The sequence below is a fragment of the Tamandua tetradactyla genome, chromosome 19 (genome assembly GCF_023851605.1).
Source record: "Tamandua tetradactyla isolate mTamTet1 chromosome 19, mTamTet1.pri, whole genome shotgun sequence".
Classification (NCBI taxonomy): domain Eukaryota; kingdom Metazoa; phylum Chordata; class Mammalia; order Pilosa; family Myrmecophagidae; genus Tamandua; species Tamandua tetradactyla.
The window spans coordinates 56,163,454-56,285,837 of record NC_135345.1 but is presented as its reverse complement, the minus strand read 5'-3'; the positions used below and the strand labels follow the sequence as shown (position 1 = coordinate 56,285,837).

The following is a 122,384-nucleotide window of genomic DNA, read 5'->3' as shown; positions in this document are numbered from 1 at the left end:
TATCCCCATGGACTTGTGACTTGGTGGGTTTGATTATATCCAGCTCATGTTAGATAGCTCTCTGCCTGAGAAGATATGGCCTTGAAAATACTAGTTACCTGTCCTGCAACTCTTAAAGTGGGCTTCCCACAGATTTCACATGGCACTCTTATCTACCACTGATCCGTCTATCATCATCAGACAAATGTGATAAATGGCCTGAGCACTAGGGCAACGTGTACCACAGACTGAGCCTACTGCAGTGTCCTTTCTTGCTCTGGGCCACACTTGAAACTGGCACCTGATAAATGGGTTAGAGCAATATTCCTAAGTGTGCTATATGCTAAATGCAAAGAGGCTCATTAATCCTGTACTTCTTTCTTAGTTGTAGTAGGTGCAAAGGGCAATAACTTGTCTGTTATTTTAAAGGGGGGTGGCCTCTAAAAGTTTCACTGATGATCAGGTCCTGAATCTCCATGAAGTTTATTTCTTACCTTCTAGCATCTAGAGTACTTGTCACTTCCTACTCAATGAGACCAATCAGTGTAGGAGCCCAGCATGATATTCTGAAGCATGTTAAAGTGATTAAGGTCCCCAACACCTCTATTGTGGCCAAGAGCAAAGTTAACATAGTCCTGGTGAAATACCGTGAATGTGTACTATTGTAAAATGAACTGTTTCTGAATCTCTTTACCTTTAGGAATTGACAAGAGTGCATTCACCAAACCAAGAGCTGCAAATCAAAAGATTTGTTGATCTCTTCTACATTTCTATAGGCTATCACTTAGTTAAGATTATGGTAGTTCCCCATCATTCTCCACAACCCATCTGAGTTTTGTAGTGGTCAAATAGATAAAAATGAGTGGGGTTATAAAATGGTGCTAATCTCTATCATTCCTACCAGGATACATTTTTACTTCTGATTTAGTATCTTGAGCAACAGCTTCCACTTGGCCCTTTATTTTAAAATGCTCATAATCTGCAGTTTAGGGAATACCTAAGGGAAATCTATAAGGAAAATAAACATAGAGGTGGAACTTCAGATCCAGTGGACCTACCGTCAGACTAACTTGCGCCAAAAGGCCTTTTGTAAACCTGTCCTCCATAAGCTTCCATTTCAGCTAGAGTACGATTTGGGCCCCCTGTTATCAGCTGTCAGTTCAGACCTTGTATCCAACTGTCCTTGAAAGTCCTAGGTAGTTACTTTTCTCAATTCACAGTTACTGTGTAAATGACTGCAAGTTTCAGAAAGCCACAGAAGCAAGAAGCTGAAATTCAGTGAAACTAAAAGAGAATGGAGAGACCAGGAAATGTCACCATATGCCTTGCTATGTGACAAGCTAAGGACCAAAGACTGCCAGCAGCCAGCCCCAGAATGCCACAGTCTTCAGGGAGAAAGCATTGCCTTGATGATGCCTTGATTTGGACTTTCTCTTCATCTCAAAACCTTGAGCTAATAAATTCCCATTGTTTAAGCTGAATCATTGCAAGGTATTCGCTTGAGTAACCCAGGGAACAAAACCACGCCCACAGGACTGGGGGAAAAGGCTTGAACATGTCTTTGTGGGGGACGCAATTCAATCTACCACAATATAGTGATCACTAACACTTACATAGCACGTATTATATGCTATGCACTGTTCAAAGCACTCTACATGCATTACTTAACTTAATCCCTACAAGGTAGGAATCATTATCCTCATTTTAAAGATTTGGAAACTGGGGCATAGATTCATTTAGCACTTAGCCCAAGGACACATGGTGATCTCTCACTGAATATCCCTTTATGTCACCACAAACCTCTGCCTAAAGTGGACTTGAGAAGCAACATAAAATGGAGGAAAGTACATAGTCACTGGAGTCACACAGACCTGGGCTCCATCCTGCCTTTAACTTTTACTAATTCAGTGACCACGGGGCATTACTTAACCCTTCAGAGTCTCAGTTTCCTCATCTTTAAATTAAAAATAATCGTCCCTGCCTTTTGGGACACTTGCATAATTTTAATGCAATTTTATTAGGAAACATTCACATACCATACAAACCATCTGACATATACAATCAATGGCTCATAGAATCATCGTATAGTTGTGCATTCATCACCAAAATCCATTTTAGAACATTTTCATTAATCTAGGAAAAGAAATAAAAACTAAAAAGTAACCTCAAAACATCCCATACCCTCCCCACCCCATTATCAACCCATAGTATTGGTGTGGTGTATTTGTTACTGTTAATGAAAGAATGTTAAGATGTTACTGTTAACTACAGTCCATAGTTTGCAACAGGAACATTTTTTTCCACATACCACTCTATTGTTAACTACTTTGGACTCATGCATATTTGATGAGATATTTCTTGTATCATTTGGCACGTTGCTTGACACATAGTGAGCACTCAATAAATGGTGGCTGTTATTACATGCAGGTTGGTTTAGAAGATTAAATTAGGTGGCTTATGTTTTTGAAAAGCGTCACTCAGTTCTTTGCCCACAGATGCCCTTGGGTCCTGCTTCACATTCATAGAAAGGAAGCAGGAGGCATAGAGTCACATAAATCATGCAAGAGGTAATCTCATATATTTGGATAGATTGAAATTATTTTTCCATTATTAACAAGCTCCGAGGGAAAAGAATCTCTTCTAAATGGTCAAGAGTGGTGAATATTGATGATTTAACAATATTGACAGGATGACTGAAGTTAATTATTTCCTCACAGAGGTCACTCAGTTACTGTGCACCACTAAAGCAATGGTGTGAAGGCTGTGGTGACTTGATGATCTTCTCAGAGATGTCAGCGAGAGTTGCACTCTCTTTGCACCATTTAGAGGGGGAAGGGGAAGTCTCTTTTCCTCAGCCTGAAAGGCCCAAGGAGGGTAAGACAGAAGCTTCATTCTGTCCCAGGGCTGTTCTTAATTCAAGTCTAATTGGACTTTTTTTTTTCTTTGCATGAGCAGGCACCAGGAATGCAAATCCAGGGTCTTCGGTATGGCAGGTGAGGATTCTGCCTGCTGAGCCACCGTGACCCACCCAAGTCTAATTGGCTTTAACTTGAGTATGAAGCTAAGGAGTCTTCAAATGTTTAATGACATCATGACGGTTTTAATTCATTTTTCTCTTATTTCTAATTTTGGAAACTTATGTCATTACTTTGATTTTTTCTCTTTTTCATGTTTTATCATTGCTTTTTTTAAATGATGCAATAATGCACATTCCTATCTGAGGAAGAAAGAGCTTTTTTTTTTCCAGAATTGTCAGATCATTAGTATCAACACAAAGAACATCAAGTAATTTTTTTTTCTTTTTGAACAATGAGGATCACAGTGCTTCAGTACCAGATTCTTTATAAATGGCTTTAACAGTTACAGCATGGAAAAAGAGTCTCTACTTTTTTTTTATCTTTTTCTTTTTTTTTTTTACATGGGCAGGGACTAGGACTCGAACCCAAGTCCTTGGGGATGGCAGGCAAGCACTCTTACCTGCTAAGCCACCGTGGCCTGCCCAAGAGTCTCTACTTTTATACACAAAGTAATTTATTTTAGATTTTGTCAGAAACAGAAGTAGGTATGCCCATATAAAACTTTGTATTTCTTTGCAGCTTTATAGGAAGGAGTCAGGGATCTTTAGCCACAAAACGAGGTTGGTAATTGCCTGCACCAATATTAATTCTATGCTTATTTAAAAATAAATGCGAGTTAGTTTAAAAAGTAGAAAAAGTGATCAGACATCATGTAGAGATATGAATGAAGCTGATCTGCATAGGACTAAAGTATATCAGAATACAGGGTAAAGGTTGATATTGTCCATATTTAAAAATTCAACTTCTGTGTGAGACTCAAGTGAGAGCTGTTTATTGGGTACAAAATATATATTTTGTGTAGTTGACCAATTTAACTTGTATGGTCAGTTTAGTTGAACACCATAAGTACATGGAATCTTAAATAAGGCATGAGATTGTATTGATTTGTCCAGGTTAGTGTGATGCCCTGATAAATCCCAGAGTTATCTGGGCAGTGAATAAAGAAGCATTTGCAAAGTCCCCTTGGGGGAATGAGGAGAAAGGAAGAAATATGCAACTTCCTCATTTGAAGAATTTCTGATATTCTTGCAAGCAGTTGGGACAAGCAAATCAATAGGCTGATTGGGGTTTGCCCCTATGAAACTTATTCCTACAAAGGATAGGCTAAGCCTACTTAAAATTAGGCCTAAGAGTCACTCCAAGAGAACCTCTTTTGTGGCTCAAATGTGGCCTATCTTTCTCTCTAAGCCAACTCATCAGGTGACCTCATTGGCCTCCCTCCCATGACTCACAGGGATGTAAATCTCCTTAGCAATGTGGGACAGAAACCCTGGGAAGAGCCAGGACCCAGAATCATGAGATTGAGAAAGCCTTCTTGACCAAAAGGTGTAAGAGAGAAATGAGACAAAATAAAGTTTCAGTGGCTGAGAGATTTCAGAGTCGAGGGGTTATCCTGGAGGTTATTCTTATGCATTAAATAGATATCCCCTTTTTAGTTTATGGTGTATTAGAGTTGCTAGAAGGAAGTACCTGAAACTGTTGAGCAGTATTCTGGTAGCCTAGATTCTTTTCTTTTTTAAATCTTACCCCAAACACCCTACACCATTATCTTTTTTTAAATTTTATTTGTTTTTTAAATTTTTTTAAAAATACCAAAAACACCAAAAAATTTGCAAACATTCTTAACTTTCGATCATTCCATTCTACATATATAATCAGTAATTCGCAATATCACCACATAGTGGCATATTCATCATCGTGATCATTTCTTGGAACATTTGCATCTATTCAGAAAAAGAAATAAAAAGAAAAAAATTCATACACACCACACCCCTTACTCCTCCTTTTCATTTCAGTCTAAATTTATTTTAATATTTGTTCCTCCTATTATTTATTTTTATTCCATATGTTTTATTCATAGTCTAGATTCTTGAAGACGATTTTATAAAGATGAAATGTTTACATTGTCAACTGTGTGACTGTGAAAACCTTGTGACTGATGCTCCTTATATCCAGGGTATGGATAGATGAGTAAAAAATAGGAATAAAAAATAAATACTAGGGTGGTGCAAGGGTAGTTCAGTGGTAGAATTCTTGCCTGCCTGGTTTGATTCCTGGACCATGTACCACCCCCACCAAAATACATACATACATACATACATACATAATGGGGAATAAAGGGTAAAATAAACTGATTGGATGGAAAAAATATGAGTTAGATCATGTGTGTACATTTTGAACAACATGGAAGATAATAAAATAGGATATATAAATGTACAAATAAAAAGGAGGCAAAAGTTGATGTGATGGTTTGGAGCTATATACCCCTGAAAAACATATATTCTTAAATTTAATCCATTCCTGTGAGTATGAACCCATTGTAAGTAGGACCTTTTGATGAGGTCCCTTCAGTTAAGAAGTGGCCTCACCCAAACAGGATGGGTTTTAATCCTATTACTGAAGTTCTTTATAAGCAGAATGAAATTCAGATATATAGAGAGAAAGCCATGGGGAGTAAGAGTTAAAGGTCAGTGGAACCCAGAAGAGAAGAGAGAGGCCAGGATAGGCCACCATGTGAATGTAGGAGCCAAGAGTTAAAACAAGACCTGCAGGTTTTGTTGGGAGCAGCTGGCCTCAGGATGGCAGAGGTAAACTGTGGAGATTGTTATGTAGAGCAGTCTGGGAGGAAGAGAATGTTTACCCCAAATGGTTATGTTAAGTATGAAGAACACTGAAAGATAAGAACTTTGCTCCCTCAGGAAATGCATGCATGCCTATTGACATCCTGTGGTATATAACCAGGATCTGGTTAAGAATAAAATTGTCTGAAGTCTGTCTGAAGTAAACTCAAGCTTCAGACCCCCTGAGCCCGTCTGTGTCTTTCTTTCTTTCTCTCCTTCTTCCTTTCTTTCTTTCTCATCATTCCTTAATATCCTTCAAGCTCCGTTTCAACAGGAAGCAACACATGTGCACTGCCATGTGACAGAGGGGCCCAGGACCATGGATCACAAGCAGCCGGTCCTAGAACACTCATCTTTGGGAAGAAAGCATCACCTTAATGATGCCTTGATTTTTACTTTTTCCTAGACTCAAAACTGTGAGCCATTAAATTCCCATTATTTAAGCCAACCCATTGCAAGGTATTTGCTTGCGCAGCAAAGAAATTAAAACAGTTGGCCTGCAAAATTACATTGTACTTCAAAAAAAATTTTTTTATGCAATAATCTGCCTTATTCAATGTACATATTGTGGAGTGATACTATAATATTTTTTTCTCTTTTCTTTCTTCTTAGCCACTAGAACATTCTACTCTCCTGAGCTATTGTTTTTGTAGATAATTAGTTCTCCCTTCTTGAGTATTAATATATAAGTAGTGAGGTGATATCTTGATGTATTTACCAATATGGTTTTCATCCTAGCATTTTATTTTTACCCTATACCTTTCCAACATTCAAAATAGACATGCAGTTGTCCATTAGATGGGGGAAGGATTGTGTTCTAGTTTGCTAGCTGCCAGAATGCAACACACCAGAGATGGATTGGCTTTCAATAAAAGGGAATTTATTTAGTTAATGTGTAGTTCTTCAGAGGAAAGGCAGCTAACTTTCAACTGAGGTTCTTTCTTACATGGGAAGGCACAGGGTGATCTCTGCTGGCCTTCTCTCCAGGCCTCTGGGTTCCAACAACTTTCCCCAGGGTGATTCCTTTTTGCATCTCCAAAGGCCTGAGCTGCTTGGGCTGTGCTATGTTGCCCTCTCTCATTTAAGCACCAGCCAATCAAATCAAACATCATTCATTGCAGCAGGCATGCCCCCTAGCCAACTGCAGATGTAATCAGCAATAGATGAGGTTCACATGCCATTGGCTCATGTCCACAGCAATAGAACTAGGCACCTTCATCTGGCCAAGTTGACACCTTACTCTAACTACAAGAGGTTGTTACAGCATATGGAAAGCAGCTTTTGAGAATCAAAATCCCAAGCTTTGGAGTTCTTAGGGCATAAACAATAGATCTGGAACATTAGTCTCATTTGGGTTTTTCTTGCTTCTGATACTAGGTAAGTCTTCACACTAAGGAGAGGAAAAGAAGGGGGTGGGGGAGAAGATCTTCAATGTTGGAGGGTCCCTAAGAAGGGGTCTCTATTCTAGCCTTGCCTCTGCATCCACACTGAGTGAGTAGGAGAAGTGTATTGTGCCCTAATCCCTGGGTGGAACTCAGAGAGATCCCAAGACCCCCAAATTCCCCATACCCTCGGTATGCTGGAGTTATAGAGTGGAAATGACCAAGTGAATTCAGGCAAATTTATTTGAGGCAGTCTCCACCATATCTTGCATGCCCCAGATAAATGAGGTAGCTGCGGCAGAGGACATCTCTAGCATCTCAGAACTGCATGGGAGTGGCTTCAAGACCTCTGGTCCTCAAGGGAACTGTGGTCAGAGCAAGGAGGATGCAAAAGCAAACTGCATGAACAGCTGACTGATGCCAGCGAGGTTAGAGAGAGCATCAAGGTTAGGAAAAAGCATCAAGGATCAGATGCTCTTTCTGCAGTATCATGGCACTATATTGGTCCCTGATAGCTTTCTCAGAGAAATGAGATGGGTATCCTGAATTGACTGATACTAAGATTTTACCACTCAGAGGAATGGGAGCCAAAAAAATAACCAAATACAGAAATGATAGAAATGAAGTTACATTACTTGAGCACTTCTGTTTATGAACTAACATTTCTGCCATCTTTTATAATATGGCAGGGCCTATATTCAGGAAAGATGTGGGGTATGACTTCCATTTTTCTCCCTCTTTCTGGTGAATTTGCTTAAATCTGTGGAAGAATGTGATGTCTCTTCCTTCCTTCCCCATTCTCTCTCCTTTTTTTCTTTTCCCAGTTAAGCTCTCTACTTTATTCATATTCATTCATTCAACAAAAAATTGATTGAGGACTTATGTCTGCTATGTAAAAGGCACTGTTCTAAGTACTAAATGATGCAGTGGTGAACAAAACAACGTTCCTATCTTTTATGGTGCTTACTGCTAGGGCGGGAGATGATTGAATATAAACCAGTAAACTAGTGAATAAATGAATATTTTCAGTTTGTAGTGAGTGCTATGAAGAAAATAAAATGGAGCAAAAGGATAGTGACTGGGGTTGGGGGTGGGGTGTGAAAGGAAGCAATATACTCTAAGTGCCTGAAATTTGGGTTACCAACTCAATGATGAGCTAGAGGCAGCTACTGGAGGGTCTGGGAGAAGGGTGTTCTAGATAGAAGGAAGAGTCATTACACAGGCACAGTGTTGAGCTTCCTAAATGGTTCCAGGGGATTCTCGCAGATATGCAGAGATCATCTCTCACCTAATTCTGGATCTCTTCTGGGAATTGTGTATACAATTATACATATACAGCACACGTATATTTTCGTTTTAAGTAGAGGTCAAAGAGTCTCAGTATGACCTCATTAAGAGCTTGGGTCCAACACAGGACACAGAGTCTTCTCCCCTCTGCACGTGGGGAATACAGGAATGACTGCTACTGCAAGCCTAGACCTGCACCCTAGAAGTGTAAACAAAGCAAAGTAAATATAAACTAACACACAGGCTTGAGTATATATATATATATTTTTGAAAATCAGAGTTAAATGTTGTATACTCTAACTGGCTTAAAATTATACCCCTCTTTTATCCCAAAGATGTATTAAATTGTTTGCCATTTCTCAGGATAAATATTCAATGGGGAAAAATCCAACGGGATAATATATTTCACATACATTATGTAGCAAATATTTGAGCCAAAGTTAGTAAGTAACTTTCTGGGAAGTTGCTATTATTAATTAGTGACATGTAGTATACATAATTGTTTTTTAGCATAAATGAAGGCCCTTCAGGTTCAAAACTTTCATAGAAAGGCATGAATGAGCCCCCAAGACTGTTGTTGTCTTATAATTCTATATAAAACTGGTGCTGCTGTGATAAGCTTGATACTTATTTTTCTACAGAATCTTCAGTCTTTTAGGCAAAATATTTTAAGTTGGTAGTGAGCAAAAAAGGGATAGCCAAATCATGAATTAGAGAAGCACCCTTGTTAGGAGAAATTCAATCGAAAGTGGTCTGCAGTAAGTCTTCCAATTTAAAATGGTAATATTAGAACAATGCAAAATATTTAACTGATATTTGGACCCAGTCATTGACAAAAAGTTAGGTTTTGTTTAGTAAACTCATTCATCTGGAACAGATTTCCATCCGTGTGATTAAAAATTAAATACTTGTCTCTGAAAGTTATGGATATCTACTCACTTCGTGTTTCATTGAATATGAAATATTAATGGGACTTGCCAGTATCTGCTTTAGTGGAGAGTTACTTGGGTTAATATTCCTTTCAATGTTACTTTGCATTGGAACTTATTTTTTTATATGGTTGTTTATTTAAGAGTGGGAAAAAATTTAAGAACACAGAAGGTTTATATTCTTAACATTTTTGGCAATATTTTTGTATAATAGAATTTTTGAAGATTAGATGATTTTAAGTATTGTTTAAGATAAACAAATATTTTCTCTTTAAGAATCCCTACAATATCTAAGAAATAATTATGTTAAACCATATTTTCCTGGTTCAACTTACTCTAATAAGAGTAAAATGGCTTCTCTCACATCATGAATACACTGTTCTCAGCAGTTGTGGAAACAAATGACTATCAGTTCCCTCTTATCAGGACCTGGTTATTCATTCAAGAACTGAAAGTTTTAAAGTTTCTCCCATAGCTAACCTTCAAAGATAACAGATAATATTTTTTACATTAGAAAAATTTAGCCAATGGGCTTGCAGAAATAGACTTATTTCTTAAAGACAAAAAAATGTGTATCTTTTGCAAATTGAAAGTGTGGCAAATATCAACCAAAGAGACACCTTTAAATTTTAAATTTCTTTGTTACAAAAATATAATCTGGTCTTCTAAATAAAATCCCACTTATTTCAAGCAATACTGATATTTATAAAACATCTATTGTGGGCAGGACACTGTACCATGTGGCATGAACTAGCTTTAACATTCTTCAAGGATCTTGTAATAAAAACTGATGATCATTGGACGCAGTCACCCCTAGGGTCACCACTTACTTGCCTATGCAATAGCTTGGTATGAATTTGAATGAAGCTTTACTTTTTCAAAAGTAAAAAAAAAAAAAAACAATTTAGGTAGCATATTATACACAACGTGAATAACTCTGTCGGAGGGAGCTTTCCACAGCCCAGCAGGGAGAATGTCTTTTGTCTACCTGTCATCCTTTCAACCTCCAACTTCTTGAGGAGACAAAATCAGGTGGGACTCAGACTTCTGACAAAGATAGGTGAGCAAGAGAAGAAACATAAGGGATCTGTTAGATTGAATTATCCATCTCTAATTTTCTCCTGTGTTCCTGTTATACATCTACATCCTGCCATGACTTCATGGTGTGTGGAGTATACTTTCTTGCCCTTGGACTATAGGCTTGCCCTATGAGTTGTTTTGACCAATGGATTGTTACTGAACATGATTTGAGCAGAAGCTTAAAAAGAGCTTGCACAATTGGACTCGCCCTTTTGTGTTCCTCTCTTTGATCATAAGAAGAGTAAGTTTTGGTAGCTATTGGTCCAAGGAGGAAGAGCGATGCAGAGCAAACTTGGATTCATCCTGCAGCTTGGAGGCCCATCATAGCTCAGCCTAGATCAGCCATATTCCAGTCAGCCTACAGACGCATAAGCAAAAACTAAATGCATGTCATTCTTAAGTCACTTGGATTTTTATGGTTAGTTGTTATGCAGCATTATTGTGAAAATAATGGGTTGACTCAAGCAGATGCTCAACAAGAAGGCTCATTAATATTCTCCAAGAGTACAGGTAAGGGTTTAGGAAAGAGGGAACATTTTTCCACTACCCCAGAACTTATCTGTGTAGCCTGAATTTGTTGTGCTTATCTGTATATCTCTTCTAAATTATTTATATCTATGATTGGAATAATTCTCCTTTAAATGTGACTTCATGGGTGACTCCGATGGTCTTGGCTCCAATAGGCCCTAAAAGTTTCAAATTTCTCTAGTGCCTAAGAGAAAAGAGGAGTGAAAGAAGAGCATATAGGAGGGAAGAGTATAAAGAAGTAAAAGCATTTTGGCTTGAAGAGGAATTAAACTTAAAAAGAGTGGGAACAAAAGGACACAAAAGGCAAAGAGGAGAGAGAGGAAACAGAAGAGAAAACGCTGTCATCAGGTTTTCAATATGTACTCCAAAGTCAGATTTCTTTTAAAGATTGTGTACCAAAAAAATACATACACATATCTCAAGTGCCTCCTGTGCATAATCCACAGGTGAATAAGATACCATCTCTATTTTCTCTATAAAGATATCATTCTAAAACAGGAAGTGGTTACTTTTGTTAACCACAATCTGAACTTTATACCCAAGAATCAAACACATGAGGATAGGTTTTAATTAGTTGGAGAGGGCAATGCAAGGCATGGCATATGATACATAAGACTTTCTAACGTATCATTTGGACTGCCTGCTTTGAGAAAAAGGTGCTTTTACTTGTTACCCTCCTTGTTAATTCTTAACAACAGGAACAATTTTCAACACAGCTATACAACTAAATAACTACAATACTTGATTTCAAAAAATGAGACTCAAGAAACTCCTTTCTTCCATGTTTCATACTGTCTGCAAATCATGACCTCTATCTTTTAGAAACCCCATGGGAAATCTCATTGAATAGGTATTTTTTTAAAAAAAATTATTTGAAATACAACTTTATTTTGATTCTAAACGAAAAAGAATGGGAATGATAACAAACAAGACGTCACAACTGGATACGGTGATGTGACTGTAGCAGTCTTATATTTGAAACTCAAAAAGGAGACAGCTGCGTTCCAAAACAGTGAAATATGCAGGTCCAGAAAATAACGCTTTTTTTTTTTAACTGTCACCTTCAATCCAAAGTCCATTCAACTCCTTCAGCATCCCACAGACTAAGCACATGTTCTGCTTAGCTATGTAATAAAGTGGCAAACACGCTGCATCACTAGATGTCACAGGGCAGTTGCCTATAAAACTAGACTTCTGGCGTTGGGTTCAGCTTCATTTTCTCACAGGTTGGCATGTCTTCTGGCAGAGCAGTTGTCTGAGCAACCTCTAAGTCGTGTTCATACTGTGCTGCCAAAGCTGGATGCTCTGGTGGGGCCAAGAGCAGGCAGGGAACAAACTCCAAGTTAGTGTCTCCAATCAATTTTATAGTAAGCCAAAGGGAGGGCTTTTCAAAGCTATAGTTACTTTTGAAAGATATGCGTAGTACTGAAGGTACTTCTTTTGGTGGAAGATGATGGATTTTTGCCTTAACTTTCTCGTCCTTAGTGCCCACTTTGTTGCTACACAACACAATGGGATGTTTTCACACACTTGTACCAGATTTCTATGCCAGTTAGGCAAATTCTTGTAACTCTTGATATTATATCAAACATTTTAGTGGTACGTTGGACTTGGATGTAATAGCCATCTCTCTGTTCAACAAATTTCTCCTGACAAGCTGTATCCCATACATTGAATTTAATAGGTCTTCTACTGGTATAGGACACAAAGCGATGGACCTCAACACCCAAGGTAGCTACGTACTTCTCAGGTTCACCCATCAAATGATGTTTTATAAATGTAGTTTTTCCAGTACCACCATTGTTAACCAATACAAGTTTAAGTTGAACTTGGAGTTTGCCGTGTGCAGCCATTGCGATAGTTCTACCAGAAGCATCTCCGTTCCACATCTTGGTCTTTTTTTTTTTTTTAACTTTTTATTCTGAAAAAATAAGTTAAACTTACAGAGCAATTGCAAAGATCTTACAGAGAGCTCTGCCTATCCCTAGCCCAGCTTCCCCAAATGATCAAAACTAAGAAATTAACCTTGGTACAATACCACTAACTAAATTGCCGACCTTATTCAGCTTTGCCACCAATGTCCTTTTTCTATTCCAGGAGCCCACATTGCATTTAGTTGTTGTATCCTTAAACCTTCTCTCCTCTGTGATGGTCCTCCTTCTTTCTTTATCTTTCATGACCCTGATGCTTTTAAAGAGTGGTACTTCCAAAACAACTTTCAATTTGGATTTTTCCGATGTTTCCTCATGGTTATTCTAAGGATATGGATTCGGGGAAATTATACCACAGAGTTGATGAGACCTTCTCAACCCATTATATCAGGGATGCACAACACTGATATTTCCATTCCTGATGATGTCAACCTTAACCCCTGGTTAAAGTAGTGTCTTCCATGTGGCTACTAGTATAAATTTACTATTTTCCCCTTTTTTAGTCAAAACACATTTAGGGGAGACACTTTGAGGCTATGCAAATATCTTGTTTCTCCTTAAACTTTTACCCACTAATTTTAATATTCATTCCTTATCTTGTCCGCAGAATTATTACTGGGATATTTCAATAGTGATTTTCTATTTCCCTCATTTTTTCTACATCTGTTAGTTTTCTTCATTCCTTCCACATTTATTATTTGTAATTTTACTGTAAGGAATAATTGCTCCTTCTCCCTTATCTATTTATTTATTGAATTATTTATTTTTGTCAATATGAACTCAAGGATATTTATTTTGTTCTTTGGGTTATTATCCAGTACTATCATTACTTATTTGGTAATGATACAATTACGTTACCAAATAAGTTACAGGGCTTACATTTGCTTTACAAATTTCAAACACATAATAAAGTAGAGAGACTGGTATAATAAGCTATGAATTTGCCACCCAATTTCAACAATGATTAATATTTTGCCAATCCTATTTTTAACTCCCCCCTCTTTTTTTCTTCATAGGGTATTTTAAAACAATACCTCATGCCATCTCACCAGCAACTATTTAACTACCTTATCTAATTTTTAAGGACTTTTTAAAAAACATATCCACCATGCTATTATCCCACTTAACACAAGTAGCCATAATTCCTTTTATTTAATACCCTTTAAATGTGAATTTCTTTGACAGTCTCAAAACTTTTTCTTTTTTTTTTTTTGCATTGGTAGGCTCCAGGAATCGAACCTGGGCCTGCAGCATGGCAGGCAAGAATTCTGCCTGCTGAGCTCAAAACTTTTTATACTTGATATGTTCGAACCAAGGTCTAAACAAGGTCCACATGTTGTGTTTGGTTGTTGTATTTCTTAAGTTTTTTTAATCCACAAATAGTGATCTTCCCCTCATTGTTTTCCCCCCATATTATTGGTTTGTTAAAAAAATAGAGTCTTTGGTCCTATAGAATTTCACACATTTTGTATTTGGTTGATTGTTTCTTCAGGGTATCATTTTGCTAAAACCAAAAGCTAGACCCCAAAGTTTGATTAGGTTCAGGTTCAATTTTTAGGTAAGAACTCTCCATTGGGGATGTAGAGTTCTTCTTACTGTCCCATATCATGAGAGCATAATGCTGGTGGGTCCACTTTTAAGTGATACTAAAATTGATCATTGTGTTTAGATAATGCAAGCCTGGTGTCTGCATTATAAAGTTCCTCATACTTTTTCACCTAACGGTTTTAGCATTCATTCATAACTATTCCCTAAATCTATTATTTCACTAGGGATTGCAAAATAGTAATTTTCTAGTTCTACCATTCCTACTGTATTTTTTAGCTAGACTTTGTCTTTAAAACCTTCCCCCATCATGTTACCTGAAATACAGTCCATACATGAAAGATAGATAAATACTTGATTCATTCCTTTATTATCAATTTTCAGTTGGTCCAAATGGTGACAAATGAGATTTTTTTTTTAGTATTATTATGAAATACATGAACTTACATATGTTTGATATGCTTAATTCTAATATGGTCATTTTTTTCTCTGTAATGCTCAAATTATCACATTTTAGGCCAGTGGGGGCTACTTCAAGTTGGCTTCCAGGTCCCCCAACAAACTTTGATAGCTTTCTTGCTTCCTGGCACATAACGTGCCCTGTGTTCTTCTTGAACATTTTCTGCCCCGGACCTAGACCCACTCATTTCTTCAAGCAATCTTCATTCCTTTCAGTGGGAAATGGTATTTTGAGACCCTATCTGTATGCTAAGGATGCTCATTGCTTTAGAATGGTTTTGCTTCAGAGCCTCAGTGGACAGACAAATCTAGGAAATGGATGCTTTTTTTGGTTAAAAGAAGAATCTATACCAATGAGTTTATACTAATAGTTGCAGTTCAAATTTAGTATTACAGAGTTTTAGCTGCTTTTCTTTATTCTTGTATATTCTCTTCCACTTAGCATCTTGATTCCAAATGGTGTTAACACAATGGCATATGCTTTGTCTTATGATAGTTCTGTAATAGTTTCAGAATAACACTGCCAATAGCACTAGTAACAAAAATAATTCTGAATGTGGTTTTAGACTTCTTTCCAGTTACCTTTTGCCTTAGATGACATATCCCACTACAAATAAACAATCAATATGCTATGCATTACAGTCATTTGAAATAATTATGCTCTTTACATGGTTATGGCCCTAACTTGGTATGCAATTGGGTTCATTTGTTTCTGTTTTCAATTTGTAGAGATTTTTTTCCCTTTTTGATGTAATGTTTTAATCATAGTTATTGAAACCATTTACATGATACTAGAGCAAATATTCTAAACAAGGAATATTCATACTCATTTCTATTCTGAGTATCTCCACTGTTCTTTATCTCCTCCTACAGCAACCATTCAATTTTGCTTTATTTTTCTATTATTTCTTTTTGAAAAATTTGAAATATTTCCTCTCTTTCTTACAAAAAAGGTAGCATACTTTAACATTGTTCTCTGGCTTTTATTGCTTAACAGTTTTCTTTTCTGCAGAGCACACCAAAGAGATATTCCTCATCTATTTTTTAAATTAATATATTTTGCCAGTATTTCAGCAAATTGAGTTGTTGGTCTCCCCACCCCCAACTCAATTGTAAGAGCACATTATGTCTGAAGGTAGTAGCATTTTGCTATATAAGTTGAAAATTTTTTCCAGTTTTCTACTTACTGTTTTCATGTAAAGGCTTTTTATCTTTGTGTAGTCAAATTTATCATTTTTATCTTCTATTGTTTCTGGATTTTGATTCGTAACTAGGAAAGTTTTACCCAATCCTAGTTTATAAATAAATCACCCATGTTTTCTTCTAATAAACTTAAGGTACTTTTTAATAAATCCATAGGAATAAAGTCCAAAATGCCAAATGATTGCATTAATAACATTTCACTGCTATTCGCAAAGCACCACTTTATTTTCATATAAATAATTGTGACTGATGAAGGGAAAAAGCAAAACCATAACTATGAGTGTTTATTTGAAGAAATATTTTCATAGGAAACTCGATGAAGGAACACGGCATGCATCTTCAAAGTGGCAGGGGACACAGGGACAAGCACACAAGATTGAACGCATAAAAGCATATTCTCATAAGGACCAAGCAATCCTTGTTGTTGGAAGACCAAACGCAATCATCATTAATGTAAGTAGAGTCAAAGTTCACAATCTGTAAGTCCTTCTTAAGATATGCACGATTCAGCTTATTCACAGTTCGAGCAAAGGCATATTTAGAAGCACAGCTATATGCTTCCAAACTGTACACTTTCTTGAAGTGCAGATCAAAAAATGGATTGTCCTGGGAGAGAAAGAGAAACATGATTTAGTTTAGAGCAAAGGAAGTAGCTAGATTTCGTAGACCCACTCATATTCTCTTGTATATGCTTATTGATTGCAAAGTATCAGTATCAAGCATATTTCTAAAATCTACAAATGAGCTTTCCAAAGCTACCTTCTTCAAATACAATTGCCTCTGAAAAAACAACAAGAAGAAAGGTTATTTTTGCCTCTGAAAAAACAACAAGAAGAAAGATTATTTTTGAAGCTTCTGTGTCTTTTCAATTGTCCGGGTGAATCATGCCTTGGATTCACCAAGTCCTCCCAATGCAGTGAACTTGAGAGGATGAATAGAGATAGAAAAAGTGAATAAACCTACTTTCAGATTCCAGTAGGGGAGAAAAGGTTTCTCCCCTTCTCTAGCTGAAGGTTGATTTCCTGTGCTATTCCAAAGGTAGATGGGGAAATACAGGACGGCTAATTAGCCCTTTGCATAGGACAGATCATCCTCTTGCTGACTTTGAATTAAATAGTAAGAAATTACCATTAAACCATTTGACTGAAACTGACAAATTACTAATGATTGCCTCTTACTGGATTATTCAAGGTTCTTGCTACATTTCTAAAGGGGATGTTTCACGAAAAAAAAAGCCTCAAACCTGATCTATCCCTACATGTTAAAAGAATCATAATTGCTACCATTATTAATAGCATTAAAAACAATGCCTTTACATTTATAAATTGCTTTTCGGTTTACAAAATGCTTTCACCCTCATTATCTGCCCAACTTCTAATTCTTCTTGAGGGCAGAGATTTTGCATTATTTATCTTTACAACTCTAGTGCTTCTCCATGGCAATTACTAAATTCTTAACAAATGTGTGTTGAACTGATCTGAAGTAACCTCATGAAAAGAGAAGTGGATTGAAAGTTGCCCTAAATGATAAAGAGGCAGAGAGGGACCAAACAAAATCAGAGTATTAAAACTTTGTTAATATGTATTGTGTAAACATTATATATAAACAATACATATACTTGCGATTTCTCTTTTAAATAAAAAAATTCTTGCAGCAGGTAGGAAACTAGCATGGATTCTGAAGTTAGTCAATCTCTTTGATCCTCTCATCTAATGTTGGGGAAAATACCTGATTTGATCCTCACTTTTCTCCCCCTTTAGTTAAATAAATATGAGATTAGTCACATAAACTGCTTAATAAGGAGCTTAATAAATAATAGCTCCCTTTCTCAAATCTGTCTCCAAAGGTTGTGATACAGATGCTAATGTCACCTTGCTTTAGTCCATTAAAAATTTAAAAATCAAAGCAATTCTTTTAAAAGAATGCACAAGGGTGATGTGATTTTAAATGCAGTGCTCCCAGTCACACCTCACAAGTTTTTTTTTCCACTGATAAAATTGCAACATGAAAGAAAATCCTGCAGAGAATCTCAATAAAAGGAAACCATATATCCATTCCATCACCAGATGCTCTTTATGTAGCTTTCTTTCCCAAACATTTGCTCCTCATCATGTAGAAAATATCCTTCATGCCTTTGAAATACTTGGAGAGGATTAATCTTTTCTTTTAGCTTAATATATTGAAGCCTGAACAATTCCTCTTCTCTTCTTTCCTCCCTCTCTCCCTCCCTCTCTCCCTTTTTCCCTTTCTTTCTTCCCTGTCCCTCCCACCCTCCTTTCCTCTCTCCTTCCCTCCTTCCTTCTGAAATCCTATAGCTAAAAGGGGTTTCACAGATCATTTAGCAATCACTTATTTATAGTTGAGATAATAGTTTCCGGACCATCCAGGCCACACATGGTCATCATTGGCAGAGCCAGTTCAAGAACCAAGAGCACAATTGGTTCAACTGCTTTTTTTTTTTGCTTGATCATCCTGTCTTCAGTGGTACCATTTCATCTCTAAATCCCCAGTCGTTTTGATTTCTGCTTTATAAATTGACTTCAATTTCAATTCCATTCCGTTTTAAAGTTGACAACTTCCTGGCTCGAAATTGCTCTCTTTAAACCTGCATCACTGCTATTGAGAAAAATATAATAAATGCTGACTCCCGAGGATTCAATTCCAAGACAGAGAAGAAATGGAAATTCCCAGAACAAACAGGATATTTTTTACTTCATCCATAGAAAAGAGATCTTCAAAAGAACTACTGTTTGGATATTATTATTTTTCTTCAGAAAATTCAGTATTTTAGCTCTTAAGTGATGAGAAAAATAGAAACGCTCAACTTCTCTTTTGTGTCTGGTTCACTATCAAAGAGAACTGTCGTCAAATTCCCTTTGAAAGGGAAAAATCAACATTAGGATGGAATTAAAAGCCAAGAATGAAAGAGGTGGGGATAGTAAATTCTTGAAACTGCAGATTAGTGAACTTGACATTGATTTTTGGTAGAATTCAAGGCAGAATAGGCATTTGATAAACACAGGAAAGCATAAAGAAAAAATAATTTTAAAGGTTTGTGATCCCATCATACAGGTGATTATTTCTAAGGTGCTATATTTGTATATGCAGGTACATACACACACACATGTACCTATATGTATTTTTTTGTACTAGAAGTTGAGATCTAGATTTCAGTTTTCAGTGATATTATAGACTAAATGTATAAAATCAGGATAGTATTTGTATTTGGCTGCTTTTTGGAAAACTTATGTAGTATTCTTTTGGAAACATAATTTTCTAACATCCTGGTTTTTAAATATTTACTATAGTATGATACAGTATAGCATGATGCAGTAATAGCTGCATAATGCTTCATCACGTGGATATGCAATAACATATTTACCCATTTTCTAAGTGTTGAATATTTAGAAAGAATGTATTGTCAGAAAAATGTTACATGAGTACTTAGCAATGAAAGCCAGTGTGCATTCCTCAAGAAATCATGCCAAACCCCCCAAATTTAAAAAATAGGCTTATTAGGGGATAAGTCAAGGTGATAGCAGATGGCATATGTTGAATCCAGCAAAGGCCTTAGGGGCAGAATTTAGATATTCATGCTATATAATTTGTTTTTTCTGTCAGAATTGAGTGTTTATGTTTGTCTAATTCTCCTCTGTATCTTTACAGCCTAGCAGGACTGAAATATCATATGTCCTCAACAAATGAATAAATGAATGATTTATAAAGGTGTTAAGCTATAAGTCCAATTAAGGCAGATTAGTAGAGTTTGGGTAAAGTCTGGCTCACCAGTTAATAGCTTTGTGACCTTAGACAAGCCAGTTAATATCTTGAAGTCTCATTTTCCTCATCTTTTAAATGGAAGCAATAGGGTACACAAGTGGTTCAATGCTTGCCTGCCACGCAGGAGACCTGGGTTTGATTCCGGCCCGTGCACTCCCAGCTACCCCCTCTACCCCCAGAAAAAGTGAGAGTAATAATAGAATCTAATTCATGGGTTTTGTGATGACTATATGGTCCCTGGCACTCGGTAAGAGTTTATTAAGGTGGAGTAGTAGCAGGTAGTAGGATGAATAATGGAAACCTGTCATTACCTAGAGGTATGTACTGATGCCTGCTTGCTTCATCACTTTTAATCACTGACTTGGATGCTCATTAAATATCATACTCATTAAATCTGTATCATACTATAGTAAATATTTAAAAACCAGGATGTTAGAAAATTTGATAGGTTAGAACAACAGGCCAAACTAACAATGTGGCATTTAGTTGGATTAAGAATAAATGAGCTTAATTTCTAATTCATGCAACAACAACCACAATAACAATATTTAGGAAGTGACTATTATCTGCCAGGCAGAAAGCTACAGTAAAATATGAAAAGTCATGACCTAGTTTTCAAGAAAACTTTTCATCCAGAGCGGAGGCAGAGCAAGACAAAAACTGCAGTTATTAGGATCATGGTTGTAACAAATTTACATCTGCAATATAGAATACAGAGTCATTAATGGGACTTTCCTCAATAAGAAACCCAAGAATGGGGTCGAGGATGATAAATTGGGCATTCTAAGCCTGAAGAGTTAGGAAGTAGTTAAGCACTGTGAATGTATAAAGTTCAAGGGACAATAATTAGAGACAAAGAGGTCAAATCACCAAGGACCTTTACTCAGATTTAATCCTATATAAGTAGAGACGATAACATTTCAGATTAAATGGCAATTCATGCACGAAAGAGTTGAGGTTTCAGCTAAGTCTTTAAAGGAAATAGGGACTCTAGATCACAGGAAATACAAACGAGTCCCACTACTTATAAAGAACTGTATTTAATTCTCGAGAAACTGAACCATTCTGAGAAAGCAGCCTAGTGAAGGGTGTAGAAGCAACATTATGGGAAAACCAACAACACTACCCCTCCTTAGTGTTTATATAGTTCTGTCAGTGTATTATCTTATTTGATCTTCATATGAAAAGTATTTAAAAAAATAACATAGGTATTATTATTAGCCTAGAAAATAAGAAAACTTGAGGGAACATTATAATTGTTCGAAGACTGGTAAAGCTGCTATGTAAAAGGAGGATTGGATTTGTTCTGGGTTATCCACATGGCAAAGCAAGGACTGATCAGTGGATAGTTTAGTGAAGCAGGTTTGATTCACCATAATGGGAATATTTAAAAATAAAGTTTGGCAATTCAGAAATACAATGGATTTCCTTATGCAGTAACGAGCCTCCATCAATAGAAGAATTCAAGCATAGACTGGGAAAACCAATTTTCAAGTGGCTAAGTGTTTTCTTTCAATTCTAAGATAGTTGGATTTCCAAAATTAAATGACCTATCTGGAGGATAAAGTGGGTTGCCTGACAGTGAGGTATGAAGATGAGAGAAAGAATTCCTAAAACTTATGGAGGATGTTGGGATGGAGAGAAAGTGGTGTTAGAAGCATCATATATTTGAAAAAAAATGGTTTCTAAAGTTTCAAGATTGACTGGTAGATTATGTTGAACCTGTTAAGAGGCCCTTGGGAAAGATGCTTTTAAATTTAATAGACAAAATACAAATTTAAACTCATAAAAATGGAACAAAAATACCAGGAGATCATCCTGTACCACTTAAGAACAATTTAATGTCATCTTAACACTCAGTACATGCCAAGAATATATGAAGTAAGATATTGAACATAAAGATCTTCAGCATATTGATTCTACATCTCGCTTATAAAAACATAACACTTACAGTATCTGCTTCTTTTCCATCAATCATCTGTAGATCGTTCAAAGACCACTTTTTTGTTACTTCATATTTTTCATCTAAACCTATTCTGCAGTGTTTCACCATAATTATTTTTACTTCTTCATTTTTGGTCACTGTAGGATAGAAAAATACTTTGTTTACATAAATTCATTATCCTCTAATAAATGATTCCTCAAGTCACACTTTTCAGTATCCCTTTTAATATAATGACCTTGAAGTCACATTGTGTTTGAACCCCAATTCTCAATCCTGATGCATCTGAATATTCGTGGGTGTGCCTTCAAATTCGATCAGCCTGTTAACTTAATTTTTGCAACAATCGTGGTTATCCTACCACAGTGATATCTGTCAGACAGAATGTTGAGCTTTGTGCATAGAGCTTTACTGGTGGAAAACGGGTTTCAACATGAGGCAGGAAGCAAAAGGCTTTGTGTTAGAATACAGTTAGTGCCAAAGTGTTTACCAGAACAAGTTGGAATTTTGCATTATGACAATATAAGTAAGTGAGGTCAGGAAAGTAAACAGTTCTGCTCAAATAGCAACACAGTGTTGAAGAGTGACCCAGCAACTACTATGGTAACCATGAATGATTTCTTTCAAGTCATTGTGAGACGTGATATAGAAGTGCTTGCACCTTAGCTACTGTTGACTTTCTCCTTATTGTTCAATATTTTTAATCCTTTTGAAGTGTCTTCTAAATTCCGGTGTTTAAAATGTGCTGTGAACACAAAAAAATTTAGTAATATACTTTGAAAGGGTTGGGAAAACCCATGCTTATTTTATGTGACCATAATGAAGGAAATCATTTTCTGATATTAAAATCACTTGTTTTGATCCCATATAAACACATCAGGAGAATCAACATTTGAATTGCTCTCTAGGAATTTATGGTTTTATGGTTTTGTTGGGCAAACAACGCTAATACACGAGTCATATATAATAGTATGTTATAAAGAGGTATCAGGTGGGGATTGAGTATCTTAAATTTATTTTCAAGATGGACAATGTCACTTAGAGAATTACAATTGCTTCTGATTTATGAGAGACTAGAATTTGTTTAAGGGGAAGACACTCTCCTGGTTGTTGAAAGTACCACTTTGGCGTGCCCTCATAGTTATGTAGATATAAAACAATATGTTACTATATAACCATAGTGATATATAAGCACTATGGCACAGACTATATGTCCAACAGTTATGCGAAAGAAGAGGGAGGAAAATTATAGAAGAATTAGAATTTGTGATGGGGCTTTAAAATTGGCCCAGTTTGGAAAGGCACAATAATGAAGGCATTCCTAGGTGAGGGATGGCATAAGGAAATGAGTAGAGAATGGAAACTAGACTTTACCAGGTAGAATGAAAGAAAACAGACTGTCCAGTTGGGTTGGTGTTAGGATTCAATGGGCAATAGGAATAACTAGGATGAAAAGGCTGTGAAGTGTTTTGGAAGAGTCTGAATTTGAAAAGCAATAGAAACTACTCTGGACTTACAGTGTCTGGATCTTCTCTTTTAATGGGAGAGACAGGAGGCTGGCCTGAATGCTGAGGGCTACAGAATTAGGGCTGGTGATAGTAGAAACTCCCCTTTGAAGACAAAAATGATACAAAATCAAAGGAACCATCTGCGCTCATAGTTGATGATGAAGCTGAGATAAATATCCTAGAGAAGGGACTCTGAGCAAGTTGAGAAGTCTAAAAAGTGTTCCGTTAGGTGTTTTAAAAGTTAGGTGTTCAGTTAAAGCTCATACATACATGTTCAATAAATCTCCTTCATTTCTGAGCAGGAGACTAATAAAATGGCAGTCCTTTAAAAGAATATTTTTCTGGCAGCAGTTGTGCATGGGATACATTGGAATAAGAAAAGAAAGAAGAATTGGAAGACCCTGGAAGGGGAAGTATGGCTTAGTGGGCTCTGGCATCAGACATTCTGGATTGACATGATAACACTACTAATTACAATGTGGCCTGAGTAAGTAATTTAATATCTAGAGAGACAAAACCTCAGTATTTTTCATGTTGTGAAGTGGACACAGAGTGATACAAACTCATGGGGTATAAAACTTAAGCTACATAAAGTATACAAAGTGCTTATATTAGTGTTTGTTTTACAGTAAATATTGAAGTATATTGTTTTGTTCGTTTTAGGAGGATGCTGTAGTAACTTAGGCATAGGGTGTAGGTAATGGAAATAGAAATGGCAAATCTAAGTAAGATTTCAACGAGGCTTTGACAACACTGGATGGATTAGATGTTAATCAGAATAGGAAAGTATGGAGGGTGAGCTGGTTGGGTGGAATAATGAATTTTGTTCTTGACATACAGAATTTGAGGTATCTGGAAACCACGTGAGAAGAGAATGAGATGGAAGTTTATGGTTTAGGATTGGAAATATTAGATTTTGGATTTTTATATGCAGATAGAATTCCAAGTCTAGGTTTAGTAGGAAAGTAGCAAAGGAAAGAGTTCAGGCACAGTGGAGAAGAAAGAGGTGCCAGCAAAGAGAGCTGAGAAGGGTCATCAGCAAGATGATGAGCCCAATGCTAACAAGAAGACAGATAATTTCAAGGATCAGGACACAATCCCTTGAAGCAACTTCGTTTGGTAGAGTTCTGTTCTGCTACCAAAGATGACCTGGGAGGATCATTGATTACCTTTCTGAAGGCAGTTGCTATGGAATGGTGAGGGCAGAAGACAGCTTGCAGAGAACTTCATGCACTTAACTAATACTGAGTGCACATTGTGTGCTTGTTCCTGGGTAGGTAGGGTTAAAAAAAGAAAGAGAGAGACTAAAGGCTATGGTTTAGATCACAATTCCAGGAGTTTGGAGGACTCACATCCCATTTTGGGATACAGGCAATGACTGAGGGGCGTGTCCAGAGAGGACTGAGAGCAGAATATCTTAATTCAGGGTCAGTGAATCGGCACAGAATCTGTGATCCTCCTAAAGCTGGGTGCAAAATTTGGTGGGCTTCTGCCCATGTGAACTTCTGTAGCCCTAAAAATGTCCATCTCCATTGGTCTAGAGGGTAGCTTTAGGAAGAAGGAAGGATTAGAAAAGAAGCCATAAGTAAGGCTAGTAGGTCTAAGTGAGGGCAGAGTTGATTCTGTAATACTTTAAAATGAGGGCAAGATCTTGGATTTGATTCTACTAGGAGACAGCTGTGTCTTTTCAGACAAAGGCTGTATCTCAGAACTCAAGGACTACATTTTTGTTCTGCCTAGCTAATCTCACTACTTGTCTGGGGACAAGAAGAGGATGGGGTTGGGGGTGTGGGGAGAACTAACTGGATACAGTATAAAAATGTAAATCCCACTGCCTGTTGGTGAATATATCACCCTCATCTACATGCTATGATAACCAGTTAATTGGCCATAAAATTTAAAAATATCTTTCACTAATTTGATAAATATTTGTTGAAGTACCTGTAGGTATCAAACACTGTGGTAGATAAAGAAAAATATTAATTCCCAATAAGACATTATTTCTACTCTCACTGAGATTACAGGAAGTGGGTACTTCTGCCACAATGCTCTGATAGATCCCAGAGAAGGAACATCTTTATCCCACTGGGGGACAGGGAGTGCTTCCTTAAGGAGGCAATCTGAGTTGCAAAGGGCAATAAGAGAAGGATGAAAGGAGTAAAGGAAGTTCTGGAACAGCATAGGTACAAAGGCATGAAATACTTCATGTATTTGAGTCATTGCAAATATTCTGAATTGTTGGCATGAAGGACGAGAGTGGCTGGGTGATTGGAAGTGACTTAGGTAGCACTAGTCCCATAAGGAGCTGGAGTACTAGGTTAAGGAGTTCTGGGGGTAACTGAAGGACTTTAAATGAATAAACAAGCTGAGCTCAAATTTTAGAAAATTCTTCTAGACCAGTTCTGTAGAGAATGGGTTTGAGGCAGGGGGATGAAGGAAAGAGATGTTAAGAAGGTAGGCTCCACCAGTCATCAAGTTTTCTTACATTAGTATTCTAATGTAAGATTAGATTAGATTTACATTAGTAATGTTACAGTATAAAATGTAATCTAATGTAAGATTAGATTACTAATGTAATTACATTAGTAATTATATTAGTAGTAATTACTGTCCCACTAACACCAAACTAAGAAAAGAGCATGCTTTAAAAGTTAACTTTTCTGATAAAATGATGCAGAACAGAGCAGTACAGCCTCCTTGATTTGGCAAAACAGCCTCCTTTGGAGCCAAGGAGGCTCCAAGAACTGCTGTTAGCCAGGAGCCAAAGAAGTTTACTCAGGCTGGAGTAGACCCAATCCCTAATTTCCACGTTTGAGTTCTTCTGCCAGCTAAAATTAAATGGCCATATTCACATTAATGCAGTGGCAAAGTGGAAACTTACCACATTATCTTGAAACAGAAAGGTGTTTACATAGTCAAAATGTTACAGCTTTGGTTTCAGTGACATCAGGGGTGCCATTATATGGCTTAGTGAGTAATATCTATAGACTCAGGGAATTTCAGAATTAACCTGGTGTGAATTTAATATTTTATTCAGTGCTTTCAGAATTATAATCTTCTCTTAACTTCATGCCAATCATTTATTTTCACTTCAAATTTTAAAATAAATTTTCTAATTAATAAATGCCTCCATTATCATAGTAAAATAGTCACTATTATTTATGAGGCTAAATGGAAAGAAGATTGGTCAACTGAACCATATAGTTTTGCAGAATAAAGGAAAAACAGTAGCTTATTAGTATACAGCACAAAGATGCTTTAAATAAATAAAACAAGAACTCTTATTTTATAATCCTGATATTATATAATTATTTTTATCATTTAAATGAACTGCTAGGAAAGAATTACCATGTGATATCAAAGGTAAATAGTCTCTGAAAATGTTATAGTATATTGATGAATGTCTTTGGGTCATTGAGAATGTCATTCTTGATTTCATCAAGTAAAATAATTTTCAAACAATGTTTTTCCTCTAGAATTTTTTTTTATAAAACCAAGTTTTGGGCTATATTAGATGTCTTTAAAGTCAAATTGATTGAGTTTAAGCAAGTTAGGACATGGGTTATTGATGTATATACAGAACTGGGAGATAGAATGGAAAAGAAAGAAAATGATTTTGTGACGACAGAAGCATTAAAGAAACAAAGAAGAACATTCTATGAGGATTCTGCAAGATTTGCTTTTATGAACTCCCATTTAACATATTTTCAGTGCACCTGGGGAGAGCAACATTGCACAATAGTTAAGCACAAGGGTACAAGTGGACCTCGATGTAAAACCTTGATTTGCCACTTACTAGTTGGCAATCTTGGGCAAGTTAGTCAGTCTCTCTAAGCCTCAGTCTGGTCGTCAATAAGAAGTAGAAAATAAGATAATATATGTGAAGTGTTCGGCATAGTCCCTGGCAGGTGTTGAAAAATGCTGGCTATTCTAACTGGTTAGAAGCAGCGCGTAGCAAAGTGGAAAGAACTTGGGTTTTAGAATCAGATGTATTACCTGTGGTCTTGGACTAATTACTTAACATCTGTGAACCAGGGTTTCCTCATCTGCATAATAAGAATATTTTATCTCTCTCATAAAGTTGCCATGAAGATGAAAGGGGATTATGCACATACACAGTGTTAAATAGACTCGTGCCTTGCATGCCTTACAACTATCCCTTCATCCCACCATCAAAACTATCATTCCAATAATGAGAATTTTTAAATCTTTTTCCCCACCTAAGCTCTGCTGTAAAAGTTCCCATTAACTCCACAAATTATTTGGCTCCGAGTTTAGAATTGGTAGATCACTGTGGTCTCCACATTTTTATATCCAAAATAGTAGATTAGCCACTGGGAAATTCTGGTTCATGAGTAACTAACTGATGCTGCTGCTGTGGGTTGTTACTGTGAGAAGCGATGCTATCATTCCAATTCTACATTCCAGTTCCCCCTCTTGTAGAATTAAAAACGAAGTCACAACAGATGCAAGTTAACTGCAGGACTCAAAGGCGAAATTTATCATTTCCATATTTTAGTCCCTACCGATAGTTGCCCAGTTCTGGAGGATAAAAAAAATATTATTTAAATTCCTCTATAGCATTTCCTGGGCCATGCACTCCCCCACAAAAAATTCCTCTATAGAAACATTTAGTGATATTTGAAAAATGTACTTTAGTGTGTGTGCATGTGTGTTGTGACAGGGTAGTAGACAACAGAGGAGGGACTGGAGTGGGGGTCAGAGAAGAGATATATGGGAAAATACTCAATTACTCTCTTCTTTTAGAAGACAAAGAGCAAGTGCTATAATGTTTAAGATCTTCTTTGATATTCCATCTCACAATCTTGATTGTAATTGAGTTTTGCGGTGAATTTTAAGAAATACATCTCTTACGTTTAATAAAAAGTATCTTTTGTAAATCAATTCTATGTTTCTTCAGATCCTAATTTTTAAAAATAGAGAATGATAAATGCAGACACATTAGAATTTCTCCCAGTGTGTTCTCTTTTTTCCCACAGGATTCCTATATTGCAACAGAATCAAGCCATGTTAATATTTATTAAAGGAAATATTATAGGCCATGAAAGGAGTGATGCTAAATTATCATATATAAAGAGAGCCTTAAGCAAATCTGCAATTTGAAAAATAAAAAAGAATATGCATACAACTATGCTTGTGTCTATTTTCAGAACATAGGCAGAGAGCTGTTTGGACATATTTTGGGCTTTGCAGTTGTTATTCTACTACTATTAATAACATCTTTAATTTATGGAAACTTTTCATAGCATTTTCCTATGTTTTTATTCTTAAAAAAGCACTATAAAGTAGTGGATAATTTGTTCTCAATTTAGAGATGACAAAATTAAAGTAACCTCTCCCAGACAATACATAAAAACTGAGGGAAAATAAAGGTCTTGAGTTAGTGTCTGTGTCATCAAGATACTGAGAATTCACGAATTTAGCAACAGTGGTTCCAAATTTAAAATTGCTTAGCCTTCTTTTTGTTGTTGTTGTTAACTTACTCTATTAAACACAGCTACCATTATTATAAATGATTTGACAAAATTGTTATATTCTTTGATTCACATAGAAGAAATTCTGCTCAGGCATCAAAATTTAAAATGTATAGAGAGCTTATATATACGATTTTCATAGTCCAAGTAAGTGTTATTTATTTTAAATTGATGTTTATAAATGGAAAACATTTTTCTAAAGATACGAGAATATTTAAAAGATAACCTGTATCTGAATTTATGTGCAATTTATAAATAATATATTTAATGTATTTATTCTTTATCATGTATATTACTGTATATTCTTAAAGTATAACTCTATCTTTTATTTTATTTATTTGGAATATAACTTGTCATGTTTGTTTGTTTCCTAATAAGAACTGAACAGGAAAGTACAGTGAACAGATATAGTGGTGATTTCCATTTCAAAGATGTGAACATTGAGGCTAGAGAGGTTAATTATCTTGCTCAGAATTTCACTGGTAGGTCAGAAAGCAGAGTTAGGATTTGCACCAGATCTGTTTGAATCTAAGGATTCCAAGGTACATTCCACCAGGCCTTGTTATTTTGCATTCAATTTTGGCTAATAGCATAATAATATGCTATTTCAAGGCTTCCAGAATTTCTTTAATTTATTTGCACTTCCATCATTGCACAAAAGTGACTTATCCCTTTCTAATGCCTGTATATAACAGAACTCTTTCTCCTCCTTTCTAAGAAAATAGCACCTTTAACATCAATAATAATGTGTTTTAGGGTATGGGAAACTAATCTCAAGGAGAATTTCCACACAAAACTTGAGATGGAAAGAGAGTGAAGTCCAGGAAATCACCAATGTAAATCCTAACAAACTACAGAGAGGAAGAATAAGTGAGTTTATGATCTCTGATCTTGACGTCAATCAGGTAAAAGCTTCATGATTTATTAGTAAACCACAGTCCCCTAGTTGTGGGATCCCTGCAACAGGCAGTCTCTGGTCAGGTAAATATGAGATCCCTGCAAAAGGTAGACTCTGGTCAGATAAATAAAAAGTGTAGCCAAATTTGACTATAATCATCTTCTTTAATTTGAAAAATGCATGATGGAATTTTGAATTCTCTGGGGCTGAGATTCACATATGTTTAGACCTGATGGCTTACAGGGCACAAAGAAGAAATCATAACTATGCAACTTTCTGCTCTAAGGATAGCCAACAGAATAAGCACGGAGTTACCTGCCGTGATATGGAAATATCAATGAAAATTTTCTGAGTAGCACATGGTCAAAGTTTTGGACTGCCAAGCATCTCATTTACCTTACTTTAAATTACTCTTTTGTTGAGATGTATTTGCAGTTGTCATGAAGAGGTGTTACAATGGAGGAAAGTGCTCACAAATTGATGGTTGGGATGCAGACGAAAGTTAGTGAATTGCATGTGGTTCATAATGTCAACTTTTATGTGGAGCATCAAAATATTGTCTTCGGTTCCTCATCTCTCGAAAGGACTTGCTTATATTCTTGCTTTTTACACAGAATCATAAAATTCTTCTAATGAAAATGCTCTTAAGTGGTCACCTATTTTCATTTGTCATTTTCCAGATGGCAAAATTGAAGCCTAAAGAAGTTGCCTCTGTACATGTTAACGAGGCCAGTTTCTTGACCTTCCAAGCCTACTTAAAAGGATTCATGTCATTTATGAAAGGCCGCAAATGACCTAGTCTTCTGTACCCTTCTCTGAATCTAGTGGACAGAAATCACATTCATCTCCAAAACTTTAACTCTAGGAGATTTTTGTTCATGCCAGATAGAACAAGTTTAGTTAGTTATATAAGTTGGAGGGGGGCACTAAGATATATTCGGTAAATAAGGTATGTATATTATTGTGATTACTTTACTTTTTATGTTTCTATTTAAAAATACACACATGATACACAATGAGGAAGTAGCTTTATCACGTAGAATTACCAATAAATACAAAATTATTAAATTTTAATATTGGAATAAACGTCTTCTCTAATATATTAAGTACAAATTCTGTATGTTATAGTGATTTGATGGTTAGGATACAATATAGTTTCTAACTTAAATTGTTTTAATTGACGTTTTACATAATTTCATTTCTTTCTTTTTCCCAGACAAATTAATACGTTTTTATGTTGATGATATGCCAGTTCCCACATTTTGTATTCATATAGCAAAACGTGCTAGGTCAAGACATAGATAAATATCACTATCCTTATTATTGGGTAAGCATTACTATTTTTATTAGGAATAATAGAATTATGAAGAATTCTTTTGACTTTCTTTAAAGATGCTCTACTTCCCTTATAGTACTCCCTTTTGACACCTTTAGAAAATTCTTTTAACTTATCAGGAAGGGAATTATAACAGGTTGTTTTCTGAAAATGCTGAGTGAGATGTGTGCCTTTAAAAGCAAAGTCCATAATCAATACTTAGAGTTTCTAAGATCTTTCCTTATGAACTCCTGAGAAGCATTAAAAGTCATGGACTGCGAAAACATAGTGCTATAGATTAAATTCAGTAATAACATAAGAATTTCTCTCTAAAATTAGTGTAAAAATCATGGGTTAGGCAAATTATAATTAAGTACAAAAGCCTATTCCTACATTTGGACAATTTTCTTGAATTATTAGAAAGTAAAATAGTTTAGAAAACATTTGCTTATCTTTAAAGCTCCATCTTCATGAACTAACTTCTACTATACAAGTATTGTTTCTGTGAGCAAGCTTCCAGTAGGAGAAGGAATTTTATAAAAGATCATTTCAAAATAAACCACCAGGAAGTCTAAATCAGTCCTCAGAAGAAAAATGCAACATCTTGTTTATTTTCTAGCATGAAAAGGGAGAACACTACTCCAGACTGATTGGATATAAAACTGTATAACTCAATTCTCTGATACATTTAAAAATATACTGAGAGCTCTTTGTATTTGAATTTTTAAAAATGAGCTCTTACTCAATAATTGCATGCCATAAAAGTGATTTAAATAAAAGATGGGAAGCCAAATAACCAAATCAGAAAAGTGCATATCCAGTTTCATGTATGAACAATTAACCGAAACATTCTTATTACAATGCTTGTTCTTTCTTTCACTTGAGCATTTTTTTTCATTCTGTAGAACCCTAATTCTTAAACTAGACATAAACTCTATCACATGAAGATACACGTGCTATTACTGGATAGGAAAATAAATACAAAAATATTCCTCTAGCATACAAACACCTTTGGATTATTTGCTTTTTGAAACGAAAACAGGAAGAGCAGATTACCTGACACACAGAGGTAATACCTGTCCTGGACCGAGAGCTCGATTTCAATGAACTCGTACAGATTCTGCGAGAGCGGCTTAAACAGTTTCTTCTCCAAGTCCTCCTTTACCAATGATGACATTTCCTCCAGTTCCACTTGGCCTGATGTCTTGGCTTAAGCTCACTCTCTCCTTTCGCTCCTTAGATTTCTTGTTTTTGTTTGCAGCTCCGTGGTGAGTCCTGCTCGCCTCTCAGCCCTCACTCAACTAACTTCTTCCCAACCCGAACCCAGGTTTCCAAGAGCTCGGCTTGGTCAGACCCCTCACTGCGGTATCAGCTCAGTGGCAGTCGCCGCAGCAGCAGCAGCCAAAATACAGCAGTGGCACTGGTCCCACTGTCACTCTTCAGCATCCAGCCTCGAGCACGCTTGCTCTCTGGAGCTCTCCTGTGGTTTGTGGATAAGGGGAACATATTTATGAACACAGGCAGATAGACTTGTGGAGCCCCTTGGTTATTCCAATCCAGTAGCTTTTTTTCCTTTCACATCACTGCGCAGAGAAAAGATCGCTAGTTCAGTTTATAAATTCCATTATATAAATCAGCTGTCTGGCTCTATTGATTGGAATCATCTTCCATTAAGAACTTTGCTATCATTGGCAAGAGAAAAAAGCATCTGTGCTTGCTCCTGACACTTCCAACAAGTCTCTTTTCCTCCTTCCTTCGCCCTTCTGCAATGCATTCAAACTTTTGCTTCCATAAGAGTATGCACCAATTCCTGGATTCAAATTATTTTTAAAATGGAAATTTTAAGTGGACTCGCTTTGATGCTATTTATTTTTCCACTCACAAAGAAAATTTTATCAGGCGCCTGCATTCACAAGGCCAAAGCATTGTATTTGTTCCTTGGGAGTGTTCATTTATTCACTCATTAATTTATTTATAAATATTTACTCAATTAACAAACAAGTCAATCCCTAGGTTTTATAATGACTTTGTTTAGTTCTCACGTCGCTGGTTAGCAGTGACATATCCTAGCAGATAGAATGAACAGTTGTTAGTCGGTCTTAGCAATCACCTTTCCTATACCAATATCCATTAGTTTTTGCAGTCCTGTATATGTGACCTTTAGTTATGAGTGTCTCAGATTCATTTCTGGAGGAAATACTGAAACTTTCTCTGTAAGTTTTAAAAAAAGAGTGTGTATTTGTGTATTTGCATAGGCATGTGACTGTGTATGCATGTGTGTGCTATGATGATTTAGGATAAGTTCCAAACAAATGTTCTCAGTGAGATGTTTTTCATTGTTTCCTTTTGTTTTCATCTGACTATTGTGAGAGGTATTATAGTATACAGCCCTATCCCTGAAAGGAAAAGAAATGCAGTTCCTTCTTTGTTGTGACCACTCTTGCCTAACATTCTAACATTCACTAATGAGGACTTGCTGAGATACCTGATATCTCAGATTTCAGTTTATCACTAATTTTGCAAAATGTGTCATGATAGCAAGGCTTCAGCAGTTTGTCATCACTGCCAAAATCATCATTAAAAAGGGTTTATCTGACTCAGACAGACATAGAGTACATCTTTTGCTTAGAATTCTGGTGTCATTTTAAAACATTGGATTTACAGAGGATTTAAAAAAAAAAAAAAAAGAAATTCCAAGAGATCTTTTATAACTTTTGACCACATAAATATAAACCCATTTTAAGGTAAGGTTTTTCAGTCTTTTAATATAATTTTACAATTTTTTAAAAAATTTTATGATGTAAAGAAAAAGTTTGTATTTTATTTTTCTATGCTATAGAATAACAGGTGGTTTGCTTTGTTTTTTGGTTCCATGGAATACATGATTTATATTCATAAAGAGACATTTATGACAAAATGTCATAAGGCAGTGAAACCAAAATTATTTCCATAGAATTCCCTCTTTTGTGGGTGCTAAAACATTTATAACAGTTAGATATTTTCAAATAGATTTGGAGAGAAAATTTCAAACTTCTTCATGGAGAGAAAGTCATATTACTTGATAACTGCTAATGACAATTTGTAACAATAGCTAACGGTGTTTACTATATGCTAGGTGCTCTTCTAACAGCGTTGCTGATATTGTCTTATTTAATCCTCAAACAATCCTCAGAGGTAGGAATTATTGTTATTTGGGCTTTACATATGTGGAAATCTAGGCATAAGTTACCAGTTATTGTCACACTGTGGAGCTGTATTTGGATGCGAGTAGTCTTACTCCACAGTTTGTGCTCTTAGCCATCTTGCCTTGTTTCAATTTGACCATGAATAATATTTTTAAAACTTTGATACCAGATTGTAGACATACTTATTACTTAACCTATAAACAAAGGTGCCATTTCTTTTTTTTTTGTCTCAACTGTTTTTTTCAATTGCCTTTCCATTCATAGACCTTTCAATTCTGCCTGTATTTACAAAAATGCCAGAAGTTCAGTACTGGTGTAGATGAGCTCCCCCATAGTAAGTGCCCAATAAACATCTCTTGAATGAATGAATGTCATTTTGTTAGGCTTAAAGAAAGGCCTTACTGATTCTTTCTCTATACTAACAACTCCAAATGGAATCAGACATTTTTAGGTCAAATATACAGGAAATCTATTATTTTTCTTTGCCTAGCACCCTTCTAGGGTTCCAAATCCACTCTTCTTTGCCTTGCTTGTGTGATCTTGGAGCTAGGTCCTGTAAGCATTTCTCCTTTGCCTGCTCATAGAGTGTGAAACTTCATCAATAGAAGGCAATGGAGTGACCCTGCAAGGCAGTAGCTATAGGAAGATACTTCCCTTTCAGATCTTCCAGTTTTTTCCTCAGTTATTACCATTCAGGGTGGGAGCCCAGCAGCTGCACAGGGGAGCTCTAGCTGTACTCTGAGAACATGCTCTTGCCATCAGTGGACACTTTAAAGCTGCTTCTAGTCACCTATTCCTACCCATTCCTTCTGGCAACAGCCGGCTCTTTCTACAGACCTTGTTGCAACCTACCCGCATCCTCTGACAATGGCAGGCTGCTCCTACAGACGCATTCTGGCCTGTGCTCTTGGGCAAGTTTCTTTACTACTAGCAGGTTTCTTATTCCTGAGTAGTTAAGTCTTCAAAAAAGGTCTGAATCTCAGTCTCAGGGGCTGGGGCTGGGGTCGTGGGGCTCTTTTAGTTCTTAGTTCCTTCATCCTTAAAGTAGAGTTAGTAGTTGTTCTTTTGTTCCTGTTACTTCTGGGCCCATTAAAGCCCTTGGTTTTTTTGTTATTGTTTTTGTGATTTTTAACACATTTAGTAAAAAAAATGGATGGGTGGGGGTTAACTTTTAGTTTTTTTGTTTTTAACTCTTTCTCCTGTTCTAGTTAAAAGTCAGCTATGTTAAATTTTCCCTATTCAAATAACCACCATGATTTCTGTCTCTAGACTGTACCCTGACTGATATAAAGGTCCATCAGTTTCCTTCCTGAAATTTTACGTAGAGATTCTGGAAAGAAAATTTGTCTCTCTCTTCAATTTAGATCGAGACCTTTAAGGACAAAGAGGCTGGAGCTGCTTGAGGCCATTTTCCCCAATCTTAGCAAACTACTTTCGGTTAAAAATAAAGAAAAGATGAGGTCACTAAGCACAGAGAAATAAATAGATGTGAGAGAGAAGTGGAGAGAGAGAGAATTCAGATTTTCTGCTTTGACTCTTTGGATTCAGTCACACCAGAAAGCAGATCCCCAGACACATGAAACAATAAATTCCCTTTTCTTTCTTAAATAAGTTTGAGTTAGATTTCTGTTTTTAATTTTTTTGCATGGTCAGGCACCAGGAATCGAACCTGGATCTCTGGCATAGCAGGCAGGAACTCTGCCACTGAGCTACCATTGCACTGCCCCTAGATTTTTTTTTTAATCAAGCCATGTTTTTTTTTAATTTTTTATTTTTGTATGAATCAACAATATTTTTGGATCTTTACTTTTCCATTTCTGTTTTTTAAATGAAAGAATACTAATTATTATATAAAGTAACTTACAAAAGAAGAAAGCATTCTTATCATGGAATATAATCTTTTCATTTTTAGTTTTAATAGTATCTTTACTTTTTAATGGTATCTTTAGTGTTTAAGATTTTATTTACAACCTACTGGAGGCAGCCTACCAACATGAAGGGTGTCCTAGAAATCTCCAGGCAAAGTGGGGATGTTTTCATTTCATCATTCAATAAACAATTACTGAGTCTCTATTTATTTTATACAAGGTATTGTGGTGGATGTTAGGGCTACAAAAATTGAATAAGCCCCCCTACTTTTAAGGAGATCGCAGTAGGGTAACTGTTAGTTTTTTTCTGGTCCCAACTAATCTGGTGCTCCTTGAAAACAGAGACCATGCCTGCCTTGTTCACCATTGTGTCCTCAGCAGTACTCCCAGTTACTTTTGCAATTGGTTCTCATGGATTTCCAAGCATTGTTCATCTAATACTGTTTACGTTTGTTCCTTCTTTCTGATTTCTACCAACCTCACTCTGGTTCAGGCTCTTATGATGTTTTACAAGGCTCAACAATTTCTGGCCACTCCATTTACCTTTCCTCCTTCTGTAGGTCTTTGTCCCTAGTACCTAATAGTACAAACCTCTTATGATCCTCTCAACGAGGTGTAGGCTTCCTATTTGTTTAACTGTTGCACTGATTTGTTTCAAGCTCTCATTGCACACTCTTCCTTTTGTCCTGTCTTATGTCTCTATTAAAGAAGGAACCATATTTTAGAAATCTCAGTATTCATAGCTCCTAGCACAATGCCTGCAAGGTGGTGTTCCATAAATGTTTGTTGAGTGAATTAAAAAAATACTGGATTAAAAACCCCTTGAAAACAGGATCTATGTTTTATCTATTTTTGTGTAACCTGAAATATCTACCAAAAGGTCTTGCCTGTAGATGAGTAATAAATATTTAGTGAGTTAAATAAGACTGTAAAGTAGGCAAAGTAAGTAGTATATGAATTATCCCATTTACATATAAAAACCTGAGGCTCCAAGAAGTTGATGCTTTTCCCAAGGCCATCAAGCTAGTGTGAAGTGGTAGAACTGGGATTAGAACCCATATTTTGCCACCTACTCCAGAGTATTTCTGCCACCCATCATCGAGGTAAGTGCTAACATAACAGTGTTTTGATGTGCCAGGAAGATAGGGTGTCACTGAGAAGTCTCTTCCAGGGTAAGATCTTGTTTTCTATCAAATATATGTTTTTGAAACCCTCTCAACTTTCATCATATTAGAAATGTATCATGACTTTTATGGACAACAGATACTTGGATATGACTCCATTATTGATTCATTAAAAGATGAAGATTTAAAATATACTCACCGCATGTGATGAGGAATTGACAGGTTTGAGGAACTTAGCATTGTTTTCGTGAGAATGATATTTAAAAGTTGATTTGAATCTCTTTTGTTTTCCCAGAATTTTTATAGGTTGGGTTTCTTCCAATCCCCCCTGCATCAACCTTGGCAATATTTCATGAGCTATTGATAAATTATTAAACTCTGATGCAAACCCAAGTGCCAGGATTAACCATAAGATGATGTTTTAGTCAAGGGCCGGTCAAGAGACAGCAAACAAATTATTTTGACAGGAAAAGTTTAATATGAAGAAATTTTAAATAGCTACAAAGAACTCTTAGCTGAAAAGTTGGGGAAAAGAACTCTGTGTCATAGAAGACCAGCTTGGGTTGGGGAAACAAAAGGAAGTTGAAATTATTAAAATTAAAAACTTAAAGGAGGGCGACTGTGGAGTTGAAATCCAGGCCTCTGAAGGGGGGTGTGTGCTGCTTGGCATTTCTGAGTACAGAGGAGGGACCCTGGAGACTGGAACCCTGACCTCTGAGTAGCCTTCAGCTGACTGGTGCTGGAGTCTCTGATAATGGTGGGTGGAAGCTTTCTACAAATGCTGGAAAAACTGCAAATTGGATTCAGCTATTGCTGCAGGAAGACCTGCCCTGCCATGGTGGAGAAGCGTTGCTGGAGTGTGCTCCCTGGAGCAGGGAGCCAAACAGAAACAAGAAGCCCACAGGAAGCAGACCGGAAAGAGCAGTTTCCTTCTTCCTCTTCCAGCCTTGCCAGTCTCCCTAGTGTCCCTCTACCCTGCTCCCCCACTGACAAACCTAATATTGAATGTTGGCAAAGCAGAAATGTATCAAAGAACATTGGCAAAGCAGTCCCAGCCCTAGCATCACAAAGCAGATACGGAAGGATGGATTTGAGGCTGAAGACAATAGCATAACAACTGCCACATATGAAGATTTCACTTTGTTTCCTCCACATACTGGGGGCCTGTAGCTTGTCTGGCAGGCAATACCATGGTACTTAAGAGACTAGATTCTACAGTCAGTTTGACTGTATGTGAATCCTGGCTTTGCCTCTTTCTAGCTGGGTACCTTGGGCAAGTTATACTGAACCTCTCTGTACTTCCTTAGCTCAGTTTCCTTATCTAAAGAACATGGGTAATAATATTACTTACTGTTTCAGTTTCTCAGCTCCTAAATCAAATACCTTACAATGGGTTGGCTTAAACAAAAGAATTTATTGGCTCACAGCTTTGAAATTTGGAGTAGTCCAAAATTGAAACATCAGCAAGGCAATGCTTTCTTCCCTGAAGATAGTGGTGTTCTGGGCTGGCTGCCCACAATCCTTGGTCCTTGGCTTTTGTGTCACATGGTAAAGCACATGATGATGTCTTCTCCTTGCTCCTATGGGTGCCATTGACTTCTGGCCCCTTCCCACGGCTCTTGTCTCTCTCTGTGTGTCTGTATTTCATTCTGTTTAGAAAGGACTCCAGTAAACTGGAATACAGCCCAATCTGATTCAGCTGGGCCACACCTTAAGTGAAGTAACATCTTTAAGAGATCCTTTTTACAATGGACCCACACCCACCAGGATGTGGACCAAAGCCAAGAACATGTCCAAACTGGGTATGCATTCAATCTGCCACACCTTCCTTACAGGGCTGTGATGAGAACTAAATAAGTTAAAATTGTAAAGCATTTAGAGTAGTGCTTGCCAGATGGAAAATGCCCAGTACATATTAGCAGTTATTATCTCCCCAGAAGTTCCTACACCAGGCGCCACATTGCCCGAGTGCTGTCCAGGGGCCCTACATAGCTGGGCACTCAAAGTCACATGCTCTTGGCTCCACTTCCAGGACTGCCCGCTGCTCCACAGAGACTTTCTTTGCTTCAGTTAAAATTCTTCCCTTCCCCCAGGACCAGAGGGAAGAGCTTTCAAAGGGAAGAGAGTTCCTAGCCCTCGTCATTGAATTTAACAGCAGTCCAGAGATTCCACACTGTAAGTAGTCAGAACTTAATTATTGCAAGCAATAATGAGCACTCATTATGTGTCTACTCCTGTACTACGTTGCTACTCTAAATAAATCTTATTTAGAGTTCTAAAATTCATCAACTTATCAAGCACATTATTCTTGGAAAAGGCACTTTGTCAGTCCTTATAGTTATCCTTATGATAGGTCCTTACATTCTTTAAAAATTATTTTATAGATTCCATGAGTATATATTCAACTGATAACTAATGGAGAATTGTAGGAAGCACAGTACATTTAAGGGTTTTATTATGAAGTCTGAAGCATGGTAAATTATATATCATTGCTTGATCTAACTGCTCTTTATGATCAGATCACATGTCTAGTGGGAAAGAATTAGCATTAAAATAAATAATATATTGGTCATTTGATGTGCCAGTTTGAAAAGATTATGTGCCCTAGAAAAGCCATAGTTTAATCCTGGTCCATCTGGTGGAGGCAGCAGTTTCTTTTAATTCCTATTCAGTACTGTAGATTGGAAAGTTGATTAGATTATCTCCTTGAAGATATGACACACTTATTGTAAGTATTAACCTTTGATTAGAGGTAGATGTGACTCCACCCATTCCAGGTGGGTCTTGATTAGTTTACTGGAATCTTTCAAAAGAGGAAACATTTTGGAGAAAGCAAGAGAGCCATGAAAACCACATCAGCCCATGCAACCAGAGACCTTTGGAGATGAGAAGGAAAACGCCCTTGGGGGAGCTTCATGAAACAAGAAGTCTGGAGAGAAAACTAGCAGATGTCACCACGTCCGCCATAGGCCTTTCCAGTTGAGAGAGAAACCCTGAACTTCATCGGCCTTCTGGAACCGAGGTATCTTTCCCTGGATGCCTTAGGTTGGACATTTCTATAGCCTTGACTTAATTTGGACATTTTTCACAGCCTTAGAACTGTAAACTTGCAACTTAATAAATTCCCCTTTTAAAAAGCCGTTCCATTTCTGTTATATCACATTCCAGCAGATTTCAAACTAGAACACTTGAGTTAGAATTAAATGCTTTCTTTTTCATAAAGGTTTTCATGGTTAAGTTTTAGGATCCATTGATACAAAATACTCCAAACAAGAAGTAAAGCAGTGTCTTATTTATCAATAGCAAAGACTTGCCAGCCATTTAGAGCATATACTAAATGAAGGACTCAAACATCCTATTCAATTTGAATTAGTAAGATAGACAAAAAAATTAGGAAAAGTGTATTACTTCCAAAATGTGTTTAAATTAGAAAAAAATTAATTATTAACAAATAAATCTAGATGAAAAGGAAAAAAATGTAGCTTGTTAGGCATTTAATAAAATATGTAGAAAAGTAAGAAGACTTAAGGCAAATTACCAAAAAAATTCATTTTAGATAATTTAGGAGGTTGTTATTACAGAGTATTGTGGTGGGAAGGATGCTAAATTTGAATACAGAAAATGTTGATTCAAGCCCTGACATACCACACACTGTTTTGGATTACCTTGGCCAAGAGCCCTATTCTCTCCCTTATTTGGTTACCTTTAAAACTGAAGAACTTAGACAAAATTATCTCAAATTTATTATTATTATAGTATTATCACGTTTTTACATACACATAACGTCATGCACAGTTTTATCGAACTTGTTTGAAAAACAACCCCTCCTCTGTCATTTTCCCATCCTTAGATATTTCTTTCAGTGTTTCCCTCCATATACTCAAGTAACATGCTTAAATTGCTACTTTCTGTTTCTTTGGTTCTAGGCATAGCTATGACTTCCCACTAAGAACTCTGAGGATGCAGCTTCTTCTTATCCCCCTTCCCCTCTTTCTTTTGAACTTCCCAATATAGTTATGTTATAAATTTATTTAGGTGAGCATTTAGAGCTTTAAATCACTGTTGCTATGAAAACACTGTTCACAGCTGAACCATTTGTTTTATATAACTATGGTTAATTTTTCTTTCTTGACCAACTTTAGAATTTCCCTAGAGTTTTAAATTTCTTACTCATTCAATTACTCAGTTTCTTATGTGGTTATCAATACTATATCCCCAACTGTGTGAGTATTCTCTCTGTTAGATATTTTAATATACTCTAAATACATTCAGACACATCAGATAGTCTATCAATTTTATTTTCTGAAAGAAATCTCTCTTTAATCCTCCTATACTTGCTCCACTCTGGACTGTCTCCTGCTGTGACCTTGATGTGTTCCACAACTTCATTTACCCTTCTGTGGATTGCCCTTACCTTTGTGCTGCATTGGAGAAACATTTTGAGATAAAGAGTGTAAGAGAGGGAAACATTTTGAGATCTTGCATGTCTGGCAATATCTTTATTTTTGTCTTCCAATTTTATCAGTAATTTGACCAGCTCTAGAGTTTTGTTGGAAATAATATCTTTAAAGTTTGAAAGGCATTGCCTCATTCTCTTCTAGTTCTCAGCGTGGCTGTTGAGAAGTTTGATGCCAATAAGATTTCTGATCCTTTAAATGCTTCCTGCTTTCTCTCTGGCAGATCTAGGGTGAAAATTTTCCTTCAGATTCTGAAGATGTTGCTCCATTGTCCTCTGTGTTTCCAACGTACTGATGTTTCATAATAATGGACCTTGGGGTTCCCGAATTTTGATCCATTATGCTAGGTACTCAGAAGACTTTTTTCTTCTGGAAACTCATGACCTTCATTTTAGGAAATACCTTGAATTATTTTGTTAACAATTTCCCTCCTCTTTTGCTCTATTCTGTCCTTCTGGAGCTCTTGTTATTTAATTCTATTAAATTTAATATTTAAATTCTATTAAATTTAATTTGGTTCTATTAAAGCTCCTGTTATTTAATTCTATTTGATTCTATTGGTCTGATCCTCTATTTTTCAAAAAATTTTCCCTTTTATTTCATCTCTATTATCTTTTTGCTCTCTACTTCCTTGAATATTTCCTCAACTTTATCTTCCAACCCTTCTGAGTTTTTCATTTTTGCTATTATGCATTTAATTTCCTAGAACCTTGATTTCCTGAACGTTCTTTTTAAAGAGAACATTTACTCTTTTTTTATGGATGAAATAAATTTTATTATCTCTTTGAAGATGCTAATGATATTTCTTTTCGGTTTTGTTTTGTTTATTTGCCTACATGGCTTCTATTTCTCCAAGTTGTGCTTTTTTTTTTCCCTATTCTTTTGTTTTACTCTGTCTTTTACATTGTAGACTTTCCCTCAGATAATCTGGAGATCTTTGGTCCTCTGCTCATATTTAAGAGCTCTCAGCTGATTGAAAACTCTGGCTTGTTGTCTATGGGAGAGTTATTTGTCAGGTACATTTTGTGGCTATCTTTAGAAATACTTAGTCTACTCAATGCTCCCTAGAATAGTAGTTTCTAATTTCCTGCTTGGAAGATATATTCCTGAGTCCCTTCATTCTGGAGTTCACCGAGGAAAGAAATGGGGAGGGATGGTTTCTCAATATTCAATGCAAATGTTCTTTGAATATCCTGGAGTTCAGCACAATACATTGTGCTAATGTCCAAAAACTGTTTTATGTCTCCAGATAATAAAACTCCAACCTTTGAACAGGGTGGTGAGAAATGATTGCTGCAAAAATGGGAGAGCAGGGTCTGAGGATCTATTTCTTAAAGAGTCTTTAAAATAATTTTCTAATAGCTCTACTTTTGTCATCACTTTCAGAGAAATGTAGCATTGCCAATTCCAGAGCCTCTTCTAGTGGAACTGGGTTGCTTTTCAACTTCTCCCCGTGGGTTTAGGATTTAGGTCTAAGTCAGTAGTTTCTCATTCACTTTTTTCCTAGCTTACACCATTTTGTTGTAGTGGTTCCTCTCCTATTCTTCTTATCTTGTATATTTTAAAATAACCTTTTACTATCATCTTTGGGGCATTTGGAGACAGTGAAAGTAGATATGTATGTGCTCAATCTCCTATTTGCCCCAGAATGCAAATATATTTTCAACTTCAAATTGTCTGTGAGTCAAAGATGTGGAAGGTGAGTTGTAGAAAATCTCACCTTAATGATCCAAGGCCATATTGTACAGAGTATACAATTAAAGGGTATAATTACTGGGGCTTGTCTTTTTCTAACAGATGCTTACTTGTTTACTGATACTGTTAAAATAGATGAGTACAGAAAGCCTGGTGAAATTCCTAACAACATGCTTTAGAACTTATTTTTTCTAATAAAGGGTACAGAAAGCAAAATGTTAAAGGTCATGGTTGAAAGTGAAGGATCGCTGTTTCAAACTATTTATGGCCCCATAGCTCCCAATTAGATTCAAACATTTTAATATTTTAAAATCATATTTCTTCAGCATCATATACCATTAGGGGACTGCAAATTAAAACAACAAGATGTCACTACACATCTATTAGAATGGCCAAAATCCAAAACACTGACAACGCATGTTGGCAAGGATGTGGAGCAACAGGAACCCTGTATTCATTGCATGTGGGAATGCACAGTCACTCTGGAAGATTATCTGGCAGTTTCTTACAAAGCTAAGTGTGATCCAGGAATCATGCTTCTCGGTATTTACCCAAAGTAGTTGAAAATTGCGTCCACCCAAAAACCTGCACAGGAATCGTTACAGCAGCTTTATTAATAATTGCCAAAAATCGGAGGCAATCAAGATGTTCTTCTATAGGTGAATGGATGAACTGTGATATATCCATGCAATGGAATATTATTCAGTGATAAAAAAGTGAGCTATTGAGCTACAAAAAGACATGGAGGAAACTTAAAGGCATATTGCTAAGTAAAAGAAGCCAGTCTGAAAAGCTACGAATACTACATGATTCCATTTATATGATGTTCTGGAAAGGGCAAAACTATAGAGATAGCAAAAAGATCAAAGATTCAAACATTTTAATATTTTAAAATCTTATTTCTTCAACATCATATACCTGGTTACCAAGTGTTTGGGCAGGTCAGGGAGATAAACAGGTGCAGCACGGGGTATTTTGGGAACAGGGAAACTTTTCTGCGTAATACTATAATGATAGATACATTTGTTATTCATTTGTCAAATCCCATAGAGCTGTACAATAGGAAGAGTGAACCCTCATGTAAACAATGGACTTTAGTTACTAATAATGTATGAATAGTGGTTCATTACTTGTACTACACTATTGCAAGATGTTAATAGGAGAAACCGTGTGTGTGTGCGCGCGCGTGTGCGTGTTGGGGAGGGAGTATATAGGAATTCTCTGTACTTACTGCACAATTTTTCTGTAAACTTAAAACTGCACTAAAAATAGTCTACTATAAAAAAAAAAACTAGAGTTGCTTTAAAAATCACATTTCTTTCAACAAATGACGAGCAAAAGGATATTGTTAGGTTCACATAAGGCTTGGAGGCAAACTGACCACACGTGAAAGAATTTATTCAGGCACCAGCTCGATGGGGATCTGAAGTCAGATTTTAGTCCACTGGGGAGAGCAATTAGAGGCTCTTTTATATCTGAGGGACTAGACGGGGAGATAAGCGACACATGGATTTGGTGGGCCCTGGGGAAATTGGTGGGTTTTCATTGATCGGGTTAGAAGTAGGGGGCCAAGCAGGAAGGTGGGGTCTCTTCACTGGTGAAGTGTAACATTTAAATGCTGCTATAGTTTTGGTGGGGTTGTAACTGTTTTGGTGGGCACTGAGTGAGGGAATTTATCACAGTGATGCAGCTGTCTGAGGGCAGATGCTGGATCAAAGGGTTCTTGCAGTAATGTGTCTGTAACTGCTATGTGGTGACATATGTTAAGGGCTAGATACATCATGGGGGAAGGCAGGATTTGAGGGCCCCAGGGAATTCTAACAGATATGTCATTTTAAAATGTTTTATTCATGCAAACTACTTTCATGCGTATCCTATGGTTATGTTGATGACGTGAAGGGTTCAGATGGAGAAACTGAGGCATGAAAGAGACCAGTCTACTGACTTCCCAGCTATACATAGCCTGAGGAGCTTTATGAGATTAGGAAAATTATAGTTTACTTGTTCATCTAGTTCCATTTGGTGGGATAAGAAGACTAATGAAAGTATATCTAGTTTGGAGAGGAGTCCACTCAGTGAGGAGATTTGGGGTAGAACTGTTAACCCTTTGTAGCTGTGAGCAAAGTGCTTTTACATGTATTACCTCAATTTGTATTTATTATGATTCTCTTATTTTCCCAGATGAGGAAACTGACACTCGGATCAGTTAAGAAACTTGCTCAATAAAAAATATGGATTAAAAATAAATATTAGGGGGAACAAATGTTAAAACAAATTGAGTAGACTGAAATACTAGTGATCGATGAAAGGGGGTGGTAAGAGGTATAGAAAAAATAGGGGGAACAAAGATTAAAATATAAATACTGGTGGTCAATGAGAGGGAGAGGTGAGGGGTATGGTATGTTTGAGTTTTTTTCTTTTTTTTTTGCTGGAGTGATGCAAATGTTCTAAAAAATGATCATGGTGATGAATATACTACTGTGTGATGATATTGCGAGCCATTGATTGTGTACCACATATGTAATGTTTGTATGTTAAGAATGTTTGTGTTGTATGTTATCAATCAAAATATGAAAAAAAAAAAAAAAAACTTGCTGAAGAGCACACAACCTAAGTGCAAGAACTGAGTTTGGAGCCCAAGTCTTTTTGACTTGAAGGCTCAGTCTCTTTCCACATGCAACCTCCTTCTGGACACAGGCCAGTAGCTTACTGCCTAATGAAATGGAGGAAAATGGACAATTATAATACTCTATGATAAAGGATGTGGCAGGGTTACCAATATCAGAAAACGGTGTGATGAGAGCCTATGGGAGGTAATCTGGGAAATTTCTAGGAGGAAATCAACTAATCAGAGACTCGATAGAATAAATAGTTCAGGAGTTAGCCAAGGAAGAAAGGCTAGAAGAGTTTTCAGGCTGAGTGATTAAAGAGGTATTCTAGTACCTTGGGGAAATCAGAGTAATTTAAGAATGAGTGCCTTTAAGTAAGAAGAGCAATTGAAGAAGGACGTGGGGTGGAGAGCAGACTAGAAAGTGCCTTTAAAGTCTGAGGGAGTTAGAACGTTGTTCTTGAGCCAATGGAGTGCCATTTAAAGGTTTTTAGCAAGGGAGTGAAATATGGTAGCTGTACAGATTTGTATTTTATGAAGATCATTTCTGGTAGCTTCAGGGAGAATGATTTTGTGAAAGGACAGAATGAGGGAGGAGTCAAAAATGATTCTCAAGTCTTGGAGAAGTGAAGTGCTGATGGCCACTATTTCTTGAGAAAGGGAACAGCCTAAAAAAAGAAGTCTATTGCAGTATTTAGGAGTATGAGCTGATTGACTAGACATGATTTTCCACAAGAAGATCAGCATACCTTTAGTATTAACTAGATAGTTTTATGTTTATTATCATTTTCTATATCAGATTCAAATTCAACTTAAATCTTAAGAAATTAACATCCTTGTACTCATCCCTTTATCCTCTCAGAGTTAAACAGTTTTTGACTGCTTTTATAACATTTTTAATTAAATTGAGTTTTATAAGCAACAATGGCTTTTATGGATTTACTGTTTTAGATGAGTTTCCTCATAAAACACCAACATGAGATTTTTTAAATATACATTTATATCATCAGATTTTCAGTTTTTCTAGTTATGGATAATCACTAAAACTTTATAAAACTGAGTAGTGGAATTACACGATCCATCTTTTCAAAATGGATGTGGCTGCATTGTTAAAGTCATGATAAAAAAAATTGCCTAATGCAATATATTTGTTCACTGATTCCCTCCTTTGATAGTTACGATCTTTAGAAAACATTACTGCTGACTCTCCTAAGTATTCTATAAAATATATAATATTGATCTAATAATAAAATCATAGAACTGGAAAGAGGTATACATTATTCAACTCCCTCATTTTACAGACAAAGAAACTGGCCCTTAGACAAATTCCTTCTAAAATACTAAATCACCAGTGTCTTTGGATCCTATGTAATATTATATTACATGAAAGAAGAATATCAATTTTGATCTTTATGTTCTATCAATGTAATAAAAAACAGAAAAATCTTACAATTTTGTGGAGAGGATTAGAGTCAACTCCATTTTTGGGGTCTTACCCCATAGTTTTACAAGGAATGCAAATTCTTTGCTCTTGTTTTGGGAAGACAAGGGTTAACTTCATATTAAAGATGCAATAGTATTATGTCTGTAAATATGGATATTGGTTTGTAGAATATTAAAATGGAAATCAATCACTATTAATACTCAATGTACTAAAGAAATTGTTATTTATCCAACATTTATAGTCTATAACATTTAAAAAATATTTGTCATTTGCATAAGCACAATTTCCACACTTTCTAATGCTTTGATTTCTGTTTATAGTTGATTAAATATAAAGCCCTTTTATATACACTTAGCAACACTGTATATTTTAAACAGTCTGTACTACTGTTATGACAAGAGAATGAAAGTTTGTATTTCTTTCAGGGGAAAAATGAAGCAAATGAAAACATTTTACTCAAATAACCTTATCTGATAAAATATATCACATCAAGGACACTTCTTAATTAAAGGAATAATACCCATTGTATCAAATGCACCTAGCCTAGAGTCTGTGTTTTCCACCAGGGCCCTTCACACTGGAGAAGTTTCCAAAAGACAAGGAACGTCTTCATAAACGTGTCCTTTCTTTTGCTTCCAAAAAACAGAAAGACCGTCCCCTTCTACGTTTGTATCTTATCCCAACTTCGCTAGTTGCCTTAGAGAGTCCGTATATTTCTGACGGTAATTCAGTTGTGAGACCTTCCTAATGGGATGAAATGGTGAAAATTGTGGAGGATGTTAAATTCCTTAAGGGCCAGTCAGTTATCACTTGGTAGTTGCTTCTTGACGTTGTAACTACTTGTAAATGACCAGAGTGCAATTAATTTCGTGTTTATGTTAGGTTAACCCACAGAAACTGCAATGTCTTATGACTCAATCTAATAAAAAGATCTAGGGCTTTTGAGCCATCAAAATAGAAATGTTGGCTTTCACCGCCCAGCTCCTTAAAGTTCAGCTTATGGCCTTTTATCGCTCAGCGCCCGCAGTTGCCGTGAATGCTTCCTTGGTAACCAAGTTGACTCCTATTGGGGTCCGAAGTCCTTCCCAGCCCTGCCGAAGAGGGGCTGAGGCCGCACAGCGCAGCTTGAAGGCGTTTCTTAGATCCTGGACCTAATCGCGCCCCGGGATCGGATGGCATAAACTGAAATTTTAAAACAGCCATCCGTGTAAAAAACGGCGCTTACCCAATCTTGCACCCAAAGAGCACCTCGCTGCAGAACGCTGCCCGAGGGTCTCTCTTACCCCGGTCAAATTTAAAGTCTCATTTATTATTTTAAGGAGGAATGAAAATTCAAACGTTACATTCTGCCTCCACGACTCTCCTTATTCGTTTCAATATAAATATAAAAATAAAAATTCCAAACTCCCCCCAGGTGCACGCATGTATTTTCCGTTCCAGCCAAAGCTTCAAGGTTTGCGGACCGCACCCCCCCCCCACGCCCCCCGCAGGGCCTCGGGCTTCCAGAAGGCGCGGGGAGAGCACCCACTTCGAAGAGCCGGAGTGGAGGAAAAGTGGTTCAGTCTCGGAGGCAGGGCCAGAGGCGGGGGCGTCTGGGACCCCCGCCCTGCGGCCGCCTCCCAAGGGGGCTCGCCCCCCAGGAGAGCGTGAGGCTCGCGGAACTCCCGGAGGTGGCGAGTCCCGAGGCGCCTGGGGTCGCCGTGGCGAGCCCGGAGCCGCCGCACCTCTGACTCGTGCGGGCTGTGTCTGGCGGGGGCTAGGGAGAGGCTGCGGAGGGCGGCGGGGATCCTGTCGCACGTCTGCGGACTGCGTAGGAAAAGGTGACGTTCGCCAAATGCCGGCCGGCAGCGGCCCGTGCAGCCCCTTCCTCTCTTTCTTCTGAAAGTTTGGAGAACTTCGGGGCTCCTCTGTCGGAACCAGAGGCGAGCCAGCGATTGCAGCGAGGCTCACTCCCTCCTCGAACTGGAAAATCGCTGCCTTCCCTTTCCTGGGAACCGTGTCTAGTCGCCGCTGACCCATTTCACCCTCTTTAGTCAGGTGTGAGTCAAAGAAGTTAATTTGGTTGCCAAAGTTAGGAGGCAAACTCGGAGGAAGAGCCTCAAATTTTCCCCTTGAAGATGCAAGCATCAAAGCCTGGCCTCCTGGACTTTGACGCAACCTTTTTGGGACCTCAGTTGCTTGAGGAAGATTCGGTTCATGATTGGGGTCCGAAAACACAGGTGAGGGAGGTTTCAATTTTTGTTTGTTTACCTATCACAAGCTAGGAGAAAAATCCAATTCATTGAGAACCACCCACAGAAGTAAAAAGTAGCCAGTGTCGAGATAGCATCTTTCCCCACTGCTTAAAGAGAGAGACACATAAGGCTAAACTCACTGGATTTTGAACTTGGGGAAGATGTGAGATAAAACTTTACTCAACAATTAGAAAGGACATATTTCAATTTCATACTATGGCAGGTTAAATTGAGAGTGGGAGGCAGGAGAGGCAGGAAAAAGAAGCAGCAGAAATGCAAGACGCAAAGGACTAAAGTGAAAAGTAAAAACTCGAGAAGAAAGTACAGCTGAAAGTACAACTTGTATGGTGGAACTTGGTTGTTTGTTTGTAATGTGGGCTTTAAAGCAGAGTAAACTACTATCTTGACAGAGATACTGCAGCCCTGTCAAGAATTGAGGAGACAAGTCCTGGAGAGGGAAGGGAGTGGATGTGTGGATCCATTTAGGCAGTCTCCTAGATGTGGAATGTTTAACTATTATGTTAAACATAATTTTTCTATAAGGCACATCACTGCCTTTTCTGCATTTGAGAACACTAGACAGACTTATGCACTATGACTGGGGGCCATTTGACAAAGCAAAATCACCAACAAAGAAGCAAAAAGTGAGTCAATAATAAATACATCATGAAAAGGATATTTGTTTACAGGAAAAGAGCTAAAACAAGAAGGCAGAGTGTTGCCTTGTTTGACCTCAGCTGGGAACTGGTGCTTCAGGTGACTCAAATTTTTGCCACTCTGTGCTTGTCTGCAAATGACCAGGAAAGTGCTGCGAATATTCATTATGGGATTACAAATAAATTTTAGCAAGTAGGTGAATTCACAGAAATGGAACCCATGAATAACGAGGATCACCTCTATGCAGGATGGCTTTCTCTTGGGACTAGGACAGTGAAATATATTGTAGAAGCTATGCTGTTAAAGTACTGCTTCATCGCTTTAGCGGAAACAATACAATGACTTCTCTGCATTATTGTTTGCCCAAAAAAACTCTACTGCTATCAAAGATGCAGATAAACAGAGTGGGTGATAGATGAGTATTTGATAATTGATTTCCAGACATTTTAACCGTATGGAAGTGTGCTACTTTGTAGTCCAGCAGAGATGTGGATAGAATGTGGTGAGACATTGCTGAGGGCTATGGCAAAGCAAAAGGAGATAATACAATGAGAGCCACAGATCTAAAATGGTGTTTAAAATGTAGTCTCTTGGGGTGCACCAGTGGTTCAGTGGTAGAATGCTCGCCTGCCATGTGGGAGACCTGGGTTCGACTCCCAGACCATCTCACACACACACACACAAAGTAGTTTCTCATTTCGGGTTTATAGTCCTCCTCAGCTTCTATGCTGTCTTCCGCTCCTGGAAGGCCCCCTTTACTGATTCCTTTTTTTCTAAGCTCCTTTCTCCTCTTCTTTGCTCCTTTCTGGAGGATTCCTATAGCACAACATTCTACTGGATGGTTAGTTTTATAATCTAGCCCTCGATCTCAATGGTGTAGACCACAGCTGTTCAGTAGAAATATAATACCAGCCACAAATGTGATCCCCATATATAACTTTGAGTTTTCTAGTATCCGCATTAAAAAGAGGAAAAAGAAACAAATGAAATTATTGTTGATGATAACTATTTAGTCAAGTATATCCAAAATATTATCATTTCAACATGTAATCTATATAAAAACTGAATTATTTTACATTCTTTTTACATATTAAGTAGTCTTTGAAATTCAGTGTGTATCTTATAGTACATCTCACCTCGGATTAGCTGCATTTCCATACTGGGCAGCACCGATCTAAATATAGCATTATGGCTTGGATCCCAAATCAATAAATATTCTTGGAGGGTGTTCTAGTTTGCTAGCTGCCGGAATGTAACACACCAGAGACGGATTGGCTTTTAATAAAAGGGGATTTATTTTGTTGGTTCTTCAGAGGAAAGGCAGCTAACTTTCCACTGAGGTTCTTTCTTACGTGGAAGGCACAAGATGGTCTCTGCTGGTCTTCTCTCTAGGCCCCTGGAACTTTCCCCGGGGTAACTTCTTTCTGCATCTCCAAAGGCCTGGGCTGAGCTGCTAGTGCTGAGATGAGGAATACCGAGCTGCTTTGGCTCTCATTTAAGCACCAGCCAATTAAGTTAAACGTCACTCATTGCAGCAGACACGCCTCCTAGTTGACTGCAGGTGTAATTAGTAACAGATGAGGTTCACCTACCGTTGGCTTATGTCCGCAGCAACAAGACTAGGTATGCTCACCTGGCCAAGTTGACAACTGAATCTAACTAACACAGAGGGTGAGAGTAAGAAGATGAGTTTTGTTTTAGACTCACTGAGTTTGAAGTACTAGCAAGCGTTCCTGTGGATGGTGACAACAGATCGTTAGAAAGGCAGTTCTGGAGCAGCAACACAAAGCATCTTCCAACTTACTTTGTCAGAGGGACATACAATTGCCTCAGCAGTAAGTTGCCAATATTACCTTGTTCTTTGAATCCATACATTAGATTATGAAAAAAACTCATATATTATAGAGTTTTTCCCCTAATACTAATTTCCAGGTTAACCTGTATACGCCTTATTGCAATTGATTCTGAAAATGTATCTCCATGTTGGCTTGTTTTCTTGCATATTTTCTATAACAGGTAGGTATTTATCACGTATTTTCCTATATAGCTGTTATATTTATATTTATATTGTCTCTCCTTAGGTATATTGAAAAGAGTTGAGCAAAAGAGTGGGCACTATTTCACTTAAATATAAAGAATGATTCTACTAATGAACTATTTTTCAGCATGAGCAATTTTTTATAACTATAACTTGGTTAGTATTTTTTATTTGCATCCTATTAACAGCTATCAAATTTAAGATTAATAAAATCTTTAATATCTTTAAATTTATTTTTTATCATAAAAGTGATGAATAACCACAAGATATCACCCTTGGGAAAGATTAAAAGAATGTAACAATACTCAGTGTTTCAAAAATATGGGAAAATCAACACTCTTATCCACGGTTGATGGGAATGTAAATTCATAAAAGAATTTTGAGGACAATTTGACATTATTTTTTGAAGTTCAAAGTGTGAATAACCTTTGTCTCTGCAATTCCAGTTTTAGAAATTTATCTCATGAGGATAATTGGATAAGTACACAAGTTGGTATTGCAAGGATGTTCAATTCAATTCTGTTATTGTTTATAAAAGCAATAAAATGAAGCAACCTACATTTCAACAGATATTTATTGTGTGTCTACCTCTGCCAGACACTGTAGAAGATGTGGGTGCTGCAACAATTAATCAGGTACAGATGATCCCTGGCCTCATATAACTTATATTTTAAGAAGGAAGATAGATTAGTAAACATTCTGTGTGGTGCTAGAGCATAGCACAGTGATTGAAACATGTAGGAGGGTAGCTGAATCCAGAATTGGTGAGGCAGCAATGGCTTGGAGGAAGTGATGTTTAATCTGAGTATGAGGGTTGACTGGCTTAAGTTTGTTCTACCACGTAACGTACTACCATGTAGCTATTAAAGATGATGATGTACACTTGGGAAGAAGTTCACAGAATTTTTATTGAGGAAAAAAGGCCACATATCTGTTGTAATTTTATTTTTGTAAAATTATATGTTCCTATATTTTCACGTGTATATTTATATGTAAATAAATGTGTGTGAATAAACATTCTCCAGAAGGCATCAAAATATAACTTCTGATTATCTATGGGTGGTAGGATTTCACTTGCTTTCAACTTTTAAAATAGAAATTTATTGCTGTTATTACTATTATTATTTTAGCTTAACAACAGAAATTTTTTGGCTCACAGTTTCAGAGGCTAGAAGGTTTGCTTGCTCCCAGGATCATTCATGGAGTCTGTCATCCTTTGCCCCAGGGAAATCTGAGTGTTTCTTACACTTTTTTAACTGTCTGAAAGCTGCTTCTGCATGTAAGGCAAATTCTGGGATGGTGAACCAGAGATGAAGTTCCTGGAACATTCCTTCAGGCTACCACATGATTGCCTGACACCAACATACAGGCAGCCCAGTATATGCTAGGGGTTAATCTACTCCTTTCAGAATAAGGCAAGGGACCCACATTTATTATAATATAATATGTACTATATATACTATGTAAAACTTTATAATCAGAAAATTTTTTTGGTAATTTTAAAATTTGGAATAAAATGAAAGTAATACAAATTCAGTATAGGAAATTTGGAAATTATAGAAAGGCTGTTGTTATGGTCAGATTCTTGTTTCAACTTGGTCAAGTGGTGGTACCTGTTTGTCTGGTTGGGCAAGTGCTGGCCTGTCTGTTGTGATGAGGACATTTCATAGAATTAAATCATGATCATGTCAGCTGCATCCACAGTGGATTCCATTTGTAATCAGCCAAAGGGGAGCAATATTCTGCAATGAGTGATGCTTAATCTAATCACTGGAAGCCTTTTAAGGAGGATTCAGAAGAGACAGGCTCTCTTCTTCCTTTGGCTGATGAGCCTCTCCTGTGGAGTTCATCCAGACCCTCTATCGGAATCGTTGGCTTCACAGCCTGCCCTGCAGATTTTGGATTCTGTGTTCCTGCGGTCAAATGAGACACTTTTATAAATTTTATATTTGTGAGTGTTCCCTGTTGATTCTGTTTCTCTAGAGAACCCTAACTAATACATCTTGGTACCAGGAGTGGTTCTTAAGGAACAGAATCTTAAAAATGGGTTTTTATGAATAGTTTTCTACTCTGACTGGACTCAGAGGCACTAAGGACTCTGATTCCCATAATCAGAATGACACTTCCAATCCATGGAGTGAGTTGGCAAAAGAGATAGTCAAAATATCACCATTTGATTGTCCTAATGCTTCGCTTGTATGAAACCAGGCTCTGGGGGATAATGTTTTTGACACCTTTACAGAGTTTTGTGGAAATAAGAGGTATAGAGATGTTGACTGATTGTTGTTAGACACACTGGATACATTGAGTGAAAGGGATGGGCTTAAGGCTTCAAATGAGAAGCTTAAGCGCCGTCTGAGAGATGTAGACATTTCTATGAGTATCCTGAAGGAAAATCTTATTTCCTGTAGCCATAGACTTGAGATCACTGAAAATCAAACTCAGAATCTTATTGTTAGAGTAGCAACGTTACAATGTAAACTGAAATCTCAGTGTTGCATGGTGTCTGCCATTAAATTGAGGCATTGACTGGAAAGAAGTTGGACCCTGAAAAATGGGATGGTAACATATGGATTGATAATGATGTCAGGGGTGAGGTTGAAACCCTAGGTCATGCTGAATTTTCTCTAGATAACCCTGTAATAGTTTGCCCTGAGGACATAGCTGTCCCACCTCCAGCCTGCCTTGAGCAGTTGACCAACCAACCTCCTCCTGGAGGGATTAGCCCTAGAGGGATTACCCTGTTTCACCAGATGAAACTGCAAATGAAGGCCCTGAAGCAAATGGCTTGGAAGAGATTTCTAATTGTTTTCATGACCCGCCCCCACCACCCCTCATTTCTTCCAGACCTATAACTAGACTAAAGTCCCAACAGGCCCCTAAAAATGAGGTACAAAATATCACATACATGAGGAGGTACATTATAGTCCAAAAGAACTGTGTGAGTTTTCCAATTTAAATAGACAGAAATCAAGGGAGTATGTGTGGCAATGGATTTTAAGGGTGTGGAATAATGGTGGAAGGAGTATAAGGCTGGATCAGGCTGAATTTATTGGTATGGGCCCCTGAGCAAAGATTCTGCATTCAATGTTATAGCTCAAGGGGTTAGAAAAGGTATTAACAGTTTGTTTGGATGGTTGGTTAAAACAGGGATCAAAAGGTGACCAACATTACCTGAGGTTGAAATGCCTGAACTGCCCTGGTATGATGTAGATGAGGGGATCCAGAGGCTTAGAAAGATTGGAATGCTAGAGTGGATTTATCATGCAAAGCCTGCTCTTACACCCCAGGAATGTTTGGAGGATGCTTTACCAGAACAGTGAGAAATAAATTGTGAGACTAGCACCATCATCCCTGAAGAGCTCTGTGGTTGCATGTCTCTCTAGGTCAGATATTACTGTAGGAACTGCTGTCACTGAGCTGGAATCCTTAAACACAATGGGGATGACAGGATCCCCCATTGGCAGAAGCCAGGTGGTAGCACTTAATTGCCAAAGACAGGGTAGACATAGCTATTATAATAGACAACAAACTCAAAGCAGGCATCAAAATTATATGACTCACAGAGATTTGTGGCATTGGCTAGTAAATTATGGGGTACCTAGAAATACAATAGATGGGCAGTCTACTAAATTCTTGTTCGAGCTGTATAAACAAAAATGTTCTAGGTCAAGTGAACAGAAGTCTAACCTAAATTATAAAAACACAGAGGCATAGCCCCTTAATCAATTTCCAGACTTGAAACAGTTTACAAACCCAGAGCCCCTTGAATGAAGGGGAGACCAGGTCCCTTTGGGGGAGAAACCTGTTACACTGCCACAAATTTAGACTGTTAACCTTCCTCCAAGCCTTCCACAAGGGACTGATGGCCTTTTACCAGAGTAACTGTGCATTGGGGAAAAGGAAATGATCAGATATTTTGGGGATTATTAGACACTGGTTCAGAAGTGACATTAATTCCAGAGGACCCAAAATGTCACTCTGGTCCACCAGTCATAGTGGAGGCTTATGGAGGCCAGGTGATAAATGGAGTTTTAGTTCAGGTCCATCTCGCAGTGGGTTCAGTGGGCCTCTGGACCCATTTTGTAGTTATTTCCCCAGTTCCAGAATGTATAATTGGCATAGACATACTGAGCAACTGGCAGAATCCCCACATTGTCTCTATTAACTTGTGCCTTGAAGGTTATTATGGTGGTAAAGGCCAAGTGGAAGCCACTAGAACTGCCCCTACCAAGCAAAATAGTAAATCAGAAGCAATACCGGATTCCTGGAGGGATTGCAGAGATTACTGCCACTCTTAAGGACTTGAAGGATGCAGGGGTGGTGATTCCCACCACATCCCCATTCAACTCTTATTTGGCCTGTGCAGAAAACAGATGGGTCTTGGAGGATGACAGTGGGTTATCATAAGCTCAACCAGGTGGTAACTCCAATTGCAACTGCTGTTCCAGATGTGGTATCATTGTTTGAGCAAATCAATACATCCCTTGGTACCTGGTATGGAGCCATTGATCTGGCAAATGCTTTTTTCTCAGTAACTATTAATAAGGACCACCCAAACAGTTTGCTTTCAGCTGGCAAGGTCAGCAATATACTTTCACTGTCCTACCTCAGGGGTATATCAACTCTCCAGCCCTATGTCATAATCTTGTCTGCAGGGACCTTGATCATTTCTCCCTCCCACAAGACATCACACTGGTCCATGTTAGTGATGATATCATGTTGATTGGACCTAGTGAGCAAGAAGAAGCAACTAGTCTAGACTTACTGGTAAGGCATTTGTGTGTCAGAGGATGGGAGATAGATCCAACAAAAACACAGGGGCCTTCCACCTCAGTGAAGTTTCTAGGTGTCCAGTGGTGTGGGGCATGTTGAGATATCCCTTCTAAGGTGAAGGATAAGTTGCTGCATCTGGCCCCTCCTACGACCAAAAAAGAGGCACAATGCCTAGTTGGTCTCTTTGGATTTTTGCGACAACATATTCCTCATTTGGGTGTGCTACTCCGGCCCATTTATCGAGTGACCAGAAAAGCTGCTAATTTTGAGTGGGGACCTGAACAAAAGAAGGCTCTGAAACAGGTCCAGGCTGCTGTACAAGCTGCTTTCCCACTTGGGCCATATAATCCAGCAGATCCAATGGTGCTGGATGTGGCAGTGGCAAATAGAGATGCTGTTTGGAGCCTTTGGCAGGCCCCTATAAGAGAATCACAATGCAGACCCTTAGGATTTTGGAGCAAAGCTTTACCATCTGCTGCAGATAACTACTCTCCTTTTGAGAAACAGCTTTTGGCTTGCTACTGGGCCTCAGTAGGGACTGAACGCTTAACTATGGGCCACCAAGTTACCATGAGACCTGAGTTGCCTATCAGGAGCTGGGTGTTGTTTGACCCACCAAGCCATAAAGTTGGGTGTGTGCAGCAGCACTCTATTTTAAAATGCAAATGGTATATACAAGATAGGGCCAGAGCAGGTCCTGAAGGCACAAGTAAGTTACATGAGGAAGTGGCCCAAATGCCCATGGTCTCCACTCCTGCCACAATACCTTCTCTTTCCCAGACCAGAGCTATGGCCTCTTGGGGAGTTCCTTACAGTGATTTGACTGAGAAAGAGAAAACTCAGGCCTGGTTTACAGATGGTTCGGCACAATATGCAGGTACCACATGAAAGTGGACAGCTGTAGGATTACAACCCCTTTCTGGGGTGTCCTTGAAGGACAGTGGTGAGGGGAAATCCTCCCAGTGGGCAGAACTTCGAGTAGTGTACCTGGTTGTTCATTTTGCTTGGAAGGAAAACTGGCCAGAGGTGCATTTGTATACTGACTTATGGGTTGTTGCTAAAGGTTTGGCTGGATGGTCAGGGACTCGGAAAGACCATAATTGGAAAATTGGTAACAAAGAAGTCTGGGGAAGAAGTATGTGAATAGACCTTTCTGAGTGGGTTAAAAACTTGAACATATTTATGTCCCATGTGAATGCACACCAGAGGTTGACTTCAGCAGAGGAAGGTTTTAATAATCAAGTGAATAAGATGACACATTCTGTGGATACCAGTCAGCCTCTTTCCCCAGCAACTCTTGTCATTGCCCAATGGGCTCATGAACAAAGTGGTCAAGGAGGTAGGGATAGAGGTTATGCATGGGCTCAGCAACATGGACTTCCACTCACCAAGGCTGTCCTGGCTAAAGCCACTGCTGAGTGCCCAATCTGCCAACAGCAAAGACCCACACTCAGCCCCCGATATGGCACCATTCCCTGAGGTGACCGGCTGGCTACATGGTGGCAGGTTGATTTGATTGGACCACTCCCTTCATGGAAGGGGCAGCGATTTGTTCTAACTGGAATAGACACATACTCTGTATATGGGTTTTCTTTCCCTGCATGCAGTGCTTCTGCCAAAACTACCATCCGTGGGTTTACAGAATGCCCTATCCCTCATCATGGTATTCCACATAGCATTGCTTCTGATCACAGAACACACTTCACAGCAAATGAAGTGTGGGAATGGGCACATGCTCATGGAATTCTCTAGTCTTACCATGTTCCCCATCATCCAGAAGCAGCTGGATTGATAGAATGCTGGAATGCCTTTTGAAAACTCAATTACGGTGCCAACTAGGTGGCAATACCTTGAAAGGCTGGTAATGTTCTCTAGGAAACTGTATATGCTCTGAATCAGCGTCTGCTGTATGGTGCTGTTTCTCCCATAGCCAGGATCCATGGGTCCAGGAACCAAGGGGTGGAAATGGGAGTGGTACCACTCACTATTATTCCTAGTGGTCCAGTAGGAAAATTTTTGCTTCCTGTCCCTGCGACCCTGAGCTCTGCTGGTCTACAGGTTTTAGTTCCAAAATGGGGAGTACTTCCAGTTCAGTGTTCCTGGAGAACATTGAACTGGAATCTAAGACTGCCAACTGGTCACTTTGGGCTACTTATGCCACTGGATCAACAAGCCAAGAAGGGGATCACATTATTGTCTGGGGTGACTGACCCTGACTATCAGGGGGAATTAGGACTGCAACTACATAATGGAGGTAAAGAAGAGTTTTCTTGGAATATAGAAGATCCCCTAGGGTGTCTTTTAGTACTACCATGCCCTGTGATTAAAATTAATGGAAAACTGTAACAACCCAATCCAGGTAGGACTACGAAAGGGTCTGAAGCTTCAGGAATGAAGATTTGGGTCACCCCACCAGGCAAAGAACCACAGCCAGCTGAAGTGCTTGCTGAGGGTAAAGGGAACATGGAATGGGTAGTGGAAGAAGGTAGTGATAAATATGAACTACGACCACGTGATCAGTTATAGAAACAAGGACTGTAATTCTGTTTTGTTCATGTTATACTATTTAAGTTGTAAGATATCAAGTTTAAGAATGAATATTACCCAAGGAGTTGCACCCTTTCTGGAGAGATTTAATGTGTTTCTAGTTATATGCAGGACAGTTGAGTATTGTTAGGTGAAAGAAAAAAATGTGTGTTTTATTGTTTTTTATTTAGAAATTAGGTATGGTTTAAGGTGGTATGTATAGCTGCCAAGTTGACAGGGGGTGGACTGTCATGGTCAAGTTCATGTGTCAACTTGGCCAAGTGGTAGTATCTGTTTGTCTGGTTGGGCAAGTGCTGGCCTGTCTGTTGTGATGAGGACAATTTCATAGAATTAAATCATGATCATGTCAGCTGCATCCACAGCGGATTCCATTTGTAATCAGCCAAAGGGGAGCGTATTCTGCAATGAGTGATGCTTAATCTAATCACTGGAAGCTTTTTAAGGAGGATTCAGAAGAGACAGGTTCTCTTCCTCCTTCGGCTGGTGAGCCTCTCCTGTGGTGTTCATCCAGACCCTCCATCGGAATCGTCAGCTTCACAGCCTGCCCTGCAGGTTTTGGACTCTGCATTCCTGTGGTCACATGAAACACTTTTATAAATTTTATATTTGCACGTGTTCCCTGTTGATTCTGTTTCTCTAGAGAATCCTAACTAATATAGCTGTAAAGAAGAAAATACAAATGACTAGAAAAATTCTGTCCTCTAGATTTCAGATGATCAATTGCAACATTTTGTTCTATTTTTCTCTATTCTTTATATGCATATGAATAATTACCTGTTTTTGTAGTTATATGTGATTAGTCACCAGTTTGAAATTTTAATATTTGCAATATCAGAAAATAATTTGAGAGTGTTATTCATATATGTATTCTGCATATCACAGAGTAAAACTTAATACTGAAAATTTACTTCATCTTGCCTAAGAGAGTTAAATTCTAAGTTATTTGGGGAATATATTGAAATTAAAACTATTCATTTTCTTCTTTTTTTTAATTCAGAACTATTAAACTTGTTACTTGTTAACCATTTCAATAATACTTTTATTCAGGTAGTTGGCATTAACTTAATCATAAAGTTAAACTGGGTAAAAGTTCAATTTTCATGAATTCATGTGAATAACATTATGAGAACCCATTAGAACAGTTCCAACTATGATGAAAATTTTAATTTGCTTCACATTGTACAGTGTAGATCCCATTCTAGGCAGGAGGTATAGAGAAGCAAAGTTCCTTGACTTAAGGATCATGTGTTGCACGACCATTTCTTGCTTTATCACTTGGGGAGACTGGTACTGCCATCTTTCATTCATTTTTAATAAATAATTAGCAAAAACCAAAACATTAAAATCAGTACATTCCCTGCATGTTATTTATCGACATGTTAAGTAGCGAGGAGAGTTCCTTCCTTATATGGGAATCCAAAAAAATGTATGCTTCTTTCATAGTAGTATATATATATACTACTATACTATATATAGTATATATATATATATGCTACATATATATATATAGTAGTATATATATATACTACTATATATATATATAGTATATATATATATATGTATGTATGTGTGTATAAACACACACACATGCATAATGAATTCATATAAAGTGCTTGGAATAGTGCCTGATATAGTAAACACTCAATAAATTATTATTGTTACTACTACTATTAATAAGAGCAAACAAATTATCATAATAGGCCATGAGTGTCATAGATCTATATTCAAATTTTCATACCCAGGTATGGAATGTGAGAAGTAATTGATATCAAGATGTGGGATAGGGTTTATACTTTTTCATTTTTTGTTAAAAAATTTTTTTTTTTATTAATTAAAAAAAGAATTAACAAAACAATTAGAAATCATTCCAATCTACATGTACAATCAGTAATTCTTAATAACATCACATAGTTGCATATTCATCATTTCTTAGTACATTTGCATCGATTTAGAAAAAGAAATAAAAAGACAACAGAATAAGAATTAAAACAATAATAGAAAGAAAAAAAAACAAAAAAAACAAAAACAAAAAACCTATACCTCACATGCAGCTTCATTCAGTGTTTTAACATAATTGCATTACAATTGGGTAGTATTGTGCTGTCCATTTCTGAGTTTTTATATCCAGTCCCGTTGTACAGTCTGTATCCCTTCATCTCCAATTATCCCTTCTCTTTTTTTTTTTTTTTTAATTAACGGAAAAAAAGAAATTAACCCAACATTTAGAGATCATACCATTCTACACATGCAATCATTAATTCTTAACATCATCACATAGATGCATGATCATCATTTCTTAGTACATTTGCATTGGTTTAGAAGAACTAGCAACATACCCGAAAAAGATATAGAATGTTAATATAGAGAAAAAAATAAAAGTAATAATAGTAAAATCAAAACAAAACAACACAAAACAAAACAAAAACCTATAGCTCAGATGCAGCTTCATTCAGTGTTTTAACATGATTACTTTACAATTAGGTATTATTGTGCTGTCCATTTTTGAGTTTTTGTATCTAGTCCTGTTGCACAGTCTGTATCCCTTCAGCTTCAATTACCCATTGTCTTACCCTGTTTCTAACTCCTGCTGAACTCTGTTACCAATGACATATTTCAAGTTTATTCTCGAATGTCCGTTCACATCAGTGGGACCATACAGTATTTGTCCTTTAGTTTTTGGCTGGATTCACTCAGCATAATATTCTCTAGGTCCATCCATGTTATTACATGGTTCATAAGTTTATCTTGTCTTAAAGCTGCATAATATTCCATCGTATGTATATACCACAGTTTGTTTAGCCACTCTTCTGTTGATGGAGATTTTGGCTGTTTCCATCTCTTTGCAATTGTAAATAATGCTGCTATAAACATTGGTGTGCAAATGTCCGTTTGTGTCTTTGCCCTTAAGTCCTTTGAATAGATACCTAGCAATGGTATTGCTGGGTCGTATGGCAATTCTATATTCAGCTTTTTGAGGAACCGCCAAACTGCCTTCCACAGTGGTTGCACCCTTTGACATTCCCACCAACAGTGGATAAGTGTGCCTCTTTCTCCGCATCCTCTCCAGCACTTGTCATTTTCTGTTTTGTTGATAATGGCCATTCTGGTGGGTGTGAGATGATATCTCATTGTGGTTTTGATTTGCATTTCTCTAATGGCCAGGGACATTGAGCATCTCTTCATGTGCCTCTTGGCCATCCGTATTTCCTCTTCTGAGAGGTGTCTGTTCAAGTCTTTTTCCCATTTTGTAATTGGGTTGGCTGTCTTTTTGTTGTTGAGATGAACAATCTCTTTATAAATTCTGGATACTAGACCTTTATCTGATATATCATTTCCAAATATTGTCTCCCATTGTGAAGGCTGTCTTTCTACTTTCTTGATGAAGTTCTTTGATGCACAAAAGTGTTTAATTTTGAGGAGTTCCCATTTATTTATTTCCTTCTTCAGTGCTCTTGCTTTAGGTTTAAGGTCCATAAAACCGCCTCCAGTTGTAAGATCCATAAGATATCTCCCAACATTTTCCTCTAACTGTTTTATGGTCTTAGACCTAATGTTTAGATCTTTGATCCATTTTGAGTTAACTTTTGTATAGGGTGTGAGAGATGGGTCTTCTTTCATTCTTTTGCATATGGATATTCAGTTCTCTAGGCACCATTTATTGAAGAGAATGCTCTGTCCCAGGTGAGTTGGCTTGACTGCCTTATCAAAGATCAAATGTCCATAGATGAGAGGGTCTATATCTGAGCACTCTATTCGATTCCATTGGTCGATATATCTATCTTTATGCCAATACCATGCTGTTTTGACCACTGTGGCTTCATAATATGCCTCAAAGTCAGGCAGCGCGAGACCTCCAGCTTCGTTTTTTTTCCTCAAGATGTTTTTAGCAATTCAGGGCACCCTGCCCTTCCAGATAAATTTGCTTATTGGTTTTTCTATTTCTGAAAAATAAGTTGTTGGGATTTTGATTGGTATTGCATTGAATCTGTAAATCAATTTAGGTAGGATTGACATCTTAACTATATTTAGTCTTCCAATCCATGAACACGGTATGCCCTTCCATCTATTTAGGTCTTCTGTGATTTCTTTTAGCAGTTTTTTGTAGTTTTCTTTATATAGGTTTTTTGTCTCTTTAGTTAAATTTATTCCTAGGTATTTTATTCTTTTAGTTGCAATTGTAAATGGGATTCGTTTCTTGATTTCCCCCTCAGCTTGTTCATTACTAGTGTATAGAAATGCTACAGATTTTTGAATGTTGATCTTGTAACCTGCTACTTTGCTGTACTCATTTATTAGCTCTAGTAGTTTTGTTGTGGATTTTTCCGGGTTTTCGACGTATAGTATCATATCGTCTGCAAACAGTGATAGTTTTACTTCTTCCTTTCCAATTTTGATGCCTTGTATTTCTTTTTCTTGTCTAATTGCCCTGGCTAGAACTTCCAACACAATGTTGAATAATAGTGGTGATAGTGGACATCCTTGTCTTGTTCCTGATATTAGGGGGAATGTTTTCAATTTTTCCCCATTGAGGATGATATTAGCTGTGGGTTTTTCATATATTCCCTCTATCATTTTAAGGAAGTTCCCTTGTATTCCTATCTTTTGAAGTGTTTTCAACAGGAAAGGATGTTGAATCTTGTCGAATGCCTTCTCTGCATCAATTGAGATGATCATGTGATTTTTCTGCTTTGATTTGTTGATATGGTGTATTACATTAATTGATTTTCTTATGTTGAACCATCCTTGCATACCTGGGATGAATCCTACTTGGTCATGATGTATAATTCTTTTAATGTGTTGTTGGATACGATTTGCTAGAATTTTATTGAGGATTTTTGCATCTGTATTCATTAGAGAGATTGGTCTGTAGTTTTCTTTTTTTGTAATATCTTTGCCTGGTTTTGGTATGAGGGTGATGTTGGCTTCATAGAATGAATTAGGTAGTTTTCCCTCCCCTTCGATTTTTTTGAAGAGTTTGAAGAGAATTGGTACTAATTCTTTCTGGAACGTTTGGTAGAATTCACATGTGAAGCCATCTGGTCCTGGACTTTTCTTTTTAGGAAGCTTTTGAATGACTAATTCAATTTCTTTACTTGTGATTGGTTTGTTGAGGTCATCTATGTCTTCTTGAGTCAAAGTTGGTTGTTCATGTCTTTCCAGGAACCCGTCCATTTCCTCTAAATTGTTGTATTTATTAGCGTAAAGTTGTTCATAGTATCCGGTTATTACCTCCTTTATTTCTGTGAGGTCAGTAGTTATGTCTCCTCTTCCATTTCTGATCTTATTTATTTGCATCCTCTCTCTTCTTCTTTTTGTCAATCTTGCTAAGGGCCCATCAATCTTATTGATTTTCTCATAGAACCAACTTCTGGCCTTATTGATTTTCTCTATTGTTTTCATGTTTTCAATTTCATTTATTTGTGCTCTAATCTTTGTTATTTCTTTCCTTTTGCTTGCTTTGGGGTTAGCTTGCTGTTCTTTCTCCAGTTCTTCCAAATGGATAGTTAATTCCTGAATTTTTGCCTTTTCTTCTTTTCTGATATAGGCATTTAGAGCAATAAATTTCCCTCTTAGCACTGCCTTTGCTGCGTCCCATAAGTTTTGATATGTTGTGTTTTCATTTTCATTCGCCTCGAGGTATTTGCTAATTTCTCTTGCAATTTCTTCTTTGACCCAGTCGTTGTTTAGGAGTGTGTTGTTGAGCCTCCACGTATTTGTGAATTTTCTGGCACTCTGCCTATTATTGATTTCCAACATCATTCCTTTATGGTCCAAGAAAGTGTTGTGTAAGATTTCAATCTTTTTAAATTTGTTAAGACTTGCTTTGTGACCCAGCATATGGTCTATCTTTGAGAATGATCCATGAGCACTTTAGAAAAAGGTGTATCCTGCTGTTGTGGGATGTAATGTCCTATAAATGTCTATTAAGTCTAGTTCATTTATAGTAATATTCAGATTCTCTATTTCTTTGTTGATCCTCTGTCTAGATGTTCTGTCCCTTGATGAGAGTGGTGAGTTGAAGTCTCCAACTATTATGGTATATGAGTCTATTTCCCTTTTCAGTGTTTGCAGTATATTCCTCACGTATTTTGGGGCATTCTGATTCGGTGCGTAAATATTTATGATTGTTATGTCTTCTTGTTTAATTGTTCCTTTTATTAGTATATAGTGTCCTTCTTTGTCTCTTTTAACTGTTTTACATTTGAAGTCTAATTTGTTGGATATTAGTATAGCCACTCCTGCTCTTTTCTGGTTGTTATTTGCATGAAATATCTTTTCCCAACCTTTCACTTTCAACCTATGTTTATCTTTGGGTCTAAGATGTGTTTCCTGTAGACAGCATATAGAAGGATCCTGTTTTTTAGTCCATTCTGCCAATCTATGTCTTTTGATTGGGGAATTCAGTCCATTGACATTTAGTGTTATTACTGTTTGGATAATATTTTCCTCTAACATTTTGCCTTTTGTATTATATATATCATATCTGATTTTCCTTCTTTCTACACTCTTTTCCATATCTCTCTCTTCTGTCTTTTTGTATCTGACTCTAGTGCTCCCTTTAGTATTTCTTGCAGAGCTGGTCTCTTGGTCACAAATTCTTTCAGTGACTTTTTGTCTGAGAATGTTTTAATTTCTCCCTCATTTTTGAAGGATAATTTTGCTGGATATAGGAGTCTTGGTTGGCAGTTTTTCTCTTTTAGTATTTTAAATATATCATCCCACTGTCTTCTAGCTTCCATGGTTTCTGCTGAGAAATCTACACAAAGTCTTATTGGGTTTCCCTTGTATGTAATGGATTGTTTTTCTCTTGCTGCTTTCAAGATCTTCTCTTTCTCTTTGACCTCTGACATTCTAACTAGTAAGTGTCTTGGAGAACGCCTATTTGGGTCTAATCTCTTTGGGGTGCGCTGCACTTCTTGGATCTGTAATTTTAGGTCTTTCATAAGAGTTGGGAAATTTTCAGTGATAATTTCTTCCATTAGTTTTTCTCCTCCTTTTCCCTTCTCTTCTCCTTCTGGGACACCCACAACACGTATATTTGTGCGGTTCATATTGTCCTTGAGTTCCCTGATACCCTGTTCAAATTTTTCCATTCTTTTCCCTATAGTTTCTGTTTCTTTTTGGAATTCAGATGTTCCATCCTCCAAATCACTAATTCTATCTTCTGTCTCTTTAAATCTATCATTGTAGCTATCCATTATTTTTTCTATGTTTGCTACTTTATCCTTCACTTCCATAAGTTCTGCGATTTGTTTTTTCAGTTTTTCTATTTCTTCTTTATGTTCAGCCCATGTCCTCTTCATGTTCTCCCTCAATTTATCGATTTCATTTTTGAAGAGGTTTTCCATTTCTGTTCGTATATTCAGCATTAGTTGTCTCAGCTCTTGTGTCTCATTTGAGCTATTGGTTTGTTCCTTTGACTGAGCCATATTCTCAATCTTTTGAGCGTGGACAGTTATCTTCTGCTGCTGGCGTCTGGGCATTTATTCAGATTTCTCTTGGTGTTGGACCCAGCAAGGTTGTAATATTTTTCTGTGAAATCTCTGGGTTCTGTTTTTCTTATCTTGCCCAGTAGGTGGCGCTCGTGGCACACGTTTGTCTGCGGGTCCCACCAGTAAAAGGTGCTGTGGGACCTTAAACTTTGGAAAACTCTCGCCGTCCTGGGGGTTCGCTAGCCGAAGCGGCTTGAGCCGGCCTGGGGTCCGAACGCAGGGAGGGTTGCTGGTCGCCGCAGCCAGGGAAAGAGCCCGTCCGAATTTCCTAGTCGGCCCTGGGCAACAAGCGTGGCGGGAGGGCGCCAGCGGCAGCGGCCCGCCCGAGAGAGTGCACGTTCCCCGGGAGTCACGGGGTCACCGTTCTCCGCGGCCTGGGGGTTTCCGATCCAATTCTCTCAGTTGGTCCGGGGGCTGCGCGTGGTGTGGGCGCCAGTTGCCTTGGTTTCAGGGGACCACCTCTCCAATTCTCCCAGCCGGCCCGGGAAGGGGGAAGGGAGTAACTCCGGCCGCTTGCCACCCCGCCCGGTAAGGCCCGCGCGCCTCGGCGATCTCACCCGAGCTGCTTCTCTCAGCCAGCCAGCCGTTCCAGGATGGGGTACGCTGTCTTTTTTATCTCTGTTGTGGCTTTGGGCGCTTTCTGTATCGTTTCTACTCCCCTAGTAGGTGTCCTGGAGAAGAAACTAAGATCCGCGCGTATACTTTTTCATTTTGATATCTAAATTCGGGAATAAAAAGTTAAAGATAGATACCGCATTGGTAAAAAGAAACTCATGTGATATGAATGGTATTCCAGCAGGCCTCAGTCACTAATACTATTTTCAAACTGAATTTTCTCAATAGAAGGAAGGAAAGTAGTGTTGACATGCTTGTATGGGTACATGGAATATTTGGTGAATGTGACCCTTATTAAACTGTGTTGACCCGAGATTAAGTTACATTCATCAGGTGACTCATACTTATACCTCGCAAAATAGTTTTTCATCGAGCAAATGACTCTCAATTTATAGTAATAGTCCTCCTGCCTTAGTTATATTCAAAATTGTTTACATATAGTATGTTCGGTGAGTTCCATACTTGGTGCTTCATTTGTTTTAAGCAATCTGTTTCTTAAAATTTTTTTCAACAAAGTTTCTCTACAAAGTAAAAAATTAATTACATAAATATAGCACTCCATGTTACCTAGGATATAATCCTTTCCAAATTTTTAGAAGAAATTATGTTCATGAGGATTGGTAGCATTCATTCTATGTAAATACACTTTGTTTTACAGAGCCAGGAGTTTGAAAAGCTGAAAACATTGTTGCCCATTCAACTTAACAATAGAAGCCAAGAATATCTTAAAGAGGTTAAAAAAAAAAGTTTTTTTCTGATACATGATTATTACATTGTTACCCAGTTGTGCTTTTTGTCTATCTTAATAAGCAAATACAAGTTAACACCTATGAGCATACCCTGCCAAGTTATTTTTCTTACATTTCTACTCTTCTGAGCCTTGACTTATTTTAGGATCTCAGAAAAAAGTTATTAAATAAAGGTGGTTGGGATATCAACATTCTCTTTCAGTCTAGTGAAGCAATCCCTTTCTATTATTTATTTTCATACATGATAAAAGAAATATTAATTACTGAGTTCCACTATGGGTTATATATTTTAAGGTATGCTGTTTGAGAAAAATAATTGCTTTTGAATATAAATCAATGTATTTAAAGCCTATTAAAATGTTTTCTCTAATTTTAAGTTATTAATCTTTGAACTAACTTCAATGTAGATATGGATTTCTGTCCCTAAGGGATTAGGTGGACCTTTCTGCTTCTACTAAAATTTTAATATGCTTAAGTAAATTGGATTTATATTCATTGTTTTTTAGCTTCTAAAGGATGTAATATGTTTGTAAACCAGCTAAAAAGCAAAAAGCATATTGATTTTTAAACATTTTAAGATATGAAGCATTTCAGAGTATCCAAAGACTAAAGTGCTGTATTACTAGTATCCATCATCTTTTGGCATCAGACATTTCCAAAAATGAATGTTTTCTATGCTCATGACATGGCCTTATATCCACTTTCATCATTTCAATCTTGGGGATCCAGCTATAGTAAATGTCACAGCCATGTAAATTCTTGCAGTTGTTGTTTGGGTACAGGCACTTACCAATTTAATAGTGCATTTGCAAGTTGGAAAAGCACTATAAATAAACATCATTTAAGTTAATTTTATCTTTCTCACAGGAACTATTTGTGATAGAGAATTATGTTCCTGATGATGCAAAAATAGACCTTTACTCAATTCTTTATGATTCACGCACATACTATGAAGCATACAGCTTTCTGAAATATGCATAAGTCAATTAAGAGGACATTAGAACCACCAATCACTTGTAGTTTATAGTCAGAAATCATCAAAGAAGGCTTCTCAGGGTGGGAGAAGTGTCAGAGATGAGGGCTCTGATGAGGGGGAGACCTTCAGAGTCAAGAGTGGGGGCGCCAGGGTTTTTTGTGCAGTAGCATAACCAACATACCAGTTTCAGATCATGTGACCCCATGTGCCCAGTGTTTTGAAAGCTCTGTGCCTCCAGCAAAAAGGCATTCATTAATACTTGATTTAGCCTTCCCCTTTTTTTTTGTTGATCAAAGACATAGCTTACTGTCAATGAGAACTTTTGGTTAGGATGAAATTACCAGGATTCCATGCTGAATTGACACAGTTCAGTGGAAACAAATAGAATATACATGTTATTCTGGATGGCTTTATCAGAGGTAAATTAATGATCTCTTGCGGCTTTAGAAATATTAAAAGTTCAAACGCCCCCCCCCCATCCCCTTCACTTATTCAAAGAACTCCAGAGGTAGCAGGTTGGAAATCTCTGCTCCAGACTGATGTCAAAATCACATTGGCAGGGTGGATAGTTTGTAGGTAATCAGATAGAGATAATTGTCAGTTCAGAGAATGAAATTATTGTAAGGTTGGATCTCTTCCTCTGCATTGTCCTCAGGGTAGATGTTTGCTTCAATCATACATGCATATTAGATAAAGAGAAAGAACAGAGCTGAACATAACTACATTATGCTTTGTTCATCTTTCAATAAAGTGCCAATTACCACTGAATTCCATTTACTTCATTTCATCTCAGCCATCCAAACCTCCCATCAGAGCTAAGCTATACTGATGACGCAGGGGCTAGGAGGAGAAAGGGATTGGGCTAGGGCTGATTGTCCCCAGTCCACTCCCAGAACTGCAGCTGCTTGAACTGAAATAGGACCAGCTGGCGGAGCAACAACCAGACAGATGCCCTTGCCAGTAGATTTCAGTTTGGGAAGCTTGGTCATGTGACTTGCACAGGTGCTAGCCTGAGGAGTAAGTGGTTACTGCTGATTTCTTTAAACTTTTTTTTACATGGGCAGGCACCAGGAATTGAACCCAGGTCTCTTGCATGGCAGGCGAGAATTCTGCCACTGAGCCACCATCGCACCACCCTGCTGATTTGTTTTTGTTTTTCCATTTTTGGTCACTTGGGAATGGGACCCTTTCATTTCAAGCTGCTGAGTATAACTCCTGTGAAGCTCAAAATTTTAAAACTTTTTATTTTGAAATAATTTCCGACTTACAGAAGAGTTATAAAGATGGTACAGGTAGTTCATGCATAGCCTTTGCTCAGCTTCCCCTAATGTTAACATCTCACATAACCATAATACAATTATCAAAGCTAAGACATTAATAATGGTTAACTGGAATTCTTCTGTTAGAAAGAGTTCTTCCTTTTTCCTCATATATTTATTTATGTATTTAATCTTGTGTTTCTATCAGCATGAACTTGTGTATATTTATTGACTTTTGGATATTTATTTTCTTTCAATTATAATTTATTAACATCACAGTTTACTGTATTTCTCAAATGTTCCAACTTTGGCCATTGGATGGTCTTAAGGGTTGGTTTCTTTGTCTTTTTTGACAAGGCTCACATCTTTTTATTTTTATTTTTGGCACTTCCTTACTTTCTGGCACTGCAGGATGTGCCAGGCTTATCTTGTATTTTCCATACCTCTGCCCTAGAATCAGCCATATTTTTCAATCACCATGGTTCTACTGGAGTGTGATGTTTAGAAACCAAAGTCTGGCTTCTAGGTCTGCTCTTTGCAAGTAGGAAGTCAATTTATAATTTATCAGTTTTTTATATGGATTAAGCTTTTGGTGTCATATTTAAAAAGTCTTTGCCAAACCCAAAAGTCATGCAGATATTCTCCAATGTTTTCTTCTAAAAGTTTTATAGTTTTACATTTTTATTTCAGTTCTGATCCATTTTGAATTTTTAAAATTTTGTATAAAGTAGAATGTGAGATTTATGTTAAAGTTCTTGTTGTTTTTTTTACATATGAATTTCCAGTTTTTCTGGCCCCATTTGTTGAAAAGACTGTTTTATCCTTGTTGAATTTCCTTTGCATCTGTGTAAAAAAATAGTTAGGAAGATTTGGGTTGTGTCTATTCCTGGGTTCTCTATTCTGTTCCATGATCTATTTGTCTATCATTTCACACTGTTTTAATTACTGTAGCATTAAGTCTTGAAATTGGGAAGTGTGAATCTTCCAGCATTTTCCGAATTGTTTTGGCTGTTCTAGTTCCTTGCTCAAACATTTTGATTATTTGCTTAACAAGGGGGAGACACAAAAACACTAAACATGGAGTTTATCATGTTCATGGGAATTAAAAGCATTTAAAGTCTTATCATTAAAGGGGGTGGTTGTGGTGGTGGAACCTCGAATCAGCAGGGTGACATATTCACAGTGAAAACAGTGACTGAAGTTAGAACACAGGGGAACAGTTATATGCAAAGCCTAAAATGCAAACTATTAAAAAATTAATGTTCTTATAGCTTATAAATTTTATTTATGTGCATGTCCCATTTCTTTTTTCATTGCATTCACTTAGAAGGAATATTATAATGGTACTACTTTATTTTGAGAATGTGTCCTTTTGAGGCATACAGTGTTACCTATTAAAAACTTTTTTTTCTACATTATAGATTTTTAGATTTAGAGATTTCTTTTTATTGCAAGAATTCATGTGGAAAAACTAACATACAAAGCATTCTACCAATAAAAACTCTTTTAACTAGAACTTCGGCATGCTGACAGTTGTTGTTTATAGGGATGACTTTAAAGTATTGAAAGACTCAGAAATTCCATTTTCATTACTAAAGAAATACAAATCCATTTTATTGCTGAGTATAATTTAGTTCTCCTGAAATTTGATGTTTAGGATGTGGAAACAATTTATTTTCTATAAGAATGCTTGATTAACAAAAGGCTTCTTTTCATAACTTAACTAGGTAAACAGTGATTATTTGATTAAAAATAAAAAAACAAAAACTTGAAATTCTTCACAGTTTCTTTACAAGACAGCAAGCAGCTGCAATGTCAATGCATATTAAAACTTAATACTTTGAAGAAGAAAAAGAAAAGCATGTTTGAGCTTCTTACCACTAATCCAATTTTATTCTCCTGGTTCTTGACTTATCCTGTCTTTTTTTGCTAGGCAAGCTGAGTTCTGAAGGAGCTAGAAGGCCTACCACTGTGGAAGTGGAACTTCTTGAAGTTCTTGAAGTCTTGCAAGGACTCTCTCCTCATTGTATCTGACGTCTCATGCCCTTCCATAGAAATTTTTCTCTATTCCGATCATACCAATTTTCATGAATTCAAAGATAGGATGTGCTGCTTCTCAATATCCACCAAATAAAAAATGGCTAGATGTTGCAGAATACATAAAATCTACTCCTATTTTGGGGAGATCTAAGCTAAGAGCAGAATGTCATAATCACTTTTCTTCAGCCATTCTCTAAATTATTACTTTCTTTTTTTCTCTTATGGATTCAGTCACGTCTGAAGAAGAATAGATCATTTGACTGTTTTCCAAATGAGGTACAGCTCCAATTTCCTCAGACTGCAATCTATCAGGAGTAAGTGACACACACTGGTGTTTATGGTGGCAGTGTCCCTGATTCGCAATGGATGGAGTGGCCTAAGGGTACAAAGACTAAGCGAAGGAACGAAGGAACCAGAACTGTGGTATATACATACAATGGACTACTGAGCAGCTGCAAGAAGGAATGAAGTTGTGAAGCTTGCAACTAGGTGAATGAACCTTAAGGACAGTATGCTGAATGAAATGGCAGAAAGAAAAAAGACAAATATTATCATGTCTAACTATAATGTACATATTCAGTGAATTGAAGTCGAAAGCATAGATCATCAGGTTGGGGCCTAATGTAAAGAGTCCTAGATTGTAAGCTCTTACAGCAGTCACATATTTTCAGGAGTTGTAACTGTTAGTTCTAAATTCTGTGATACTAAGCTGTTTGTATATTACTTGGTCATTCCCAGAAACTTCGGGTATTTATGTGACACCTGAGACTCAGAACTCTGAAGCTATGAAAGTCTGCATTACCCCATATAGGAACTGTTAAAAAAGTTGAAAAAGTGATCAGACTTTGAGTAGAAATATGAATGACACTGATTTGGATAGGAGTAAGGTAAATAAGAATACAGGGTAAAGGATGATATGGTCCATATTTTAAAGCTTCAACTTCTGTGTGAGACTAAAGGGAGAAATGGTTGTTTGGGGTAAAATTTATATTTTGGGTAGCGCATTACCTAATTTAACTTGTATGGTCAGTTTAGTTGAATACCATAAGTACATGGAATCTTGAATAGGATGTGAGATCTTGTTGGTTTGTACAGGTTAGTGTGATGCCTAATAATTTGGGCAGTGAATAAAAACATATTTGCAAAGGCCCCTAGGGGGCTGGGGGAGGAAGAAATTTGGGGAATTCCTGATATTCTCACAAGCAGTGATTTGTGATAACCAAATCAATAGGCTGAGCCCTCGATCTTGGGGTTCACCCTATGAAACTTATTCCTGCAAAGAAGAAGCTAAGACTACTTATAATTATGCTTAAGAACCACTCCTAGAGAACCTCTTTTGTTGTTTAGATGCAGCTTCTCACTCTAAGCCAACTCTGCAGGTGAACTCACTACCTTACCCCTCGCTACGTGGGACATGACCCCTAGGAGATTAATCTCTCTGGTAACATGGGACAGAACTCCTGGGACCAGGTATCATGGGATTGAGAAAGTCTTGACCAAAAGGGGTAAGAGAGAAAGACAAAATATAAAGTGTCAGTGGCTGAGAGATTTCAAATAGTCCAGAGGTTATCCTGGAGGTTATCCTTAAGTATTATATAACTATCCCTTTTTTGTTTATGCTGTATTGGACTGGCTGGAGGGAAGTACCTGAAACTGTTGAGCTGTATTCCAGTAGCCTTGATTCTTGAAGATGATTGTATAACAATATAGCTTTTAAAATGCACCAGTGTGACTGTGAAAACTTTCTGTCTGATGCTCCTTTTATCTAGGGTATGGACAGATATGTTAAAAAAAAAAGGATTAAAAATAAATAAATAATAAGGGGGATAAAAGGATAAAAAATTAAGTAGATTGAAATACTGGTAGTCAATGAGAGGAAGGGGTAAGGGGTATGGGATGTATGAGTTTTTTCTTTTTATTTCTTTTTCTGGAGTGATGTAAATTTTCTATAAGTGATCATCATGATGAATACACAACTATGTGATGATAATGTGAGCCATTGATTGTACACCATGTATAAGCTCTATATGTGTGAAGATTTCTCAATAAAAATATTTATAAAAAAAGATGACACAAAAATATTCCATATCAATCTTAGTAGTGCCCTAAGAAAGGTAGTCTCAGATTGTGAATAGAGTCAAATACAACTTTAAAGACAGAAGAATTGTTACAAATTGAATCTTGACTAAAAGAAATGTATCATAATTTGGAGCTTGCATTTTAAACTCTGTAATGGAATAATGACTTTTCAAACCAACCTAATGGAAATAAGAGTTGAAAATAGGATAAAGAGCAAAACTTATTATAAGCAAAACGTCAAAACAATTTAAAAACTGACTGACTACTACAACAGTTCGCTTACTTGTTTAGGGTGGAGAAAAACATGCAAAATGTATTCGATAAAGTAATCTAAACTGTGTGATAAAGATCTGTAGTTAACATCTGCAATTTGAGAGTGCTCAAATCTTTTAAGCAAACTACATGTTTATAATTCTATTTTTTGCCAAAAATAGAAAAAGATTCAATACATTCACATTCAGAAATTAAAATACTTACATAAAATTACATATGGTGATATTTATACATTTTTATGGAGAGTTACTTTCATTAAGCACCAATTAATTCAATGAAGATAGAAATTAATTTTACCCTTTTAAATGGAAAATAAAAACAAGAATGAATCAAAATATCTATAAGTAATTAATAATGTTCATAGGCCCTTCTTAAAGTTCAGTATACCATATATATAGCCATATATATAAATTTATTTGACATTTTAATTTTTGAATGGGAAGGTTTTTAATCTTTTTCTATTTCTTAGCAAAAAGACTGGCTTCTGTTTTTGTTAGATTGCAGAATTTTTATCTATAGGGTTAACAAGAAACTGTTCTTAATGAAGAATCCAATCAAACTGTATAAATATTCAGGAGTGCTTCAAGTGATCCGGAAGTATAGAATTAAATGTTTTAGCATGAGAAACCTATTTAGTATCGACATTCCTTCACATCACTCAAGTAGGCTGCTGAAGAATCATCCTGGAGTTACAATATAATAGAAAAGTAGAGTCCAGGTCCATGTGAATATTTTATAGTTTATTGTATGGGTGGTATTCTTAAATTTTAATGCTGTAGAAGAAATGGGTAGCCCTGGAATCCTTGTGTCAATGAGATAAGAGGAGGCTGGTGACCCAATTAGTATAATGGGCATCTGGCAGCCAAATGATGCACTTCAAAATCTGGCTGAGAATGACTGGCCCAATCCACACTTTCACAATATAAAGGAAAAACAGGATGTGGAATCCTCCTGCTTTTTCTGTGATGCTTTAAATCTACTTACTCATGAGTATCAGACTTTTTTTCCAATTATGAAGCTTGTCATCCATATATTAGCTCTTCCCTGTGTAATTTCTCCCCACATACTCTCTCCTTCCTTTCCCATCATTTACTTTTTATTGGTATTATCTCCTGATTTCACAGTGGTCCAGCTGACTCTTCTTCTTGGCTCATATGAATCAACCATTATCTTGAGGATATTTTTGTGATGTGGCAGTTACATTAGCAAGTTTTAATAACTTTTCAAGTCTAAGGAGCTCAGGTGGTGGTTTGTAAAAATTGGTGTCTATTAATGTAAACAATGGAAAGTCAGGAGTCTTGGCATTTAGATCTTGTGATCAATTTCCAATGAAAGCAGTGAAAACAGCATTTACAATTTCCCCTATTCATTTTCTTCCATTGGAACTAGAGATGCAGTTCCTTACTTTAAATGTGACTTTATTTTAAAACTTTGATTTGTATTATGTCCTTATGTTGGTCTAGAGTCTATTAGGAGCCTCTACTGCTCCTATATGTCTTGCTCAGTGTGCTAGAATCACAAGGCTTTGACCGTTCTTTCACCTGGGCCACTTCTTAGGATTGTTCATGCAGCTGGTAACCCTAAGAAATGAAATAACGCACTGAGATTCCTGTACTGTGCCTAGTGTCCCTGTGAACCGAGAACAGGCTTGCTCACTGCTTTCTATAAAAACAGCAGATTCCCTAAGCTCATGGTTCCTCTCCAATAGCTCAACCCACTGAATGTGCAGGCTGCACTGGGGTCTCCACATTGCCATGTGGAACTTGAGGCTTGGGGAGCTGGTGCAACCATTCGGATACACTGGCTACTGATTTGGCTGCAAGTAATAAAGTCCTTTATCTCTGCCCCAAGAGTCTCATGTCTTCTGTCAGCATCCACGGATTGTGGTAGACCATCTTATTAACTTATATTTTAGTTTACTAATGCTGCCAGAATGCCATAGACCACAAATAGGTTGGTTTTTATAAAAGGGTTTATTAAGTTACAAGTTTACAGTTCTAAGGCCATAAAAAGGACCAAACTAAGGCATCCAAAGAAAGATACCTTAACTCAAGAAAGGCTGATGGCGTCTGTCATCTGGGAAGGCATATGGCTGGTGTCTGCTGATCCTTTGGCTTCTGGTTTCAAACAGCTTCACAGATCCTGTGGGTCCTTCTGGTATTTTCCTCCAAATGTGTGTGATTAAGCTTTCTTCATTCTGGCCATCCAAACACCTCTGTTGGCAAGCCAAGTGACTCCAAATATCTGTATCTATGTGAGCTCTGAGCTTTCTCCAAAATGTTTTCCCTTTTAAAGGACTCTGGTAAACTAAGTAAGTGCCTTGAGTGGGCGGAGTCATACCTCCATCTAATCAAAAGGTCACATCCACAATTCAGTGTGTCACATCTCCATGAAAACAAACTATGTAAAAGACCCTACCCTATAATATTAAATCTGAATTAAAGAATATGTCTTTTCTGGGTACACAATAGTTTCAAACTGGCACAGCTTACATGATTATTTCATTGGAAGTTTTCTAACTCTCCTCCACACCATCAAACTTAAGTAGAATAGCATCCTGATATGCTATTTATAAATATCTTCCTTTTGAGTAATTCAAAATAAAGTTATATTGTTTATATTTTTTCTCTATAACATTATGAAATATGTAGGTACAGCTTTATTCCCATTCTAGAAATAAAGAGTTGGAATTGGAGGTTAAGTGATTTCCTCAAGATAATTTAATTAATTCATAGCTGATCAAGCTCTAGATTTCAGGCTTTCTCACTGATAGCACAGGGTTGGGGAATGTCTTTATTTTACAATGTTGCTGCCTTCTTTGTCATTAACATTCCCTACAATGACCTATCTAATTTGGAATATAGATATTGTAATTGCTAATCTTCCAGGAAGAAAAAGTTCTGGGCAGTATAATTACTAACTGCAAATCTGAAATCACCCAGACTTCCCAGTATTTTAGAAAATATGTTCTGCTCCTGTCTTCACATAAAAGACTTCATGTAAGAAAATTAAAATGGAGAATATTTGCTCATAGCCTCAAACACAGTGTTCCTCAAAGTGTGGTATGCATAAAAATAATCAAGAGAGCATTTTAGGACTATAGATTCCTGGCCCCCACCCCAGACCTACCGCATCAGAATTTCCAAGGGGCAAAGAAATGCTGCTGTTTTATCAAGTGCCCCAGGTGATTCTTATGCCTATTAAATTCTACCATGCATTTACTGACAGGGATAGGTTGCTTCCATAAACTAGGGGTGGGCAAACAACCATCCTCTGGCTAAATAGGGCCTGTTCTCAGTTTTTATGAAGTCTGATTGGAAAAATGCCTCACCTATTCATTTGTGCATTGTCTATGGAAACTTTTGCACTACAATGACAGAGTTGGATAGTTTTAGCAGACACCTAAAAAACCTAAAATATTTACTATCTGGCTCTCTACAGAGAAATTTTGCTGATCTCTTCTATAACCACTAACCTTGTGTAAAGGTAGGTAGAATATCTATAGATGCCTTTACCTAGATTAACCCTATATTTCATTAATCATAAGTTTATGGTGACTTATTTGGGGAGTCTGTCAAATGCTTTTATTGGCATAATATTCAGACACAGAGCTGGGACCAAGGGAAGACTGTGGTGGTTCATGGGCTCATTCAAGGTTGTCTTGGCAGGAGAAAAGTAGTAAGGGCAGATCCATCATGCTCTTGTCTAAACCCAGTCTGCCTGAGCTGAACTAGATTGCTGGAGAATATTATATTTGCTGCACCAGAACTGAATTTAAAATACTTTATCATGTTATGCATTTTCATCTTGGTAAGTTACATTTTTGAGTGCCTGGATATTAAAGATTTAAACTTAAAAATAGGGGAAGTGACAGATTTATAGAGTTGTCCCCAAATGTAGTAATTTTTTAAAAAGTCTTGATGAAAGGAGTGCAGATCAATGCACATTTATGTCTCCCAGAAAGCCAAAAATCTTGCCTTTCATCATGAATTCAGCAGTAGCAGTTTTTAAAATGCTTGCATTTTCTGAAATAGCAGCGTTCATCTAAGGAATGCATTTGTAGGGAGACTTTCTATTCTGTGGTTATGCAACCCCTTTCTTGCCTATTAATAAATTAGCTCCTTCTCTTTGGAACAAGTGCCCCTGTCCTAAGCACATGCTATAGCAGATGGCTAAGATCCCTGCTCTCAAAGTTTACAAAAGAAGGAGATGACATCACTTATTAAGAAAAAGTAAAATTATTTACAGATGACAGCATCTCATTTTTTATTTTATTGCCTCCAGTGACTTCAAATTTGCCATTTTGCAGAAGAAATACTTTTGATATTCTTTCTCTCCAAGCATGAAGCCGAAAGTATGGTTATAAAACAAGGACAAATATCACTTAAATGCTATTTAATTCTTGCTGGACACTTAAAGGTCATGTCAAGTAATACAAGCTTGGACAAAAATTCCAATTCTGTAATTGTAAGTGAGTTTGAAGGACGGGATTTCATCAGGGTAAATATCTTAATTTCTCAGTCTATCATAATTTTTATTAAAAAATAAATAATTATGTACTTTGTATGTCATTGCATTGAAATAACTAATATCAGATGCTATAGTATAGATGTCAAATATTAAAAATTTCAGTAACTGAAATGTTTTCTTACCACATTTTTCCTTAATAGTATAGAGTTAACATATAACCTTTACCTACAGTTCAATATACAAGATAAATCATAAGATTCATTAATGATTGTTATATGAAATCAACTAAATGAATGAATTAAAGATCATGTCTTTTTAAATATAAGGTGGTTTCATAAAATCTAGAAAGCACACCAAAACAGTTATTAATTCAAGGAAACTTTTCTCATTCTTTCAATATTCCAATTCTACTCTTGCAGAAGATTTTATGCAAAAGGAATAAGATGTAGGCTAAGAAAGTCATGTGTGCGTAGTAATAAAACTTGATTCATTTCTAAATTTACTCAAAGTCAGACTGGATTTGGCAGTCCTCTAATCCAAAAGTCCCAAGTGTTCAGGTCTTGGGAGGTGGGAGTTGCTGCTGGGGATGATTTTGAAAATGTCAGTTGAGGTCAGATGTGGTATTAGAAATAATTCTAAGGAGTCTGGACTTCACTCTAAAGGCAGTGGAGCTCACTGAGTGTTTTTAAGCAGGAGAGATGGATCAGATCGATATTTTGATAGATACCCAGTGGTGGTGTAGGAGCTAAGTTAGCAGAGGAAGGACAAAATGGAGTCAGGGGGACCAGTTGGGAGCTCAAGGCACTAGCAGTGGGGATATCAAATAGGAGATGGATTCAACGTATTTTGGTGGTAACAAATTCGATGAGAAGAGAGAAGAAGAAAGAACAGACATATTTTTAACAATTTTAAGTAAAAATCAACCATGGCATTCGCATTGATAAAATAATCATGCATCATCATGGCAGTCAAAAATCCTTTGACAGAGTGAGCTGAAATTCTTTATAAGAATTGGTTACAGTGTTGCCAGCCTGTGACCAGCTGGACGTTATAGAGTTGGAGGTGCTTTGCAGACACTCTTAGGAGCTTATAGCCCATTATGTCCTCCAAGATTTCACCCTGGATCAGAGACTGTTTAGTGTCAGATAGACCCTTAGAGGTCAAGCTAGACAAACACTTTCACTAATAAACCTTAGTAAATGGAGAACCAGAGCAGTCAATTGAATTAACTGCTCACGATATTCACATAGCCAATTATTGGCAGAAGTAGGATCCTGAGTTTGGTACTCTTTTCACTTCACTGTGCTGCCTTGATTGTGTGCAAATTAAATAGTAACTTTTTTAGTTAAAGGGAAGAAATTAGGAGATCACTTGCACTGGAAATTCTTAGCTTTTATTTTAAAGTCCTGTCACTCTCTCCTCTTTAAGATACCCACTGTTTTAGTTTCCTAAAGCTACAGGAATGTAATATACCAGAAATGCACCAGCTTTATAAAGGGGATTTATTAAGTTACAAGTTTATGGTTCTGAGGCCTTAAAAATGTCCAAGCTAAGGCATCCGAGAAAGATACCTTGTCTCCAAAGAAAGACTGAATGGTGTTCAAGATTTCTCTGTCAGCTACAGAAGGCATGTGACTGGCATGTGAGGTCCTTGCTCCTGGTGTGTTGCTTTTGCTTCTGATTCCAGTGGCTTCCTCTCCAAGTGTCTTTGGGTCCTCATTTAGCTTCTCTGTATCAGCTCTCCCCAGGTTCTGGCTTGCATCTCATGGGAAGGCACATGGCAATGTCTGCAGGGCTCTGGTTTCTAACGGGCTCTCCAAGCATTCGTGTCGGCACTCCAAGCATCTCCAAATGTCTGTGTCTGAGGTTTCTTCAAAATGTTTCCTCATTTAAAGGACTCCAGCAAACTAATTAAGACCCACCTTGAATAAAAAGGGGCCATATCTCCATGGAAATAATCTAATCAAAAGGTCACACCCACATTTGGTGTGTCACGTCCGACTGGTCTGGTTTGAAACTGTTATGTACCCCAGAAAAGCCATGTTTTCATCCTGATCCAATCTTGTGCGGCCAGTCCTAATGTTTAGGGTGGGAAATATTAATTGGATTGTTCCCATGGAGATATGACACACTCATCTGTGGGTTTGATCTTTTGATTAGATTACTGTCATGGAGATGTGACACACTTAATTGTAGATGTGGCCTTTTGACTGGCTGGAGATGTGACTCCACCCATTCAAAGTGGGTCTTAGTTTACTAGAGTCCTTAAAAAGAGGAAATGTTCTGGAGAAACCTCAGATACAGACGCATGGAGAATAATTGCTTCAGAGCTGACAGAGACATGGATATTTGGAGATTTTTGGAGTGCAAACAGAGAGCACAGATACCTAGACATGGACAGAATCCAGCAAACATTGCCATTGCCTTCCCATGAGATGCTAAGCAAGCCAGAACCCAGAGTTGTGTCCTGGAGAAGCTAAGTGAAGGCCCACAGATGCTTAGAGAGGAAATCACTGGCATTAGAAGCTGGAAGCAACCAAATGGGAACAAGGACTAGCAGACACCAATCACATGCCTTCCCATGTAACAGACATTGGCCTTTTTTGAGTCAAGGCATCTTTTCCTGGATGCCTTAGTTTGGACATTTTCTGGCCTTAGAACTGTAAACCTGTAACATAATAAATTATTTTATAAAAGCTGTTCCATTTCTGATACATTGCATTCTGGTAGCTTTAGTGAACCAGAACACTGACATTCTGATTCCTTCTTTTTACTAGATACATAAGGAAAACTATTTTTGTCACTTCTTTGTATTGCTCCTTATGTTTAGATTATGGAAAATCTTAGAAAAATGTAGAACCAAATTTATTTTTTATTTTATATTTATTTTAGTATATACATTTTTAATGTATATATTAGATAATTTGTTGGGTCACATGATTTTTGATTGCCTATTTTCTTTAATTTTCTAATCATAAAAGCACATTACAACTTGAAATATGGCTACACTCTACCTCACCCCACACCCCAACAGCAGATTCCAACCCCCTGGAAGTAAGGTCAGCATTCCCCCTCCAAGCTTGCCATATTCAGAACTAAGCAGCCCTTTTTCTTAGTAACATGGTGTCGAGTGGGGCTAGGACACAGACTTATGTGTGTTGGCACATCATGCTGCTGTTTTAGCACACAATGTGTTCCACTGTAAAGAAACGTTAAATCTAAGGTCTGTTTTGTACAATAAATGAATGCTACAGTATGGAAAAATCACATGAAAGTAAAGTCTAGGTCAGTTCCTTATTTACTGAATCTGTGATCTCAAGATTTATGTAAAAAAAATTCATTTGCTTAAAGTGGTGTATACTCACAGGCTCCCAAATTTCCATTATAATAGTAATGTCAGAGTTGAAATAATTCTGGAATAGATGCATTTGTTTTTATTTTTCAGGAAATCCACCTGTTAATGCCAATTGTCCTACTTCAATTTAAGTAAAAACAGATGTAAAACTTCTGGTATTCGGTAAAAAGGTAAGTATCTATGACATTCATAAAAAACAACTAATATTTTAAGGAAACATTTTTTGGGAAGCTGCCACAACTGTCAAAGCCAAAAATATTTATATTGAGAATGAATACTAATGAAAATTAAGTGTCTATCTTTAAATTACATTGATATCAATGCTTTCTGTTGATAGATCAGTAGCCTTAATTAGATAAACTACCTCTGACCTTAGGGTGTTTTCAAGATTGTTAGTTAATTCATGTAAAGCTGTTAGATCAGTGCCTGACAGAGAACACTCAGTAAGTCAATGTTATTGTTGCTGTTATTAATTATAATAAAAATAAATCATTACTTGATGTTGGTGACAAACAACATGCTCTTCAAATAAATTAAAAATTATATATTGTTAACTGAACATAAGTGCTGTGTGGTTTAGGTAAACAGTGGCTGTTTATACCTTGAAGTTAAAACAATGGCTCACAGGGGTATGCTGGGATGAAACTGATACTCATAATGTGGCAAGAGCTATATCTGATCCTGTGTTTTGGTCATCCAAAGTGCTTTTTGTTACACAAGCCTTGCTGCAAGTGAAAAGCAGAGTTTTTCATTTTTACTCTTTTGGGGGTAGAAATTACAAGTGTTTAACAGTACATACAGCAGACTCAAAAAAATACTATAATTCCCTTTTATTTTGAAAATATTTAGCAGATAACCATGGGAGACACATAGCCTTAGTTTGAGGATGATGGTGATCTAACAGGAGCTACTCTAAGTTTTTTTTTATTATCACTCAAGACAAATGGCTTTCTAAAGCTATTTAGGCCATGCATACCTACTCTGCCTTATAAATCTTGATGTGCCAGGTACTGGAGCGATTGCTTAGTTGATCTCTTGGGAAGACTGAAGTGAAAGCATTGATTAGGCTCTTTTGGGCTGAGAGCCCTATTTGGCCATTTGGCTGATAGAAAGGTCTTTGTTTTTTTTTTCATTAGGGATACCAGCAGCATCAGAATATTGCCTAAAGATATTTATTATTATTAGTGTGGATATAAGCACTGTCTATTGTCCACTCACAAGTAATGTTGGTACGCCTTTCTGGAGGCAAATGTTACTTGAATCTGTATTTGTTTCAATGTTTTTTTAATGGATACTTTGTCAATACTTATCAGATAAAGCTCATGAGAGTTCTGTATATTTGCTAGGATAAATCATTCTATATTATGCTCCTCAAATTCTGAGTGGAATGTACTATAAACTGATTTGAAAATGTCACAGGAAATTTCTTGAATGTTTTACAATCGATGAGTTTCAACTCGATAGATGCATACTGCCCACTTCTTTACTGAGCCAATGCAATAGGAACTCGATGGAATGCAATTATTATGGTCATAGTAAGTGCCATATACGCAAATGTCCTATGAAAAAAGCATCAGAAATACAATGATATGCAGGATGTGGTTTTCTTTTTAAATATTATATTTGATTCATTATTTATGGACTGAAAAAGAAAGGTGAGCTCCATTAACCCAGTGACCTTTATTTTTCCCCGAGGAAGAAAATTGCCTTCTAATGGAAATATAGGAACAGTAGGTATAGTAAATACAGCTCCCTGAACAGTGGGACTGCTTGCTTCAGCCTCTGAAAGCATCCAGTGGATTTTAGCCTAAATTTATAAGCAACTGGAATTCGTTATCAAGCAAAAAAGAAAAATGCTGCCCATGTGTTCCATTGGGAAAAAATCTAATAATTTTCGTGGTGTGAATCTTACATTTTCTTTATGCATATCACATTCTTTTCAAGGTGTCATCCATTTCATTGAAGACTGAAGTTATAGCCTCACGGTAAATGTTGCTGTGGTGCATCTCAGTGATTGCAGTGGTCTGTTCCTATTTGTGATTGCTATGAGCATCTTGTGTGAAAAGCATGACTTACAAGCCCATTCCCGAGGACCCCCACTCAGGCAACTTCTCACAGACCTTCTGTGTTTCCCAATGTGGTCATGTCATCAACTTTTTAATAGACTAATTTTGAGACCTTCCTGAGATCCTACTAGAAGAAGGAGGGAGTCTCAGCTCTGCTTGGGGGTCTGCGGTATTCTAGACTCACAGAGAATATCTCAGAGGAGGTTGTTGGTGGCTCTTAAAAATGCTGGTTCGTGCTGGTCTCTGAGTAGCCCTTCGCCAGTCAAAGGAAAAATGAGAAAGATGGACAGTGCGTGTTTTTCACAAAGCTGAATTTATTCATATTATTAAAACAATGTCCTCTAATTTTTTAGATCATGTCCTTATTTTGGGGGAGCTAAATTGTTGCTTGTTTTATGAAATGATGTTGGCAATCCCTGGTTGTTGTCGTTTTAATATTCTTACTTGGCAATAACAACAACATAAAAAGAGGTTGCCAGCAGCACAACCTCTCCACCCCCACCTTTCTCTTTTTTAAAATTTAAATGACCTGGGAATTCCCAAAATCTAGAAGCCAGTCTTTTTCTGCAAACTATTTTGCCTTTATGAGGATTCGCGTCTCCATTTTATGAAATGCTTTGCTTCTAAACTGCTGGTTTGCTACTCTCTGTGCCATGTTGTCTATGGAGACAGTGTTGCTTAGTGCCAAAGAGCAGGGGCTGTGAACCTGGTCATCAGGGTGTGAATTCTAGTGCTCCCCTAGTGAGCTGTGAGCTGCTAATTTAACCTTTTAGAGTGTTAGTTTCCCATCCTTGTTAACAGTGATAACAGTACCGATTATTATTAATAGAGTTGCTCTGACCACTAAATGAGTTAATACATGCAAAATACTTTGAACAATACCTGGCATATGGTAAGGCATATCTTGCATATATAATTTCTCCTTCTTTGCTTTGGTAACAGGACACTTCTAGCCAGATTTATCCACATCTAGCCTAGGATAGTTTGGGACACAATTCAGTGAAATAATAAGACTGGCCTTTCTATCTTCCTCTTTATATTCGTACTCCTCGCTGACTCCCTCAGCTATTTATTTCAACCATTTGTATTACATACATTTTTCTCAAATGTTTCCACAGACATTGACAGTTGGGGTAAGATATAAATAAGCTGAATAAATAACTTTAAATATAAATAGACTGAATAAATAACTTTAAGAGTCCCACCTCCGGCAAGCTTTTGCACATCACTTTCAGCCCAGAGTAAACTCACCATCCTGACTTCAGAGCTGCTCTGATTATACAACTCATTTGGCCTTTAATAGATTTGGAGAATATTAGATCAGGAAATTCATAAATGACATGGTTGTGGCCACAAGGCATCCAGGGATGTTGGTTACCAAGGAAGAAGCCATTGACTGAGCCAGGACCAATTGGGAAACGATTAGAGGAATTAATACAGCTGTAATCGCAATATCAAAAGTTACCATTTATTGAACTCTTTTTTTTTAAAGCCAGGTTTACACAAAGCATATTATCTACATTATCTCAGTTAATTCTCACAACTCTATGAGCTACTATTGTTTTTTCCCATTCACAAGTTGGGTGGAAAGAAAGCTAAGATGATAAACAAGTTGTTCAAAGTCCCCAAACTAATAAGCAATAGAACTGGTATTCATGCCCAGGGCACCTGACCCTAAAATTTCCACTCCTTACTCCAATGACTTTCTGAGTTATTCCCAATGAGCGATGTGATTAAAGGTACAGGCCTACCTATGTAGTTCCAAAAGATTGGGTTAGTTAGCTTAGAAAGATAGTTGTGAAACTTCTAAGCTCTCAGAATAATAAATCAGACGTCTTTATTCATTTGTGCCAAGATTTACTGTGTAGCAGCCCTTCCCACAATATTCCACCAGAACAAATCAAACTTTGCAGCCTGACTCACTGTTTCAATGACAGAATCACTCACTTTGTGCTTACTGTCTGATTTAATCATGGATGAGAAGTGTTTATTTACTATTGTATGAGGTTAAAATTTTCCATGATAAAAATGTGGGGCTAAGTACTGAGAAGTGGGTGGCCTTCCTGTTTCACCTGGCACTTGGCAGCCAAGCTCCTTTCCTCAATGCTGAGAAAATCTCAGCAGTGAAAATTCATCTCAGGACATTAGTACAGGCTTGGAAGTCAATAATTGTCCTGTCTTTTGGAGAAAATTTTCATTGTGTTGCATTTAGCACCATGGTGGGTGCTTTCTTCTAGCCAGGCAGTGAAGGGGTCTAAGCAGTGTTTGTCTTTTGGAAAAAATAAATACTGTGACAGAGACTGGGCAGTCACACAAAGGTTGAAGTCTTCATTTTGCATCTTATTTTTTCATTTTGTATTTTTAACATATGCATGGCAGCGCCTGCCTTAAGTTGATTGGGAGTACATAGCAGCTGTCTTGGTGTGGTTGCCTAGAGTGACAGTGGAGGTTACAATTTCACAATTCTGTCTTCCTGGTTTTGTGTTGTTTTGTTTGTTTGTTGTTCTTTGCTCAGACACTTGATGGATCAAAAGCTTTTCAGGCTTTTTTGGATCTGGAGTCCTAGAGTAATAAATGTGCCCCTGAGAAAAAATGATCAGGTCTCTTCAGCAGCTTGCTGCTGATTGTTCATTCAAAGTCCAGGCAAAATTTGACCCTAACAAGTACATCGGAGATTGAGTGAACTGGATGTGTGTTACTCAGTTGTCTTATTTTTAGTGCATTCATAGCTTCTATTCTTGCCTGTGGTTCAATCTGGTTCAGTAACTGCAAATTTACTATGAGCGAGTTATTTAAAAAGTTTGAAAGCAATGTAGCATTGTGCATGGAGTTCTGGAGTCAGAGAGACTTCTAATTCTGAGTTCTAATCCTGGCTCTGCCGCTTACTTGCTGTGTGTCCTTGGACAAATGACTTAGCCTCTCTGAGCCTCAGTTGCCTCATCTTTAAATTGGGGGTGATAATGCCTGTCATGAGAGTGGCAGAGTTGGTTCAAGTGGGCAAGTCAAGGGGGTTATTGAGCTCTATGTGCTGGACTCTGTTCTGGGCACTAGAGATAATTGCATTCAAAAGGGGAGGACCAAGTTTACAAGCAATTACCATAAAATAAGATGCTTGCAAAAATAGTAGTAAGCATGAGGGGTCTCACGAGCCCAAAGGAAAATAACTCAGCTTAAGTCAATGGTTCCCAGCCTTGGCTGTAGTTTAGAATCCCCTGGAGGGTTTAGAAAAATACCAGTGCTCTGGCCACACCACAGAATCAGAATTTTTGGAAGAATAGCCTGGGGATCAGTAATATTTAAACGTGGGCCAGGGTTGAGAACCACTGCTTTAGGCTGTGTTCAGGGATGTTTATCAAAGGAAGCTGAAGTCATGAGGCCGAAGCCTGCAGGGTGAACCAGAGTTAGCCAAATGTAGAAAGGAGAGAACTGTATGCAGAAGGAGGAAAGTAAGTGTATGTGAGAAAAAGAACATGATTCATTGGAATGTCCCTGCCACTCTGCAAGTAAATGAATCTAAGAACTCAAGTACCCACTACTAATTGGCATTACTATAATTTATTGAGGGTATACTGTGTGCCAGACCAAGAGAACTGGTCCAGAACTCCATACACAATGCTACATTGCTTTCAAACTTTTTAAATAACTTGCTCATAGTAAGTTTGCACTTATTGAACCAGATTGAACCAGAGGCAAGAATGGAAGCTATGAAGAAGACAAGTGATTCAGCATGGGTGGAGCATGGAGCTAAGCAGGGTTAGGAGGCAAGAGAGGTAAGCCAGCGTCCAGAATTACATTTTAAAGAAATGGCTGATGTAAAATTCTCTTGGTCTGGTACACAGTATACCCTCAATAAATTATAGTAATGGTTATTAGTAGTGGGTACTTGAGTTCTTAGATTGATTTACTTGCAGAGTGGCAGGGACATTCCAACCATGTCTGATCAAGGGTGGTATGCTGATTTGAATCTGTGGTATATCCCAGAAAAGCCATGTCCTTTAATCTTCATTCAATATTGCTGGGTGGTATCTTTTGATCGTTTCCATGGAGATGTGACCCACCCAGTTGTGGGTGGTAACTTCTGATTAGATGATTTCCACGGAGATGTATCTCCTCCCATTCAAAGTGGGGTTGTTACTGGAGCCCTATATGAGGGAACCATTTTGGAAGACGCTTCAAAGTCACCAGAACCGACAGAGCCCAGAGATCTTTGGCGATGAAGAAGGAAAATGTCCCTATGGGAGCTTCATGAAACAGGAGAGAAAGCTAGCAGAAATGTGCCCTCCAGCTGAAAGAGAAACCCTGAACTTCATCGGCCTTTCTTGAGTGATGGTAACCTCTTGCTGGTACCTTAATTTGGACATTTTCATGGCCGTAGAACTGTAAACTTGCAACTTAATAAATTCCCCTTTTTAAAGGCTGTTCTGTTTCTGGTTTATCACATTCTGGCAGTTTATGAACTAAAATAGATGGCAAAGGATGATTAATTCTCAGAACATTTTAATATACTGGTCATCTGAGTGGGAAGAAGAAGTGGCTGTGTTTGGGTTGCTAGTTTCACCCGATTCATATCATGCTTTCAGAGTCTAGAGAGTAATGAGTTCCTCACTAGATTCTAATTGATTTTTCTTGGACCTTAAACTCAGACCTCTTAACAGTATAGGAATAGCTTCAGTTCTAGGTAATTTGTAATACCTTGACAGCATAATATAAGACGGCATAGTGGTGTCTACAGTGGGTGCAGAAGTCCAACCACGTCTCCATGACAAAGGAATCAGTATTCTAAATTACCAGCTGTGGTTTATCACTCTGATAACATAAGGTCAACATGAAAAGTAGTTGCCTATCTACCTTTTTATGTGTTCTTATTCACTCTTTATTTTCTCTCCACCATGTTTATGTGTTGAAACTTTTATCTGTAGACCACATATACTTGGGCCATGTAATAAGTAAATACATTGGACTTGAAAACATTTCTTTTCTTCAAGCTGAATAATCAACATAAAGAGGAAATGATTTTTAAATAATTTCAGTTTATGTTTATAATAAAATGGAAACAGCTTGCATTTTCACAGTTTTGTACTGCAAGGAACAGTTGAATTACACGACTGATATATTGTCATAATTCCTTACATGCTCCCCAATATTTTTATGAATAGCACATCAAAAGAATGAGAACCACTTGGTATAATAGTCATATAATGTGTCATCACAACTCACCAGCAGCTTAATCTTCTGGAAAGAAGCCGAATTATTTTTCTTCCCTTCCTTTCTTTTATTTTATTTCTTTTTTCTTTTTCCTTTTTAAGTTTTATTAATAAAACAAATCAACATACAATATGAGCATTCTTTTTTATCATCACATAGTTGTATATTCATCATCATGATCATTTCTTAGAATATTTGCATCAATTCAGAATAAGAAATAAAAAGAAAACAGAAAAAAAATCATACATACCATACCCCTTACCCCTCCCTTTCATTGATCACTAACATTTCAAGCTACTAAATTTATTTTAACATTTGTTCCCCCAATTATGTATTTATTTTTAATCCATATGTTTTACTCATCTGTCCATAAGGTAGCTAAAAGAAGCATCAAACACAAGGTTTTCACAATCACCTAGTCACATTGTGAAAGCTATGTCATTACACAATTATCTTTAAGAAACTTGGCTACTGGAACACAGCTCTACATTTTCAGGCAGTTCCCTCCAGCCTCTCTGTTATGCCTTAATTAAAAAGGTGATATCTATTTAATCCATAATAATAACCTCCTGGATAACCTCTTGACTCTGGAATCTCTCAGCCATTGACACTTTACTTTGTCTCATTTCTCTCTTCCCCCTTTTGGTTGAGAAGCTTTTCTCAATCCCTTGGTGCTGAGTCCCAGCTCATTCTAGGATTTCTGTCCCACATTGCCAGAGAGGTCCACACCCTGGAAGTCATGTCCCACGTAGAAAGGGGGACAGCAGTGAGTTTGCTTGTCATGTTGGTTGAGAGAGAGAGGCCACATCTGAGCAACAAAAGAGGTTTTCTTGGGGGTGACTCTTAGGCCTAATTTTAAGTAGGCTTAGCCTATCCTTTGTGGAGTTAAGTTTCACATGAACAAACACCAAGATTGGGGGCTCAGCCTATTGCTTTGGTTGGCCCCACTGCTTGTGAGAATATCAAGAATTCTCCACCAGGGGAAGTTGAATTTTCCCCCTTTCTCACCATTCCCTCAAGGTGATTTTGCAAGTAGTTTTTTATTCATTGTTCAAATCCTTCAGGGATTTATTGAGGCATCACTTTGGACAAACTTACAAAATCTCATGCCCTACTTAAGGTTCCATGTACTTATGGTGTTCAATTAAGCTGTCCACATAAGTTATGTTAGGAAATGCACTAGTCAAAATATAAATTTTGGACAAATAAATATTTTTTGCTTTAGTCTCACACATAAGTTAAAGTTTTAAAATATTAATTACCAACTATTTTCAACATCCTGCATTATTGACATTCCTATGTTCTTCCTCATGCAAAACATTTTAAAATTTGTACATTTAGTCACTATCATTATACATTCTAGGCATTCCTAGATTATACCATCTCAGTCTTTATCATCTATCTTTTCTTCTTATTTCATTTGTGCCCCCAGTCCTTCTTTTATTTTTTACTTATCCAATAAATATTCCTTGAGTTCCTAAAATATGTCAGGCGTGGCATTAGGATCTAGGGATACAGCAATAAGCAAAGTAGATTGGTTTCTGACCTTGTAGAGTTTACAACAGAATGTGTTTAATATTGGGTGATTATTTATATAGTTAATTTCTGATTCACATAATTAACTCCTACTAAATTCAGGGAATACTGAATGGGTCATGTATTCCTACACGTTTGTTTTTGGTTAACATGAAGGGTAGACCCACTTAAAGACACTAGCCCACGGGCTACCAGGCTGCCTTACAGAGTGGTGACATTCCATGACCCAGGCTGACTTTAGGTTTGTAGTTTCAAAGGTTGACAGACATACCATGGAGGTATTGTTGGTTCAATTCCAGATCAAAGCAATGAAATAAATATTGCAATAAAACAAGTCACACAAATTTTTGGTTTTCCAGTGCATGTAAAAGTTACATTGACCCCAAACTGTAGTGTATAAAGTTTGCAACAGCATTCTTTCTTTCTTTCTTTCTTTTTTAGGTGCATGGTCTGGGAATCAAACTCAGGTCTCCCGCATGGAAGGCGAATATTCTACCACTGAACCACCCATGCACCCCAAAGTGTGCAATAGCATTATATCTAAAAAAAAATGTACATACCTTAATTAAAAATACTTTACTGGTAAAGTATTTGCCTTCAGTGAATCATAATCTTTTTCCTTTGATGTTGATGGCTGCTGACTGATCAGGGTGGTAGTTACTGAAGGTTGGGATGGAAATTTCTTAAAATGAGACAATAATGAAGTTTTACTGCATTGATTCATCCTTCCTTTCACAAAAGAGTTCTCTGTTTCATGTTTTGTTTGACAGAATTTTACCAGAGTAGAATTTCTTTTCAAAACTGGATTCAAACCCTGTCATTGTATCAACCAAGCTTATGTAATGTTCTAAATTCTTTGTTGTCATTTCAACAATTCTCACAGCATCTTTAAGAGGAGTAATTTCCATCTCAAGAAATCATTTTCTTTGTTCATTCACAAGAAGCAACTCCTCATTCATTCAAGTTTTTCATGAGATGACTGCAATTCAGTCACATCTTCAGGCTCCACTTCTAACTCTAGTTCTCTATTTCCACATCTGCAGTTACTTCCTCTACTGAAGTCTAGAACCCCTCAAAGTCATCCATGAGGGTTTTAATCAACTTCTCCCAAATTCCTGTGAATGTTGATATTTTGACCTCTGCCGATGAATCACGAATGTTCTTAATGGCATCTAGAAAGGTGAATCATTTCCAGAAGGCTTTCAATTTACTTTGCCTAGATCCATAGGAGGAATCACTATCTATGGGAGCTACAGTCTTACAAAGTGTATTTCTTCAATAATAAGACTTGAAAGTCAAAATTACTCCTTGATACATGGCTGCAGAATAGATGTTATGTTGGCAGGCATAACAACAACATTAATCTCATTGTACATCTCCATCAGAGCTTGTGGATGACCAGGTTCATTGTTAATGAGCAGTCATATTTTGAAAGGAATCTTTTATTCTGAGCAGTAGGGCTTCATATATTGTAAACTGATGTGTTGTCATCCAGGCTTTGTTGTTCTATTTATATAGCATAGGCAGAGTAGCATAATTATTAAGGTCCCTAGGATTTTCAGAATGGTAAATGAGCCTTGACTTCAATTTAAAGTCACCAGCTGCATTAGCCTATAACAAGTGAGCCAGCCTGTTCTCTGAGAGTTAGTGTTGACTTTTCCTTTCTAGCTATAAAAGTCCTAGATGGCATCTTCTTCCAATAGAAGGCTGTTTTGTCTACATTGAAAAATCTGTTGTTTAGGGCAGTTATTTTCATCAATTATCCTAACTAGATCTTTTGGATAACTTGCTGCAGCTTCTACATCAGCACTTGCTGCTTCATCTTGTACTGTGATGTCATGGAGACCGTTTTTCCCTTAAACCTCATGAACCAACCTTTTCCAGCTTTAAACTTTTCCTCAACCCTTATAGAATTGAAGAGAGTTCGAGATTTGCTCTGGCTTAGACTTTGGTTTAAGGGAATGCTGTGGCTGGTTTCATCTTCTATTCAGATCACAAAACTTTTTCTGTATTGGTGTTCTAGTTTGCTAGCTGCTGGGATGCAATATACCAGGAACAGAATGGCTTTTTAAAAGAGGAATTTAATAAGTTGCTATTTTACAGTTCTAAGGTCAAGAAAATGTCCCAATTAAAGCAAGTCTATAGAAATGTCCAATCAAAGGCATCCAGAGACAGATACCTTGTCTGTCTGTCAAGGTATCTGTCTGTCAAGGTATTCTGTCATCATCAGAAGCCCTGATGATGTTCAGGGCTTCTCTCTTAAGTAAGAAGGCACATGGCAGGGTTTCTCTCTCAGCTGGAAGGGCACATGGTGAACATGGCATCATCTGTTAGCTTTCTCTCCTGGCTTTCTGTTTCATGAAGTTCCCTGGGAAATGTTTTCTTTCTTCATCTCCAAAGTTCACTGGCTGATAGACTCTGCTCCTCATGGCTATGTCATTCTCTGCTCTCTCAGAAATCTACCATTCTCCAAAATGTTTCCTTTTTTATAGGACTCCAGTAAACCAATCAAGACCCACCCAAATTCAGCTTAACAACCACTCTTGATTGGGTTATATCTGCAGGGAGGTGATCTAATTACAGATACAAACATACAGTATTGAATAGGGATTATTCTGCCTTTATGAAATGGGATTTTGATTAAAACATGGCTTTTCTAGGGTCCACACATCCTTTCAAACCAGCACAATTGTCAATGCCTGTTTTGCTTTCTTGTCATTTGTTGTTCACTGGAGTAGGACTTTAATTTCCTGCAAGAACTTTTCTTTTGCATTCATGACTTGTCTGTTTGGGGCAAGAGGCCCAGCTTTCAGCCTATCTCAGCTTTCAGTATGCCTTCCTCACTAAGCTTACTCATTTCTAGTTTTTTATTTAAAGCTAGAGAAGTGTGAATCTTCTTTTTTACTTGAACCTTTAGAGTCCACTGGAGGGTTATTAATTGGCCTTGTTGTGTCTCAGGGAATAGGAGGCCTGAGAAGAAAGAGGGAGATGGGGAACTGCCTATCGACGAAGCAGTCAGAACATATACAACACTTATCAAGTTCGTCTTCTATGGGCATGGTTTGTGGCACCCCCAAACAATGACAATAGTAACATCAAAGATCACAAAACACAGATCACCATAACAGATATAATAATAGGGGAAAAGTTTGAAATATTGTGAGAATTACCAAAATGTGAGACAGAGATATGAAGCGAGCACATGTTATTGACAGGGTTGCCACAAAGCTTCAATTGGTAAAAGAAAGAAATATCTGAGAAGCACAATAAAGCAAAGTGAAATAAAATGGAGGTGTGCCTGTACTTGCTCGTGTCTCACAAGAAGACTCCTGAGAGGACAGGCTCACATTAACTTACAAGAGAATGATGTATAAATTCAAATACTGATTTATTAATTTTGATGGAGAAATCCCTTTTCAGTTGCTAAAATATTCATTTTCATTATCTAATGAACCCTTCCAGTATCAGGGTGCCTGAGAGGCTGAATTAACAATCAGAGGGTTGCTCAGGGAAGATACAATTGCAGTAATGTGATGTATATAGTCCTGAGGGATATTTTTTCTAGACAAAGGAGAGACCTGATATAAATCCAAGCCCTTTAGCAGAGAGCACCTCTAGAGTAAATTGATCTTTTTTCCCATATTTCATGAACCTCTGGCCAGTGAAGGGTATATACTGCCAGCTTTCCTTTCTGAGTCCCCATTTCCTTCCCAGAAATCCAGTGTGTTGATATAATCTTTGTCATCATTACTGATAATGCTTATTTCAGGGAAATTAATGTGCTGGCTAGTGGCATTTTCACTTCTCATTTTAGGACTTTTGGGTGTGATGTGTCTTTAAAAACTACCTAATATATTAATAATGGCCAATAGAAGGCGTCATGCAAGCAAAAGGGGCCTTGAAGACAAAGGTCTCTGGGGATTCAGAAGAGCAAATATTATAGGGTACATTTATGTTTTGAAAAGGAAACAGATACTATAATGAATTTTTAAATTAGCAAATTGATTAGTCTCCTGAGGCCTGGCAGCTTGCTGAGGTTATGGGGTTAAAAAACACCTGCAGAGAAGAATTTCTCAGTAAGAATGGACATTTAAAGTAGTGATGTGTTAATGCTTAAAAAGTTCTGCATGCATTTTTTATAACTTCTAGCTTTTGCAGCTGGATCTAATGAATGATGCTCCAAGCGGTTAAGCCAGCTTGCCATTTTCCAGGCTCCAGCTTTCATTATTTATTTCCTTTCCAGTAGAGCCTATGGCACATTCTTAAATTGAAGACTTAGTTTTGCTGAAAGTACAGTCCAGTACCTAAATGGAAGCATGTGGAAAATGTCATTGAGCCTCCACTGTTTGTTTGTTTTTCCACCCCACTATTCTTATTTAGGAATAGTCAATGGTTTAAGTTCAAGTCAAGTACATTTTAAAGGATTCTGAGTTCTTTGAAAAATGAACTCTTGGGTGGACCATGGTGGCTCAGCAGGCAGAGTTCTTGCCTGCCATGCCGGAGACCCAGATTCGATTCCCGGTGCCTGCTCATGCCAAAAAAAAAAAAAAAAAAAAGAACCCCTAAGTGATCAGTGTTTGATTAAATGCTCAAAGAAGACAGTTCTCATCACAACTGCAAGTGGAGATGTGTCTTATAAAATTAGATCAGGATTCAAAGGTAAATTCAAAATTCCACGAAAGTTTTATCATATTAGTACAAAGTAGCTTGAGTTTTTAAAAAGAGAAACTAACTATTTTGGCAGTCTTCAACTGCAGGCTAAAGAAGTTATGACCTAAATTCAAATGTAGTTCTATAGACATAGTGAACCATAATTTTCTAAAGGGCTAAAGACATGGAAATAAGAAATATGTAGTAGAACCTACCAGCAGATGAGGGGCTACGGACCCTTACTCTTAGGCTGATTAACTCCTGATTCCTTGTTTGATAGTATACATGTGAATCCTAGGTAAATGTCCCCATGCCTGAAGTATAAATGCAGTTCTATTAACACTGATGCCTAAATCATGGTAGCTTTTGGCCACCACTTTATCCCTTCCCTGAAATCTCTCTCCTTATTTTAGGGATCCCCAAGATGGTGTCTGCTAGTGTTTAGGAAACTGTCCATTCATATTCTTCTGCTCTTGCATCCTCACCCATGTCCTTCTGTTGCTTGAGATGCCTCTAGGCACAGAGTTGCTTCTGCATTACGGTCTTTTGGTCTGTTATGGAGTGGACGGGTATATTGCTTGGGGCTCTCCACAGAAACAGCCAACAGGAGATAGATAAAGATACGGATATGGGTGTGGATATGGATGTGGATGTGGATATAGGTATAGAAAAAGATATAGAGATTTAGATACAGAAATAGACATAGATACAGATATAGATTAAGAGATCTATTGTAGGAATTGACTCATATGAATGTGGGTCTGGAAAGTCCAAATTCTGTAGGGCTGGCTGCAATATAGATAAAGAGATATAGATATCTTTATAGATAAAGGTGAGGTTGAACTCTCCATTTGAAGTTGGCTGGCTGAATTAGAGAAGGAATTCTTCTTTCTGATTTTATAGTTCTCAGTTCTGGCTTTGAACACCTCCAACTATCGGACAAAGAGACTCTCCACACTTCTGAGGGCAGTCTTTATTGCTGATTGTAGGTACAATCAGCTGTAGATGGAATCAACTCATTATGGATTCAAATCCATCAATAAAATACCTTCTCAGTAATAATTAGGCCAGTGTTTGCTTGACCAAACAAATGAACACCATAAGCTAGCCAAATTGACACATGAAATTAACCATCACAGAGCACTTCTCTTCCATGCCCTTCAGTTACATGGTTGAACCTTCTCTCCATCGTGATTCCAAGTCAGAGCCACAGGCTGCAAAAGGGCGACATCCCATCCTATTCATCTTCTTGCCCTCCCTCTTCCGGGCACCTCTGCTCACCCCTAGGCAAAAACATGCCTCTCTTTCTTCAGCAAAAGAAATGAACCCCCTTGATGATCAACTTGTGCTGACTGATTTTCACCAGGGTCATTAGGTCACCAATTCTGCAAACCACAACTCAGTTTGGACACGGTAAGGACACCCGGCTGCAAATGCATTTTTACTTGAAAAACAGGAAATGTAAAGAGCTATGTAAGTACATGAATCAGTGAAATAGTGATTTTTCAGACAAGCTTAAATGACAAACAGGATTTATCCAAGGAACATTAAAACCTTTTGTCTGACCTTTGAAATTCTCTGCTGGATTGAGGAATAGAATCTTATTTGTTTATTCCTCATTCCTCTCTGCTATAACTGAACACTGTAAAAAAGATATCAAGACAGCAACAACTTAAAAAATGGAGCATTCAATATTTCTACCCTTGAGAAGGAGCCACTGGGAAAATAATTATCTCACATGTACAACTCTCCTTCTCTCTTCTTGCCCGCCCTCCCCCCACTCCGTTTATATATAAATGGGACCATCCTGTGATGGGTACTACATCTTCTTTTCTTCCACTTAAAATATTGTTGATACCTAAAGATATACCTTATTTTAAACAGGTACATTGTATGTTTTACAATTTAATCACCTAGTCACCTATCGATGGACATTTGGTTTAAGAAATAATGCTTAGAATCAGAGCAATATATAACAAGATTATCTGTCATAAATAACTGAATGCTCACTAATGTCACATTACATTTTTCCAGTGGAATCAAGTTTGAATACTTTCTGTTCTGAAGACCCTAATAAATATTCACAGCAGGAGAGAACCCTTAAAAAGGGTCTTGTTTATGCTTATTCCATTTAATAGATCATCGATGTGTTTTAATTTTGGAGTCATTCAGATCATTAGTGTTCAAGTGTCATTAAAAGCGTAAGTTAATTTCAAAAGCGTGCTTAGAAGTTTGTAATTTTACAATTCACAGCAAGAATCAGCAATACGTTCTAATAACTAATACCTTTAATCACTGTGCAACTTAAGCAGGTATGATTATTCTCTGTTGTGAAATATAAACAGTTTCCTGATGAATTCGTTGTCTAATTTTTCTTCCCTGTTCTGGGTGACAGATAAAAGAGGCCATCACGTCAGGATTCCCATAAGGCCTCCACATCACTGAAGTCAGCAGGAGAGGACTGCTGCCCTGTGGCCCCAATTTCCTGCTCTTCCCCAACCTCCTACATTCTCCCACATGCCCTTTGGAACTTCTGGTCTGCGCCCGTATCCTCAACCACCCCACTTGCTTGACCTGATTGAAATCTGGGTATTCCCAAAGGACACCATCTCTCCTGCAGCCTCCTCCAATGGAGGTGGTTTGCTATGGGTGTTCTATTACTGTTATTCTTTTTTTTTTAAGCTACACATAATTTATTGAAGAGAAACAAATAAATACAATTATTAATATTTTGAGAGAAATTACCTTTACTCTCTCTTTTCCCCAAGAATACTAAAATGGAAAATGTTTCTCTCCCTAAATAGATACTTTGTTATGTATATAATGTTATTATTATTATTTTAATTCTCACAAAGCAAGTATCATAGGCCCTGGAGGTGGGGTGAGTGTCCTCCTAGCTTCCAGTCCATATCTCTTCTTTCTCCCTTTGAACGCCCAGCTCCTAGAAATTCCATGTCTTCAGACATTACCTCCTCTCCACCTCTTCTTGTTGCTGCTATCTGAGGCCTCCCAGACCACAGTGCTGCTTCACCCTCTGCCCCCTGTCACCATTCTTAAAGATATGCAGCCAGCATCTCAGCCTCTTTGGTCTTGGATCTGTGCTCTCCACTACACTTCCATCACCAATAACTGGACAACTTCCAAAATCTTGACAAAAACATCCCTCTCTCAACCAGTATCGTCTACTCTTCCAGCATGCCGACTCTAGTCCTCCATTCCAACAGTTCCGCGAATTCATCTGGCCCTTGCAGCCACTGACCCTTCTCTTTTTTAACAGTTGTTCTTTCTTTTCCTATCTTTGATTTCCTCTATATTCAGCTTATATTTTCTTGGTCTATCACTATAAAGACGCTGTAGAAAATATCCTTACCTTCCTCCTGCTTCCCTTTCTCTGTCAAACCTGTATGAGTTCTGAGCCTGAACCTGAGCAGCTGAATAATGGGGAAAGGAAAACAGTGAAGTGAGTTAGCTAGTCTCCCTTTAAGTTCATAGCTACAGATTTCAAATCGGCTCTCTTTACTGTTCCATAATTCTACTTTATTTACCTGACATAAGCTTTCCCACTCCCTGAAGTGATGATTTCACCTCTCTTCTTCTCTTCTGCCACCTTTCCCCTACCTGCTTTGGTCTGATGATCTTGGCTTACATGAGTGATTAAAAAATAATAAGGCTGGAACCCCCTCATTGTTCCATCACTGAATCAATCATCTTCCCTCCATCCATAACCATAGCGATTACTTTCCCTCCTGTTTCTGTAAATAAGCTATCCCTGAGCCTTGGAAAACCACACTTATCTCTTGTGCCCTGCCCTATCCCTTCTCACTTCTTGCAGACAATGCTCCTGTGGTAGTTTGCATTAGTGGCTAAGTACGTGTGCCCTGGAGGCAGACTGCTTGAGAGTGAATTTCAGACTGTCATTTCCTGGGTGTGTGAACTTCTGTAATGATGTCACTTCTCTGTGCCCCAGCTGTAAAATGTAGATTTAACTGTTATCTACCATACAGAGTTGTGAAGAGTAAAGGAGTAAAGTAAATGTTAGGACAGGAACAGGCCCATAGTAAGAACGGTATCAGTGTTAGCTTCTGCTCCTATTGTCCTCTGCACCGTCAGCCCCTCCCTGTCTACTGGATCATTCTCTTTGGCATTCAGATACGCTCTAGTAATTTCATTTCTTCCTTTCTCTTCACATTCTCCTCCAGCTACCACCTTGTTCCTCTATTCCTCTTAACAGCAAAATATCTTGAAATAATTGTCCCCAGTCACCATCTCCACTTTCTCCTCTCACATTCTCTGCTCAGCTCATTCCAGATGGGCTTCTGTTTCCACCACTTCAATGAAATACCCCTGTCAAGGTCACCAGTGACCGTGGTATTGCTAAAACAATGGTAATTATTAGGCTCTTCTCTTATTTGAAATCTCACTTTCTTTGCTTCAGTTGTGCACTCCCACCTTTTAAAGAATTATTATTTTTTCTTAATTAGAGAAGTTGTGCATTTACAGAATACTCTCATACTGGTTACCACCTCACCTGTGATGATCTAGCTTAATGGAGCCTTCTCTTGTTCCTTGAACACTACAAACTTCTTCCTATTCTAAGGCTATTTGCACTGCATTACACTATGCAATAAATTTACAGGTAGCTTAAGTTCTGACGTTTATTTTGAAGAGGACTTTGGTATCAGGGCAGCTGTTCTTTTCTATTCTTCATTTTTTTAGCCTTTAATTTTATTTCTGATAATCTATAACCTTAGAACATTCATTGATTTGAGGATGGATCTGAAAGCCTTTCAGATTCACCATCAAATCAATTAAACATTTTTATTTCCCTTTAATAGTTTGAAACCTGCCAAAAGATGAGGAACAAATTAATTTGCTCTATATTTTGCTCGAGAGGAATAATGGGCAGTATGAAGAACACCTTGAGGAAAAGACAATTTTAAAGGACTTTGAGAATTTGAGGGTTGAGATGACTTAGATTTTGTAAGCTTCTGATTTTAGTAACCATAATTTTCTGAGCATTTTAAGCTAAATTTGTTTTTTGCTCGTCCCATTACAACATATTTTGTGGCCAAATTGGGTGTTAATGTGTTTAGTGCATAACGGGCAACTTGCAGAGTTGCAAGGACTCAGCAAAGAGGGTACACCCAAACACAAAGCACGGTCTGAGATTGGGGGGTTGGTCCAGGAAGCACTTCAGCTCCATTCAGGGGTGAGAGGAATTGGTGTGGAGGGGACATTCAAATCATTGTACTTCCTACTTCTGAGAGAAGACAGAAAGGAGAGAGGTTTGGTGGTGGGAAGAGAAGCCATGCCACTTTCTTACTCTGGTGTGTTGGGGAGAGAGTGCAGGAGCCATACTCCTGGTACAGTAAAGGGGCTTGTTACCGCAGGGCCCCATGGATCCAGGCCCAATGGAGTGTGGCTTCTGCACAGCTAAGATGCACATAATCATAATCATAATCATACTTCTTTTTGACACAGCAATGGCAGCTACCATAATCGAGGGCCTTCTGCATGTAAGGCATTGTGATAAATGCTTTACTACCTGAAGTCATTTAATCTTTATAGCAACCTCAGGCAGTAAGTACTATTCTCATGGCCATTTTTTAAGATGAGTAAATGAAGGAGCAAAGAGTTGTCTAAGGAAGTCAACTGGCAAGTGATAGACTCAGATTTGGGCTCAGGTATGTCTGATGGTAGCTCATCCATCCTTCTACCTAGGGGTGAAGAGTCCTACTCTAGCACTGCAGATCCTTTACTACAGTCCCCAGGGAGTACAGTACAGTACCAGAAACTCCAGTATAGTGGCAGCAACCCAGGAGGGGACAAAGGAACTGGGTCTACAAACTGCTCAGCTCTACATTTTGTCACTCTAGGAGTGGACAGGTCTGTGGCCATGGTGACCAAAGGTGAGGAATTTGGCAGAAGCAGTGAGCATGGGTTGACAGTTGGGTCAGAATTAACCTGTGACCCACCTGGGCCCCTGCTGGAGACTGAACACCCTGAAAAGCCCTGGCTGAGTTTATCAACCAGGAACTCACGTACACTATTACCTGTTACATCATGTTCTTTATTAACATTTATCCAACAAGGATTTGCCCTGAGAGGATACCCCATAATCTCATTATATAATATTTCTATCATTGTTTGGAGACACAGCTGTGCCATAGCTCAGCTCAGATGACCAGGTTTCTTTGCTTCTGGGGAACCTCATTAAGTCTTACCACAGTTCTGTCTTTTTATATTTTCTGTATCTTTAGTGCACAAATTTGGTTTAACATTATCATTAGGGGATATGTTAAAACTGGCAGTTGCCTCCCCCCTACTTGGGACATGACATCCAGTGGTGAAAGTCTCCCTGGTGACATGTGAGATGACTCCCAGGGATGAATCTGGACCTGGTACCATGGGATCAACAATTCCATCCTCCAATTCCATCTGGAGGAAAAGAAGCGTAACTAATAAAGTATCAGTGGCAGAGAGAGTTCAGACAGAGTCGAGAGGTTTCTCTGGAGGTTGCTCTTATGCAAGCTTCAGTTAGACCTTGCTACCTGTCATAACCTGCCAATCCCCAACAAGGATGTTCTACAACTAATTGTGGTGTTGTGCTTTAACTTTATAGCTTTTTTGTATATATGTTATTTTTCACAAAAAAAGAAGGAAAACAAAGCCGACTGTGATGATAAAAAAATATTTAAGCCCTCTAGCCTCCTATATTTTAGAGTAGCTAGAAGGAAAAATATGAGGATCGTATGGTAGCCCATGACAAACTCTGGGATCTGTCCTCTAACTATCTGTTGAAGAGTGCTTTGAGAGCTATCACTTTTTTTTCTTTGCTTTGTATATATGTTATGCTATACAATAAAAAAAGTTAAAAATAAAAAAAAAGCAACTGGCAGTTACCTTTAAAAATGACAGCTTTCTTAGGATATGTGCCAGTTTGAAGCTATTATGTACCCCAGAAAAGCCAAGTTTTAATCTTGATCTAATCTTGTAGAGACAGTTTCTTTTAATCCTGATTCAATATTGTAGGATGTAAACTTTTGATTAGATTATCTCCATGGAGGTGTGGCGCACCCAATTGTGGGTGTGGCCTTTTGATTAGATGGAGATGTGACTCTACCCATTCAAGGTGGGTCTTAATTTGTTTACTAGAGTACTTTAAAAGGGGAAACAAGTTGGAGAAAGCTCAGAGCTGATGCAGACACTTGGAGAACAGTTGCTTCAGAGCTGACAAAGCCAACATGAGACCAGATGATTGGAGATGCAGGGCCCTGTAGATGCTCACCATGTGCCTTCCCATGAGATGCTAAGTAAGCCAGAACTCAGAGTTGTGTCCCAGAGGACCTAAGTAAAGACCCACAGATGCCAAGTGAGGAATCCCCAAAGGACACAGAGGCTGAAAGCAATGGACACCAGGAGCAACGGACCACTAAATGAAGCCCCATGCCTTCCCAGCTGACAGAGGTGTTCTGGATAGCATCAGCCTTTCTTGAGTGAAGGTAACCTCTTTTTGGTGTCTTAATTTGGACATTTTCTCAACACTAGAACTGTAAACTTATATTAAATTCACTTATATTAATTACATTAAATTAAATTAATGTAAACTTACATTAAATTCACTTTTGAAAAGCCATTCTATTTTTGGTATGCTGCTTTCCCCAAGATTAACAAAATAATATAGGATATAATTAATTCACATAATGTACAATTCTGTCTAAAATGTATATAATTCAATGTTTTTAGTGTTTTCAGAGTTGTGAAAACACCACCAAATAAATTTTAAAACATTTTCTTTTCTTCTGCCAAAAAAAAACCCTCCCCTACCCTCCAGCCATAGACTACAATAATCTATTTCCTGTCTCTATAGATTTGCTTATTCCGGACATTTTGTATAAATGCAATCAGATGGTCTTTTTGTGACTGGTTTCTTTCACTTAGTTAGCATGATGTTTTCAATATTCATTCATGTTATAGCATATGTCACTACTTCTTTCACTTTCATTGTCTAATAATATTCCATTATAATTGTTCTAGTTTGCTAGCTGCCGGAATGCAACACACCAGAGATGGATTGGCTTTTAATAAAAGGGGATTTATTTTGTTGGTTCTTCAGAGGAAAGGCAGCTAACTTTCCACTGAGGTTCTTTCTTACGTGGAAGGCACAGGATGGTGTCTGCTGGTCTTCTTTCCAGGCCCCTGGGTTCCAACAACTTTCCCCGGGGTGACTTCTTTCTGCATCTCCAAAGGCCTGGGCTGAGCTGCAAGTGCTGAGATGAGGAATGCCGAGCTGCTTAGCTGTGCTACATTGTGATCTCTCATTTAAGCACCAGCCAATTAAGTCAAATGTCACTCACTACAGCAGTCACGCCTCCTAGCCAACTGCAGATGTAATTAGCAACAGATGAGGTTCACGTACCATTGGCTTATGTCCGCAGCAACAAGACTAGGTATGCACACCTGGCCAAGTTGACAACTGAATCTAACTAACACATGTCCACCCCTTGTCAACTTGGCAACTTCAAGCATCACCTTAAACAGGTGTAAAAACTTCTCTTCTTGCTGTGGGCCTGTGAATCTCAAAACAAGTTGTCTAGTGCCAAGATGCAAAGGAGGATAAACACCGGATCCATAGGGAGAAACTGGAAAGAAAACCTGCAGGCAAATACCATTGGATTTCAAAGTCTGAAAGTCATTTATTCTTCGACTGTAGAAAGTGGCAGTCCCACCCCTTCCAAGGGCCTATGCAGTGGCCGGCCTCTTTCCAAATCAACCTCGGGAAATATTGAGGAGACCACCTCTGGGCTCCACTCTCTCCAGGCATCAGGGCCACCCCTGGGCTCTCTGCCATTTCTGGGGCACACGCTCAGCCCCTCCACATGGTGGCAGCCAGGCTCTCCCAGTCCCCCAAGGAGCGTGCTATGCCTTTTCCAAGGCCCGAGGCTGCACAACTCTTCCACTGCAATGAGAGGGGAGACTCATCCTTGCCCTTCAGGGTAAACTCACCCTCTCCGTGTATTTGGGTGGGTCCACTCTCCTGGCAGAGGTTTCTTGGCTTCAGACCCGAGCTTCCATGGTTCTCACTCTGCAAACTCCAATTTTTTCCCTTTTGTGTCCTCCTTTGTCAAGATTGGTAGTAGTTCCATTTACACAAACAGTCTCTTCAAACACTCCAGGACTTCATCATCAATCTCTTCACAGTTCCTCCAAAGGCTTCCCCTTAGCCATCCAAAACGCTGTTCCAACAGGTCTGGTATTTGCAAACCGCAGCAGCACCCCACTCTCCAGTACCAAGATGTGTTAGTTAGGGTTCTCTAGAGAAACAGAATCAACAGGGAACACTTGCAAATATAAAATTTATAAAAGTGTCTCACGTGACCGTAGGAACGCAGAGTCCAAAATCCACAGGGCAGGCTGCAAAGCCGATGACTCCGATGGATGGCCTGGATGAACTCCACAGGAGAGGCTCACCAGCCAAAGCAGGAATGGAACCTGTCTCCTCTGAGTCCTCCTTAAAAGGCTTCCCATGATTAGATTTAGCATCACTAATTGCAGAAGACTCTCTCCTTTGGCTGATTACAAATGGAATCAGCTTTGGGTGCAGCTGACGTGATCATGACCTAATCCTATGAAATGTCCTCATTGCAACAGACAGGCCCGTGCTTGCCCAATCAGATAAACAGGTACCACAACTTGGCCAAGTTGACACCTGTCCCTAACCATGACAGTAATAATATATCACAGTTCATTAATTGATTAACATTCTGGCTATTTCCACTTCTGACTATTCTGAATAATGCTACTATGAGCATGTGGTACATGCTCTTGTGTGTATATATGTTTTCATTCCTCTTGGGTATACTACTAAGAGTGGAATTATTTGGGTTATATAATAACTCTATGTTTAATTGTCTGAGGAGCTGCTGGACAGTTTTCCAAGATTTTCCAAAGCAGCTGTACTATTTTACATTCCCATCAGCAGTGCAAGGGAGGTCTAATATATCCTTATCCTCTCCTATACTTGTTGTCAATTGTCCTTTAATTCTATCAATCTTACTGGATATGAAGTGGTATCTCGTCGAGATTTTAATTTGCATTTCCTTGATGGTTAATGACATTGAGCATCTTTTCATGAGCTTACCGGCTACCATTGCCTTTTTAAAAAAATCATTTGGTACATTTTCACCCCCATTCCATTTTATGCTACTTTATTTAATCTGTTGAAAACTACCAACTATGAAATGGAATAGTTTGTTTTAAGGAAAGTTAATAATAACTGTGCTGGTTTGAAAAGATGTATGTATCCTAGAAAAACTATGTTTTAATCCTGATCCCATTTTGTAAAGGCAGCCATTTCTTCTAATCCCTATTCAGTACTGTATGTTTGAAACCTTAATTAGATCATCTCCTTGGAGATGTGACTCAACTCTAGGTGGGTCTTGATTACTTTACTGGAATCCTATAAAAGGAGATTCTGAGAGAGCAGAATGATGTAGCCATGAGAAGAGAGAGTCCAGGAGCCAGCGACCTTTGGAAAGGAAGAAGGAAAATGCCTCCTGGGGCGCATCATGAAACAAGAAGCCAGGAAAGAAAGCTAGCAGATAATGCCGTGTTCACCTTGTGCCCTTCCAGATGAGGGAGAAATCCTGACCATGTTTGCCATGTGCCTTCTCATTTGAGAGAGAAACCCTGAACTTCATCAGCCTTCTTGAATCAAGGTATCTTTCCCTGGATGCCTTAGATGGGACATTTCTATAGACTTACTTTAATTGGGACATTTTCTTGGCCTTAGAACTATAAACTAGCAACTTATTAAATTCCCCTTTTTAAAAGCCATTCCATTTCGGGTATATTGCATTCCAGCAGCTAACAAACTAGAACATATTTTGGTACTGAGAGTGGGGTCCTGCTGTGGTTTGCAAATACCAAACATGTTGGTACAACTTTTTAAACGAATAAGGGGAAGATTTTGGATGAGTTTTAAGGAGCCTGATAGAGAAGGCCTAGAATGCTTTGAAGAGACTGTTGGTAGGAATGTGGACTCTAAAGACACTTCTGATCAGGCCTCAGACAGAAATGAGGCACATGTTATTGCAAACTGGCAGTAAGGTGATCCTTGTTTTAAGATAGCAGATAATCTGGCAAAATTGACTACTGGCTTTGGCTGAAAGGCAGAATTTGGATATTTTGCAGAAGAGCTCTCCAAATTAAATGAGCAAAGTGCAGCCTGTTTTCTCCTTACAGCTTATAGTGAAATGAGACAGGAGAGAGATAAGCTGAGAACTGAACTCTTGGGTACAAAGAAACCAGAAATTGATGTTCTGGAAAATTCTGGGCTTCCACGAAGATAGACCCCAGAGAATAGTGCCCCATGTGAGGATTTGGCCAAATGTGGAACCAGTCCGCCATTTCAGAGAAAGCCAGGATCAGACATGGAGTTTTCCAGGAAGGATTTGTGGAAACTCCTTATGTCTGATGCGCATGATCTGAAGATACTACATAGAAAGCCAATGAGAGTGTTGCGGGATCTGTATAAAGAGAACCACTGTCAGATGGGACTGAGAGGGTCAGAGAAGGAACACATTGGAGGAAAAATAACTTCAGAGGCAAAATCACAGAGACTGGGGTCTGAAGTCAAGAAGCCTCAGCCCAGGAGAGTGGACCCACCCAAGTATGTGGAGAAGGTGAGTTTGTCCCAAAGGCAGAGGATGGGTCTTCCACCTTGCTGCAGTGGAAGAGTCATAGTCATGCCGCCTCAGGCCTTGGAGAGAGTGAAGCACATTCCTTGGGGTTTGGGGAGAGGCTGGCTGCCATCACCTGGAGGAGCTGAGTGTGTGCCCCAGAGATGGCAGATAGACCAGGTGCAGCCCTGATCCTTGGAGAGGGTGAAGCCCAGAAAAAAGGTGTTCTCCCCAATGTCCCCCAAGGTTCAGAGAGAGGCAGGGCGCTGCCTAGGCCCTTGGAAAGGGTGGGGCTGCCGCTTTCTAAAGGCCTGAAGATAAATGACTCTCAGACTTTGAAATCTAATGGACTTTGCCTTGTGTGTTTTACAAACTGTATGGGTCCAGTGACCCCTGTGTTCTTTCCACCCTATGGAAATGTGTATATGTATCCTATGACTGTTCCTCCTTTGTATATTGGCAACAAATAACTTGTTTTGAGTTTTTACAGGCCCAGAGCCAGAGGAGAACTTTGTTTTAGGACAGGCCATGCCTGTAACTAACTTTGAGGTTTTGTACTGGTTTGAACCTTGTATTGTATTTGTAATGTTACTGAAACAGTTTAAGATTCTCTTATATTGTTATGGAATGAATGTATTGTGTATATGGGGAAAACACGTCTTTCTTAGGGTCCAGAAGATGGAGTATGCTGATTTGAAAGTGTGCTGTATGTACCCTAGAAAAGCCATGTGTTAATCCTAATCCCGTTTTGTAAAGGCAGCTGTTTCTTCTAATCCCTATTCAGTACTGCATGTTTGAAATCTTAATTAGATCATCTTCCTGGAGATGTGACTCAATCAAGAGTGGTTATTAAACTGGATTAGGTGGAGACACATCTCCACCCATTCTAGGTGGGTCTTGATTACTTTACTGGAATCCTATAAAAGGAAATTCTGAGAATTCGAGTCCTGGTGCCTGCCCATGTAAAAAAAAAAAAAAAAGAAAATTTTGAGAGATGTAGCCATTAGAAGCAGAGAGTCCATCAGCCTGCGACCTTTGGAGAGGAAAAAGGAAAATGCCTCCTGGGGAGCTTCATGAAACAGGAAGCCAGGAGAGAAAGCTAGCAGATAACATATGTTCACCATGTGCCCTTCCAGATGAGAGAGAAACCCTGACCATGTTCGCCATGTACCTTCTCACTTGAGAGAGAAACCCTGAACTTCATTGGCATTCTTGAAATAAGGTATCTTTCCCTTGATGCCTTAGATTGGACATTTCTATAGACTTGCTTTAATTGGAAAATTTTCTCAGTCTTAGAACTGTAAACTAGCAACTTATTAAATTCCTCCTTTTAAAAGCCATAACATTTCTGGTATATTGCATTCCAGCAGCTAGCAAACTAGAACAGTATCACTGCAGTTTATAAAATAAAAATTATATAATTTAAAGAGTAAAATTTCCTGGAACTATCATGTATTTAATTTATTTTTAAGTGAAGATAAAAGAACTTTGAAAATATCATTGCCATTGAAATTTATTTCATGAAATAAACAGTGCACTATATTTATAGGAAATCTTTACTCCAGGGGAGGTATGTGTGATTTTTTAAAGATTATTTGTATTTTCTATTTGACCAGGAAAAATTAGAGAAAGTAACTTTACAGGGTTGCGTTATACATGTACAGGTATGTAATATGTATGTATATGTATGTAGTGTCTCTTTCTTTAGTCTTTCTATATGTAAGAGAGAGAGAGAGAGAGAGAGAGAGAGAGAGAGAGAAATATTCATTCCTTTTTTCTCAAAAATCTTCTTAGGATTTTACTGTATTCTTGTACAGAGAGTACAAGAACAATATGAAGAAATATGCAGCTTTCTATTGAATGCATTTCCTGTAGACAATTCTTACGATTTGAAAGGAACATTATTGGAAGATTCATTTGATATTTTTAAATTTGAAATTCAGGGAAATCTCTTATAAATGTCTATTATGTTGATCAACAATGCCATCCTTACCAAAAGGGGTAAAAGAAGTGTAACAAATAAGGTACCAGTGGCTGACAGAGTTTAAATGGAGTCGAGAGGCTACTCTGGAGGTCACTCTTATGCAAGCTGCACTTAGATATTGCTACCTATCATAACTTTCCAAACCCCAACCAAAACCATTCCTGCCAATCTTAAAGAATACCTAGAGTGTATTATAAGGTTCCATGCACTAGGGTAACTTTCCAGAAACTTACAATCTCCATATTGTACACTTTGGATCATTACATGGTATGTGAATGTAAAATATATATCCATTTTTAAAAAAGCAAAAAAAATGCCCTATTGTGGAATAGGGTTGTAGTGAAAAGTACATGAGCCAACTTGAAGACATAGAGACCTGGATCAGAATCCCAATGGCAACTCATATTACTCATGTATATTTTGGCAAGTGAATTTCTCTCTTCTGGATTCAGTTTCTTCATACATAAAATGGATATTATAGAACATTTCTCATCAGTTTTTGTAGATTAAATGAGAAAAGACAGAATTACTGAATGAATAAATACCACGGGCGTAAAAATACTGAAACTAATAAATAAACCCTGAGAGTTATTCTCCTCCACTGCCCTGGCTATTCCTGGAGCAGGACCAAATCAGGCAGTATAATCATCTGTCAGAAGTCAGTTGTGGAATGTGTATGTCTGTGGGTGAGTGTGCAAATACACATTTGTTCCTTATAAGGCTGTTAATTTTAAGATTTCATGACACAGATGCATTTGTTCTTCATATTTTGAATTTACATATGATCATGTATATGTAAATACTGATGTCAGATCTGTCATTCAGTACGTTACTGTGGTGGCTTGAAGCTGTACATATACCCAGAAAATCATGTTCTTAAAGCTAAGCCACTCCTGTGGGTGTGGACCTATTGTGGGTAGGACCTTTTGATGAGGTTATTTCAGTTGAGATGTGCCCCAGGTAGGTCTTAATCCTCTTATAAGAGGATGAAAAAGAGAAATGTAAAAAGCTGGATGAGACAGAACCAGAGAGGTAGCCACTGAAGCCAGAAGTAACAAAAACCAGAAGAGAAGGGAGAGATGAGGAGACACCATGTGCCTTGCCAACTGACAGAGGAGTCCAGGTATCATCTGATGATGTCTTGATTTGAACATTTTCATGGTCTCAGAACTGTAAGCTTGTAAGTTAATAAATTCCCATTGTAAAAGCCAATCCATTTTATGGTATCTGCATTTTCGGCCACTTTAGCAAACTAGAACAGTTACCTAAGAATAAGTTCATGAATTAAACTAGAATATAAGAAGAGAAGTAGAAATATTTTCAAGATCAAAAGCCCTTGCACTACAAGAATAATAACTACCAAGAAGCTCAGAGCCACATAGGTTAAAAGCATCTTGATTTATTTTTCCTTCCAACCATTTTTGGTTTTGTTTCAGCAGCGTTCTGATACCTCACTTACACGCATGCTGACCTACTGCAGTCTGGATTTTTATATGGGGAATAAAGATTCAGACAAGGAAACAGCAAGAAATATACAATACTTATTTCTTTCCAGTAGGGAGTTTGTAATCTAAAAGGAGAAATAAGAAACAAAGGTTATTTAATTAATGAATAAGGAAGTAGAGAAAGTTTCCAAATATGTAGCCCAGCCAATGGGAAAATGAGAGCATTCTCATTTCGTGAGTAACTACACCAAATTTGGTAGTCAAGTTGGCAGGGATCAAGGTGAACATGAGCTTTCAGGAGAGATTTCACCTATCAATATCTAAGTTCTAGTGGTCTCTGTCATGGTCAGGTCCATGTGTCAACTTGGCCAAGTGGTGGTACCTGTTTGTCTGGTTGAGCAAGTGCTGGCCTGTCTGTTGCGATGAGGACATTTCATAGAACTAAATCATGATCACATCAGCTGCCACAGCTGATTGCTTTTGTAATCAGCCAAGGGGAGTGTCTTCTGCAATGAGTGATGCTTAATCTAATCACTGGAAGCCTTTTAAGGAGGATTCAGAAGAGACAGGCTCTCTTCCTGCTTCAGCTGGTGAACCTCTCCTGTGGAGTTCATCCAGACCCTCTATCAGAATCACTGGCTTCACAGCCTGCCCTGCGGATTTTGGACTCTGCATTCCCACAGTTACGTGAGACACTTTTATAAATTTTGTATTTGCTAGTGTTTCCTGTTGATTCTGTTTCTCTAGAGAACCCTAACTAATACAGTCTCACAGTGGCACACTTGATCAGTCTTAATAGCATCTTAGAAACAGAACAACCACTATGTGTCTTTCAAAAGACACCCATACCATGGTGCATAACATCAATTCTAAGTGATGGATGAGTGAAAAATGAGCCACTGATGTTCTGGGTAGATGTGAGTTCTGCATTATTGTTTGAAGGGAACTTCAACAATGGTATTATAGCATGGAGATTTACTGCTAAAGGTGACATATTTTCTTCCAGGAAGAATCAGGGAAAAAAAATCAGTGATTTCGCTTTTGTTCTTTTGGATTCTGGGTCCCATGCCCTATATTTTCCTGCAATGGAGAGACTGGAGACCCCAGACCAGCAGGTTAGTGGAGGTGCAATAGAGACATGCAGCATGTCAAAAAGAGCCTTGCCCTGGGAGCTTGGCTTTTAGTCCTGGTATTGCCTCTAATAAGCTCTGCAACTTTGAAAATTTTCCTGACCCTACTTAGGCCATGCTTGGATGTAAGGAACTGACTCCGCTCTAGCCTGCTGAAGTGAAGTGGAGCCTTGGAAGGATCAGAACTGGGAACTATGGAGAAAGTCCTTTTAGGTTGCAAAGTCTCTTGCCTTTGCTTTACTCTGTATACCTGTTTTGTTCCTCATGCTTTCTCAGAACTGGCTCCTCTGGTTTCCTGTACGTGAGTCATCAGAGTTGCCTCTAAAGGTTGCCCTTGGCTCACAGGATTGTTCAAATTCAACATCCATATCTTACTTCCTTTGACTTTCTCTGTCCCCTATTTCAAGTTCCTTTAAGAAAGGGAAAATCTAATCTACCCAGTCCTCATTGGATTAGTTGGCCTTGGGTAGGTCTCCACCAATCAGCTTCAGCCTTTTTCCATAGGGAAGTGAGATGGAGAGGATCATTGATTAATGTCCAGTATTTGAGGACATTTGGTACCATTCTTTTAAAATATGATGAAAGGGATTCCATTTTTTAAAAAATCATAACTGAAAATATTACAGGTTATTATTCTTCAAAACCATGTTTGTTTGGTCAGGCAGCTCATTTCCCAAAGAACAAAGACAAAGTCGAGAGGCCTAGGATGTTCTTAAGTCTTATTTCTCAATGTGTTAAAAATTGATGACTTGACCAAATTGTAAACTTCTCCAAATTCTGAAAAAAAAAAAGCCATACCTATTACTTACTGTTATAGTTTGCTAGCTGCCAGAATGCAATATAGCAGAAACGGAATGACTTTTAAAAAGGGGAATTTAATAAGTTACAAGTTAACAGTTTTTAAGCCATGGAAATGTCCCAATTAAAACAAGTCTATAGAAATGTCCAATCTAAGGCATCCAGGGAAAGATACCTTGGTTCAAGAAGGCCAATGAAGTTCAGGGTTTCTCTCTCAGGTGGAAAAGCACGTGGTGAACACAGTCAGGGCTTCACTCTCATGGAAAGGCACATTACGAACACGGGATTATCGACTAGCTTCCTCTCCAGCCCCCCAGTGGGCATTTTCTTTCTTCATCTCCAAAAGTCGCTGGCTGGTGGACTCTCTGCTTCGTGGTTCTGTGGTGTTCTCTGTTGTGGCTTTCTCGTGGCTCTGTCATTCTTCTCTGCTCTCTCTGAATCTCCAGCTTTCTCCAAAATGTTTCTTCTTTTTATAGGATTCTAGTAAACTAATCAAGACCCACCTGGAATGGGTGGAGATATGTCTTCACCTAATAGTTTAACAACCACTCTTGGTTGAGTCACATCTCCAGGGAGACAATTTATTTAAAGTTTCAAACAGGCAGTACTGAATAGGGTTTAGCAGAAATAGCTGCCTTTACAAAATGGGATTAGGATTAAAACATGGCTTTTCTAGGGTACATACATCCTTTCAAACTGGCACACTTACATTAAAAGTAATGCCTTGAAGTTCCACGGAAAGCTCGAGTTTGGAAATCATTTAATGATTAAGGAAGAACCATCGCAGAGACTACACTGAAACTTCCAAATCATTTAATGATTAAGGAAGAACCATCGCAGAGACTACACTGAAACATTATGAAGGGTAGCAAATATGTAAAAATAAACACCAAGGTGCTTATGAGAGTTTAAGTGGATTAAGGTATTTGAAATAATTGTCAGGATTAAAAAATCCAACATTAGAACTTATTATTTTAAAATAGGGAGTGCTTTAGTTATTTCTGTTTTAAGAGGCATTCTGATGGATACCAAGAAATACTCCACAGGATCTGGTCTACAAATGATTAAAAAATAAAAAAGTAATGTGGAGCACAGTCAAATCTTTTTTTGCTATGAAAATATCAACATCACGGTTGTGTCCTCTATGAGCATTCCCATGTGCCCCTCCACCCCTACCACCAAAATAGAAAAGAAAAAGTGCACTGTTTCCCAAAGCCCTCTGAGAAAGGAGGCTAATGTTTTTTCTCTTCAAAATGTATAAATGGTGTTAGCATCTTTCCTAAATCATTTAGGGGTCAAGTTGCCTCTGGTAAATCCTGGTGGTTTATGGACTAAGTGGCTTTGTGGTAAGGTAAGAAGAGCAATATTTGAGTTAAGATATTTTGAAACTTAAATACACATTGCTTGGGAAGGGGATTTGAGGATTTCACCACCAGTTGTGTCAGTCATTTAAGGTAGTTTCCTTCCAGACTGTTATTATTAATCATTCCACTGGGTGGTGCTCTGAAATACTAAATAAATTTTAGTCCTTAATTTAAAAAATTATATTGCATAGACCTTCCAATGTTGGCTATTATCAAAGATACAAGGATATATAGCTGTGTATCCTTTATTTAAAGTACTTATATAATATAAATACACAAAATATTTCTATTAGAGAGATGAAATTTGCATCTCTACTTGGTTACATGGTGATATCCTGAATCTGGTCTCCTCTTGTGGCTTTCTCTGACTTCTCTTTATAAGGCCTCCAGTAACTCCCTGATTCAGTACAACCACAAATACAAATGAGTCTACACCTTAGCTGATAATACATCTTCAAAGGGTCCTGTTTACAAATGGATTTATATCTACAGAAACCTAGATTAAGATTAAAAACATTGTCTTTTGTTGGGTACATAATTCAACTTACCACAAGCCTCCCAAACTGTGAGACAATCTATTTCTATTGTTTTAAGCCACCCAATTTTGTGGTACTTATTATGGCAGCCCTAGGAAACTAACACAGGATGCAAAAGAAGATTTCTGTTTGGTAGTTGAGAACGATTCTATATTGCCCAATTGTATAAGTGAACTTTGGAGAGTCTTGGAAATGGCTTGCTAAATTTAATTTCATTTATAATGTTGTCCACACTAAGCTCTTCTCCAAAGGCTGGGAGTTTTGGAGTCCAAAGAGGGATAGAATAAGAATTGCTGGCTACATAGGGTGTTTGTATGGAATGGAGAACATTACTTCTTTTATTAAACATGTCATGAGAAATCATTATCGAAGTGGGTCCTGGTATCTGCTGATACGTAATGCAGGTTGGTATTGTGGAGCAGAAGATGAATAATGAAATTGACATTAATGAGACATTAATCAGGCCTTTTCTGATATCATTCATTGCTGGCATGTTTTTTCTGCCTCTCATGGTTCCCAATTTGATCTTGCAATAAAGAAAAAAAATGTTCTGGTTCAACAAGCCGTAGAGAACTGAGTGGAAGAAAATCTCTCAATTGGGTTTCTTGTTAATTTTGGACTCTGGGATAACAACACCATTTCTTCCTCAGTGTCTCTCTTTACTTCCTCAAGTCATCTTTTAATTTTGATGATTTGGGAATCCTTAGGATGTAGACTCCCTAAAGACAGGGATTTTTTTCTGTATTGTTCATTGCCCTGTCCTTAGGGCTACAACAGTGCCTGACATAGAGTCAATACTCGGTGGGTTCTTGAAAAGAACATTGTCAGACCAACCTTGGTTAGAATCTCAGATTTGCCATTCTGCGGTCTGGGGCAAATTTCTTCACTTTCCTGAGCTTCTGGTTATTCATTTGTTAGGTGCTGTTAGGACTCACCCAGATAGCATGCTCAAAGCACCAGGCTCAGAGTTTGGGATGCATTGGATCCTTAGTAAATGACTGTTACTTCATTACCTCAAATCCATAACTTTAAGAATGCAATAGATTTAAAAAGGAAGGATTCTCAGAGATGACCATCATGATTTCTGAGAGAAGTCTTCTAGGAACAAAATTCTTGGGAAGTGGAGCTAACTTCTTATGTTCCTTAGTTTCACTAACCTAAATCAGCCAACTATTTCCACATAGGATTTCCCCAAAAATAAATGTGGAAATCACTGTTTTATAAATTTCCATCAACCTTCAGGTTGGTTATTTTCAGGCAGAGGGGAAAGTTTGTTTTTGTTTGTTCTAGTTTATTTTCTATTTGCCAGGTCCATGGAATGTGGATAATTCCATTCTGATATGGGCTGCAATATTGTCCAAGGGAAGTGATCCAAGAAATTCTTAGGTTGGGATGGTTTTCTGCAAGGTGAATGACAGAAATTATTGATCAAGGATATTCTTTTGGGTGAAAAAAAAAACCCAAAAACCCAAAAACATAGGTCAAGGGAGTCCTGTCTTGGTCAGGGTGGCCCTGGCTTTGAGACATACTAGAAGATCCAGGAAAGAAAGAAGGTGGGATTAAGTCTAGCTAGAGTTGAAATTAGTGGAAAATTAATCAGGACAAAAGGGTTGATCCCCTCCAGAGAGGTGCTAGAATTCCAAACGACCAGGTTTAAGGAGGTATAGCAAATTCTATGGAGCCAGTATTTCCCTAAATGCCAAACAAAACAAAACAAAAAACACTTGTTAAAAATACACTCTCAGACCCTGCCCTAGATCTCACTTTTTTTTTTTTAACTTTTTTATTGTATAATATAACATATATATAAAGCAAAGAAAGGAAAAAGCAATGTTTTCAAAGCACTCTTCAACAAGTGAGTTACAGGACAGATCCCAGAGTTTGTCATGGGCTACCATACCATCATCTTAAATTTCTCCTTCTAGCTGCTCCAGAACATTGGAGGCTATGAAGGAATAAATATACTTTTTTCTTATCATCACAACTGACTTCTTTTTTCTTTTTTTGTGTGTGAAAAATAACATCTATACAAAAAAGCAATAAATTTCGAAGCACAGGACCACAATTAGTTGTAGAATGGATTTCAGAGTTTGGTATGGGTTTCAATTCCACAATTTTAGTTGTTTACTTCTAGCTGCTCTAAGGTACTGGAGACCAAAAGAAATATCAATTTAATGATTCAGCAATCATATTCATTTGTTAAGCCCTACCTTTTCTGTATAACTCGACCATCACCTTTGGTCTTTCTCCCACTCTTTAGGGGTATCCGGGCTATGCCCATTCTAACTTTTTCATGTTGAAAGGGGCTATTATTAATATGGGATAGGGAGATCGAAATTGGTGATGCTCTGGAGAGGCTGTGCCCTCTAGGTTTCAGGACTTATTTGGTCCAGGGACCCATCTGGAGGTTGTAGGTTTCTGGAAAGTTACTCTAGTGCATGGAACTTTTGGAGAATCTAATATATTGCCTTAGATGTTACTTAGGATTGGCTGGAATGGTCCTGGTTGGGGTTTGGCAGGTTATGATAGGTAGCAATGGATAACTGAAGCTTGCATAAGAGTGACCTCCAGAGTAGCTTCTTGACTATTTGAATTCTCTCAGTTAATGATACCTTATTTGCTATGCTTCTTTTGGCATCATTGATGTCACAGTGCCAGGCCAGACACATCCCTGGGAGTCATCTCCTGTGCTGCCAGGGAGACTTTCACCTTTGGATGTCATGTCCCATGTAGGGGGTGGGGGAGGGCAATGATTTCACTTGCAGAGTTGGGCTTAGAGAGAATGAGGCCACATCTGAGCAACAAAAGAGGTCCGCTGGAGGTGATCTTAGGCTAAGCTTCTCCACTTATAGGTAGGCTAAACTTCTCCGCTGCATTCATAAGCTTCACAAGAGTAAGCCTCAAGATCAAGGGCTTGGCCTATTGATTTGTGTGTTCCTAATGTTTAATACAGTATCAGGGGTTTTGCCGGTGGTAAAGTTTAATAGTTCCATATTTTTTCTCCACCCCTTAAGGGACTTTGCCAATACTTTTTGATAATCTGCTTAATATATTCTAGGATATATCTCTGCATACCAGATTATCAAGGCATTACATTAAGCTATATAGGATTAAAGGCTCTCATTCTTATTCTGGGCTCCTTGCTGTTGGATTGTTTAAATGAGCTGTCCAGATAGGATGAGTTCGATGACGTGCCACAGAAATTTTAGTTTCTGGACAAAATAAAACTTTCTTCCCTTGCTCTGAAAGAGTTAGTGAGGTTCTGAAATACAGACAATGTCTTCCTCATCCCTGTGTTCTGAATCACCTTAATCCTGACCTGACTGGCTTTGTTCTTATCTCTAAACACCATATTATACATATATATAAACAGCCTCTTCAAAATCCAGAAATAATGATGACTACTCCGGACTAAATGTAACTGCTATAAAAGCTTACAATCTAGGCCCCAGTTTTCTTATAAGCATTTTCTAAAGGAGACCATACAATAACTGCTCTTTTTTTTCTGGCTTATTTTGCCTCACCAAATGTCCCACAGGTTCACTCACAATACCCTAGATCTCTTGAAGCAGAACCTTTGGATTCTGTATTTTCAGTGAGTATGCTTCTTTAGTCTAACCTACTTTGGTTCAGAATTCAAGTTATCTCACCCAAGGCGCATGGCTGAGAAGGGGGCTTATAGGCTCAGAAAGGGGTTTATAAGTTCAGAGGGGCATGCAAATATATATCAGGAAGGGATCCTGGATCTCAGTCTTGAGAAATGGGACTGTCCAGTTCTCGATGTGGGAATCAGGGCCCCAGCCAGCTGAACGGCTTAAATCAGGCCCCAGGCCATGAAGGAAGCGGGAGCAGATCCTAGGAGACAAAACATCAGCCAAGCACCCTGGCCACGGTTGGGTGGGATGGCAACCCCCCTCCAGTCCTCTCCAAACAAACCGAAAGATTTAGACTTCTGTGGTTTTCCTGTGCTGATGGTCCGTGGAAGTTGTGGGGAAAGGCCACACTCTCATGGATAATGGTGTCACTCTTGAGAAGGATGTTCTTACTGAATGGCCACCATCCAGCAAAGGGCAAGTCTTCAAGAAACAGGGACTCACTAAGGAGGCTCCACAGGCAGCGAGAGGATGCCAGTTTCTCTCAAGGTTCCATTCCTTTTGTACAGATGTGAAAGGATCTGGGTGTCCTAGAAGTTTCACCCCTTCGAAGGCAGCAGCATCACAGTGGGGATAAAGATGTTTTAGGTGCCCCTAAGAGGAAGCAGAATCCTAGAGGACCCGTATGTTGCTATTGAAGCCCTGAAGACACTTCCTGCAGGAGAGCCATAGTCTCCTGCAGCCTTGGAGAGGCTTTAGAGGTGCTCATCACACACAGGTGAGGCTATAGCAGGCACATCGTGGTGTGGATGACATGTAAGTAAATGATTAGTGGGCTTTGCTGGGTCAAGCATCGGGACTGACAGACTAGGAAATAATGCATTTTGACTTTGATGGTAGAAGGAATAGTAGAAGTCACAGCTATTTTTAAAGAAATCTAATGCTAGCCTAGAGGAGGCTTCTAAATTCGGATATATTTGTTTTTTCTTTCTCAACAGGAATGTCTCATTATTCTCTTCAGGACAGAAGAAAAGAGACTTTCTGATTTACTCTCTGTTATGCCAATAACACAAGTTAGAAATTGTTCTATTTAGTTAAAGTTCTCGTTTAGAAGGAAATAAGTATTTGAATAAAATTTGTTAAATAGTATTAGAAGACTTGGTTCTCCTCATCTTTCAGAATTCTCTCTGCCAATCACACTCTCACCTATTACTTATAACCATATCAAAATCTCTTCTGTGAAATCTCTCCTGGCTCCTCCATCCATGTGTACTTTCTCCATCCTTCGAACCCCATAGTACCTTGTTAGTAAGTCCGTTATGGTCCTCATTATTTTAATTCTTCCTTTTGCTATTCAACATTTAATTTACTTGTCTATAGTATTTATATAACTCTCCTTGTTCCACAAAGGAAGGCTATAGAAAAAAATAGAAATCAGAAAATAGGAAAGAAAGGAAAATAAATATAGGAATATAAGGTGAAGCTCACTGGTACCAACATTTATTGTGCACTTGCTATGTCCAACATGTAAGATACTCTCTGCTCTCCTAGGACACATGATTGAGCCATGGGAGAGCTGTGTCTTATAGACTAGTTCAACCCTAAGAAGCTCTCAGAGACCAGCTTCCAACCATTGTTGGAGCATTGTGTCAATAATTCAGCTCCCTAACTATTCATCCTCTCACTAAATCACACACTTCCTACTATTACTAGTCTGTGAAAATGATGTAACAATGGATTCTCCATTGTACTGATATTTTTCAACAAGGGCCATTCTTTCTAGTTCCATAGATGTCTTGGTAGCTCTTCTCTGGGCCTTCTTCAAATTTTAGGGGCTTCCATGCCAAGACAGTAAGATCATTTATATGATTATGCTGGGGATACAGGGTATTCCTCAAAATTTCTAGGGAATTTCCATTCCAGCCTGTGTGTGTTTAATGCACAACACATTATAAATGAATCCCTGGCAGTTTTTCATAAAGTTACAGCTGCCTCTGAAAAAAGAAGCCTCATTTGTATGTTGTTTTCTCCACATCGGCTAAATGGCAGCAAATAAGATAAGGAAATGATCATCATTTTCCAAATGTTGGGAGAGCAACTGACAGCACAGTAATTTATGGCTCCAGGGCAAACTATGATGGAATGTTATGACTATATAAATGTGTGGAAATGTGGATTTTTACCATGGCAACATAAAAGATTACAGATTTCCCTAAATCACCACCTAATTTCTATATTTTGACCAAATGTATTATAATGGAAAGTCCCTGCTAGGTCATTTTTTAAAAGCAAAGCATTAGCAACAGGAAAGTTTTTTTTTTTTTAAATGGGTATATTTCCTCTAATTTTCTACTTATAGCTTATATATAAAACAAAAATTAGAAAAATTGTAGATTGCAGTATAATTTTCATTCTAATTGGCCTTTTTGAATAGTAGTTTTATGATAACATCGGAGATAACTACTAATTAGAATTTTCTTTCTCACAGGGCTTATTTCTTAAAAATACTGAATATTTTCTGCTCTATTTTCAAAATTTGACTAAGTTACTAATTCAAGATCATGGGTTGAAGCACTCCTCCATGAATTAGGGTTTTACTCCCAGGAAACTCTAAGAAATGTTAATTTCCTGAGTCCTCTCTCCCCATTGTATAATAGAGTCAGTTACCAGGAGCTGAATACCTTAATATGGGAATAGAATACTGAACGCTGCTCCCCCAAAGAGCCAGGTATATGTACATTTACATACACCAGGAGTTTGCCATCATCAATGCTGTTTGGCAGAAAGGTACTGAAATCAAGATATGAATGGTCAATGTGGACAGCAGTATGTCATGGTGGGAGAGCCTGAAGTCCAAGAATAGGCAGGGTCTAATCCAGGAGGTCATTAGGAAATGCTTGGAGCCAATAGGGGTGAGGTCAAAAGCCAAATGGAGATAATCAAAAGCAGGAATCTGGGAGCAACTGCTAAGCAGATCCAAATAAATTTGCAAAAATATAACTTTCTTACATAGGGCAAATGTTTAGTAACCCCTTAGCCATGTTTCTCACACTTTTCTGTCTATGACTCACAGAAAAAAAAATATGATTTATATCCTGACTAATACCCACATGTCCCCACAGACTCCTAACTATGCCAGAGCTTCAGAAAGACACTTGCCTTTAGTGTAGATGGTGCATTCTGATCTTTTCTGCTCTCTTGTGTTCTGATCTATTTCGTTTATAAATGTTAGTTAGGAGACTTACTAAACTGATTTCATGATCTGCTAACTGATAGAGATTCATAGTTTAAAATACACTGATGTGGGGACTGGGGAGGTGGAATGGAAGACAGTGCAAAAAAAAAAAAAAGAATAGAGGACATGGTTTCTGAATTCAAGATTGAAAGTTCTTTAGGAAGTTAAAATGCTACGACAAAACACATTTACAGCAGAATAAATTTAAAATGGAAATTAATATGAACAAAAGGAGTGTTGGCTCAGAATGTGAATAATTA

The 122,384-nt window shown here is 37.8% G+C and overlaps 1 protein-coding gene, 1 long non-coding RNA gene and 1 pseudogene across 6 annotated transcripts; 1 reads left to right on the top strand and 2 right to left on the bottom strand.

The window, feature by feature from the left end:
- Window positions 1-12,069: 12,069 nt before the first annotated feature.
- On the bottom strand, window positions 12,070-12,736 carry LOC143663399 (GTP-binding nuclear protein Ran-like; annotated as a pseudogene).
- Window positions 12,737-16,273: 3,537 nt separating this feature from the next.
- EXOC1L (exocyst complex component 1 like) lies at window positions 16,274-99,991 on the bottom strand. 5 transcript variants are annotated; one of them, XM_077137145.1, is made up of 4 exons: window positions 99,904-99,991; window positions 99,729-99,789; window positions 21,753-21,883; window positions 16,274-16,627 (listed from the first exon to the last, which is right to left on the bottom strand). In XM_077137145.1, exons 3-4 carry the CDS (start codon window positions 21,852-21,854, stop codon window positions 16,361-16,363), a joined length of 369 nt encoding a protein of 122 aa, XP_076993260.1. In that variant the 5' UTR covers window positions 21,855-21,883; window positions 99,729-99,789; window positions 99,904-99,991; the 3' UTR covers window positions 16,274-16,360. The 5 variants fall into 5 exon arrangements, with proteins under 5 accessions (XP_076993260.1, XP_076993256.1, XP_076993257.1 ...); XM_077137141.1 differs by lacking the exons at window positions 99,729-99,789; window positions 99,904-99,991 and adding an exon at window positions 32,016-32,486; XM_077137142.1 differs by lacking the exons at window positions 99,729-99,789; window positions 99,904-99,991 and adding an exon at window positions 24,421-24,517.
- On the top strand, window positions 39,158-74,755 carry LOC143663631 (uncharacterized). The gene is made up of 3 exons (XR_013166084.1): window positions 39,158-39,311; window positions 68,359-68,433; window positions 72,956-74,755. It is a non-coding gene; the product is annotated as an uncharacterized LOC143663631 (long non-coding RNA).
- Window positions 99,992-122,384: the final 22,393 nt, after the last annotated feature.

Bases quoted from the DNA above. Each gene is read 5' to 3' on its own strand.
- EXOC1L (XM_077137141.1), bottom strand. From the start codon at position 32,136: ATGTCATCATTGGTAAAGGAGGACTTGGAGAAGAAACTGTTTAAGCCG. The intron at 21,884-32,015 runs GTAATCTGCTCT...TCTATCCTACAG, and splicing joins GTATTACCTCTGTGTGTCAG to TGACCAAAAATGAAGAAGTA. The intron at 16,628-21,752 runs GTAAGTGTTATG...TTTCTCTCCCAG, and splicing joins ATGGAAAAGAAGCAGATACT to GACAATCCATTTTTTGATCT.